At 40.5% G+C, this 121896-nt stretch overlaps 5 protein-coding genes and 1 pseudogene across 15 annotated transcripts; 3 read left to right on the top strand and 3 right to left on the bottom strand.

The window, feature by feature from the left end:
- The first annotated feature begins 1396 nt into the window (after positions 1 to 1396).
- CDC23 (cell division cycle 23) lies at positions 1397 to 19436 on the top strand. 2 transcript variants are annotated; one of them, XM_007077855.3, is made up of 16 exons: positions 1397 to 1561; positions 1646 to 1718; positions 3868 to 4005; positions 6140 to 6182; positions 6710 to 6815; positions 6914 to 7046; positions 8599 to 8776; positions 8865 to 8962; positions 9094 to 9175; positions 15909 to 16062; positions 16178 to 16297; positions 16639 to 16714; positions 17021 to 17082; positions 17781 to 17859; positions 17937 to 18056; positions 18473 to 19436. In XM_007077855.3, the coding sequence occupies exons 1-16, from the start codon at positions 1407 to 1409 to the stop codon at positions 18641 to 18643; spliced, it is 1788 nt and encodes a 595-aa protein (XP_007077917.1). In that variant the 5' UTR covers positions 1397 to 1406; the 3' UTR covers positions 18644 to 19436. The 2 variants fall into 2 exon arrangements, with proteins under 2 accessions (XP_007077917.1, XP_042840679.1); XM_042984745.1 differs by lacking the exons at positions 16639 to 16714; positions 17021 to 17082.
- A 536-nt stretch (positions 19437 to 19972) lies between these two features.
- KIF20A (kinesin family member 20A) lies at positions 19973 to 30339 on the bottom strand. The gene is made up of 19 exons (XM_007077853.3): positions 30091 to 30339; positions 29459 to 29644; positions 28233 to 28322; positions 28010 to 28129; positions 27300 to 27438; positions 26997 to 27184; positions 26781 to 26910; positions 26404 to 26598; positions 26185 to 26296; positions 26009 to 26077; positions 25206 to 25349; positions 24899 to 25064; positions 24624 to 24788; positions 24393 to 24532; positions 22596 to 22698; positions 22099 to 22297; positions 21769 to 21860; positions 21406 to 21543; positions 19973 to 20518 (listed from the first exon to the last, which is right to left on the bottom strand). The coding sequence occupies exons 2-19, from the start codon at positions 29621 to 29623 to the stop codon at positions 20201 to 20203; spliced, it is 2673 nt and encodes an 890-aa protein (XP_007077915.2). The 5' UTR covers positions 29624 to 29644; positions 30091 to 30339; the 3' UTR covers positions 19973 to 20200.
- A 197-nt stretch (positions 30340 to 30536) lies between these two features.
- On the top strand, positions 30537 to 61636 carry BRD8 (bromodomain containing 8). Of its 10 annotated transcripts, none has more exons than XM_042984685.1 (28): positions 30537 to 30686; positions 31629 to 31725; positions 36525 to 36594; positions 37645 to 37694; positions 38024 to 38146; positions 38270 to 38350; positions 38771 to 38835; positions 39616 to 39752; positions 40275 to 40493; positions 40881 to 41025; positions 41929 to 42138; positions 42548 to 42828; positions 43167 to 43619; positions 44884 to 44977; positions 45180 to 45226; positions 45997 to 46211; positions 46388 to 46480; positions 46674 to 46742; positions 47100 to 47277; positions 48225 to 48329; positions 48814 to 48858; positions 53194 to 53472; positions 54741 to 55004; positions 55646 to 55803; positions 56728 to 56817; positions 56916 to 56984; positions 60449 to 60626; positions 61196 to 61636. In XM_042984685.1, the coding sequence occupies exons 1-28, from the start codon at positions 30668 to 30670 to the stop codon at positions 61244 to 61246; spliced, it is 3885 nt and encodes a 1294-aa protein (XP_042840619.1). In that variant the 5' UTR covers positions 30537 to 30667; the 3' UTR covers positions 61247 to 61636. The 10 variants fall into 10 exon arrangements, with proteins under 10 accessions (XP_042840619.1, XP_042840638.1, XP_042840641.1 ...); XM_042984704.1 differs by having other exon boundaries at positions 30537 to 30690; XM_042984707.1 differs by lacking the exon at positions 36525 to 36594.
- Positions 61637 to 63038: 1402 nt separating this feature from the next.
- On the top strand, positions 63039 to 82095 carry NME5 (NME/NM23 family member 5). Its single transcript, XM_007077851.3, has 6 exons — positions 63039 to 63110; positions 63674 to 63847; positions 71042 to 71247; positions 71911 to 72011; positions 78155 to 78273; positions 81889 to 82095. Exons 2-6 carry the CDS (start codon positions 63719 to 63721, stop codon positions 81967 to 81969), a joined length of 636 nt encoding a protein of 211 aa, XP_007077913.1. The 5' UTR covers positions 63039 to 63110; positions 63674 to 63718; the 3' UTR covers positions 81970 to 82095.
- Positions 82096 to 83207: 1112 nt separating this feature from the next.
- On the bottom strand, positions 83208 to 83854 carry LOC102972820 (annotated as a pseudogene).
- A 20920-nt stretch (positions 83855 to 104774) lies between these two features.
- WNT8A (Wnt family member 8A) lies at positions 104775 to 110946 on the bottom strand. Its single transcript, XM_007077850.2, has 6 exons — positions 110879 to 110946; positions 110749 to 110782; positions 110397 to 110535; positions 108389 to 108514; positions 107545 to 107687; positions 104775 to 106156 (listed from the first exon to the last, which is right to left on the bottom strand). Exons 1-6 carry the CDS (start codon positions 110944 to 110946, stop codon positions 105635 to 105637), a joined length of 1032 nt encoding a protein of 343 aa, XP_007077912.1. The 3' UTR covers positions 104775 to 105634.
- Positions 110947 to 121896: the final 10950 nt, after the last annotated feature.

The raw sequence follows: 121896 nt of genomic DNA, 5'->3' as shown, positions 1-121896 counted from the left end.
AGAATTCTGCCAATATATTGTATATCATGGTGCAATAAAGTTGACTTTATAATACAATTAAAATTTTTTTTTAATGTTTTTATTTTTGAGAGAGAGAGAAAGAGATAGAAAACATGAGCAGGGGAAGGGCAGAAGGAGAGGAACAGAGGATCCCAAGCAGGCTCCGCACTAACAGCAGAGAGCCAAACATGGGGCTCTAACCCAGGAGCAGGGAGATCACCACCCCAAGCCCAAGTCTGGCGCTTAACCAACTGAGCCATCGAGGCGCCTCTATAATACGATTTTTTTTTTAATTTTTTTTTCAACGTTTTTTATTTATTTTTGGGACAGAGAGAGACAGAGCATGAACGGGGGAGGGGCAGAGAGAGAGGGAGACACAGAATCGGAAACAGGCTCCAGGCTCCGAGCCATCAGCCCAGAGCCTGACGCGGGGCTCGAACTCACGGACCGCGAGATCGTGACCTGGCTGAAGTCGGACGCTTAACCGACTGCGCCACCCAGGCGCCCCTATAATACAATTTTAAAAATATGTATTAATCTAAAACTACATGCTTTACCTAAAAGTAGTTCTATATAACAGCCAAGGAATGACAAACGATTCGAAAAATTCTCAAGCTGGTAAAAGTATTTATTAATATGAAAGGGTTAAAAAACGTTGAAAATGTTCATGTAATGTTTAAGAACGTTAGGGTTAGATCTGGCTCATAATCTAGACTCCTTCCTTGGAAGAGTGATAGAAACTCCCTGAGGTTTCATTTTACCTGTAAAATTGGGATGATACGAATATCACAGAGCTGTTTTAAAGGTCAAACCAGATTATATCTGTAAAAGTACATAACCTGTTACAGGATAAATCCCCAATAAATGTTAACTATTCTCCCCCCGCCCCCCGCCATGGGGTGGAAAATGAGGAAGGAAGGAATCTCCACCTGTGGCCATACATCTTCCTAAATAAGAAAAAATCCAGAGGATAGCCGGCATCCTTGCTAGACACATACACCATTTCGTTGTCCAGCGGCACAGATCTGCTGACAAACTACACTCTCCCTTCCAACCACATTATCCCTAAGATTCAGGGCACTTTCCCTTCTGCGCCCTTTCTTGCTCGTACTCCGAGCCCCAGCTTCCCAATCCACCTATTCCATTCACTACCTCTTTGCCCCGCTTCTTTTTTTTTTTCCCCTCCCTCTATCCCTTCTAGTTCTAAATTTCCCGCCCTAGTAGCTCTTGACCAATCGGGGATGGGATTGTGTCTTCTTTCCCGGCCTTTTGGTGACGTTGAGAGAAGTAACATTTCTGATTGGATTTTCTGGAGCAGAAGGCCACCAATAACTGGCAGACTTTTTTGGTGCAGACGGACCGCTAGTATTATCGTTGGTGATTGGTTGGAGTGGCGAGTCAGGAAAATGGCTGCGAGTCCCTCTGTCGTCCCTATGGCTGCTCCGGTGATGCCGGTCCTGTCATCGAGCAGCGATTTCTCAAATTTACGAGAAATAAAGAAGCAGCTACTACTCATCGCGGGCCTTACCCGGGAGCGGGGTCTACTGCACAGTAGTAAATGGTGAGACGTCAGGGTCGGAAGAGACTGGGTTTGGATCCTTGGCCTTTGGGGCTTGTTGGAATTAATTCAGTTTGGGTGTTCCAGGTCCGCGGAGTTGGCCTTCTCGCTCCCTGCCTTGCCTCTGGCCGAGCTGCAGCCGCCGCCGCCTATTACAGAGGTAAGCACTTCCATCACTGTGAGCGCTCCCCACCAACCCGAAGGGTTATGGTGTATCCCGTCCTGCTTAGCAGGAATGTTTGTAGAGAGAATTAAAGCTTTTAAAGAGCTGGATGTTTTCAGCGATTTTTATCTGTGTGGTTTTGTTGATCTTTGTAAAGATTTGGTGGTGCTTTACTTAAGCTGGAGAGAATTAGTAAACAATCCTTGCTTAAGATTTCAGCCTTTTAAGTTTGATAGCCTAGCCTAGACAATGTTCTTAACGATGAGAAGAATCAAAGGTTTTAACAACAATGTAAAACTGGTTTTGGATTCAGATAGCTCTGGGTTCAAATCTCAGCTACACTAGGGACTTTTGGCAACTTTCATTTGTGAAATGCGGATAATAGTATCTCCTTTAAGTGGATCTTGCTAGAATTATATAAGATGGGAATATATTTTATGTTTGATCTACAGAAAGTATTTTTACCTAGTCTGTGTGGTTTGAATAATTGTCACAATCCATTTTGTTTCTCCTGAAGATGCCATTTCTTGATTCCCCTCCCCTCCACACACTTTTTTTTTAATTTAATTTTTTATTTTTTAAAATTTACATCCAAATTAGTTAGCATATAGTGCAACAATGATTTCAAGAGTAGATTCCTTAGTGCCCTTTACCCATTTAGCCCATCCCCCCTCCCACAACCCCTCCAGTAACCCACAGTTTGTTCTCCATATTTATGAGTCTCTTCTGTTTTGTCCCCCTCCCTGTTTTTATATTATTTTTGTTTCCCTTCCCTTGTGTTCATCTGTTTTGTCTCTTAAAGTCCTCATATGAGTGAAGTCATATGATTTTGTCTTTCTCTAATTTCACTTAGCATAATGCCCTCCAATTCCATCCACCTAGTGGCAAATGGCAAGATTTCATTCTTTTTGATTGCCGAGTAATACTCCACTGTATATATATACCACATCTTCTTTATCCATTCATCCATCGATAGACATTTGGGCTCTTTCCATACTTTGGCTATTGTTGATAGTGCTGCTATAAACACAGGGGGTGCACGTGTCCCTTTGAAACAGCACACCTGTATCCCGTGGATAAATGCCTAGTAGTGCAATTTCTGAGTCGTAGGGTAGTTCTATTTTAGTTTTTTGAGGAACCTCCATATTGTTTTCCAGAGTGGCTGCACCAGCTTGCATTCCCACACACACACTCTTAAAAATAGTGAAGGTTTCTGACTTCAGAAGGTATAATGCATGTAAGAGGAGGTGGGTGAAGAAATAAGGAATTGATGAAGACATGAAAAAGGCCACTAGACTCCTAAGTTGAATGGATACATTTAGGATTTATTAATTCAATGAAGAAAACACTGAACATGTTTTGGTTCCAGTTTTGTTCAAGTAATATTTGGGGCAAGAAGGATGAGGAAAATGTAACAAATGAAGATTTAATCGACTTACCCCTAGAATTTGGGAGATTGTATACTTTATTAACTTAAATGTGCATCATTTCATTTATATACAGAATTATGACTGTGTTCTATGCTTTTGGCAATACTAACATGTCAAAACTTTTTTGAAGTATAAAAAATAAAAGTAATTGCACAGTATGTTGCATTTCTGTACATTTTTGAAAGCCTGGAAAAGGAAGCAAATGTCAGATATTAATGCTAGACATTTTCCATGACTTTTCCACTTTTTCCTCATCAAATTGTGTATTATTTGCTCCATTTTACCCATGAAAAAATGAGTTCTCAGAGAAACTAAGTAACTTCCCTACTAATGTCATGAAACCAGGAAATCAAGGAATCAGAATTTGAATCCAGTTCCCTAGCACTAAAGCCTGTGCAACTTCGCACCTCATTTAAAGAACTAGTACAACTTTCTGAGTGTCTTGGTTCAGTTTTTAAAATTTTTAGTTTTTCCCAACTTTTTATTTTGAAAAAAAGTTCAATGACCTTAGTGTGTAATAAGACAAATATACAAAAGTAATTTACATTTCTATGTATATGTAAATATGTATACATATCTACACACACGTATATGCTAGGTTTTGGGGAGGAAGAAAATACTTTTTCTTACATCTTGAAATTAATGAATATGCTTCTTGAATTTGAATTTTTGTTGTCTTGTTCCCAACCACTTATAAAAACTTGTCTCTCTTCTAGGAGGATGCCCAGGATATGGACGCTTATACCCTGGCCAAAGCCTACTTTGATGTTAAAGAGTATGATCGGGCAGCACATTTCCTGCATGGCTGCAATAGCAAAAAAGCCTATTTTCTATACATGTATTCTAGATATCTGGTGAGGGCCATTTTAAGATGTCATCTGCCTTCCATGAGGCATCCATATGTAGAACGAAGGGGGAAAAGTTTAATCTTTTAAATAGTTGAGCAGTAGCCTACTTGCTAAATATACTTTATAAATACTTAACAGTAATAAAGAGGATGTCATAAATAAAGTTAAAAAGTGGCAATATAGAAGAAAATATTAAAAATATTTTTTATTACATTTTATTTATTTTTGATAGAGAGACAGCACAAGTGGGGGGGAGGGGCAGAGAGAGACGGAGACACAGAATCTGAAGCAGGTTCTAGGCTCGAAGCTGTCAGCATAGAGCCCGATGTGGGGCTCAAACTCACAAACCGTGAGATCATGACCTGAGCCGAAGTCGGACGTTCAACCGACTGAGCCACCCAGGCACCCGGAAAATATTAAAAATATTGATAGGAGTCCATGGCTGGCTTAGTTGGTGGAGCATGTGACTCTTGATCTCAGGGTTGTGAGTTCGAGCCCCACCCACATTGGGTGTAGAGATTACTTAAAAAAAATAAAATCCTTAAAAAAATTGATAGTATTCATTACTGATAAAATAGGCATTAGGCTCCCTATTTTTATTTATTTATTTATTTATTTTTTAATTTTTAAAAAAACTTTGGGGCACCTGGGTGGCTCAGTTGGTTAAGCTGCCAACTTCAGCTCAGGTCATGATCTTGAGGCCTGTTGGGTTTGAGCCCCATGTCAGGCTCTCTGCTGACAGCTCGGAGCCTGGAGCCTGCTTCAAATTCTGTGTCTCCCTCTCTCTCTGCTCCTCCCCTGCTTGCATTCTGTCTCTGTCTTTCAAAAATAATAAACATTAAAAAAAATTAAAAAAAATTTTTTAAATCTTATTTATTTTTGAGAGAAAGAGGAACAGAGAAAGAGAGAAGCACTGAATCGGAAGCAGACTCCAGGCTTTGAGCTGTCAGCCCAGAGCCCGACGCAGGGCTCGAACCCACACACTGCCAGTTCATGACCGAGCCGAAGCTGGATGCTCAACCGACTGTGCCATCCAGGCACCCCTTAAATTTTTTAATTTTTAAAAATTTATTTTGAGAGAGAGCATAAGCAGGAGAGGAGCAGAGAGAGGAGAGAGAGAATCCCAATGCAAGCCCAACATGGGGCTCAATATGTGCTCAATGATGTATGAACAGGGCTATTTATTAAAGTATTTTTTGCAATAGCCATAAAATGTCAATAACCTAAATATTCATTAGTCAAGCGGCACCTGGGTGGCTCAGTCAATTGGGTATCAGACTTCGGCTCAGGTCACGATCTCACCATTCATGATTCGAGCCCCATGTCTTTCTCTGTGCTGATAGCACAGAGCCTGGAGCCTGCTTCAGGCTCTATGTCTGTGTCTTTCTCTGCCCCTCTCCCGCTTGCACTCTGTCTCTCTCTCAAAAATAAATAAACATTAATATATATTAATTAGTCAAGAAATCCATTGTTAATTCTTGCCTGAAGTATTCTTTACTATGATATTGCAAAATAATGATTTTCCACTCCAGTATTCTCTCCACATTTGCTACTAGCTACTTGGCATTCTACTCTATGCAAGAGTTTTCCCTCACCATCCCCATTTATTTACCATCAGTATGAATTCAAGGATTCTTATATTTGTAATTGTAATTTATTACTGTACTTATAAATTATGTCAGTGCTCAAATTATTCCAGATTTGGACAGTGGGAGCCCCTGAATTATTGTTTAAAAGTAGTGACCAGTAGTAGTTGACATTTTGGTTGGACTTGAACCCTTTAGCTAGAATCAGACTCCTAGTTTTATTTTTATTTTATTTTGTTTTGTTTTATTTTAATTTATTTTATTTTAATTTTTTTTAATGTTTTTATTTATTTTTGAGAGACAGAGAGAGACAGAGAATGAGCAGGGGAAGAACAGAGAGAGAGGGAGACACAGAATCTGAAGCAGGCTCCAGGCTCTGAGCTGTCAGCACAGAGCCCAACGCGGGGCCCGAACCCACAAACGGCGAGATCGTGACCTGAGCCGAAGTCAGTTGCTTAACTGACTGAGCCACCCAGTCGCCACCAGACTGCTAGTTTTAGAATGAGTTTCAAAATAAACTGAGAAAAGACCAATTTGTTGATTTTCTCTTACAGTCTGGAGAAAAGAAGAAGGATGATGAAACAGTTGATAGTCTAGGTATGGATCTCTTTATCTTACCTTTTGGATGAAAGCAGGGGTTGCATAATCAAATGCCTATATGAGCCAGGCAGGTAATATAAAGGTGTGAAGTAGACTTAGGAGGACTGTTGCAAATTGGGGAGCACAACTTGGTAACTTGTAACCTGCTTGTTACCCAGCCCTGCTGACAGCTCCCTTGAGGAAATGTGGGCCTAGTGTAGTCAAGGCTTTCTTCCCTTGGCCCTACCTCATTCTTTGGGAACTGAAACTGGAAATTCAGCTTTTTAGTTGAGACTTCTACTTTTTAAACACTGATTATTTTAAAGTTTTAAAAACCTTTGTGGGCCTAGCAAAATATGACTGTAGACCAGTTATCAGTGGTAATTTCTGGAATAAAGTGGATTGTGTAAGGTATTGTTGGCCACTTCTGAGTATTTGCTGGAAGTTCCAGGTGTAACTTTGGTTGATGTCAAGGGGAATGTCTAGGTCTGTGAAATGAAGATTGGCAGTCTTTCCTTAGATCTGAGATTTGGTTCCTTTCCTAGGTCCCCTGGAGAAAGGACAAGTTAAAAATGAGGCACTTAGAGAATTGAGAGTGGAACTTAGCAAAAAACACCAGGCTCGGGAACTTGATGGATTTGGCCTTTATCTGTAAGTGGTAGAGTAATTTCGATCCTTCTATAACATTTTCTCCAGAGTGGAAGGGATGTGTTATGAAACATTAACTTCTGTGATTGTCTCTTTCCTAGATATGGTGTGGTGCTTCGAAAACTGGACCTGGTGAAAGAGGCTATTGATGTGTTTGTGGAGGCTACTCATGTTTTGCCTTTGCACTGGGGAGCCTGGCTAGAACTCTGTAATTTAATTACGGACAAAGAGATGGTAAATTGAGAGGAGCTATGTGAAAGACCCTCTGCTCCAAGTCTTAATGTAATTCTGTAATGGGCTGGGAAGAGAGGTTTGCTAAACCTTTGTAGTTACATCTTTGCTTCTTCTCTAGTCTCTTTCATTGCTGGAATTTCGGTCTTTGTTTGAAAGACTCATGTCTGGCTCTTGTTTGGTGGTTGCTGTTGGATATGTGTCTAGTTATGTTAGAATATCTTTTCATTATTTCATGATTCACATTCACATTTTACTGTGACTTGCTTTATAGACTAAATGCTATTATACTTTTTTTTCCTCATTCCAAAGATGCCATAGGAAAGGTTTCTCTGATATCAAGGATCGTATTAAAAACATTTTTAAGGTCTCCGCTGAGCTGTCCTAGGACTTTGTAGAGATTTAGAAATTTGTTATTTAATGAATTAAAGTATATGAAATTGCTTTATAAACTGCAGTCATTTTATTAATTGTTATTATAGGACATTGTCTATAGAGTTTATTTTGCCATTCTGCAGTAGTTAACGGAATTGATAATACACTTGCTTTTGTTGGCTCTAAAGAACTGAAGGCTGGTCGATTTCCCCCAATAATGATACGTGCTACTAAATCTGGGTCTGAAGTCTTATCTTGACTTACTCCTATTTATTATCTCTAACTGCCTAATAGACTTTCATTAAAAGTTTGTTTTTTCTCTGAACTCAAAATATGCAAAACCAAGTTTCTGATCTTGCCTACCAAATTCTTTCTTCCTCCCAGCTTGATAGACTCCCTTGATACCATCACTATTTCTCAAGATACCCAGTCTTGATGCCTCATCAGTAGATTTGTTCTTCTCTTTCTCGTATCTCCTTTTATCTAGTCAGTCACCAGACATTGCCATGGTCTCCTTCTTGCATGCATCTCTTTTGGTTTTCTTTGCCATCTTAGTTTTCATCTCAGATTTGGATTACTTATAAGTAATAGTTACTTTTCTACCTAGTTTTTCCATTTGTACACTCCCATTCCTATGCTATCGTGCATACTGTTTTCACACTTACTCTTAAAACACCCATGTCATCATGTCGTTCTCTTGCCAAAAATTTCAGTGGTTTCCTATTGGATCCCACTTCCTGTTTCGCCATAGGACCTGCCCTACCCATTCAGTCTTATTTTTTTCACTATTTTTGAACACATAGCCTCCTCTCAAACTAAGCTAGTTTCCTCATCCTATTCACTCACACTCAGGATTGTTTTGCCTCTATTGATGTTGTTGCCCTGCCTGGAGTGTTATCTTTTTTTCTTCTTCCTCTCTCTTTTTTTCTTTTCAAGTTCTACCTATCCTATAAGACTCACCTGAAATACTAGGCTTTTCTTTGAAGTCTTCCTTAATTTGGTCATTCCTCCCTATTGTGCTTGTAAGTCCTGTTCACTTAATTGAACTGCCCTCTGTTTGTTATGTGCTCTCCTAAAGTTTTGGTGATAAATTTCTTTAGACAAAAAGATAGTTCCTTGATGTTCATTTGAGAGAGAGGTCAAAGTATATTAAGTGTGTCCCTCTCTCTCCTGCTGGCAGCTGAAGTTCCTGTCTTTGCCAGACACCTGGATGAAAGAGTTTTTTCTGGCTCATATATACACAGAGTTGCAGTTGATAGAGGAGGCCCTGCAAAAGTATCAGAATCTCATTGATGTGGGCTTCTCTAAGAGCTCATATATTGTTTCCCAAATTGCAGTTGCCTATCACAATATCAGAGGTGAGTGAATAAGGACAATGAAATACCATCAAATCCTGAATGTAGCACTATGTTGTTTTCTAAACTTTCTTACCTTTTTATCCTGCAGATATTGACAAAGCCCTCTCTATTTTTAATGAACTAAGGAAACAAGACCCATACAGGATTGAAAATATGGACACGTTCTCCAACCTTCTTTATGTCAGGGTGAGCTGCTTCCTTTGCTTAGAATTGATCAAGCTCTTTTTGCTTTAATCTCTTGGGTTGGATTGTCACAAGTTGCATTAGCTAAGGGGTTCCTTAACTCATGCTTAGATTGTCTTTCCGTTTTCTTCTAGAGCATGAAATCAGAGTTGAGTTACCTGGCTCACAACCTCTGTGAGATTGATAAATATCGTGTGGAAACATGCTGTGTAATTGGTAAGAGTCACTACTTTTTTTCTTTTAAGATTTATTTTTACTGTAAGTAATACAGATGTAAAAAATAACAATTAAAAGTGTCAAAGAGGGGTGTCTGGTAGCTCAGTTGGTCAAGCGTCCGACTATGGCTCAGGTCATGAGCTTCCAGTTTGTGGGTTTGAGCCCCAAATCGGGCACTCTGCTGTCAGCACAGAGCCCACTTCGGATCCTCTATCTCCCTCTCTCTCTGCCCCTCCTCTGCTTGCACTCTCTCTCTCTGAAAAATAAATAAACATTTAAAAGTGTCAAAGATAACAAAATATATACTATAGAATGTAAAAGCACAGTGTAATCCCACCCCCTAGATTATTTGGTGAGCATGACTCCAGAATGTTTTTCTATGTGAATACATGTGAATGCTAAAAATGTGTGTGTGGGTGCATGCGTATGTATAACTTGCTTGCAAAAACTATATCATTATACACACTGCTCTGTAACTTTTCCTTTTTAAAAATATTAACAGTAAGCTTTCTCATTTTTGTATTTAGTATATGAAGATTTGTATTATTTTTGATGGCTATTCAGTATTTTATTTCATAGATGTACCATTTTTATTTTTATTTAACCATTTTCTATTGTATAAGTTGTGGCCAGTATTTATTAATATAAAAATAGTTTCAGGAAACATCTTTGTATGTGTACATTTATTTTTTCATGTTTATTCAACTATCATCCATGTGATCCATTCCTAGCAGTGAAGGTTGGATCAAAAGTGTGTATATTTTAACCTTAATATTACTAAAAAGCTTATAAGAATTTCCAATCCTAGGGGCATCTATGTGGCTTAGTCGGTTAAGCATCTGACTCTTGATTTTGGCTCGGGTCATGATCTCACAGTTGTAAGACTGAGCCCTGCGTTGGGCTCTCACTGAGTGTGGAGCCTGCTTAAAGTTCTCTCTCTCCTCTGACCATCTTACCTGCTCATGCTGTCTCTCTATCTAAAGTAAAACTGAAAAAAAAAAAAAAATTTCCAATCCTATGAAAACAAATGAGAAAACCTCTTACTTCGTATAGGGGTATTTCAATCTTTGTACTTTTGACATTTTGGGCTGATAATTTTTTTGTGTGTGTTGGGGGCCGTCCTGTACATTGAGGGTGTTAGCAGTATCCCTAGCCTCTACCCACTAGATGGCAATAACCCTCTTCCCCCAATAGTGACAACCAAAAATGTTTGCAGATATTGCCAACTCTTGGGGTCATAATCATCTGTGGTTGAGAATCATCCGTGGTTGAGAACCATGCCGTATGTACTCCACCACACTTATTGTGACCTTATCATCAATTGACATAAACATATCAGTGGCCACATTTGGATAAAAGTAAGCTTGGTTGTTTGTGACAGAAAGCCCAGGTTCCCTGGAAATGAAAGGGAAATCCCCCTTCCTGGGTGTTTGGTGACCTGGCGTTGAGATCGTACATTCATATCTTTCTAGGTCAGGAAGTTGTTAGTAAACTGATAGAATTTCTATCCGTTAATTTAATATTATTAGCCCTTGAGTAAGTTGTAGTTCAGTGTGGGAAATAAGCATTAAAAAATATAATAGGTCCTAGGGTGCTTGGGTGGCTCGGTTGGTTGAGCATCCAACTTCAGGTCAGGTCATGATTTCATGGTTTATGAGTTCGAGCTCCACATCTGGCTCACTGCTGTCAGTGCAGAGCCCCCTTTGGATACCCTGTCTCCCTCTCTTTCTGCCCCTCCCCTGCTTGTGCTCTTTCTCGCTCAAAAATAAATAAAACATTAAAAAAAAATGTAATAGGTCCTGGGGTGCCTGGGGGGCTCAGTCATTTGAGCTTCTGACTCTGGATTTTAGCTCAGGTCATGATCTCACAGTTTGTGAGATTGAGCCCCATGTGAGGCTCTGTGCTGACAGTACAGAACCCGCTTGGGATCTTCTCTCTCCCTCCCTCTCTCGAATGCCCCTCCTCCGCTCATGCATGTGCTGGCTCTCTCTCCCCCTACCCAAACAAATAAACATTTAAAAAAATATAATAGGTTCTTTTTTAAAAAATTTTTTTTTAATGTTTATTTTTGAGACAGAGGGAAACAGAGTGCAAGTGGGGGAAGGGCAGAGAGAGAGGGAGACACAGAATCTGAAACAGGCTCCACGACTCTGAGCTGTCAGCGCAGAGCCCGATGTGGGGCTCGAACCCACGAACCGTGAGATCATGACCTGAGCCGAAGTCAGACGCTTAACCGACTGAGCCACCCAGGCGCGCCAAAATGTAATAGGTTCTATAGGAACATAGGTGAGAATAAGAATAAATGATCTTTTCAATATCAGAACATTATAAAGAAAATATAAAGTGCATTAGGGTGAGGGCATAATCCCATTTTATTCAGAAAACATCTTTTGAACATCTTTTTTTTTTTTTTTAAGTTTATGTATTTATTTTGAGGGAGAGAGAGAGCAAAAGCTGGGGAGGGGCAAAGAGAAGGCGAGGCAGAATCCCAAGCAGGCTCCATACCATCAGCACAGAGCCAGTGCAGGAGTCAAACTCAAAAACACTGAGATCATGACCTGAACCAAGATCAAGAGTTGGATGCTTAACCAACTGTGCCAACCAGGTGCCTCATCTTTTGAGCATCTTCTGAGTACCAGACCCTGTGCTTTCTTTTGCAGTACCTACCCTTATTGCCCATCGAGTAAGACTAGTAAAAAAAAATAACTATAATGCAGTGGGTTGAGTGTTATGATTGAGGTAAACCTAAGATGCTAAGAGAGTACATAAGTATCTAATCTAGCCTGTGATTATTAGGGAAGTCTTCCTGAGATGGTGGTGCTTGAAGGCTGGGCAGAAGTAAAACAGTTCAGTAAGAGAGTAAAAGGATTGACTTCGGAAGGGCATTCCCTGTATAGCACCAAAGTATGAAACAGGCATTCTGCCTGAAGTAGCTCAGCATCTGGAAGCATGGTGTGGGAATGTTCAAAAAGGGGCCCTATCTTGAAGAGGCTTTTATGCCTTGCTGAACATTAGGATTTTATTATGAAGGCAGTAGGAGTCTTCTGAAGGAATGTAAACCAGAGTGATGAATGTTCTCAGATTTTCAGATTTTTGGAATAATCCAGTCTAGGGATGATGAGAGCCTACACTGAAGTATTGGCAGCAGGGATGGAGAGAGGCTGTTGGACTTAAAAGGTATTTAAGAAGTAGAACAAATAGGGGGCACCTGGGTGGCTCAGTTGGTTAAGTGTCTGACTTTGGCTCAGGTAATAATCTCATGGTTTGTGAGTTCAAGCCCTACATCAGGCTCTGTGTTCACAGCTCAGATTCTGTGTCTCCTTCTCTCTCTGCCCCTCCCCCACTCACGCTCTGTCTCTGTCTCTCAAAATTAAATAAACGTTGAAAAAAAAAAAAGTAGAACAAATAGGAATTGGTGACTGGGCAACCAGTTGGATAACAGTGCTCTATACATGAAGAAAGGAAATAGAGGTGGGGAAGAGAAGGAATGAATAATCCTTTTTTAAACCTCCACACTTAATGCCAGTTAAAATCAAAAGAGACTTACATATGAAGAGCAATGATTTAGGAGTTTCTTGTTTGTTTTGATTTTATAGTTGCTTTTATTATTTTTTACTTAATTTTTTTTAAATTTTTTTATTTTTAAGTTTACATCTAAGTTAGTTAACATATAGTGCTATAATGATTTCAGGAGTAGATTCCAGTGATTCATCCTCTATGTGTAACATCCAGTGCTCTTCCCAACAAGTGTCTTCCTTAATGCCCCTTACCCATTTAGCTTACCCCCTGCCCCCCACAACCCCTCCGGCAACCCTCAGTTTGTTCTCTATACTTAAGAGTCTCTTATGCTTTGTCCCCTCCCTGTTTTCATATTCTTTTTGCTTCCTTTCTCTTGTGATCCTCTGTTTTGTAACTTAAATTCCACATGAGTGAAGTCTTATATTTATCTTTCTCTGACTAATTTCGCTTAGCATAATACCCTCTAGTTCCATCCACCTTGTTGCAAATGCCAAGATTTCATTCTTTTTGACTGCCGAGTAATACTCCATTGTATTTATATACCACATCTTCTTTATCCATTCATTCGTCAATGGATATTTGGACTCTTTCCATACTTTGGCTATTGTTGATAGTGCTGCTATTAACTTTGGGGCACATGTGCCCCTTCGAAATAGCACACTGTGTCCCTTGGATAAATACCTAGTAGTGCAATTGCTGGGTTGTAGGGTAATTCTATTTTTAACTTTTTGAGGAAACTCCATACTGTTTTCCAGAGTGCCTGCACCAGTTTGCATTTACAAGAGTTACTTGTTTTTTTAATAATCATGTGAGGTGAACTCCTTAATGAACTGTTTTTTTTTTTTTTTTCCCCTCAGTATATGTGTTAAATGCCCAGCACAGTGCCTGACATATGGTCAATAAATGTTTGTTGAATTCAGCCCACCTACTTTAAGAATGAAAAATAAGGAATATTAGTTTATGATAAAAAAATATCCTTCAGCTTTCATATTATAGCCAATTCAGAGGAAGTAAAAGTAGAAAAAAGGGTAGAGAGAAGAAAAAAAACCTGAGGACCTGAGAGAAAATGAACGCTCTTATGAATAGAGTGGTCGCAAGGATATCCTGTTGGTTTAGTCCTTGTATCTGCTTTGATGTTTCGATGTGAATTCTTTCCTTCTTTGTCTTTTCTGGAGTCCCAATGTCTGACAGGCAGCATTTTATGCACTATGTAAAACAGCTTATACTACAATATAGCATAGTTAAGTTTGAACTCTGGAACCAGACTACCCAAGTTTAAATCTCGGTTCTACTACTAACTAGTTGTGTGACTTTGGGCCTAACCTGTCTCTGCTATAGTTTTCTCATTCACAAAGCAATAATAATGGATCCTTCTCTCATGTAATTGTCATGAAGATTAGATAAATTAATGCCTACAAAGCACTTACAGCAATGTAGTTGCCCAGCACACTTGTAATCATTAGTATATTTTAGCTGCTCCAAATGAGATTTAAAAAATCTCATGTACTTGATCTTTGCTCAAAACTTGGCCAATTCTGACTTCCTTAATATCTCTATCATTCTCACTCCTTTAGAAGCTAGGGCATATATAGGGCTATACCCTTCTTCCTGGGTGAGGATCAGTATTTTGGCCTAGAAATGTACTATGCTGATGTATATAGCTCTAATCTTCCCTTTCCCTACTCTCTCACTTATGACTTTATTTTTTTTACTATTATAAACATTCTTCTTCATAGCTACATTACAAACAGGATTTGTGGGGATTTAAAATTATTATTGAAGTATAATGTTATATTAGTTCCAGGTGTATAACATAGAGATTCTACAATTCTGTGTATCATTGAATGCTCACCATGATAAGTTAGTCATGATACAAAGTTATTACAGATTTATTGACTGTATTCCGTATGCTGTACTTTGCATTCTGTGACTTACTTATTTTATAACTGGAAATGTGTACCTCTTAATCCCCTCTATCTATTCATTCATCTTTTTAAAAAAATAATTTATTCCTGAGGTTCCTAGGTGGCTCAGTCGGTTAAGCATCTGATTCTTGATCTCAGCTCAAGGTCATTATCTTATGATTCTTGAGATCAAGCCCCATTTGGGGCTTTGTGCTAACAGCGTGGAGCCTGCTTGGGTTTCTCTCTCCTTGCTCTCTGCCCCTCCCTTGCTCTCTCAAAAATAAATAAATAAACTTTAAAAATAGCTTTATTGAAAAAAAAACCAGGTTTATTAAGGTGTAATTTACATAAGTTTATACTTCAAGGAGTTTTTGTAAATTTATACAGTTGTGTAACCATAACCATAAATCCAGTTTAGAACATTCTGGCACCCCTGGAAGTTCCCTTGAGTCCGTTTGCAGTCAGTCCCTCTTGCATCCCCCAGCAGACACAGATTTGCCTTCTATCTCTATATTTTGCCTTTTCTAGAAATTTTCATGTGAATGGTATCTTGCAGTTTTTAGTCTTGTTTGGCTTCTTTCACTTAGCTGTTTCTGAGATTCACCAGTGTTGTAGCATGTTTCAGTAGTTTTTTTTTTTTTTTAAGTTTATTTATTTATTTTGAGAGAGAGCTCAGCATGTGCACAAATTGGGAGGGACAGAGAGAGAGGAAGAGAGAAACCACCCAGACACCCCTCAGTAGTTCTTTTGAATGTTGAGTAGTACTCCATTGTTTGGATATGTATATTTTGTTTATCCATTTACCAGTTGACTTAAGATAAATGGGTTTTATACCCTTTCTGCAAATAAAATCTTCCACAGATTCCTAAAAGCTCTCACTTGCTCTTTTCAAGACCAACAATGATAGATCTGATTTGATTCTTATGGGAGAGAGGAGCTCAGAGCTCTACCTTTTTATCCCTTGAAGTACCTCTTCAGAAACCTGGGAATGTAGTTGGAAAACTACCAAACTGTAGAAATTTCCCATCCTTTGTTAAGAAAATATGTATAAGTGCTATATCCAGATGAAATAAACTGAAGAAAAACTTGAAGTGTTAGGGAACATTTTTTTTTTTTTTAAACCAATGTGTGTGATAGATGAGTATATTTCCCAAGGGAATAATGATGTTCCCTTCATGTACATTTTGGCTTTTCTGCAAATACTTTGGGGGAATGAGTTATAGTTTCATGCCTGCTCTGTGGAATGCTATTTTAGGGAACTTTTATTTTTATCTCTCTAGTTACTTACATGTCTTTTGTTTTTCAATCAGGCAATTACTATAGTTTGCGTTCTCAGCATGAGAAGGCAGCCTTATATTTCCAGAGAGCACTGAAATTGAATCCTCGGTATCTTGGGGCATGGACACTGATGGGACATGAGTACATGGAAATGAAGAACACATCTGCTGCTATTCAGGCATACAGGTGAGTTTCTAGTTGAGTGCTGAGGTGGAGGAGATTGATGTTAGGAGCCTCTCTTGAGCCTACAAGTCTCTAACCTTGATTCTCCCCTCTTACCAATCTCTCTTTTGTTTCGTAGACATGCCATTGAGGTCAATAAACGGGACTACAGAGCCTGGTATGGGCTTGGACAGACCTATGAAATCCTCAAGATGCCATTTTACTGCCTTTATTATTACAGACGGGCCCATCAGCTTCGGTAAATCTGACCAGTTGATGATGTGTTTGTTATGAGAAGGGCTGGTACTTTATCTTTTGATTAGCTACTGAAGAATCACAGTGAATGAATGGTTTTGACTCTTAGAGACCTGGGTGTAAACTTGCCCTATGCTCCTTGGTCATTTTTATGCAGTATATTCTGATGGGTTAGTTGGTAGTATAATTGTGAACACAAAATACTGTAATTATATGAAGTATTGGATTAAAGGCTAATCCCTGCATGGATTTGAATTAGTGGTTGTTGGTGGTGTGTCCTCAAGGTTGGACTTTAGTAACTTTTTAAAGTCTTTGCTCAGACTGCCTATTCCTCCTCTTTCTTAGGCCCAATGATTCTCGTATGCTGGTTGCTTTAGGAGAATGTTATGAGAAACTCAATCAACTAGTAGAAGCCAAAAAGGTATCTGAATTTGGGTCCTGGAGAATTTGAATGGAGATGTGCTGTTTGGATGAAGGGTTGGTCTCTCTGTGTTCTAATTTTCCTTCATGTTGATCTATCTACCTAGGAAAGTTTTAAGTATTTATAGGTGCATAGGCTAAAAAGCAAAGCACGGCTGACATTGTCAGTGGGATTATCAGTCTAGTACAAATGCTTTGTATTCTGCAAATCTGAACTTCTGGGAGGCTTGTAGGACTTGAGCCTTTATGTGGTAGGTCATAGCACACGGGACAATGGTCAAAAGTGATCAGTTTATTGTTTTGACAGTGTTATTGGAGAGCTTACGCCGTGGGAGATGTGGAGAAAATGGCTCTGGTGAAACTGGCCAAGTGAGTGAAAGGAATGAAATGTTGTTGTTATTTCTGCTGGCTTCTCTGGTACTGCTCATCCTGCACTCTCTAGAGCCCCCATCGTCCTCCTACATGAGTGTGCAGATGCATCAGGGTGTGTGAATACTGGTCTGGAAGTTAAGCCATCTTGACTCAGGAGACTCCTCTCTAAAGGGGGAGCTGCTTTCCTGTTAGGCAAGGGATCAAGAATGAATTGAAAGGAATGAAATTTTCATGTCAAAGAAGTCTAGGAAAACTACTTTAAGTACTGATCCTCCTCCAGATAAAGCCCAAGGAAATAAGGAATGACTCAGAAATAGCAGGCAAAGAAGTCTTAAATGCAATCTTATTCCTGCCAGTTCTTTTCTGAATTCTTAGAAAAAAGTCTGAATTGCTTGGTGTCTTTTTTAAATTTTGCTCAGAGTATTACCAGAGAATTTTGCAAAGGTGTGTTGTCCACTATAAGTATTTACCTACTCTCCCTCCATCACCAGTAGGAGAGGAACGAGGCTGAGTTTTGATGAGGTATCCATCACATTGGGACAGTAATATTATTCTGGGTCCCAGTGTGCCATTTATGTCAAAACTTGTAGTTTTCTCTGTATTGCCATTTTTTGGGTCTTAATCATGTGCTTTGCGTTTTACCATTAGCTTGCTCTGAGATCTGATTTGTACTTACAGACCTATTTATTTTGTAGGCTTCATGAACAGTTGACTGAGTCAGAACAAGCTGCCCAGTGTTACATCAAATATATCCAAGACATCTACTCCTGTGGGGTATGTTTCACGACCATGCGAATTGGGTTGCTGATTGTATTCTCATCGCCTTAGTCACTCTTGCTTTCCTTATCCAGGAAATAGTGGAGCACTTGGAGGAGAGCACTGCTTTCCGTTATTTGGCACAGTACTATTTTAAGTGCAAGCTGTGGGATGAAGCTTCAACTTGTGCCCAAAAGTGTTGTGCATTCAATGATGTGAGTAGCAGTTCTTTGCTCAAGGGTTTGGATTTTAGGTTCAAACATATGATGTTTAAGAGGCACGTGGGTGGCTCAGTCGGTTGAGCATTCGACTCTTGGTTTTGGCTCAGGTCATGATCTCACGGTTCGTGAGTTTGAGCCCCACGTTGGGCTCTGCGTTGGCAGTGTGGATCCTGCTTGGGGTTCTCTCTTCCTGTCTCTCTGCCCCTCCCCTGCTTTTGCTCTTTCTCTTAAAATAAATTTAAAAACAAACAAAACATATGATGGTTATGATCATCTGAGAGTGGAAGATGGGTAAGAAGGTAAGTGGAAAGGCTTCCTTGGTCTGTGAAACTTTTACATCAGTATTTGAGAACTGGTTTTTGAGAATAGCCTTGGATAGACTTTGAAACACTTTCCTGATTTTGTTTCAGACCCGGGAAGAAGGCAAGGCCTTGCTCCGGCAAATCCTACAGCTTCGGAACCAAGGGGAGACTCCCTCCACTGAGATGCCTGCTCCCTTTTTCCTCCCTGCTTCGCTGTCTGCTAACAACACTCCCACACGCAGAGTTTCTCCACTCAACCTGTCTTCAGTCACACCGTAGTTGGCTGTTTTCAAGCCAGCACACTACTAGACCCATGTTAAGCCTTACTTCTGTGTAAGGAATGGCCACAGCTGTTCTTCCAAGGACCTTAGTTGTCTGTTTGTACAGATGGAAACAGCTCCTTGGGGATGGTTTACAGAATCTGACAGAATAATCCTGGCAGGAACGGACATGGTCTTTTGCCAGTTAGAAGCACTTCTGTTTCCCTTCTGTTCAGAGAGTGGCTACGAATCTGGGCCTTCTTCCCAGACCTTTTCTCCCCATCTAAAAAACATCCCTTTAACAGCACTTTAGTACAGGCAAGGCTTACAGAAACCAAGTTTTAATGCTGCTGGGAGTGAGAGATTTCTTTAGGGAGGGATGGAAGGGAGAACATTGTGCCACTCTACCCTCTGCAGGCAGTAGGGGCACTGGATACCCTAGGAAGGTGAGGGCACCAGATAGACATGACCTCATCATTCTGGATTTACTGAGCATGACTATGCTGTCAGAGGTAAGATTTAAACGGAAGCTACACTTTTGTTCTTGCTCTGGGGGGACATTTTTCAGAAACATCATTTTAAGAACTCTTCATAGAAATTTTCATATTGGAGTTAACTTACTAGAGTTGAATGAAAGAGGGGGCAAAAAGAATCTTACTTTGCATGGAACTGTTGATGGCAAAAGAGCCTATGGAGTTACTTATACTCTTACTAAAGCGAAGCAAGAGGCAGGATTACAGATAATTTCATGGATGTTCAAGGAGTGTTAGGTTTTGTGACCGTATAGACAAGAATAAACCCATTTCAACCTGGTCTGTTGTAATAAATATTTTCGATGTAGTTATGTTCCCTACCTGCCCCCCATCCCCACCCCCATGCCTATTTTCTCCCAACAGAATGGTTCCTTTCAGCCTTCACCTGTTTAGACAAGGCAAAGGGAGTCATTCTTGCTGTGCTCTTGGAGGGTTTCAGGCCTGTGCATGTGTATTCAGTAGGAGGTAATATATGCTATGCTTGTAATGTCTGCTGTAATGAATTTGAACTGTAGATACCATGGATTATTCTGAGCTCAGGGCCCAGCCTTCCTTTATTGTTTCCAGAACAAGTTTGTTACCCATTCACCAACTAAAGTCTGACACTTCATTTTATATTAAGGAAGGTTTAGAATATCTAATGTCCCTTGAATTCATTTTTTACCAAGCTTTCTTAGCTGTACACTAGTTACATGTCTCTACTGCCATTCCTGTGCAAGGTTCCAAAGGGCCTGAATTTTTAATTTTCAAATTTTTTTCCCATTTTACAAGTTCTATTTTAATGAATTTGTTAAATTTGGAATTCAAACAAAAAATGTGAATATGTTTATTTAATATAACTTTGTGTGTGCATAGAAACCATATAAGTAAAAAAGCAATGAGATTACATAGGTGATTATATTACAAAAGTGAAGAAAATAACTAGTACCTGTATATTGCATTCTGGATACAGTTCCAGGTATGTGGTAAAGCTTAAAAGAGACCTATTTCTCCAGCAGCTGACCCGCCTCAGAGCAACGACTGCCCTCTCCTTCCCCACAGCCTTAGTATTTTTTGCCAAAGGGCCCGGATTTGAGTAAAGGGGAGCGCCGTGAGCGCAGGATCCGCGCATAAGGGCTACAGTCTGTTGAGCTTTGGCAGGTGGGTGTTCTGGGAAGTAAGTTTCGAAGAAATGGTTTCTTCCCTGGGGGCTGTTGGTTTGGTTGCTGGTTTTCCTGGTTGGCACCAAGGCGTTTTTTGGTAGAAGCCTGGCCTTGGAGTTTTAGTACAGTATGATACTGCTCTGCGATGCATGCTGCCTTCTTCCGAAGGTCCAGTTTCACTAGCATCATGTTATTCTGCAGCTCAGCCAGGGTCTGATCCTAGAAAGATGAATAAAGTTACAGAAAACTTTTCTGTCTGGTGTATTATAGAAACAAAAGGGCAAGGTACTCACCATCTGTTATTAACAACTGTTTTTAAAAAGATTAATTCTTTAAGTTAGTGCTTTTAATGGAATAGAGGGTATTTTCCTTAAGACCCCAACAAATAGCACTGAAGAGGAAGACATTTTTTACCATGAGGTGGCATGAACTCGAATAAGTTTACTTAACCTCTAAGAGCGTTAGTGCCTAGGTATCAAATCAAGATACACAGCTCCTTTTTATTTATTTATTTTTTAGTTTATTTACTTATTTTTGCTAATCTCTACACCCACTTGGGGTGCCTGGGCGGCTCAGTCCGTTAAGGGTTCAACTTCGTGTCAGGTCATGATCTCACAGTTTGTGGGTTTGAGGCCTACATTGGGCTCTGTGCTGCCGGCTCAGAGCCTGGAGCCTGCTTCAGATTCTGTGTCTCCCTCTCTTTTGCCCCTCCCCTGCTTGCATTCTGTCTCTCAGAAAAATAAACATTAAAAACATTTTTTTTTTAATTAAAAGAATAAACTAAACTGATGACCTCGAGATCAAGAGTCTCATGCTCTACTGCCTGAGCCAGCTAGGCACCCCTTAAAGTCTACACATTTTGGATGAAATACAATACTATTTATTTTCATCAGGTTGTTACAACAGAGAAAACACCTATAAATTACACAGCATAGTGCCTTGTACTTAGTGAATGGTTATTTTTATTTTGCAAAGAAAACAAACTCTCCTCACTCTAAAACCAGCCCCCAAATGTCTGCCTTTCTCATCTGCTTCTCATTCTTTTTTCTCACATATACTCTGGGGTGGGCTGATGTGAGAGAAGGAAATATATAGGGTGCCCTTACCTGTTTGATTAAGATGTCATCACAAGTGGTCAAGGCTTGGCGAAGTTTTCCTGCCCCAGTGCTGTGGCAACAGGCTCTTTCTGCCGACTGGAGAGACTCACCAAGTTTCTGAAGCTCTGTCCGCAGCAGTCTTATATTCTGAAAAAAAACGAGTAGGAACCACACTGGCCAAGACCAACCAGGATAATGATCTGGAGGCACTCAACAGCCATTTGAGAGATGTAAAATTAGAAAGGCTAGTCAGTTAAATGAAGTAGCCACTCTCCAGGACACCACAAAAACCCCCTGGTCCTCATGTAAATCAGACTGGGAAGGAAATTGCTTTATGTAAGAGCCTTGGTAACAGAGAAAGGTATCAGTTACCTTCTGTCCCTCCTCTAATTTCTTGTCCACATCAATGGTGAAGGGCTTGGCTGATGGTGGCGGTTCTAACATTTTCTGATACTTCTGTAGTTCTGAGAGAAGGAAAAAAGAAACTTCAAAATGTAGACTTTCTAGCCTTCGACTTCCCTCTTAACTGAGTTAACAGTAGCTTGCAACAACTATAGAAAGTGAGGCCATGTGCAATCTAGAGTGAGAAGTTAGGGAGATACAGGTGCAAGTGGATGAAAGTATTTTGGAGTTGGAGTCAGAAGGCCCAAGTTTGAAAACCAGTTCTTCTCTGAACCACTCTCATGCTTTGTGACCTCTCACCTTCAGTGGTGGAACGTAGCTCTGCTCTGCACTGTTCCAGTTTAGCTTTAACCTCCTGGAGCTGCTGGCTGGAGGCAGAAGCCGCCAACCTTTGTGACCGCCGAAGGGACAATTCAGACCCTGGTTGTTGATGGGCTATTGGCTGCTGTCTGGCTTCCTGCAAAAGAGTTTCTAGCTCTTCTATTTTCTCATCCCGCTCCTAAGAGGGAAGCAGAGAACACAATTCCATCCACAGTCAGACAAATCCTACAGGAACAGATGGCCAAATGGTGAATAAAACCTTCCCTGACACTTAATGCCTGTTAGCACTTATACCATTTTCTAGGCCAAACAAATCCTTAATCAATTCATAGACTGACACATATATAGTACTAAAGACACTAGAAAAAACTTGAGTTACATATTCCTGCTGTACCAGCATTTATAAAATCTATTTATCTCAGGCAACCCAGTGATGGGAATCAGTAGCTGGCTGGGGCTGGTTCAGGACAACTCACCTGAAGCTCTTCTTGGTAAAAACTTGTCAGTGACTCCTTGAGGATCTTTAGTTTCTCTTCATACATTTCCTCTAACAGTTCCTTTTGGGTGTCCAAATGTTCACTTTCAGAGGAGAAAAATGGATAAAGAAGATGTGATATCCATACACACACATGCATGCACACACTCACACACACAGTATTCCTCAGCTATACAGAATGAAATCTTGCCGTTTACAGTGATATGGATGGACAGAGAAAAGTCTTCGGTTAAGCAAAATCAGATGGGTGCCTGAGTGGCTCAGTTGGTTGAGCATCCGACTGTGGCTCAGGTTGTGATCTCACTTTGTGCATTTGAGCCCTGCAATGGGCTCTGCACTGTTGGTGTGGAGCCTGCTTGGGATTTATGCTCTCTCCTCTCTCTGACCCTCCCCACTCATGTTTTCTCTCTCAAAATAAATAGAAAGACAAAATACCATATGATTTCACTTATATGTTAAATCTAAAAACAAATGAACTTAAAAATACTATTAAACTTAAAATTATTTACTTATTTTTAAACTTAAGACTTTATTCCAGTCTTGTCATTTAAAAAAGTTTTTTTTAACATTTATTTATTATTGAGAGACAGAGAGTGAACAGGGGAGGGGCAGAGAGAGAGGGAGACACACTATCAGAAGCAGGCTCCAAGCTCTGAGCTGTCAGCACAGAGCCCGATGTGGGGCTCGAACCCACAAACTGCAAGATCATGACCTGAGCAGAAGTTGGACGCTTAACTGACTGAGCCACCCAGGTGCCCCCAGTCTTGTCATTTTTTTTTGTTGTTGTTTTGTTTTCTTGGAGAGCACAAACCAGTGAGGGGAGCAGAGGAAAGCAAGTGGGCTCTGTGCTGACAGCCTGATGGCAGCAAGCTGATGTGGGGCTCAAACTCATGAACCGTGAGATCGTGACCTGAGCTAAAGTCAGACGCTCAACCGAGCCATTCAGGTGCCCCTTTTTTAAATTTATTTTTGAGAGAGAGAGATGGTGCAGGTGACTGAGGGGCAGAGAGAGAATCCTACACAGGCTCCATACTGTCAGCATGAGGCCTAAAGCAAGGCTCGAGCTCACCCCATGCAGGTCTCAACTTTAAAACAAAAAACAGACTCTTAAATACAGGGAACAAACTGGAGGGCAGGGGGGTAGGGGAAATGGGTAAAATAGGTAAAAGCAATTTAAAGGTACAAACTTCCAGTTATAAAATAAGTAAGTCACAGAGATGAAAAGTAAAACATAGGGAATACGCTCAATAATATTATAATAATGTATGGTTGACCAATGGGGACTACACTTTCTTTTTTTTAATTTGAGACAGAGAGAGAGAAAGCATGGATGTATGAGTGGGGGACAGAGAGAGAGAGGGAGAGAGAGGGGGAGAGGGGGAGAGAGAGAGAGAGAGAGAGAGAGAGAGAGAGAGAATCTCAACCAAGCTCTGCGCTGGAACTCACAAACTGTCAGATCATAACCTGAGCCAAAATCAAAAGTCATATGCTTACCTAACTGAGCCACCCAGGTGCCCTAGATGGTGACTACTATTGTGGTGAGCACTGAATAATGTACAGAAGTGTCAAATCCCTAGGCTGTACATGTGAAACTAATATAACATTGTGTGTCATTTATATTTCAATAATACATTTTTTTAAAAAAGAGAAGATAAGTGAGTGAAGATTCTGAGAAGCAAGCTTGGGAGACAGATCTTGAGGCACAAGATCTATGATAGTTTCTATTTCCCACCCTCTGGTCCTATTGACAGACCAAGAAGAGTCGCTCAGCTGGTACCTGCACCACTGTTCCCGCTGCTGCATCTGCTCCACCATCTCATTGCAAATTTCATCACGAAGCTGAATCTCCAGCTGCAACTTTTCTTGCCGTTCTTTACAGAGCAGTGCTTTCATGGCTTCTACCACTTGTAGGAGCTCCTAGGAGAAACGCAGAGGCGATCAGATGGAAGGCAGCATGGAAAATACATGGCCATAAAGCTGCTACACCAAAGCTTTTTTGCATTCTTACCTCCTTGCCATACATGGAAATGTCAGCTTCATTTTCAGTGTCCTCATCAAGGCCTGGATCTGTCTTAACTCCTGTCTCTAAGCTGGGAGATGCCCGTAGACTGTGTTCCTTGATGAATGAATGTAGCAATGGGAATCCCAGTTGCACAGGTGGAGCATGCACAAGCTAGGGGTGGGGTGGGAAATCAACTGAATTCATAACTAGTCCCTAGTAGATTCCTTAAATAAAGGTACCAGCCCAAAGTGAGCACAACCATCACACCTACAACTTCTTACCTGGCTGGCAATGGCTGAGAACTTGGCCACATGGAGGGTCTCATCATAGGTAGATGCACAGGGATTCACATTGACAATCATGCAGGAACGGCCTCGGCCTGTGAAGAAGCCTTGGAACACTCGAGTCAACTTGCTGTCACGAAAGGGAACCAGGTTCTGCTTTGACCTAGCAGGGAGAACAGAGCTTTGAGCAGAATTTCAGCCTTTGGTGTAACCCAGCACCATCCCCAGTGGTGACCAGGAAGTCTCTCAGCAAACCGCAGTACTCCAGATCATCCTAGCGCATAGCTTGTAATCAGAAGCTCACCGATTCTGCTGGTTTTGGCGCAGGGCAGCAATACAGCGGCCCAGGGTGTGCAAAGAAGTATTAATGTTTCCTGCTTCCTTCAGCCGCTCACCACTCTTCTGATCTTTGCAGCGTTCTGAGCCAGCCAGATCACAGAGTGACAACCTTGAAGAATGGACAGGATCTGACATAAGGACCCCACATGTTATGAGCTTTCCAGCCCTTCATATTGTTCTAGGGAGGGGAGGACCCACCAAGAATCTCTGTACTCAAGGAAGCAGAGCAAGACTCTAACAGAAGTAATTCCTCTGAGGCCCTCCCTTATCCCCTATTTCTATTACCACTTATGACCAAGAAGTCCAAATTTCTTTCTTAATTTTTTTTAATGTTTATTTATTTTTGAAAGACCGAGAGAGACAGAGCACAAGTGGGGGTTGGGGCAGAGAGAGGGAGACACAGAATCTGAAGCAGGCTCCAGTCTCTGAGCTGTCAGCACAGAGCCCGACGTGGGGCTCGAACTCACTAGCAGTGAGATCATGACCTGAGCCGAAGTCGGTCCCCCAACCGACTGAGCCACCCAGGTGCCCCTCTTTTTTTTTTTTTTTTTTTTTTTTTTAAGATTTATTTATTTTTGAGACAGAGATCACAAGAGGGGGAAGAGCAGAGAGAGAGGGAGACATAGGATCCAAAGGGGGCTCTGAGCTGACAGCAAGCCCAATATGGGGCTCAAACTCACAAACTGTGAGATAATGACCTGAGCCGAAGTCAGATGCTCAACGAACTGAGCCACCCAAGCGCTCCAAAGCCCAAATTTCTAAACTTACTCGCTGATCTTGGGGATGATATCTCCTTCCCCTTGAAGGTGCAGGATCCGGATTGAGAAGATGCTGTGACTGGAAATCAAGAAAAAAAGAGAAGTTACTGTATATCTTCCATGACTATGTAGAGGACCAATGTTTCCTAGAACACAGTGAAAAGCTGACTCTCACAACCCATTCACCTGCGGCTAGAGTTCTGGTTCAGATGGGTACTGGCAAAGCTCTGGTTTTTACGACCCACTTTGAGCAGCTTCCAGGCCTCCTCAGCATCCTGAACATGAACCCAATTGAGATCTAAAGCAAAGAAGAGAGAGGAATACATAAGATGGGAGCACCTAACTTTTCCTGGTTTCTCCCAAGTCCCCTTTCAGGGTTGTCCCCTGCCTCCCACTTTCCCATACCTTTCACATAGGGATTGCCATTCTGATCCTCACACAGCCGCAGAGTCTGCCTCTTGCGCTGCTGGCTAGGTGGTTCTAACAGGTCATAAAGCAGTTCGTTGTAGATCTCAAAGAAGGAGATCCAGATGGAGAAGCGGATGTCTGCAGGGACACTCACAGGGGCAGTGTCTGGCTGTGCCCATCGGTGACTCATTTCTGGGGAAGAAGCCAATGTACAGGATATCAGCCCTAGAGGAGTCCATCTCCCCTATGGTCTGCAGTGGCCTTAGAAGGAGCAACTTGGGTTGCAACCTCTGGTCTTTACCCCTGACAGCTGTTGGGAGCAAGGGAGTGGGTTTCTACTGTTACTTGGCACAGAGCTCAATCATGGTACATACCATCCAGTTGGCTACTGCTTGTCATTTGACTGATGGAGGAGAGCCCAGCAATGCCACTGTCAAAGCTGCTACTGGTACCCATCCGTCCTTCAATGTAGACACTCCTCTTCAAGGAGGTGGACAGCTCCTCCTGGAGGGGCGCAGGAAAAAGATAAGCACAAAACTTTCCAGAGATTTATCCTCTTATCCCCACCTCTGTGAACATCAACACTTCACCTCTTGGAGGCCTCCATTTAGCAGGGCCAGTTTCTTTATCTCCTCCTGTCGAATCTGCTTACTGTCTAGCCAGATGACCTCATTGGAGAATATGGGCTTCAGATCAGGTGTTGCATGAAGTTGGCCTTGGAGGCTATTGAAGATCAGAGCCAGGGACCGGGGTAGGATTCCCCCATCCTTGATGGTACCTGGAAGCATGCGAAAAATGGACAGCTAAGTGCTATTCCCCAATTCAAAGCATCAAAAGGCAAAGAAAACACCATTACAGGCCAATCAGCAATTCTGTGAGGCCTACTAACTCACCTTGAATTGTGTGGGTTTTCCCTGAGTTGGTGACTCCATATGTATAGATGAGCCAGTTCTGCCCTTTGAGTACATCCTTTACCATCTCTTTGACAGTCAGGTTGAAGAAAGATGCCTGTCCCACTTCTGGCCCGAAGATCTAGAGATAGACCCAATTTCTCAGACGCCCATCCCTCATCTGTGTAGAGGCAGAAGCATCCCTTCCTGGGTGACTGCTTCTGGACACTACTTAAGCAACTTCTTCCTACAGTGCTGCCAGCTACTCTACAAGATTAAAAATTAAAACCACTCTCTTCCAGTGCATCTTTCATCCAAATCAACAAATACGTAAGGAATACTAGCCACTAAGTCTGATGCTGCAAACACAATGGGGTAACACAATGATCACAAGTGTGGGCTTTGGGGATGGGTAGCTCTAGGTGCAAGTCCCAACTCTACCACTGACTGGCTACATGGCTTCCACAACATAACCTTCACTGAGTTATAATATCCTTGTTAGGAAAATAGGGACAATAATAATAATAATAGAAATGTTGGGAATTAATGCACATAAAGTACTTGATGCACCGGTTAGCACATAACAAGAGTCCCCAGAATTGTAGACATGCATATATAAGGAACTCAGAGTCAAGTAAAAAGCTTCCCTTTAAAGAGAGAATAAAGCTGCCTCTACATGTTGGTCCCTTGCTCATAAACCAGTACCTCCATACCTGGGAAAAGGTGAATCTATGTGTGGCTTGTCCAATTCCCCGCTCACTGCTCTTTTGGGCAAAGGAGTCCTTAGGTGCCTGTAGAACAAGGGTCTCCACATTCTCAATACGGACACAATCCTGAGAAGGGGGAAGAAAACAGTTGTCACAGAAGGAAATAATCCTGGGAACCCCTTCTGTTCTGCATCATTCCATCTTGAATCCTCCCTCCTCAGAAACTCACCTGATCTTCCTGTCGTTCCAACTCTGAAGGTAACAAGGGCCTGACCCTCAGGTATACTTTCACCTTCTCTGTACTATCCTCAGATGGAACCTGTGGTAGAATTCCAGGCTGGAATCAGCAGTTACTTCCAAACAGATAGGCAAACATAGCATAGTTCCAGAGAATCATGCTAACACTACCTCCATTTCACCTCAAATGTCTCTGTACAGCTACTCTATAGTTCTATAATCATTTCAATCCACATGTGTTTTTTCACTACTTCATCACCCTTCACTATCTTTAGTATCTTCAAAACCTGGCTTGCCACAATGACATTCTGAATCAGAACTGGTTAACTGGTGTGAAAATCAGCATGTGGTATTTTGGCAAAACACAACAGGTAAGCACCCTGGAAGCAGACACACCTAAATTTGAGTCCCAATTCCATCACTTAGAACAATGACACCTTGAACAAGTTCTTTAGACTCTCTCCCTCTTTTTCCTGATCTGTAGAATGGGGTTAATAGAACCCACCTCATTCATTCAACAAATATTTAGAGATCTGCCTACTATGGCCCCCAAACTTTAATAGGCACTGGTAGTCTGGAGTCAGGGACTTTCTTAAGGCTCCTACTTTCATGAAACTTACTCTATAAAAGAGGAGACTTATCAGTAGAAGTGATCTCAACCAGAGCCACTTTCCTGCCAAGGGACATTGAGGTATGTCAGGGTAAGTTCCTTGGTTGTCACAAGTGGGAAGGAGCTAGTGACATCTAGTGGGTAGAGGCCAGGTACGATGCTAAACATCTTCCAAGGTACAAGACAGCCCCCTGTAACAAATTATCTGGCCACAAATGTCACTAATGCTGCAGCTGAGAAACCCCAGTTTAGCAGAAAGCCTCCATAAATGGAAGCTACAGTTGATATTAAAACCTTACTTAGTGGGCAGTATGCTCTTGTGTAAATTAACACATCTAGGCATCACAGTGAAGAAGAGAGAACTATTAGCCTTCTCTCACTGGATTAACTGAGTATGCACTTGAGAATGCTTGATTTGTGCAATGTAAATAATGTTTCTTCCTATGGACACAAAAATTTACATTTTTTACTTGTCATGATCTTAATTTGGAATTCATCTCCCAGACCCTTAGGATTGTTGGTCTTTGCCCTGAAACTAATTCTGTATGGACAACTAGCAGGCTGAGGATATCACTTTCTGCTGCCAAGCCACTGTCCAAATCCTTTACCTGCTGCTTATCCTCCAGGGAGGTGGAGATGACAGAACAGTCTGTTATCAGGTCCTTGCGTACCACAGACCCTAAATCTGCAGCTGTGGACTCAAACATGGGGGAGACTACAACTTCCTCATCTGACAGCAAGCCGGCTGGCGGAGAAAGGATCCCTTGCGACATGACAGCAGGGGCAGCTTAGGTCTACAAAGAGACAAGAGTGGGTAGGGAGGAGAACCTTAAAGGACACAAGGGGCTGCAAATTCTAGCTAAGAAACAGTTTTCTTGCCCCAGGACACCTTCCTCTTGCTGCTTGAATTGCTACTCCCTTTTCCCTTCAAATGCCAGGAGAGAAGAAGGGGATGAGACGGGTTAATTATGTAATCCAGTCTTAGGCATTTCCGACCGCCAACAGGAATGAACAGATACCTCACTCCAAAAGCAAAATACCCACTCTAATTAGGGTGCCTCACCCACCGGTGTAGAGAAGGTGGTATAATTAGCTTTAGGCTTCTTCTAGAAGCCCACCCCCAGGCCCAAAGGCAGGACAAAAAAAGGGATGGCGGCAGCTTTGCTTTCTGAAAACCTATCCCGGGAGAGCAAGAACTCGTACAGCCAGCCGCTGGACTCCAGGAGACCCGCAAACTCACCAAAGACGGACACTCGCTCCTCCTCCGGTACCGGCTCACTCACACCCTGTAGCCGAACCTGGACTTTCGCAGTCAGAGAGCACAACTCCACCCACGAGGTGCACCTTTGTTACTGATACAATGTTTTAAACTACGCGCTGCGTTCGTTCGGCCAATCAGATAGCGAAGCCTGCAGCTGCCAATCAGCGCAAGGAAAGGGGGCGGTGGAGCCTTTTAGACCGTTTGCTCCGGTCTGACCTCTACCCTGCTCATGCGGGTCCGGGTTACCAACTGTCGGAGTTTGGATTTGGGAAAGCCTGGAATTTTTCGCGCTTAACACTTTTCCTTGGATACACGCGTTTCTTTTCTAAGAAACTTAAAGGAAATTCTGAGGCTTCAGAGCCATCCATTTTAGCACATTGCTTCCTAAGATCGCTCAAAAAACCTGGTTTAGGGAGCTTGCTCGTCCTGAAGGTTGGGACTACGCTTCCCAGGAGGCATCGCGTACAAGCGTCGGGACTCTATTTCCCAGAGTTCCCGGGCTTAAGCCCCACCAGGTAGTCCTCCCTGGGAGGGGATTGGAGTCTTCGGGGCCAAGATGGCGACAGGAACGGGTAGTAAGTATGTCCGATGTTTTTGTGTGGAAGGCCTCTTAGACCCGAGAGTAGGCACCACATTTCTGTCACGCGCTTAGGGAACAGGTGCAATGATTTGCTTAAGAACCCAGGGTCTTCAAAGACCTGCGCTCGATCGTACTGTGAAGACCAACGACTAGACGCCCAGAAGCGAAGGGTTTTGTGTTTCAGGGAGGCTGCGGAGATTTGAGAGGAGCAGCTCGGCAAATCTTTGTGTGTTTGGGAGCTCTGCGGGGTGAGAGATAAAGGGGTTCTGGAGTTTTGGGTGTGCAGACGAAGAAATGCCGGTAGCCGTACGGAGTAGCCTGATCTCCAAAAGCCATTCGTTTTCTGACCAACGTTTTTGAGGCCCGTACTCTATCTCCCACAGAAACAGGGTACTTGAACTGTTAGTTTTTTCGGCCACTAGGGAAACTGCGTTTTCTGCGCCTCAGCCATTTTCCTCTGTTGGATACACTGAAAAGGTCTTTTAGGCCCGACAGCTACTTGGGGGAGGAGGTACTGAGAGAAGTAAACAAGTTTATGCTAAGGAGGAGGCAGGGCACTAGGCTCGGGGTGGAGGAGCGGGTGGCCGCTCGGAATCCTGGGAAGAAGCCTTTGCGTTCAAATTTGAATAAAATAATGTTAAAACTGGGCCTCTCCGGGAAGTGCCTTATCTTACTCTGACCTTCCCCCTTACATTTTTAGAATAAAACGGTAGCCATGTCATTTGAAGAAGTAAAAGTTTTGCCAGGTATTCAGTGCAATTCGCATGGAATTGCCAGTCGTTCAGTGGTATTTTCTTAGGTGAAAATCAATATTCGGTGATAGTAACACATTTTGTTCTTAGAATCCGGGATGTTTTGCATTAGGCTTTTAGTCCTTACTTTGGGCCTTAGAACTAGTGTCTGGGTGGCTTGTTCTCTAAGACTTTTCTCCTTTTAGAACACAAGCTGCTGAGTACTGGCCCTACAGAGCCATGGTCCATCCGAGAGAAGCTCTGTTTAGCCTCTTCGGTTATGAGGAGTGGAGATCAAAATTGGTAAGGCATCTAAGATGGCTGCTTTCTTGGGTCTTAGAAACTGTTGGGTATTTTTTTATTACACTGGTGCAGTCTTACAGTTAATCATACTAACCTTTAAGCAGTATTTGTTTTTTAACAGCTTTATTGAGATTTAATTCAAATACCATAAAAGTAACCTAGTATATTCACAGAGTTGTGTAATCATCTCCACAGACTAATTTTAGAACGTTTTCATTACTCTTAAAAGCAGTCTCTTATCCCTTCCTTAAGCTGCCACTTGACAGTCTCCTCTCCACCTCCCACACACACCCTCAGGCAAATACCCCGTCTGCTTCCTGTCTCTCTAGATGGCCTATTCTGGAGATTTCAATGAAATTTGAGGAATAGCAGAACTATGTTTTAAAAGGGCCCCATTTTAGGGCGCCTGAGTGGCTCAGTCGGTGAAGCCTCCTACTTTGGCTCAGGTTATGATCTCAGGGTTCGTGAGTTAGAGCCCCAGGTGGGGTTCTGGGCTGAGAGCTCAGAGCTTGGAGCCCGCTTCAGATTTTTTGTCTCCCTCTGTTTGCCCCTCTGCTGCTTGCACGCTGTCTCTCGCATTGTCTCACAAGTAAGTAAACATTTAAAAAAATTTTAAAAATAAAAGGGCCCCATCATCTTTATATTCCCACAGGCAATGAATTTTCTTTGTATACTTGACAACACTTACTGTGTGTCATGCTAGTGGGTATGAAATGGTATCTCATTGTGGTTTTGATTTGTATATCCCTGATAATTAATGTTGTTGAGCATCTTTTCAGGTGCTTATTGGTCATTTGTCTGTCTTTGGGAAAATGTCTGCTCAGATCCTTTGGATTATCTATATTTTTATTATTGAGCTTTAAGAATTCTGTAAATATTCTGGACACAAATTGCTTGTCAGATAATTTGCAAATTTTTCTTTTGTGTGTTGTCTTTTCATTTTTTTTTTGATTGGTTTAATTTATGGCACAAAAGTTTTTAATTTTGATGTGTCCAATTTATTTTTTCTTGTGTTGCTTATGCTTTTGGTATCATAGCTAAGAGACCATTTACTTCTATGTTTTCAAAGCTAGGTTTATTTTGTTTATGTTTTTATTTAATCTCTCCCCCCATTGTGGGAGGCTCGAGCTCACAACCCTGAGATCAAGAATCGCATGCTCTTCTGACTGAGCCAGCCAGGCATCCCCAAAGCTTTATAGTTTTAGCTCTCTATATATGGGTCTGTGATCCATTTTGAGTAATCTTTCTGTAGGTTGTAAGACGGGGATCTCTTTTACATGTAGATTTGCAGTTGTCTCAGTCTCCAGTCTTTGTTAAAAAGACTGTTCTTTCCCTATTGAAATTGTCTTGGCACTCAGTATTTCTTTTTAGAGACCAGAAACTAAGGACTCTGGTTTCCAATCTTTTTTTTTTTTTTTTACTTCTAGGACGTACCCGTTTTTATTTTTAACATTTGCTTGTTTTTCCTCAGAATCAAAAGACACCTTTTACTTGTCTTAAGCCTGTTAATTATTTAATAAACAAATTTGTGTTTTGTGGCACATCTCTACTATTTTAATTGTTCAAATGAGTCTATAGAGGCACCATTACTGGTTACACTTAACATTTCTGCAGCTTTATATATTTTCCAAATGACTTAAAAATTTTTTTTAATGTTTATTTATATTTAAGAGAGAGCATGAGCAGGGGAGGGGCAGAGAGAGAGGAAGGAAGACACAGAATCCAAAGCAGGCTCCGAGCTGTCAGCACAGAACCTGATGTGGGGCTCGAACCCATGAACTGTGAGATCATGACCTGAGCCAAAGTTGGACACTTAACCGACTGAGCCACCCAGGTGCCCCTTCAAATAACTTTTTAAAGGTGAAATCTGGATATCCTAGGTAATAGCTGTTTTTAAACCAAATTAAATGGTAAACCCCAAGACAAAATGCATCACACTAATTTGATAAATCACAAATTAAAAATAGTATAAGAACACTTAAGTAAAACTTTGAAATTTTAAGTTGCATTTCTTTTTTTGGAGGTACTAAATCATAAGTTTCCAAGTTCAGAATGGCACACGGTGTCTTCCATTGCTATACCTCATCTACCAGTGTTAGCATTTTCTTAGAGTTTCATTACTTGTGTTTCTCTGGCATTGATTTTATATACATTAGCAAATACATGTTTTTTTCTCCTTTTTTTTTTTTAATGTTTAATTTTGAAAGGGAGAGTGACAGAGCATGAGTGAGGGATGGGCAGATAGAGAGGGAGACACAGAATCTGAAGTAAGTTCCAGGCTCTGAGCTGTCAGCACAGAGCCCGACATGGGGCTGGAACCCAGGGACAGAGAGATCATGACCTGAGCCGAAGTCAGACACTTAAACGGACTGAGCCATCCAAGCACCCCTCTCCTCCTACTTTGTAAACACAAATGGTTTTATGCTATATATACTGTTCTTTACCTTGCTGTTGCTTGTCTTTTTTTCTGTAACTTAGTGTATGTGAAGCTCTGTCTCGTTGTGTTTTTTCTTAAGTGTCTGTGTAGTATGGTGGTAAAGGTAACTGTAATTTATTTACCTGGTATTCTATTGATGGACATTTCATAATACAAATATGACTTTGCATATTTGTATGTAAAATAAAAATAGGATTATTGGGTCAAAGAATATATGATACAGAATTTGATAAATATTTCAAATTGATCTACTCCAATTGTTTCGATTTATATTCCCGTTGGTAATATATCACAATGCTTGTTTTTTGGTTTGATCTTTCACAATATTATAAAAGGTGAGAAATGGTTCTCATATTTTTATATTTTTCATTTACTTTTATCTTATGTTGAGTGTGGTTGAATATCTTTGTGTGTTAAAGAGCTGTTTATAGTGCTTTTTTTGTAAGATGCCTTCTTCCATTTTTCTTCTTGATTATTTGTCTTTTCTCATTACTTGGGAGAGGGCTCCTTACATATTAGGGAGATTAGCCATTTGTTTGAGCTATGAGATGCATTTTTTTAAAAACCAGTGTGCCATTGTCTTTTCTTGTGGTAATATTTTTACATTAAGACTTTTAAAATACACTTAGTTTATTAATAATTTTTTTTTTGACAGGTCCTGGATTTTGTGACCTATTTAGAAAGTTCTTCTCTAGTCTGAGATTATAAAATAATTCTATGATTTTTTCGAGTACTTCCATGGTTAAATTTCTTTTAATGTTAGTTTATTTATTTTGAGAGAGCACAAGAGCACACATGAACAGGTGAGCAAGAGGAGCAAAGAGAGGGAGAGAGACACTCCCAAGCAGGGATTAACTTAGTCCTTAACTGATGCTTAATTGACAGCCACCCAGGTGCCCCTAGTTAAAATTTTTTTTAACATTTAAATCTTTGGTTCATTTGGGGCTTTTCTTGGTACAAGGTATAAATTATGTATCGAACTTCATTTTTTGTTGATAGCTATCCATATAACAATATCATAATAGCAATATTATAAAGGAAAAGAGCTGTGTGATACCATTATCTCAACACAAATTGAAAAAAAACTTTTCTTTTTAAAGTTATGTAGTTTTTTAACCATATAGTGTGGAGAATAAGATAGGATATCCATGTATCCAGTACCTGGATTTAATAAATCTTAATAGTTTGTCATATATTCTTCACATCCTTTTAAAGAAATAAACATAGACACAATTAAAGCCCCTTTACATACCACTGTGATCCCATTCTAGTCTTGTTTTTATTTCTGTCTGTCTTTTTATCTACAACTTTTTAAAAGATTGCTTGATTACATGATAGCTGAAATTTGTCTCATTTTTCACTTAATATTATGTAGTACATATGTTTCTTTTTGCTACATACATTTTATAATTATTTTTATGGTCTATTTTAATGTTTTGTTGAGGTGAAATGCCATAAGTTAAATCCCTTGCAGGCATTTAGGAAAAACTTAACTGTTGTTCTGATCAAGTCCACATCATGCTTTCTTCTTGGTAGTTGCTTTTTTGTTGGATTATTACTATTTTTTTAAAGTTTATTTTGAGAGAGACAGAGTGCGAGTGGGGGAGGGGCAGAGAGGGGGGCCTCTACTGCACTCTACTAGTACAGAGCCTGACATGGGGCTCCAACTCATGGTACTCTGAGAACATGACCTAAGCTGAAACTAAGAGTCAGAACCACCCAGGCACCCCTGTTAGGTTATTTTTTTATATTACATTCCTATGAGTTGTATTAATGGATCTAAAGATAACTTTTTTATAAAAAAAATTTTTTTTTAAGTTTATTCATTTTGACAGAGTGGAAGTGGGGAAGGGCCAAAGAGAAATCCCAAGCAGGCTCCTTACTGTCAGAGCCTGATGCGGGGCTCAAACTCACAAACTGTGGGATCATGACCTGAGCTGAAGTTGTATGTATGTTAACCAATTGAGCCACCCATGCACCCTATAAGATAACTTTTTAGTCTGAAATATATTACAAACTGATTTACAAAAGACAGATCTCTTTAAAAGAGCCAAAATCAACATGAAAATACTTTCTCAAATGAACAGAAATGATGATGTACTAGACTAATACCTTCACTTCAGCCAGGAAATATATCACCTGGGAGAACAGTTTCACAATGATTCTTTACCTCTAAATGATTTTAAAGTAGTTGTGTCATTTTCCATAGTCACATATTCTAGAATACTTTCTGGTGGCAATTTATTTATTCTAAATTTTGTACTCCAAACCTTGAACTATTAGCGTAGCTTCCCCTCAACCCCCACCCCCGCCCTTTTTTTTTTCTATTTAGTGTGTAATAGGCTTTTCTCATTTTGTGTAGGGTATCAGTTAGCAGAGCAATCAAGCCCTTTGCAGAACCTGGCCGCCCTCCAGACTGGTTCTCTCAAAAAGTAAGTTCCCAAGCAAGTGCTCTTTTATTTTTTATTTATTTATTTTTTCCTGTGAGTTTTTTTGTTTTTGTTTTTGTTTTTTTTACTTTATGTTTTTTGATTTACATTCAAGTTAGCATATAGTGCAAAAATGATTTCAGGAGTAGATTCCTTAATGCCCCTTACCCATTTAGCCCATCTCCCCCTCACAACCCCTCCAGTAACCCCCTGTTTGTTCTCCATATTTAAGAATCTCTTGTGTTTTGTTCCCCTCCCTGTTTTTATATTATTTTTGTTTCCCTTCTCTTATGGATGGTCATCTGTTTTGTCCATTAAAGTTCTCATATGAGTGAAGTCCTATGATATTTGTCTTTCTCTGACTAATTTCACTTAGCATAATACCCTCTAGTTCCATCCATGTAGGTGCAAATGGCAAGTGCTCTTTTAGAGCAGTCTTAGAGACGTGAAATGCATTCCCTTCCAGGCCTTGCTCTTTAATCACAAGTCTTTTATACCACAAAGAGAGAAGAGTTGAGAATACTGTTTCCTTTTTTCCCCACTGTTAGCCAGTCTACCCATGTATGTTCATATTATAAACTTTTCCTGTTGTGTAACTAACAGGTAAGGAGGGTCCAAGCTTGAGAGTTAGAAAGATCTGAGTTTACTATGACGTCACTTAGACTCTTTAGACCATGATTCTCAGTTGTCTCATTTGTAAAATAGAGGTAAAAGGTACTTCAGGATTCTTGTAAAGATTTAGTTGAGGCAATACCAGTAAAGCGTATAGCGCAATACCTTGCATGTGGTAACTACTCAGTAGATATTAACTATACATATTGGCTATTGGGTTGCTTTTCCTTGCATATGTAAATTCTAGGTTAGAAGACTCCCTGTTCTATGTCCTGGTACTAAGTATTTTGAACTGATTTGACTGCAAAGTATTTGCCCTTCTAGAGACCACTCATATCTTACATATAGCTCTTCTTTGCAAGCCTTAGTTTGAGATGTTGAAACTTTGAAAGATCATTCCTTTCCAGGCTTGTTCATCATATTTTTACTTTTTTTTCATAGCATTGTGCTTCCCAGTACTCAGAGCTTCTAGAGACCACTGAGACCCCAAAGTGAGTACAAAACCAGGTGTTCAAGCCACATCTCTTTAGTGGAGAATGTTTACTGAGGAATCCTGTCAGTTTTATATTATTTATAATATATAAATATGTATATAATATATTTATATATTATAAATAAATATACTTAAATATATATAAATTTATAATATATGATTATAATATATAAATAATATTTTTATATTATTAATATTACTGGGTGATAAAAATAGAGCAGAAGTTATCTATGGTTAGATGGTGGAGAGGCTCAAAGAAAGCAAGTGTGAGTGGGAACAAATGTTCTTTTATGCAAATGTGCATTTTTGTTTTGAAATTTTCTACAGACGGAAAAGGGGTGAAAAGGGCGAAGTGGTAGAAACTGTTGAAGATGTCATTGTTCGGAAATTGACTGCTGAACGAGTTGAGGAACTAAAGAAAGTGATAAAGGAAACCCAAGAAAAATATAGGTACTTAGCAGAGGGAATGCCAAATGGTTGGGAGAGACCAAAGGGGCTGACTTGTGATACCGGTCAGAATTTTTTAAATAGTAGATTAAAAGACCCAGTTAACTCATTTCTCTTTATTTCTAGACGGCTGAAAAGAGATGCAGAACTAATTCAAGCTGGGCACATGGACAGCAGACTGGATGAGCTTTGCAATGACATTGTGATGTGGGTTATATTATATTGTTCTTCCTTCTGTATACCTTCCTCTGTTTTTACCCCTTTTCTCCTCAAGTATTCTGGCTTATCTCCTCCATCTGCCATCCCTTTAGTCTTGAGTGATTCTGGAAGGGAAAAGCTGCCCCATGGCCTGGTAGCTGGGAGGGGAGAATGAGTTGTAGACAATAATGTGGAATATTTCAGTGTGAAGATACAACTTAATTTTAACTTAAAAGTGGCTTTAGTTTGCCTGAATGAAGAGCTGGTAGTTTGGCAGTACACTAAAAATTTCCTGTTTTGCTGAGAAGTATTCCTTTTTAGGCCTTTCCTCCATAGAGTGCTAGCCTGGCAGAAATTTCTTTGTGAGGGTGTTATGACCTGTGGAGGAGTTAGAGCTGGCTAGGATCTTACCCTTACTTCCCGCTTTAGGAAAAAGAAATTGGAGGAAGAGGAGGCTGAAGTAAAGAGGAAGGCTACAGATGCTGCATATCAAGGTAAATGGAACCTCCTGACTCCCTTTAGCAGTTAACTATATGTACAGTACTGCATGTTAATAACAGTTGAAGACTATATTGTAACATAGAATCCACTAATTCCATTTTATTTGTGCACTTATCTATGTCCTCTTCTTTTTTACCGCAATAAAAACATCCCTTTATATCCAGGAAGAAACTCTTGGAAAATGAGCTCTGCTCTGTTCTCACTAGACTTAGGGTCCTTTTAGGATGCGAAGGCTTGATAATATAGATGTTGAATATAATTAAGTTTTTAGGAAGCAAAGCTCTATAAGAAGATTAAGAATAGCCCAGTCATTGGATAAGAACATAAGCATTTGTAGCTCTAGCTCTGATCCAGTGAGGTCTTTTCTCTTATTAAAAACAAAATCGTAATAATAAGTTGTTGAAGAGGATATTGAAGGATGTTTAAGCCACTTTCCTATTCCAAGAACCTATGAGATAGTTCAGTGGGTTTGCTTAGGGTGAGAATTATGCTTAGGAAAAATGAGTCTTAAAAAGTTGCTTGTCTCATGGTGACTGGCTGGCTCAGTTGGGAGAGCATTTGACATTTGATCTCAGGGCTGTGAGTTTGAGCCCCATGTTGGGTGTAGAGATTACTTAAATAAACTTTTAAAAAAGAGGTATCTGTCTCCCACAAATAGAATACCGCTTTAATTAGGCAACGTCCCTATTTGTCTTTTATGTAATAGCAGAGTAGTGACCAGTTTCGTTTATTTAATCTTGAAAACTTAAAAATTGTTGCTTTTTATGTTTTAGCTCGTCAAGCAGTAAAGACACCCCCTCGGAGATTACCCACTGTGATGGTCCGCTCTCCTATAGATTCTGCCTCCCCAGGAGGTGATTATCCACTTGGAGACTTGACCACAACCACTATGGAAGAGGCCACCTCTGGAGTGAGTATATTTTCATCTGCAGGAATTGATCAGCAAAGGGGCAATAAGCCAGCAGAGAGCTGAGTGATGAGGAAACCACTTTTGACCTAGAGGCAATTTCCTCTCTTGGTGTGAAGGCCAAAGACTTAATTTACCATGTTCTGTGCTCTTAAGATAAGGATGGACCTAAAAATGTTGAGCCTTTTGACCTTTTGAGAGATAGGTAAAATAAGTTGTTTGTAAGTAAACTAGTTTTTTAAAATTTCTGCTGAAATGAGGGATAGTGTTCTTATAAATACAATATTGGTAGTGGTTAAGGAGTTTGTAAAAGGCAGGTTGGGTGGAATGTTTGGGTCACTGTGAGTTTGGGTGGAACAGAGAAACCTGGAAGAAACATACGGCTGAGATCAGGAGGGGTAGAGGGTTCTGGGCAGTTACACTCAGGACTAATAAAGTAATAGTTAGACACACTAACCCATCCAGATTAGTAGGGAACCTTCCAGAGTATGAGAAGTCAGATAAAGGTTCTCTGTTGTCTCTTAGGTAACCCCTGGGACTTTGCCGAGTACCCCAGTCACCTCGTTTCCTGGGATTCCTGACACCCTTCCTCCAGGCTCTGCACCCTTAGAAGCCCCCATGACCCCAGTAACAGATGATTCACCCCAGAAAAAGATGCTTGGACAGAAAGCAACTCCACCCCCCTCCCCTCTGCTGTCAGAGCTCTTGAAGAAGGGCAGCCTCCTGCCTACTAGCCCCAGACTGGTATGGAGACTTCTGTGGGTGTTTGAGAGCTGTGGTGATTTAGTACTTTGGAAGGGAGTGCCTGGGACCTAAAATATGACATGGAAAAAAAAAGTTCAAAAGAGAAAGAGATCTCCTAATTAAATGTTAACTTAAAAACAGAAACAAAAAACCAATAAGTTGATAGTATCCTCGGGTCCTGAGTTATCTGAAACCACATCTGTTTTGGTTCTCTTCTACAGAGAACTCTTGTCAAATAAGTTTTAAAAAGTAGAGCTTCCCTTGTGTTTGAAATTATTCTCTATGGATATTAACTTCATGAAGTTTGGTCAACTGCTGAAGCTTTTTTAGGAAGTGGTAGTAAAGGAAAGCTTGAGTGTATCCTTCACCTCTGTTCTTCCCTAATAGGTCAATGAGAGTGAAATGGCTGTGGCTTCTGGCCACTTGAACAGTACAGGTGTCCTCCTGGAGGTAGGCGGGGTTCTTCCCATGATACATGGTGGGGAGATGCAGCAAACACCCAACACTGTTGCAGCCTCCCCTGCTGCCTCAGGTAAGTCAATACTTTTCCATTATCTACTTTACTTCAAAGATGTTAATCTTAGTATTGACTATCTTTGGTTTCTAGCCTCTGATAATAAGCAACTGGCAATCCTAGATGTAAAGCCCAAATTTTTTTGGAGCTACCTTACCTATTAAACCACATAGTGCCCCAGATTGTAAATCCATTCTGTCTTCAAAATAGTAATATCTCTGGATGACCACAGCATAGATAATGATGAGAATAGTGAAGTTAGTAGTGAAGCTGCTTCTCTGGGGCTTGCAAAATTATGGAAAGGCGCTAGAGATATCTGAGGCTGTAGTATAGGGGATCAAGATTTGGAGCCAGAGAACTGGACTTGAGTCTCAGGCTTCCTACATTACTGATTTTGTGACCTTGGTGAGATGACTTAACTCTTGAGCTCCAGTTTGCTTTTTTATTAATTGCAACATAATGTACTTTACAAGGATGTTGAGAGAATTGAGTGAGATAGAAAAAGTAAAGCAAAGAGAAAAGCTTTACAAAATATCAAACCTCAGTTATTGATATTTGAATGGTGTTGAACTTGGGTGGTTTACAGCATGCTTAACTGCAGCAGAAGTGACAGATTTATTCATACCAGTTTTTCGTGGTTTTGTTGTTATTGTTTGATTTTCTTCCAGTGAAAAATTTCTACCCGTTTTTCATACACACTGTGTGTTCTAGTATTTTGGTTTATTCCTAACTTGGAAGAAGATCTTTATTAGAAAGGTTGGAAAAAGTAAGGAAATAGATAATGAGCTTACTTAAAAAAAAAGAAGAGTTCCTTTCATCCTTTGAGACTAAAACTTTTCTTGGTTGAGTCTTAAAGTGGCTCTTGCTTCGTATTCATGTGCTTTCCTCTTACCTCATTTTGTGTACCTCTTTGTCTGTTAGGTGCTCCTACTCTTTCCCGGCTTTTAGAAGCTGGTCCTACACAGTTCACCACTCCTCTTGCTTCCTTCACTACTGTTGCCAGTGAACCTCCAGTTAAACTTGTGCCACCCCCTGTAGAGTCTGTGTCCCAGGCTACCATTGTCATGATGCCTGCGCTGCCAGCACCATCCTCTGCTCCGGCTGTCTCCACTCCTGAGAGTGTAGCTCCAGGTGCGTCCCTGACCCACGCCCTGAGCAGCCACTAGGTCCAAAATTTCATCTCGAGCTTCAGTTAGAGAAAGCTGACCAAGAGCATCATCTCCAATTCAGATGCTTCTGTCCTGTTCTCCATGGACATTTCTATCCTTAGAAAAACAAGAATGAAAAGATGTGGGCGGGCGTTTATGTGTTGGGGGAAAGGGGCTAAGTGTACACATATGAGTAGGCTTGAGAATGTGTGTTCACCCTACTTTCTAGATAAAAGTGGGAACCAAAAAACATAGGCAGATGCAGATCTAAGGTAACTTTTTGAGCTTAAGTGTGTGGGTACTTGACATCTGTCTATAGCCTTGGTTGATCTCCAGGTGGTCACTTGGTACTAGATAAGCTTCTGAAATTCTTTTCTCTTCCTGTTATTCAGTGAGTCAGCCTGACACCTGTGTCCCCATGGAGGCTGTGGGGGATCCACATACTGTGACTGTTTCCATGGATAGCAGTGAAATCTCCATGATCATCAATTCTATCAAAGAAGAGTGTTTCCGATCAGGGGTAGCCGAGGCTCCTGGAGGATCAAAGCCTCCCAGCATAGATGGGAAGGAAGATTTAGATTTGGCTGAGAAGATGGATATTGCTGTGTCCTACACAGGTGAAGAGCTGGACTTTGAGACAGTTGGAGACATCATTGCCATCATTGAGGACAAGGTAACTATTCACAGAGCCCAAAAGAATCTCTCATGAGTCCTACATAGGCTTCTCTCCTCAGCCTCTCCTTGCTTCTTGTAGGTACATAAACATTTTTCCTGCTTCTGCCCATCTCCATCTCCATAGTCCCAAGCCCTTTGGTGCTCACATTAGTCCTCTCGCAGCCATCCCTGTGTTACTGGTTTGCATAGGACAGGTGCCTGCCCATTGGTTGCATCTGCTACATGGAGAAGATGGAGAGACAAGCTATAGATTGAGGTCATTTCATTTGGTGCTAACAGAATTGAGGGACTTGGGCTTCTTTCTTTGACTTCAACAGTGTATGTATTATGGGACAGGTAGATGATCATCCTGAAGTGCTGGATGTGGCAGCAGTAGAAGCAGCACTGTCATTCTGTGAAGAGAATGATGATCCCCAGTCCCTGCCTGGCCCCTGGGAGCACCCTATCCAGCAGGAGCGGGACAAGCCAGTATCTCTCCCTGCACCGGAGATGACAGTCAAGCAAGAAAGGCTGGACTTTGAGGAAACCGAAAACAAAGGAATCCATGAACTGGTGGACATCAGGGAGCCCAGTGTTGAGATTAAAATGGAACCTGCAGAACCAGAGCAAGGCATCTCAGGTCCTGAAATAGTAGCTGGAGTTGTTCCAGCCACAAGTATGGAGCCACCAGAACTCAGAAGTCAGGACTTAGATGAGGAACCAAGAAACATTGCCCCAGGAGAGATTGCTGAAGCAGATGTTTCCGGTGGGAAAGGCGATGAGACTCCACTTACAACTGTGAAGACAGAGGTATTTAAAATTGGCCTGGGAGGGGCACCTGGATGGTTCAGTCGGTTAAGCAGGCAACTCTTGATTCTGGCTCAGGTCATGATTTCACTGTTCCTGGGACTGAGCCCCAGCTGTGGCTCTGGCTCTGTGCTGTCAGCAGAGCCTGCTTGGGAATCTCTGTCTCTCTCTCTCTCTCTCTCTCTCTCTCCCTCTCCCCCTCCCTCCCCCTCTCTCCCCCTCTCTCCCCCTCTCTCCCCCTCTCTCCCCTCCTTCTGCACCTCCACTTGCATGTGTGTGAGCTCTCTTTCTCTCTCAAAAATAAATAAATATTAGGGGCGCCTGGGTGTCTCAGTTGGTTAAGTGTCTAACTCTTGGTTTCAACTCAGGTCATGATCTTACAGTTCGTGATTAGAGCCCCACATCGGGCTCTGCGCTGACAGTGCAGAGCCTGCTTGGGATCCTCTCTCTCTCTCCCTCTCTGCCCCTCCCCTGCTCATGGCCACTCTCTCTCTTACTCACACTTTTTTTTTTAAAGAAAAGCTTTAAAAATTTTTTTAAAAAATAAGTAAATAAAATCGACCTGGGAGAATGGAGGGTTATACTTTAGGTAAGAAGTGACTGCTTAAGGGGCGCCTGGGTGGCTCAGTTGGTTGGGCGTCTGACTTTGGCTCAGGTCATGATCTCGCAGTTCATGAGTTTGAGCCCCACGTTAGGCTCTGTGCTGACAGCTCGGAGCCTGGAGCCTGCTTTAGATTCTGTGTCTCCCTCTCTCTCTGCCCCTCTCCCTCTCTGCCCCTCTCCCTCTCTCTCTGCCCCTCTCCCTCTCACGCTCTCTTTCTCTCAGAAATAAACGTTTAAAAAAAAGTGATGCTTAGGCCTTTGGTTTTCCTGTTGCATTCCTGAATTGTCACATGGTTGATGTGGCCATAGTCTATAGGTGTGATCATTGCTATATATGCTTATCCTGTTCCTTGTAAGGTGACCATTAGATTCCTTTTACGTGGGTAGGACTAAGAGTTTCTTCTGTAGTCTCATCATTAAAAAATAAACTTCTGGGGGTGCCTGGGTGGCTCAGTCGGTTAAGCATGTGACTTTGGTTCAGGTCATGATCTTGCAGTTCATGTGTTTGGGCCCTGTGTCTGCTTCAGATTCTATATCTCCCTCACTCTCTTCCCCTCCCTGCTCACTCTCTCTCTCTTGAAAAGAAATAAACATTGAAAAAATAAACTTCTGTAGCTGAAGTGATGTATCAGTATTTAGGGTATGTATTCTTTTTGGTCTTCAGGCATCCCCTGAAAGCATCTTGTCTCCATCACATGGCTCAAATCCCATTGAAGATCCTTTAGAGGCAGAGACTCAGCACAAGTTTGAAATGTCAGGTAAATAATAAGCCCAGGAAATCTGAACTCTGTAACTAACTTGAAATCCTTTGCTTAGGCTTCTTGAGGGATTGTGGGTTGTGGGCAAGTAGAGGAGCTAGAATAGGTCAGCATGGAAAGGAGAGCTGCAGGGGATTATTGTCCATAGGAAGGGGAAGGCTAAGGTGGAAAAATCTTCAGGTAGTCTTTCTCTCCTCTGCAGACTCATTGAAAGAAGAATCAGGGGCTATTTTTGGAAGCCAGATAAAGGTATTTCAGACTTTTCTTTATTCCTCTTGCTGTGTGACTAGATTTCCCAATAGCACTACCTTTGTAATAAATTTCAGTGAACGTGCATCTTTTTTTCTGAGATGAGACTGGTTAAAGGAGTTGCGTGGGGAAAAGTTGCAGTGGACAGTCAGGCATACTGGCAGTACTGTGGCCACATGTGCTTCCCATCTGAAAGAATATGTGAATTTCACACAGAGCTTTCTTTTGCATATAATGCACAAAGAAACTTTGATACCTCAGAGTGATTTGAAGTAAATAGGGATGCCAGAGTCAGGGAGAACATACAAGATATCAGATTATTACTCTATCCAAAGAAAGTTATCCAGAGTTTTCTTTTTAGAATTACTAAAGTAGTTATGAACAGTAATAAACATTTAAAGTGATGCGATGTGAGCTTGCTCCATCAGATGAGACACAAAATAAAAACTATTTTTGATAACTTTGTACCCAGGGTCAGAGTTCCTCTCAAGAGCAAGGGGAAAGAAGGAACGCCTCTTAGCTTAGTCTTAAGTAAGTAGCTTTTTTTTTTCTTCCTTTTAAAAAGATCCTGGGTCTTCTTCTTTGTCCAGGTTCTAAATTAAACTTGATCAGTTAGTGTAAGTAGATGGTAGTATAAGTGATAGAGAGCTCAGTCAGGAAACAGTGTGAGGCCATTTTCTAGAACTGATCTAACCCAAAAGATCATGTTTAATGACACTTTGCTGGATAGCTTTGCTTGCATTTGTTGACCGGAGCACACTGTGTCTAAGGATGCCCCAGGTGAGGATGAGGAAGAAGATGGAGTCAGTGAAGCGGCCAGCCTCGAGGAGGCTAAGGAAGAAGATCAAGGAGAAGGCTATTTGTCAGAAATGGATAATGAACCCCCTGTGAGCGAGAGTGATGATGGCTTTAGCATACACAATGCTACGCTGCAGTCCCATACACTGGCAGACTCCATCCCCAGCAGCCCTGCTTCTTCACAGTTGTGAGTATCTGAGATTCTTCTTTGAGGTCAAGATAGTGGAGGTGAGAAGTGGGAGAGTTTTACTTTTTCATCTTCTCTTTCTTGGTCTGGAACTAATAGTTGACAAGAAATCATGAGGATTTTTTTTTTTTTTTTTTTTTACTTATGCTTAATGGGACTCTCTTCTTTTATTTCAGCTCTGTCTGTAGTGAGGATCAAGAAGCTATTCAGGCACAGAAAATCTGGAAGAAAGCTATCATGCTTGTATGGAGAGCTGCAGCTAATCATAGGTGAGTGAGCTTTACCAGTCAGTAGGAACATTTTCTCCTATTCCTCCTGCATGTTTGTGACTAGAGAAGAGTCTGAGTAGGTTTATATGGGATTGGTGGCATTGGCTCTTACAACCTTTAGCTACTTAAATCATGTCCCCTCACCTGCTTCTGAAGGATAAGTAAGTAATTGCACCTTACTCTTTTTGGACAGATATGCCAATGTCTTCCTGCAGCCTGTTACAGATGATATAGCACCTGGCTACCATAGCATTGTACAGAGGTAAGCCATGATCCATTCAGCATACTGACTTGCCTGAATTGTAAATTGTTTAGTCTCAGTGGATTTTTGCTTTAGACAGTAAGTTTAAAGCAAATGTTTTTGATGTAAGTAAAGGTAACCAGGTGGTAAGCTAATCATTTCAGTGGCTGGATCACCAAAGATAGTCTAAAAGAACCCCCTTTATTACCTTTCCCAGCCAATACTTACTGTATAGATTAACTTTGGTTTTTGGATTAAGTGCATATTTTGGGGTGAGGGGGTTAGTATTTGAGTCCTGGCAGCTAAGACTAAGGGTATATTTGAGCCATTTGGGTCCTCTTCTCCATTTACATGTTTTTTGTTTTTTTTTTTTTTTAGGCCTATGGATTTGTCAACTATTAAGAAAAACATTGAAAATGGACTGATTCGCAGCACAGCTGAATTTCAGCGTGACATTATGCTGATGTTCCAGAATGCTGTAATGTATAATAGCTCGGACCATGATGTCTATCATATGGCAGTAGAAATGCAGCGAGATGTCTTAGAGCAGATCCAGGTACTTTGAGGATCTTTAGTATTTTAGCAAGGGTGAAATGAAAATATTCAGGTGAAGGGTTGATACTGATGTCAAGAAAGGGTGCTGTGGCTTTTACATAGAATATTCATCAGGGACACAATTAGGAACATAAAATTTTATTCTTGCTGGATTCATGTTGGTTTTCTCATGTTGGCTTGGTAAAAGAGTTATGAGAATATTCTCCCTTGGGCAAATAATTTCAGTTTCCTGAAGTTTTTAAATAATTCATTTATAAAATGGTAAACACCCTTTTAAAAATTATATCAAGTGTGTACATAGTAAACAGGATATAGTTTATTCTTTCCATCATAGATAATCGACTTCTATAGTAGTATTACCAGACACCCTTTGGGATATTGGGCTTCCAAGGGATGTTATCTGTCTATTGTCTGGTAAAGTAAATTGCCTAATGACTTTTGGTTCAACTTTTTTTCTCTTTCTCATTCTTAAGAGATATTTATTTTGTATGATGGCCAAAAAAAAGTTATGTGTATTTAGGGGCGCCTGGGTGGCTCAGTAGGTTAAGCATCTGACTTTGGTGCAGGTCATGATCTCACAGCTTGGGAGTTCAAGCCCCGTGTCAGGCCCTGTGCTGACACCTTGGACAGAGCTTGGAGCCTGCTTCAGATTCTGTGTCTCCCTCTGTCTCTGCCCCTCCCCTACTTGTTCTCGTTCTCTCTCTCTCTCTCTCTCTCTCTCAAATATTAATATTTTAAAAAAGGTTATAGATATTTAGCATTTTTAGTTCCTTTAGCATATGTAACTAGAATTAAAACCTGAAATGCAAAACTTGTAATCAGTTGAGAAGTGTTTGAATGCTATTTGCAAAAGGGTACTACATGAAATCCTGTTTACCAGCCAGAAGTGTCTGAATTCTTCCATACTGGCTCAGATCTTGGGGCCAACCCTGTTTCTTTTCCCTGTAGCAATTCCTCGCCACACAGTTGATTATGCAGACATCTGAGTCTGGGATCAGTGCTAAAAGTCTTCGAGGGAGAGATTCTACCCGCAAACAGGATTCTTCAGAGAAGGTGAGGAGACCAAGAAGGAGCCTTGTATGCCAGTGTTCCAGTGCTAGAAGTCTGAAGCATCTAAGGAGCCTTATGTTACTACTTGCTACTTGGTAACTGCTGGGCTGCTACATTCCAGTGGTGTATAGACATGTGTACATCTTAAGATGGTGGTGGTTTGCACTTATCCAAACATTGAAGAAACCTGCTGTGACTGAAGGGCCCAGTCATACAAGAAATTGTGAGCTGAATGAGTGAATTATTAGTTTCTCTGCGTGAGTGCTTGCATGGTGGGGGAAATGACTTGCAGCAATCCGGGACCATCAGTTCCTGTTCCAGACGCATAATGGCCAGACTGCTTTTGGTTCTCTTTCCTCTTGTTCTTGAGTTTTTTTTTAATTTTGTCTTTGTGTATGTGGTGCTTGTGTCTCTGTCCTGAGGTTTGGGGTGCTTGTGGCTGAGAGTTTCTGTGGAACCTGATCAGTGTTTGTTTGTCCTCTAACAGGACAGTGTCCCCATGGGCTCTCCTGCCTTCCTTCTCTCTCTCTTTGTAAGTATTGAATGGCTGCAAGGGGTGGTGTTGCCACAAAAATTCTCAGCTCCTGCTGGGGGTGGGTGGCAGAGGGAAATCCAACATGCAGACCGTGGCACTGTCTTGAACTTCTCTTTATTCAGGTCATTAAGAAACTGTCTCTTCTGCATTTCTGTCTTTCTGCATGTGTGTGTGTGTGGGCTGGGTAAGGACTATTTATGAGTTCACTGGGCTGAAATGAGGTACTCTTTGTAAGGATCTAGGATGCATCTGCTCCTCATTTCTTGACTCCACCTTTTGCCAATTCTTTTCTTTTTTTTTTTTTTTTTTTTAACGTTTATTTATTTTTGGGACAGAGAGAGACAGAGCATGAACGGGGGAGGGGCAGAGAGAGAGGGAGACACAGAATCAGAAGCATTGCCAATTCTTTTCTTACAAATAAATGATTGCTCAGAGCAGCCGCTACTAGCTGGCTTCTAAAAAGTGTTCCTCATACCAGCGGATGCCCAGCACATAATTATTTTTTTTTCCCCTAATATTAAGTTGCATGACTGATGCCTGATACACAAACACTCAATTTAAGATAAGGCTCTTAGGAACGGTGACCACTACATATAGTAGTGGCTGGTAGAATTAGAGATAAACTTAGTAAAGCTAGCCCTAAATAATTATCGTTTTCCTCTGTAAATTGAACAATCCTCTGGCTCTGTGTTCATATGGGGCATTGAGGCATGATGTAATGGAAGAACATCAGGCTAGAAAACCACATGTTCTGAAACTCACTGGATTATCCGTTGGAGCCTTGTTTTCCTCATCTGTGTGATGGAGCTCATATAACGAGGTACCTGTCCAGCCTACCTCACAGGGATGTTGTGAGGATAAAATGAGATAATAAGTATGGAACTGGCTTGAAAAAAAATTAAAGTGTTATACAAATGCAAGGTGGTATTTTTATTCTTCATGTCGCCTCAAAGGCAACTTGTGTTCATGAGCTTTTAAAATTTTAGAGTCCTTGCATGTTAAGAATGTAAAAATGGCCTAGCCCAGCAAAAGTGTTCACTGATTCATCTTGCCTACAGGCTTCATTCAGCCTGTACCACAGACGGAACACTGTAATCTCCCTTCTTTCCTATTGGCCTGCAACAATGACTGTGGATCCCCAAGCAGTTGGCTGGCTGTTGCAAAGCTGGTTAATAGGATCTTTTATCTATTGAAGACAGCAAAGTATTGCACGAGAGGAAGGAGCTGGGCTGCAGGGAGAGAGCAGCAAATGGAAAGAAGCCTTCTGATTGTCCTGATCTCATGGAAAACAACTGTCAGGAGGTGCTAGGGAACTAGTGCCAGGGTCAGTCTGCAGGAAAGGCCTTTCTTATAGGGACCAACAGCTGGACAGGTATGTTAGCCAAGAATCTCACTATCCACTGCCCTTTCTGACCCTCCCACCTTTCTTTTACTCTTCCTCTTCCTTTGAACATGGTTTGGGGCCTGGGTGGGATGACTAATAGTCATTCTTTGGGACCCCAGGTGAACCCCAGTGACCTCTGTAGTGGGCAGGAGCAAGATACTCTGTCCTGCATTACCTCTCACAAACTATTGCCAGGAAGTTTTAGCCCAGTCTGTGGGAAGACAGATCTATGCCCTTCATATCCTGGATTTTTCTGCTGATTCTCTTCCTCTTTCCCCATGAAACCAAATCCCCAATATTGTTGCAACTTCTCTCTCACCTCCTCAGCAACTTGTACTCATGCTCCCTTTCTTTGTCTGCCTGTCATCTAGGATGGGGGAACCAGGGGGCGCCGCTGTGCCATTGAAGCAGATATGAAGATGAAAAAGTGAAGCTTCAGAGTACCCTCACTGAGCTGAACCTGAAGTAGAAGTAAACAAGATAGAGCTTGGGCTTGTGGGCCCAGTTCCAGAAGTGGAAGTTACAGAAGAGGAGGCATCTGGGCCATGTGACATGAGCTGGGAAAATCTCTGTCAGAGAGTTGGAGTAGCACAGTTGCCTGTTTTAGGGCAAAAATCATGGGCTGTGTTAATGTCCTAATGTGTAGCTAGCAGATTGTAGCTAGTTTGTACTGTCTTGTGAAGTGTACAGACTTTTTAAAAAAACAAAAACAGAAAAACACCTGTGAAATGTGTGTGTACACAATACACAATAAACTCTGAAAGAAAAGTCTAGTCTTTGGTGTGTTCTCTCTGTGTATGCGAATGAGAAACTTGTGGGTTTTTTTCTGCATGATAATTGTTTTATCATCTCTGGAAACGAGATTATTGCGGGGGGAGTGGTATTATAAATATGAGCTGTTCAACTGCTTGGAGAAGGTAAGTAACCAAGACTGAATTTAGAAATAATGTTTTAAAGTGTTGCATCATGCAATGAGGATAATCTTATTAAGCTTTTCTTGAATGTTTGGGAAAACAAAGTTTTCAGTGTTCTGTTCATGGCATTGCTTTTGAAGAAGATTAGAGCATGGACATAGGTCGTACTGACCTTTTTCTCAGACATCGGTTCTACCTAGTGTACTGTCTTTGCAGATGATATTTTTAGGACATTATACTATTTCCTTCCTATTTCTATATGTAGGGTTTATGTGTAGTTTAAAATTCATTGTTGGGGCGTTTGGGTGGCTCAGTCAGGTAAGCGTCTGACTGGCTCGGCTCATGATCTCGCGGTTCTTGAGTTTGAGCTCCACATCGGGCTCTGTGCTGACAGCTCAGAGCCTGGAGCCTACTTCAGGTTCCGTGTCTCCCTCTCTCTGCACCTCCCCCACTCATGCTCTGTCTCTCAAAAACTAAACTTTAAAAAATAAAAATAATAAATTCATTGTTATCTGAAGGCTAAAATCCATGTAAGAATTAACAAATTTATCATCTAAGTTTATTCTAAATTTTGTTACTTAATAACTGTGAAACAAAATAGTTATGAGCCTTATTATAAAGAAATAGGTCAATAAAAAAGAAATAGACATAGGGTATTGTCTAGAATGTAGAACCTCCTTAAGAAAGATGTGTTTAAGAAAGTTATTGGAAGTTGCAGATCTTTATGGCTTGAACTATATAGCTTGTTATGATGCTCAAGAAGTAGAAGATATGTTCCTGTGAAGTGGTAGAAAAGAGTTCAGTCAATCCAGGAGTTAGAAGATTAAGTAACTGTAGTATATTCTCAAAGCAGTCTACAAACTTGCATGTGATACAAGCAGTGAGGCCCTAAAAATTGGAGAGGACTGTGGAGGAGATCCGTTAAAGGACATAGACTTTGGCTTGGCAGAGAAGGTGATGGGTGAGCTTGGCAGAGCAGATTAGATTAAAGATCAAGACACCACGAGGCTATGACATTTATTCCGGAACAGAGGATGAGCTTTGAGAAAAATAGTGGATGAAAATGGGGAAGTGGGCTTGCTTACTGAATACCAGAGAAGGAAAGAGGATTAAGTAAATAGTGTTGATGATGGGCATAAGGGAATTGGGGAGAGCAAATTATTTTGGAGATATTCAGGAAGTGATAATGAGTTTTAGAAATGTTGAGTTGAAGCAGGTGGTAGAGCACCTGGAGGGAATTGACTTTTGGATGCATGGAAAAATGAGACCAGAACACACATAAGTAAAGGTAGAGGTTTAGGAGCCATTTGAATAGGAGTCATCTGATCAAAGTTGAAACCTCAAAATACAGACATTATTTTAAGGAAGTATTCATGAGGAAGCAGAGGCCAAGCAATATAGAAGACAAGGATTTCTTGAAACTTGTAAAAGGGAGGATAAAGGGGTAAGAAAACCAGGATCGTGTAAATGAGAAGGAGGGTATTTTTAAAACTTGATATCGCAGTTCTCATTCTGAGAAGTGAGTGGTAAATATGATCTGGAGGGTGCCTCAGGTAATTTTAAAGGATGTTTTGAGGATTTAATGGTTGATAAATTTAAAATGCCTGTACACTGAGCAAAATATCCCTTGTCTTTCAAATGGATTGCCTTCCAATTGAGTTTAAGGGTGATTTGGGAAAGAAGAATTCTGTTCAACTAGCTAGCTATGCTCTTGTCCGTCCTTCCTTCCTTCCTTCCTTCCTTCCTTCCTTCCTTCCTTCCTTCCTTCCTGAGTATAAGGAAACCCAAGAAAGAATTACTGGGTAATACCTTTGTTAAACTATTTTAACTGTTTGACATGGGGCTTTTTCATTTTATTCCCAATGACAAAGATTTCCTCTCCTGTCTCCCTTCAGCTAGTTTTTATTCTTTCTAATGGTGAGTAGAAAGAAATTTCTGAACCTTTTATCTTTCTACTGAACTTTGGAGATGGAAACGTCTTAAAAACAGTGATGTGAGTGAATTTAATGCATTTTTTTTTCTGTGTATTTACAGATGGGGCATGAGTGGGTTTGGTTGGATTCAGAGCAAGACTATCCCAATGACTCTGAGCTGAGCAACGACTGCAGGTCCCTCTTCAGCTCATGGGATTCCAGTCTGGATCTTGATGTGGGAAGCTGGAGAGAAACAGAGGAGCCAGGGGCTGAGGAACTAGAGGAAAGCAGCCCAGGAAGAGAACCTAGTGAGCTGCTTGTGGGGGACGGAAGCAGTGAGGAATCTCAGGAAGAGGCAGAGCAAGTCAGCTGCCAGAATCTGCTCCACTTTCTTTCTGAGGTAATGGGGAGCCATTGTTTCCAAAGTTTGGAAGTCCCAAGTTTCTAAGAGAATGCTTATCCATACACATTTCTACCACTTTTGATATTGTTGACTAAAACAAAAGCTCCATAGTGGCAAGAACTAAGTTAATGGCTATGTCTCTAGCACTTGGTGCTAATACAAAACGTGTGCCAAATACGTACTTTTTGACTGAACGTTCTAAGATTCCAGGTATTAGAAGCCCAAGGTCATAGGAAGTGGGATTTCTCTGTGTAAGACTACCTTATGAATAGCATTGCAGTTTGTTTTTCTGAGTTATGGGAGGCAATGCCCAGACTCTTTTTGAAGCTTATAACGTGACTTGAAGGCAGTATTTTGCAGTGTCCTTATTACCTTGGTTAAGGTTTACCACCAGCAATAAACTAAATTGGACAGAGTCTGTGTGGCAACTTCACACATTCAGGAGAACCTAGGTAAAGATCAGCAAGAATCCAACTCCTGTGTTGTGTTCCTTCTATCTGGATTGTCCATGGCAGATAAAAATTTTCAGCATTTTTCTAGACTGCCACTCCCAGTTGATCACGGTTGACACAACGTGAACAATGAGAACGCAAGCTTCTTGAAGAGGCAAGAATGATATCTATCTTGTTTACTATTAGGTGCCTAGCAACTAGTCCAGTGTCTGTATATATGAGATATTTTATACATTTTATTTAAAAATTTTTTTAAAATGTTTATTTTTGAGAAAGACACACAGTATGAGTGGAGGAGAGACAGAGAGAAAGACACAGAATCCAAAGCAGGCTTCAGGCTCTGAGCTGTCAGCACAGAGCCTGGCATGGGGCTCAAACCCACAAACTATGAGATCATGACCTGAGCTGAAGTCGGATGCTCAACCGACTGAGCCACCAGGCGCCCCCATTTTATTATTTTTTTAATGTTTATTTATTTATTTTGAGAGACAGCACAAGCAGAGGAGGGACAGTGAGAGATAGAGAGACAGTAACCGAGGCAGGCTCCAGGCTGTGAGCTGTCAGCACAGCCTGATGCAGGGCTTAAACCAACAAACTGTGAAATCATGACCTGAGCTGAAGTTGGACACTCAGCCAACTGAGCCACCCAGGTGCCCCGATATTTTATACATTTTAAATGATGGAATGAATGAATTAATCCATTTCCATCTCAAACTTAGTCACATTCACAGTATAATCATGTAACATTATTAATATGTAGATGATCATTTCTATTGGTGTTCCTATGCATCTAATAATAAACTATGATTGCAGGTAGCTTATTTAATGGAGCCACTGTGCATTAGCAGCAAAGAATCAAGTGAAGGTTGCTGCCTTTCGTCTGGTGCCAAACAACAGGAGGGAAGGGAAATTGAAGCTACTGAAGGAGAAGAACCATGTAGAGAGCCCGGACAGCTTTCAGCCTGGGTAGACACCCTAGTAGCTAAGAAGTCACTGGGAGAAAATGGAAGGCCAGAGGTGGCTCCAGCTCCCTCAGATATTTGTGCAATTCAGCAACTACACAGAGAGAGTGAAGAAGTAAGTGGATAACTTAAACCATCTGACTGATTGGTCCTCTGTCCATGGAGGCAGAACAGAGTGGTTACTGCATATAGGTTATCTCCAGTGAGTTAGCTACCTGGGCTCAAATCCTGGTTTTAGCACCAGTTAGCTGTGTGACCTTGGGTGTGTCAGTGAACATCTTAGAACCTCAGCTTTTTCTGCTGTAAATGGAATAATGGTGCTTTCTCTACCTTAGGTTTGCTATGAAATCTAAATGAGACATTTCGTGTATTAGCTTAGTACTTGGCTCATAGTAAGCAATGAATAAAATTTAGAATGCCAGTGTTGTTAATATTGTCTGATCCACTAGACTAGTTAACTTAAGGTCCACACGTCATGCTGACAGTTTTAAAAGAATACAGCATCCATCTAGCAATTAGTATATTGCTTTTTCATTTTTTTTCTTGGGGTATGGAATCACAGTTCTCCAGACATATTGTTAGCAAGAAATCATTGATGTAGGTCTAGTTAAGTCACCTTTCTCTGATTTCTTTTATAGCTTTATATAATTGACCCTTCTCATCTTAAGGTCAGATTTCATTTACCCGTGCAGGTAGAATTACCTTGCAGATAGTAAATCTCTTTGTAAAGTTTCCTTTGTTGCCCGGCATTCTCAGGGGAAGGTTCAGCAAGAATCCAAAGAGGAGGACAAGGGTGAAGGGTATGTGTCAGAGTTGGAAGACCAGCCCTGTTCAGGTGAGTGTGATGATGACTTCAGTATTCAGGAGACTCCTTTGGTGGATATCCTTTTCAGCCGTGCTACCTCCTCAAAGTCGTAAGTATGGATTTTTATCCAAGGTTGTTAAGATTCAGACTTTTATTTATGCCTGGTTTGTTTTTTTTGTTTTTTTTTTTTTTAGTGTTTATTTATTTTTGAGACAGAGAGACACAGCATGAGCAGGGAAGGGGCAGAGAGAGAGAGGGAGACATAGAATGTGAAGCAGGCTCCAGGCTCTGAGTGTCAGCACAGAGCCCGACGCGGGGCTCGAACTCACGAACTGTGAGATCATGACCTGAGCCGAAGTCAGACGCTTAACCGACTGAGTCACCCAGGCGCCCCTATTTATGCCTATTTGAATTTGTTACCATGAACATGGATTACTTTTATAAATTAAAGGAAATTAGAATTGCAAAACACTAGAAGTAGATTTAAATATAATTTTATTGTACAAATAGAAGTCTGTATGTTTTCCTCTTATAAAACAAATCTGTTCCAGGTGCCTGGCTGGCTCAGTCAGTAGAGTATGCAACTCTTGATCTTGGGGTTGTGAGTTTGAGCCCCACATTGGGTGTAGAGCCTACTTAAAAAAAAAACTGTTTCATCAACATTGAGAATCTCTTTCATAAATAACTTTTCTCTCTAATTACTATCTTTATTTATTCAGGAAACCTGGCTCAGTCAAGTTGCCCCTCAAGTCTAATACTCAAACTCTTCTTTCAAAAATACTAAAGCAGCTTCTCTTAACTTGAAATATAAAACTTGATATTACTTTTGGTTAATAGTAATTATTAAGAGAATATTTATAGAGTTTGGGGTCTCTTATGGAAGCATTAAATATGTTTTTACTCCTATGGTGTTACTCCCTTCAGATATTAACTAGAAGTGCTATGTATTAAGAAAATCTCATTACCCACCTGGGAGAGACAGAATACCATTTGTGAAGTTACTGTTTCCTTTCTGTCCTGTTTTATCCCATAGGTCTGATCTAGGTCAGAGTGACCCTGTTCAGGATCACTTGCTATTTAAGAAGACTCTCTTGCCAGTCTGGAAGATGATTGCCAGTCACAGGTAGGTCTCCACACCACTCTTGGCATTCACAGCCACTCTTCTCATTTAGAGTGACTTTCCAGGGTTTCTTCATCCTGTCAGAGTTTGTCCCTTAACAGGTTCAGCAGTCCTTTTCTGAAGCCTGTATCAGAAAGGCAGGCCCCGGGATACAAGGATGTGGTGAAAAGGTCAGTGAAAAAGGGGTCAAAAAAGGTTGGTTGCTTTTATATCTGTCTTTTCATACTTTTATTTCCCATTTATTAGTTCCTTCCTTCCTTCCTCTCTCTTTCTCTCTCTCTCTTTCTTTTTTTAAAGATTTTACTTTTTAAATATATTTTTTAATGGTTTATTTTTTTGAGAGAGAGAGAGAGAGAGAGAGAGAGAGAGAGAGAGAGAGAGAGAGAGAGAATATGAGTGGGGGAGGGGCAGGGAGAGCAGGAGACACAGAATCTGAAGCAGGCTCCAGGCTCTGAGCTGTCAGCACACAACCCAACACTGGGCTCAAACCCATGAACTGCCAGATCATGACCTGAGCTGAAGTCAGACACTTAACCAACTGAGCCACCCAGGCAGCCCATAAAGATTTTATTTTTAAGTAATCTCTACACCCACCATTGGGCTTGAACTTACAGCCCCGAGATCAAGAGATGTATGTTCTGCCAACTGAGTCAGCCAGGCACTCTGATTACTTCTTTATTTCATTTACATTACTTATAAACTCAAGATGTATTTTACAGCTGAACAAGTTTTTAAAGTTACGGTAAGTTTGGTCTTCATTTGGGAAGGAATGCAGGGAACAAAGGGTAAATAATAGGCTGTTTTCTTTTTCAGCATTGATTTTTAAGTAATATCCATTCATCTTATATTAGTCTTTGATACTGTTTGATACTGCTCTTTTGGAACAAAACTTTAAATTTTTTTTTTTAACTTTATTTATTTATTTTGAGTTGGGGGGCAGAGAGAGAGAGAATCTCAAACAGGATCTGTACTGTCAGCACAAAGCCCAACGTGGGGCTTGATCTCATGTATTGTGGGATCCTGACCTGAGCCGAAATCAAGATTTGGATGCTTAACTGATTGAGCTACCCAGACGCCCCTGGAATGAAACTTTGAAAAGAATGCTATATTCATTCAAGCAGTTGTAGGTATGCTAAGGCAAAGATGCTACTCCAAATGTTTATTTACACACATTGGTTGATAGCACTATTTTGGATTTTTATAGCATAGTTCACCTAAAATGCTGTCATAAACTAGTGTATAAATAGTGTAAAAGATCAGGAAAGGATGTTTGGAGACAGACTACTTCATTCTCTAGATAAGGAAAGTAAGGCTCAGAGGTGCTCATGACTTGGGAGTGATCAACAGTGAATAGCAGAACTAGATCTAAGCCAGGTTCTTTTTTTTTTTTTTTTTTTTTTTTTTAACACCCAAGTTAGTTAGCATATAGTGCAACAATGATTTCAGGAGTACATTTCTTAATGCCCCTTACCCATTTAGCCCTTCCCCCCTCCCACAACTCCTCCGGCAACCCTCTGTTTGTTCTCTATGTTTAAGAGTCTCTTATGTTTTGTCCCTCCCCTGTTTTTATATTCTTTTTGCTTCCCTTCCCTTATGTTCCATCTGTTTTGTATCTTAAATTCCTCATATGAGTGAAGTCGTATATTCTTTCTGTGACTAATTTCACTTAGCATAATACCCTCTATTCCATCTACATAGTTGCAAATGGCAAGATTTCATTCTTTTTGATTGCCGAGTAATACTCCATTGTATATATATACCACATCTTCCTTATCCATTCATCCATTGGTGAACATTTGGATTATTTCCACACTTCGGCTATTGCTGATAGCGTTGCTATAAACATTGGGGTGCATGTGGCCCTTTGAAACAGCATACCTGTATCCCTTGAGTAATACCTAGTAGTACAGCTGCTGGGGCTGTAGGGTAGTTTTGTTTTTAATTTTTTGAGGAAGCTTCATACTGTTTTCCAGAGTGGCTGCACCAGTTTGCATTCCCACCAGCAGTGCAAAAGAGATCCTCTTTCTCCTCATCCTTGCCAACATCTGTTGTTGCCTGAGTTGTTAATGTTAGTCAGTTTGACAGGTGTAAGGTGGTATCTCACTGTGGTTTTGATTTATATTTCCCTGATGATGAGTGATGTTGAATATTTTTTTATGTGTCAGCCATCTGGATGTCTTCATTGGAGAAGTATCTATTCATGTCTTTTGCCCATTCACTGGATTATTTGTTTTTTTGGGTGTTGCATTTAGTAAGTTGTTTATAGATTTTGGATACTAACTTTTTATCTGATAATGTCATTTGCAAATATCTTCTCCCATTCTGTCTGTTGTCTTTTAGTTTTGCTGATTGTTTCCTTCACTGTGCAGAAGCTTTATTTTGATGAGGTCCCAGTCGTTCATTCTTGCTTTTGTTTCCCTTGCCTCCAGAGATGGGTTGAGTAAGAAGTTGCTGCAGCCGAGGTCAAAGAGGTTTTTGCCTGCTTTCTCCTCCAGGGTTTTGATGGCTTCCTGTCTTATGTTTATGTCTTTCATCCATTTTGAGTTTATTTTCGTGTATGGTGTAAGAAAGTGGTCCAGGTTCATTTTTCTGCTTGTTGCTATCCACTTTTCCCAGCACCATTTGCTGAAGAAACTGTCTCTATTCCATCGGATATTCTTTCCTGCTTTGTCAAAGGTTAGTTGGCCATATGTTTGTGGGTCCATTTCTCGGTTCTCCATTCTGTTCCATTGATCTGCGTGTCTGTTTTTGTGCCAGTATCATACTGTCTTGATGATTACAGCTTTGTAATAAGAACTTGAAGACCAGGATTGTGATGCCTCCAGCTTTGGTTTTCTTTTTCAAGATTGCTTTGGCTGTTCGGGGTCTTTTCTGGTTCCATACAAATTTTAGGATTGTTTGTTCTAGCTCTGTGAAGAATGCTAGTCTTATTTTGATAGGGATTGCTAAACCCGATTCTTAACTTCTAGTTCAGTCCTCTTTGTACATTGCTGTGTCTTCTCTTATATACCCACTTTTTGTGTCTCATTAAATAATTATTTAGGTAAACATTGACTTGATTCACACTCTTTATCTCCACACAAGGAGAAGGACATTTTTAACTTTTGATTATGTAGTAAGAGAAGTAGATTAAACAAGTATATGACTACACATTGTAAACAGTCAGTCAGTACGATGGGAGTGACTCATCATTGGAGCTCTTTACAACTTTGGTACCTGGGGCTAGCATTCCTCCTACAGTAGTAAGAGTATAGTAGCTGGGCTTGTGGGCTCTGGAGTCAGGCTGCCTCTGAATTGGAATCCAAGCTATGTGACTTTGAGCAAGTATTTAGCCTCTCTAGATGTGTTTCCTCTTTGCCAGTTGGTGATAATAAGGCGCCAGCTTATAGGTTTATTGAGAGGATAAGTGAGTTAATGTAGAAAGTACCTAGCACACCTCTTGGCCTATTGTAAGAAGTCAAATGTTAGCTGCTGTTGGCATTTTATTATCTGATGGGTATTGTTATCTTTGCTACTGTTTTATTTGCTATTTTCATTTACTACTTGGAGAGCTGGTTTTCCATGAGAGCATGTTAGGTCCCACATATTCACCATGAAAATTTGATTTTCTCTCGTTTTTCTTGGCCACCTGTAGACCCATGGACTTAACTAGCCTGAAAAGGAATCTGTCTAAGGGACGGATTCGTACCATGGCTCAGTTCCAGAGAGACCTGATGCTGATGTTCCAAAATGCTGTGATGTACAATGACTCTGATCATCATGTGTACCATATGGCTGTGGAGATGCAACGAGAAGTCTTGGAGCAGATTCAGGTAGTGTATGTAAGAGAGCTATAAGAAGAAGGAGTACAGGCTCTGGAATCTGATTTTAGTAAGTCTGAGAATAAGAGTGATGTTAAAATGACCTGTGTTCTCAGAGTTTATGTTTAAGGGTGACTAAAATCCCTGAGGTACTAACGTCGTACCTACTGCTTTGGAAAACCCTAAACCTCTGTAGGACCAGCTTTAATAGAATAATGAAGTAAAGTAGTATAGGAATACAGGCAGCAGTGAAGAAGTCTCAAGAGAGTTGGGAATACAGAAGTAACAGGAGCTCCTACTTCCAGAACCTCAAATCAGAGGGCTAACCATGCAAACCAAAGACTGGAGTCACTCCATTTTTTGGTTGCTCTACCTATTGATATTAATGTATGTTCACACTGTCTCATCTATAGGGGTAAGACATGGTAGCCAAAAGAGGACAGAGAGTTTCTTTTCTGGGCAAGACCATACTTTAAAGAAAAAAAGCATAGTCAGATCTTACTGCAGAAAAAGAAATAAAATTACAGTCAAATCTCTGTAATTTTTAAGATTCATAACTTGCTATTACCTTGTCTTTGTAGGTGCTGAGTGTTTGGTTAGACAAAAGAAGAGACTTAAATAGTATGGAATGAGAACCAGCCAAGCCTGTGGATGTTGGAAAACCTCTTTTGTTAACCAGGAACTGCTATCCTGACCTTTTCTGGATTTGGGACCTCTTATTGATAGTTACAGAAGATCCCAGTACTTGTTTACCAGTTCTCTGTTGTCTTTTCTAATAAGAAAAATGCCTTAATTCACAACCAAGGAGTCAAAGGTGCCTGTGGACATAACATAAAACAGGGAAAGCTGAGATTTGGGGCTAAGCCATAAATGTTGCCCACAGCTTTGTTCCATAGGCTTGATTTAGATGTAACTAAATTAAACGTCTTATAACTGCTCTGTAAATAAATGTTATTTCACAAGTTATAGATTGCTTTTTAATGATTACAGAATCTGGTATTAAAGGACAGTATCTGGTGGAATGAGTAAGGTACTTGATTTGGGTTTCTTACATATACTGTCTACAGTGGGATGGTGTAGGATGAAGCGAGAGTGTCTGTGATTTGTCTCCGTATTTATAAAGTTGAGATAATTGAAGCGTCCTTCAAATGGCTAGAAGGGTGAAATAAGATGAAAATGTTAGAAAACATCTAGTGCTCTTAAGATTCCCAAGGGGGAATAAAGATGCCTGTAGGTTGGCATCCTCTGTTGGATAAAAGAAACCAGCCACAGCAAGTTCTTACTTGACACATCCCCAAAGGCAAGGGAATTAAAAGCAAAAATGAACTATTGGGACCTCATGAAGATAAAAAGCTTCTGCACTGCCAAGGAAACAATCAAGAAAACTAAAAGGCAACCAATGGAATGGGAAAAGATATTTGCAAATGACATATCAGACAATGGGCTAGTATCCAAAATCTATAAAGAGCTCACCAAACTCTACACCCGAAAAACAAATAATCCAGTGAAGAAATGGGCAGAAAACATGAATAGACACTTCTCTAAAGAGGACATCCAGATGGCCCACAGGCACATGAAAAGATGCTCAACATCACTCCTCATCAGGGAAATACAAATCAAAACTAAGATACCACCTCACGCCAGTCAGAGTGGCTAAAAAGAACAAATCAGGAGACTATAGATGCTGGCAAGGATGTGGAGAAACGGGAACCCTCTTGCACTGTTGGTGGGAATGCAAACTGGTGCAGCCACTCTGGAAAGTGTGGAGGTTCCTCAAAAAATTAAAAATAGATCTACCCTATGACCCAGCAATAGCACTGCTAGGAATTTACCCAAGGGATACAGGAGTGCTGATACATAGGGGCACTTGTACCCCAATGTTTATAGCAGCACTTTCAACAATAGCCAAATTATGGGAAGAGTAAATGTCCATCAACTGATAAATGGATAAAGAAACTGTGGTTTACATACACAATGGAATACTACGTGGCAATGAGAAAGAATGAAATAGGGCCTTTTGTAGCAACGTGGATGGAACTGGAGAATGTTATGCTAAGTGAAATAAGTCCTACAGAGAAAGACAGATACCATATGTTTTCACTCTTCTGTGGTTCCTGAGAAACTTTTAACCGAAGACCATGGGGAAGGAAAAAAAAAAAAAGAGAGGGAGGGAGCCAAAACATAAGAGACTCTTAAAAACTGAGAACAAACTTAGGGTTGATGGGGGGTTGGAGGGAGGGGAAGATGGGTGATGGGTATTGAGGGCACCTGTTGGAATGAGCACTGGGTGTTGTATGGAAACCAATTTGACAATAAATTTCGTATTTAAAAAATACTAAAATTAAAAAAAAGAAAGAAAGAAACCAGCCAGAGCCTGTGATGCACTCTGCTGGATTGGCCCTCTGCTGGATTGGCCCTGTGCAGCCACCATCCCTGAACTGTGCTTCAGGTCTCCTAGCAACAAGCTACGGTGGCACTAGAGGAGCAGGCACTAGGGTGAGTGCATAGATGAGGTCCTTGCTCAGAATCTGCAGTACACTTTGGAAATGCACTGCAATTTGGCGATCCTCGTTTCTACCCAGGCCAGACCTTACGTGTGGTCTTCCAGGAGGGGTGGGAACGAAGCGGCTTACCTGTCCTTAGAGTAGAGAGTTGCTGCAGAGTGGCCAACAGAGTTTTCACCTGCAAGCCTGAGAGTCTGAGCCAGGCCCAGGCCTTCAGACTGCCCCTTGCCTCTCCCCCTCAAGGAAAGCGCTTAGGAAAACCAAGGGCATGAATTAGGCATAGAGGAGAAATGGTGTTTGTTTGTTTTAGTTTAGTTTAATCTCTATACCCTACCTGAGGCTCAAACCCACCACCCAGAAATCAAGAGTCTCATGCTCCTGAAACTGAACCAGCCAGGCTCCCTGCCACCGCATATCATATTATCAAGACACTGCTAATAGAAAAAGACTCCGCAGTTTCTAATTTTATAAGTTAATAAAATCAAGCGCCTAATAACTCTGTTCTTAGTCACAATTACATTAAATTTGGGGTGGGGTTGATGCCTGTCATTGCAGTTGATTCCTGTGGAGAGTCTCCTAAATTTACATCGAAAAGGCAGAATGCAGATATCAATGCCCCCACCTCAGATATATGTAGAAAAAACTCTGGCTATTATCAAACCGGATATTGTTGACAAAGAGGAGGAGATACAAGATATTATTCTCAGATCTGGATTCACCATTGTTCAGGTAACTTCTGGGCATAATGATCTTGTTTTTTTCTTCTCTTTCCTTTTTTCTTTTTTAAATGTTTATGTAAACATGTTAACCTGTTTAGTTGCTAGTATTTAGCTTTAAATTTAACATTTATTTTAAGTATAAAAGTTATATGTGTTTTAAAAAGCTTTTCACACCTCAAAAGGATCTAAAATGAGAATTAAAATTCCTTTTTCCTCCACCTTCCTCTCCCACCCAAGTTTCAGTTTCCAGGGAAAGGCAACTACTTAAAGCTTTCTGTCCTTTCAGAATTTTTCAATGCATTTACAAACATTTCCCTCCATAAGATAGTACAATTCTCTTCCCTTGACAAAGTTGCTTAGGTAGCATTCCATGTTATTACATCTGAATCTCTCATTCTTCCTAACTTCTGTGTAATACTCCCCTGTGTGAGTGAACCACACTTTATTTACTTGTTCCTCAATTGATGGACTGTTGGTATTTTCTTTTTCAATTATTACAGACATTTAAAGTGTTAAGCCTTACACTTATTCTGCAGTTGTTAGAGGTTTGAGAATGTATGTAAAAGGAGTGTTGTTAAAGATTATCATTAAGGGTGCCTGGGTGGCTCAGTCGATTAATGTCCAGCTCTTGATTTCGGCTCAGGTCATGATTTCACAGTTTGTGGGCTCAAGCCCTCCATTGGTCTCCATGCTGACAGTGTGGATCCCAAGATCCTCCCTCTCTCTGCACCTCCCCCACTCATGCTCTCTCTTCCTCTCTCTCTAAAAATAAATAAATAAACTTAAAAAAAAAAAGATTATCATCAAATATAATGGGATTTTTAAAAATATTTGTTTTTGAGAGAGGGAGACAGAGAATCACAAGCAGGCTCTGTACACAGCCTGGTGCAAGACTCCATCTCACCAGTGGTGAGATCATAACCTGAGCCAAAATCAAGAGCCAGACACTCAATCAATTGAGTTACCCAGGTGCCCCAGGATATTTTAAGTAATCCTTTCTGTACCATCCCTACTTAAAATTCCAGGATTTTTTAATTTTCTTTTATTTCTACAGTGTCATATTGTCTGTTTTGTCAGTGTTTTATGAAAGAAAAAAGAAAATTTCAGTCCTCAGGAAAGATGAGGAATTTCAGATAAGCTTAGGAGGATACGTAGAGGTTCAGGGTAGGAATGGTACAAGAAAGTATAAGGAAAAAGTGCAGGAATGTATAATAAAATATTTAATATATTTAAAAGACTCAAGTTAAGAACTTTTTAATAAATGTTAGGAAAATTCGGTAACCGTTAAAAAAAAGTTGGATTCAAATATTATACTGTGTATACCAGGGTAAACTCCAAATGGATTTAAGATTTAAATATTTAAAAATTAAGCATAGGGTTGCCTGGGTGACTCAGTTAAGCATCTGACTTCAGCTCACATCATGATCTCTTGCCTCGTGAGCTCTAGCCCTGAGTCAGGCTCTGTGCTGACAGCTAAGAGCCTGGAGCCTGCTTCAGATTCTATGTCTCCCTCTCTCTTTCTCTGCCCCTCCCCTACTCATGCTTTCTCTCTCTCAAAAATAAATAAAAACATTAAAAAAATAAAAATTAATATTAAACATATAAACTGTAGAAAAAAAGATGCTTAAGTTTCTTTTTGTTCTTGGAGTAGGACAGCCTTATTTTATTTATTTATTTATTTTTTTTACTGTGGTATCTTGTCTAGGAGCCATAAAAGAAAAGATTGATACAACTATAAACATAAGAAACTTCTACATAGCTAAGTAAACATTATAAACAAAGTGAAAAGCAAATAACAAACTTGGAAAAAAGATTTGCAATTCATGATAGGCAAAGGGCTAATCTCCTTAATACATAAAGAGTTCCTAGGAAAAGATAAAAATTCAGTTGGAAATGGGCAGAAATGTTGGGGTGCCTGGGTGGCTCAGTCAGTTGAGTGTCTGACTTTGGCTCAAGTCATGATCGCAGAGTTTGTGAGTTCAAGCCCTGCTTTAGGTGAGCTCAGGCTCCTCATCGGGCACTGTCAGTGTGCAGCCTGCATAGGATTCTCTCTCACTCTCTCTCTGCCCCTCACTAACTGGTGCTCTCTCTCTCTCAAAAATAAACTTTAAAAGAAAAAAGGATAGATCATGTGGATGATCACAGAAAAAGAAAAACAAATGCATCTTAAACATATGAAAAAATGACCAATCTCTAACAAGGAAAAAGCAAATGAAAACAGCCCTGAAATACCATCTGGCAAAAATATAAAAGTAAATGGCACAACCGCTATAGAAGGGAACCTTGCAGTTATCTATCAATATTACAGATGCATGTACCCTTTGACTCAGCACTTCTAATGCTGGGGATCCCTCCTGTGACCCATGTATTAATATGACATTATATGTATACAAGTTATTTTTTGTGGTATTGTTTATTTTCCAGCAAAAGATTAAAAATAACCTAGCATTAGAAAATTGGTTAAATAGGGGCATCTGGCTGGCTCAGTCTGTAGAGCATGCTACTCTTGATCTCAGGGTTGTGAGTTCGAATCCCAGTTGGATATACAGATTACTTAAAGTATTTAGAGGGGCATCTGGGTGGCTTAGTTGGTTACGTGTCTGACTTCCACTCATGTCATGATCTCACGGTTCATGGGTTCAAGCCCTGCATCAGGCTCTGTGCTGACAACTTGGAGCCTGGAGCCTGCTTCAGATTCTGTGTCTCCCCTGCTCTCTGCCCCTCCCCCACTCATGCTCTCATTCTCTCTCTCTCTCTCTCTCAAAAAATAAATAAACATTAAAAATTTTTTTCAAAAATGGGAATGCAAGCTGGTGCGACCACTCTGGAAAACAGTATGGAGTTTCCTCAAAAAACTAACAATAGAACTACCCTACGACCCAGCAATTGCACCACTAGGCATTTATCCACAGGATACAGGTGTGCTGTTTCAAAGGGACACATGCTCCCCCTTGTTTATAGCAGCACTATCAACAATAGTCAAAGTATGGAAAGAGCCCAAATGTCCATCGATAGATGAATGGATAAAGAAGATGCGGTATATCTATACACTGGAATATTACTCGGCAATCAAAAAGAGTGAAATCTTGCCATTTACACCTACGTGGATGGAACTGGAGGGTATAATGCTAAGTGAAATTAGAGAAAGACAAAAATCATATGACTTCACTCATATGAGGACTTTAAGAGATAAAACAAATGAACATAAGGGAAGGGAAACAAAAATAATATAAAAACAGGGAGGGGGACAAAACAGAAGAGACTCATAAATATGGAGAACAAACTGAGGGTTATGGGAGGAGTTGTGGGAGGGGGGATGGGCTAAATGGGTAAGGGGCACTAAGGAATCTACTCTTGAAATTGTTGTACTATATGCTAACTAATTTGGATGTAAATTTTAAAAAATGAAAAAAAAAAGTCTTTAGAAAAAGAATTGGTTAAGTAAACTCTGGTGAAACCACCAAATTGAATACAATGCAGCTAATTGTAAAATGAAAAAAGAGGAACCTGTTTGTGTCCTGCTATGGAAAAAATAAGATGCAGAGCAGTGTATAAAAATCTTGTGTGGTAGAAAGAGAAAAAGTAATATGTATTCATGTTTGCCAATATTTGCAAATGAAACACTAGGAGATTAAAAACGGTTACCCAGGGCAGTGCCTGGGTGATTCAGTCAGTTAAGCATCAGCTCAGAGCCTAGAACCTACTTCAGATTCTTTGTCACCCTCTATCTCTGTGCCTCCCCCACTCATACTCTGTCTCTGTTTCTCTCAAAAGTAAACAAAAAAAATTTTAGTAAAAATAATTAGTGAAAATTTAAGTATGAATTAAATTATGAATGAAAAATTAGTGTGAATGGTAATATTTAACACTTTCCCTAATCAGCAGTAAATTTCATAGCAAAGAAGGCCTTGGTATACTGTATGCTTTGTTTTGTTTGTTTTAATTGTGATAAGATATACACAACATAAAATTTACTATTTTCACCATTTTTAGGTGTACAGTTCAGTACCATTAAGTACATTCCCTTTGTTGTGCAGCCATCACCACTATCCATCTCCAGAATTTTTGTCAACTGAAACTGAGACTGCTTATTAATCACTCATTCTGTTTACCCCTCTTTTCAGCCTCTGGTAACCACTATTCTGTGTTTTTCTGTCCTCCGACTTTGACTTTTCTAGATGTGTCATGTAAGTAGAGTTGTATAGTATTTATTCTTTGTATTGTATGCTTTTAAAGCAGGCTTTATTGTAGTTGGGAGTCCATTGAACTTGAGGCTTTCTTGTCCCATCTAGGGAAAACCTTCTGAAAAATGATGTATCCTTTCAGTAGGTGGCAGTCTTTCTTCTTTTAGAAACTAATGGTTCCTTTTTTGATATCATTTAATACTACTTCTCTTTGTGAAAATATTTACCCTCACAACCCCAAGACCAAGAGTTGCATGTTTCACCAACCAAGCCAACCAGGTGCCCCGATGTAATTTTAAATCAACCAATATAATTACTGATTCAGTATTAATTTCACTTTATTTTTTGAGAAAGAGGGCGCACAAGTTGGGGATGGACATAGGATCCGGAGTAGGCTCCATGCTGACAGCAGCAAGCTTAATGTGAGGCTTGAACTCACAAACCGTGAGATCATGACCTGAGCCAAAGTCGGACGTTTAACCGACTGAACCACCCAGGTGCCCCCCCCAATTTTAGTTTAAAAAAAGCTTTTGGAGTGCCTGGGTGGTTAAGTCGGTTAAGCTTCTGACTCTTGATTTTGGCTTAGGTTATGATCTCTCAGTTCCTGCGTTTGATCCCCACATGGAGCTCTGCCCTGAGTATGCAAAGCCTGGTTGGATTTCTCTCCTCTCTCCCTCTCTCTCTGCCCCTCCCCCACCTCTCTCACAAAATAAATAAACTTAAAAAAATAAAAGGAGCTCTTAATTTTTGTAAGTATGCTGCATTAGGTGGCACACCTGCAGAAGGTGGGTTCCCTTGGTTGTTAAGGGGTGTGTGACAAGGGCTTACATTTTAACAGATCAAATTTTTATTTTTAACTCAACAACAAACCCCCCATACCAATATGCATAAGAATCACAAATACTGACACATCTTTATTTTAAATAAAGAATCAAGGATTATATTAAATCAGGCGGTTTTATAATTTCTCGAGTTTCTTTTTCTTGACTATATGAATTTCAGTATGAGAACAGATCCAAGCACCTGATCCTTGGCTGGTGAGAATGTTAAGTTTGTCAGTAGAGCCTGTTTACAGCAATGCTGACCCACCTAGGTAAGCATCTTCCCATTTCTTGCTTTAGGCAGTTTGGCCAAGTTTCTGAAACCTGAGGATACATGATAGTATTAGAAGTTTTAAGAGATCACTTGGTAAATTTCACACTATACTCTTAGGAACATCTAACCAACTTTAGAAAGATAGCTCTCTGCCTTAAATATGGAGATTTGTAGCTTTGACCCAGTGATTTATTCACATTCTGATCATCTTTATTCTAGCCAGAAGTTTTCCTTAATGAGGGCTTTGAATCCCTCTTTTATATTTTGAGTCTTTTCCTTCATGATCCACCTTTAGTGGAACTGAAAAACAGTAGTATTGGATGATTTTTTTAAAGTTTATTTATTTATTTTTGAGAGAGAGAGAGAGAGAGAGAGAGAGAGAGCATGAGCAGGGGAGAGGCAGGGAGAAAGAGAGCATTCCAAGCAGGCTCCGTGCTGATGCAAGGCTTGAACTCCCAAACCATGAGATCATGACCTGAGCTGAAACTAAGAGTCGGATGCCCAACCCACTGAGCCACCCGTGTGCCCTGTTAGTGGATGATTTTTAAAAAGCATTCAAATAGCTGCTTTTAGAGAAGGATGATCTCCAGTCAGAAGAATGGCTGACTTCTATGATATTTTTACTGATTCATTCATATAGTCTCATTTGTGAAGAAAATAATGTTTATTTGCCCTCAACAATTTATATTCTTTCAAATTGAGACACTTAATACCAACTATTTTTTCTTAACATCACAGTCAATCTACATATTTATGGCAGAACCAGAATAAATACACAATTTTCACATTCAAGAGAAAAACTTGTTTATAGCGTCATTATACTGGGTGTTATTTCTAAGTTCCATAATGAGACCAGCTCCCTAAAATAATGTAGGAAAGTTTCACAATAAATAAGAAAATATCACACAAATAGGTAAAAGATGAATTTGGAATGTACTAAAATCTAATTTTGTTACTTCAATGTATACAAAGTATATATTAACAAAATATTGGTGATAGTAGTCTTTTTACTTTAAGGAGATAAGCTGAATTCATCATTAACAAACCATATATTGAAGGAGACTGCCAAATAGGAATAGTTTTTCTTAGGTTAAATAGCTCTTTTTTATTTAAGTATAATTAATATACAATGTTATATTAGTTTCAGGTGTACAACATACTGATTTGACAATTCTGTACATCCCTCAGAGCTTACCACAGTAAATGTGGTCACCATCTGTCACCATACCAGGTTATTACAATTTTACTGACTCTCTTCCCTATGCTGTACTTTTCATCTCTGTGATTTATTTTGTAACTAGAAGTTCCTACCTCTTAATTCCCTTCATCTGTTTTGCTCATCCCTCCCAACCCCCTGGCAACTACCAGTTTATTCTCTGTATTTAAGAGTCTGTTATTGTTTGTTTATTCATTTGTTTTATTGGATTCCACATGTAAGTGAAATCATGGTATCTGTCTTTCTCAAACTTGTTTCACTTAGCATAACACCCTTTAGGTCCATCCACGTCATGAATGGCAAGATCTCATTCCTTTCAAGGCTGATTAATATTCCATTATATATATATATATATTTTTTAAGTGTATATACAATATATATGCAAACATACATACACATCCTTGATCCATATGACATCTTGATCTGGGTCATATGGTAGTTTTATTTTTAATATTTTGATGGACCTCCATACTGTTTTCCAAGTGGTTTTGCCAGTTTACATTCATATCAACAGTGAGCAAGCGTTGGTTAAATAACTTATAGAATTTTATTTATAGCCTACATTTAACTTTCTTCCATCTCCCTTTCTTCATAATACAAAAATCTCAAATTTGTAATGAGATTAGTATTAATTTCAAGTTACTAATGACAATGAGTTATTATTGAATTGTCATTTTAAATACTTTTGTTGACTTTGTTTTTCTTATAGAGAAGAAAACTACATCTCAGCCCTGAGCACTGTAGTAACTTTTATGTGGAACAGTATGGGAAAATGTTTTTCCCCAATTTGACAGCTTATATGAGTTCTGGACCACTTGTTGCCATGATATTAGCTAGACATAAAGCCATCTCTTACTGGAAAGAACTTTTGGGACCAAGTAATACCTTAGTAGCTAAGGAGACACACCCAGACAGGTAACTTTCCTAGGGGGAAAAAAGGAATCCAACAAAAACAAAAACAACAACAACAAAAAACTGATTTCATTATAATAGAAGTGTCTTTGCATTTGAAAGTTTTCCTAAATCAATTTTTTGGTATTTTGGTTGGGGTAGGGGGGTCAGTTTTACACTGTAGCTATTTAAATGTCTGTGTTAACACTAAATGCCACAAAAGGCCTCAGGGAATGTTTGATTTATGGTTGATTAGCCTCATTCTTCTCTCATCCTTGAATCAAACCGCCACTGAAGTGGGATTTTTCATAGGAAAATTGGCATGGCTTTTTAAAATAATATTGGTAATAAAGGGCCATAAAACCAGATTTTCAGCATTATCATTAAAGTTTGGGAACTTGAGGACATTGAATTCTTGCACTTTTGAATATGCATTGCCTTTTCACTTCTCACAAAACACCACCTCTTAACCCAGAGAACTCCTATTTTCCCAGTGTATCTCTCCTGCAGATTTAAACATATTTGACCCTCATCTAGATAGATTTAGGCTTAAAATCAAAATAGATTAAAACTTACATATATGTGAGAAGTGGCAATGCTTCTGTAAATTTCCTGGGCAGAATACATATGTAAAGAGTAAGGAAAGGATATCACATTGGATGGTTATCATCTCTAACTTGCTTTTAGTCTAAGGGCAATTTATGGCACAGATGACCTAAGGAATGCACTTCATGGGAGTAATGACTTTGCTGCAGCAGAAAGAGAAATTCGATTCATGTTTCCTGAAGGTGAGTTATCGATGAGTATTGCATGTTCCTATTGTTTGCTTTTTCTTTTATTTGGGTGATATAGCTGGAAAGAAAAATAGCAGGGGTTTTCTCCAATATATTTTGTCATATTTTCAAGTTATAGTTACTTAAAAATCTGAAGCCAAAAATGGAAAAGTCACTATTTCCCTCATAACTAAATTGTGCCCTCTAGGGAATCTTTTGAGAAGGGTTTGCTTTTTTTATCTTTTCTCTTAGACTAGCCCTATTTAGGGTTTTTCTTCTCCTTTGTTGCAATTCCGTAAGTTATCCCTAATGAGTCAGTAAAGTTTGTTACACATGAAAAAAAGAATCTCCCTTGGAAATTAGGATAGATGTAACATTTTCTCTACTGGTTGCCTAATGAATACTCGTGCAGTTGTGAAATTAATAGTTCTCAGGCTCATTTTTTTTTTTTCCATCCTGTTATGGACGTTGTAAACCTTTTAGAAATGGGCATAATAAAGAACAGCATTGAGGTTTTTAGTTTATTTCAGTAATATTTTTAGATCAGGAAGAAAATTTGCGTGCCCTCTCTCTCTCTCTCTCTCTCAAAATAAATAAACATCTTTTTTTTAATGTAAAGCATTTGAGTGCCTGAGTAGCTCAGTCAATTGAGCATCCCACTTCAGGTCAGGTCATGATCTCACGGTTGGTGTCTTCGAGCCCCTGGCCCCTGCATTGGGCTCTCTGCTGTCAGTGAAGAGCCCACTTCAGATCCTCTGTTTCCCATTCTCTCTGACCCTCCCCTGCTTGTGTGAGCTCTCTCTTTCTCAAAAATAAATAAACATTTAAAAAACTTACAGCATTGAGAAGCATAGAATATTTTTTGGCCTATTTTTTTTTTTAAGTCATTTAGACTTATTCCTCAGTATTTTCTATGGAGGATTTATTCAAAGAAAACTGAAAACTCTCTTGGAACTTTAAAAGTCTTGATTCTTAAACAAAACCTGGTGTGTTTTTTTGTTTGTTTTGTTTTGTTTTGTTTTACTTTTTTATTTTTAAGCAATCTCTACGCCCAATATGGGGCCCAACTGAGCCAGCCAGACACCCCACAACACCTGTTTATAGATATTTGTACCCAAAAGGATTTGTATGTATTTTACTCTTACTAATTTCTGTCACATAACCTTTCCATTAGGGTATCTTTTTGAAATTGTTTATTGTAGAAAACTCCAAACATAACCAACAGTAGACAGAATAGTATAATAAACCCTTAATGAAACTATCACCCAATTTAAATAATTTTGGTTAGTCTTATTTCATCTATAACCTCTGCTTCTACTTCTCAATCTTCTATATTGTTTTGAATTATATCTCAAACATGAAATGTCTTTTTTTCAAATTTTTAAAAATGTTTATTTATTTTTGAGGAGAGAGACAGAGACACAGAGTAAGAGCAATCAGGGGAGAGGCAGAGAGAAAGGGAGACACAGAATCTGAAACAGGCTCCAGGTTCTGAGCTGTCAGCACAGACCCCAATATGGGTCTCGATTTCAAGAACCGTGAGATCATGACCTGAGCTGAAGTCAGACACTGAACTGACTGAGCCACCCACACCCCGCCCCCCTTTATTTTTTTAAGTAGGTTTCATGTCCAATGTGGGGCTTAAACTCACGACCCTGAGATCAAGAGTCACATGTTCTGATGATTGAGCCAACTGGTGCCCCCATGAAATGTCTTTTTAATGTGATAGTACTTAGATTTAGTCTAGGTACTAACGAATTAGAATTTTCTTCTGGCTCCAGACATCTAACCTCTCTGTGAGTCTTTCTTTTCTCATCAGTCAAATGCAAATAGATTAGTACCTTCCTACCTAATAGGGATATTGTTAGGGTTAAATGTATACATATATATAAAATTCTTATAATGTCTTGTGCTTCTGTGCTCAAATATTAACTCCTATTATTGTTTTGTTTTTTCTAGTCCTTTTTTTGAAAGCTCTTCTTACTCATAGGATTATATTCCTCAATTGTTATTTTAGATTGCTTTTGATTTTACCATTAATTAGGCCTCTAGACATGAGTTTACGAGATAAAGTCAGACATTTGACAAGCAGCTGTTGCAGGATAAATATAAAGATTAATTACCTACCATGTTGCAGATCTTTTGCTGTGAGAATGTGAAGCTCTCTGGAGTAAATTCTCAATTAGGGATATGAGCTCCCTCTTGCTTACCAGTCACTCAAGAACTATGTGCAGGGGGATGCCTAGGTGACTCAGTCAGTTAAGCATCTGGCTCTTGGTTTGGGCTCAGGTCGTGATATTGTGGTTTGTGGGTTTGGGTCTCACATTGGGCTCTGCACCACAGTGTGGAGCCTGCTTGGGGTTCTCTCTCTCTCCCTCTCTTTCTGCTCCTCCCCTGCTTACATGCTCTCTCAAGATAAATAAAATAAACATTAAAAAAAATGAAAAGAACTATGTGCAAAACTCAGTATGATGAGTCACTCAAGCAAGTTATAAAGATATTCAAAGACATGTTCCTAACCTTTGAAAAATATAGTTTGCTTCCCTTTGATTTGAGACGGCTAACTCAAAGTTTTGTTACATTCCATTGCTTCAACAAATTTATTGTATTACCTACTATGTGCCAGAAATACAAAGATGAATATGTCCCTGCTCTCAAAATGATCACATATTAAAAATCTATAAAAATAAATATGCAATGCAGTGTATAAACTATACATATTATTAGAAAGCTTCAAAAAGTTCAATGAAGGTTCATCTCTGTAAGAAACATGAAAAGATTCTTTATTTTCACATTAATCCATCCGGCCCTAGTTGCTAGAGAGAAATAATAAATGGTCAGCAAAAATAGATGAGGTAGGAACAATCCAAAACTAAAGTTAAGGAAATAATTTCATTCACAATAGCATCAAAAATAATAAAATACTATTTCACTCATAGGTGGGATTTACAAAACAAAATGAACAAAGAAAAAAAGAGACCAAAAAAATTAGACTCTTAAAAATAGAGAACAACACCAAAAAAAAAAAGAAGAAACTGATGGTTACCAGAGGGTAGCTGGGTGGGGTGTTGGGTGAAATAGGTGGTAGGGATTAAGAGTACACTTCTTTTGATGAACACTGAGTAGTATATAGAATTGTTGAATCACTGTATTGTACACCTGAAACTAATATAATACACTGTATATTAATTATACTGGAATTAAATAAATAATAAAATACTTAGGAATAAGCTTAACAAAAGAAGTACAATTCTTGTACAATGAAAAGCACAAAACATTACTGAAAGAAATCAAAGACTATCTAAGATGAATAGACCTCACACGTTGATGTATCAGAAGAGTCAATGTTGTCAAAATGGCATTTCTCTCCAAATTGATCAATTAATGCAATCCCTGTCAAAATCCATGCATTCTTTTATGTAGAAGTTGATAAGCTGACTTTAAAATGTATATGTAATTGTGGGCACCTGGGTGGCTCAGTTGGTTGAGTGTCTGACTTTGGCTCAGGTCATGATCTCACAATCTTTGAGTTTGAGTCCCGCATCGGGCTCTGTGCTGACAGCTCAGAGCCTGGAGCCTGCTTTGGATTCTGTGTCCCACTCTCTCTCTGCCCCTCCCCCACTCATGCTCTCTCTCTGTCTCAGAAATAAATAAACATTAAAAAATGTATATGTAATTGCAAAAGATCTAGACAAGCTAAAACAATTTTCAAAAAGAACAAAGTTTGATAACTTCCACTAACCTGATTTCAAAACTTACTATGAGGGTGGCTCAGTCAAATTAGGCGTTGGACTCTTGATTTTGGCTCAGGTCTTGATCTCACAGTTCAGGGGTTCCAACTCCACATTGGGCTCTGCGTTGTCAGTGCAGAAATTTTTGGGATTCACACTCCCTCTCTCTCTGCCTGTCCCCTGTTCTCTCTCTCTCTCTTTCAAAATAAATAAATAAACTTAAAAAAAAAACAAAACTTACTATGAGACCACAGTAACTAAGGCAGTATTGTATGAGTCATATTAATCAATGAAACAGAATTAAGAATCTAGGAATAAATACTTACATAAATACGTTTATGGTCGACTGACTTTCAACAAAAGTGCCTAGACAATTTGACGGGGAAAAGATAGTCTTTTTCAACAAATGATGATAAGATAACTGAATATCCTCATGCCAAAAAAGAGAAAGAACTCAGATCCTCTTTTCTTACCAATTAGAAAACTTAACAACAATGGATCATAGACCTAAGCATAAGGGCTAAAAATATCTAGAAGAAAACATGGAAAATCTTCATGACCTTGAGTTGGACAAAGGATTTTTGCGTATGACCTCAAAACATGATCCATAAAAGACAATACTGATAAATTAGACTACATCAAAATTAAAAGCTTTTATGTTTCAAAAGCCATCATTAAAAGTATTGGAAAGATTAGCCACAGAGTGTGATAAGAAATATTTGCAAATCTTATGAAATAAAAGACTTGTATCTAGAATTTATGAAGAACTCTTACAATTCAGTAAAAAGAAGGCAGGCAATTAAAAATCAGGCAGAGGCACCTGACTGGCTTAGTCAGTAGAGCATGTGACTCTTGACCTCAGCATTGTGAGTTCAAGCCCCACATTGGGTGTGGAGAGTACTTAAAAATAAAACCTTTCAGGGGCACCTGGGTGGCTCAGGCAGTTGAGCATCCAACTATTGATTTCAGCTCAGGGTCATGAGGTCCAGCCCCACATCAGGCTCTGTGCTGAACCTGGAGACTGCTTGAGGTTCTCTCTTTCCCACTGCTCCACTCCCCTAAATGTGCATGCTCTTGCTCTCTCTAAAATAAACAAATAAATAATAAAACCTTAAAAATTAAAAAAAAACACGTAAAAGATTTGAATAAACATTTCACAAAAGATATATGAGTGGCTGATAAGCACACGAAAAAGTGTTAAAACATCATTAATCACTGGGGAGGGGGACCTGGGTGGCTCATTCACTCCAGCTCTTGATTTTGGCTCTGGTCATAATCTCATAATCTCACGGTGTGTGAGTTCAAGCCCCATGTCAGGCTCTACACTGACAGTGAGGAGTCTGCTTGGGATTCTCTGTCTCCCTCTCTCTCTGCCTCTCCCCTATGCACACACATATGCTCTTGTAACCTCCCACCCCACTTCAAAAATAAACTTAAATATTTATGTAACTAAAAATTATTACAACAATCAGTACAAAAAAGAGTGCTATAATGAGACTAATAGGAAAGGAACTTTTTATTCCAATCCTTTGTGATGTTTTCTAGCTTTACCTGCCATCCTGGCAAAGGACTCTCCTGTTGTTAGTTGTATCTCTCATTGAGATTGAGCCCATATACTAGTCACACAGAAATCTGTCTTCCCACCCTCTTTTTCCTTGGGCCAGTAACGATTTAGATCTGAACATGTGAGACCAGTAGCTTTGCATCCCCATCTTTATTGAAAGTTGCACATTAATGGAGGTCATCCTCAAAAGACTTAAGACTGTAAACTACATTCTTCCTTGTATAAATATATTCTTTGGTACTACGAGTCTGATTGACCTACATAGTGTTCAAACAAAGCTAAAAAGACGAAAACTTTCCTATATGTTATATAATTTATTTAAAAACTTGAAAAATAAGCAGGAATGTTAATATATATTACATAGACACAAATAGATTTTATGTGTATATTCAGTAGTCTATAAAAGCACAAGAAATACATGTACAACGTTATATCTATACCACTTTGTAAAGTGCCTGCCATTTTCTTGGCAGCAATTAATTGTTGGAATTAATTAATCTCCTAGATTTTACATGATATTCATATTTTTCTTTTTCATGACATTGTCCATTGTGATATTTACTATAAAAAATATGGAAATGGAAATGCAGGCAAGGATATAGTAGAAAACATAATCAGAACTTTATACATGATCACTGCTAGCATTTTGATATGTTTCTTGCCTGTCTTATATAGTCTTATTATTTCTCTGTGTGTGCTTGTGTGTTTTTGAACAAACTATGTATGCTATATTCTAGTTTTGTTTCCTTTTTTAAAAAAAAAACTTTGTAAGTATCATGCCACTAAAATTTCTTCTTTTGTAATGATTATATAATATTTCATCATTTGTATTAATTTTAATGGGAATACATTTGTGTTTACAGTGATTATTGAGCCTATTCCAGTTGGACAAGCTGCTAAGGACTATTTAAATTTATATGTAACACCAACTCTGCTTAAAGGACTCACAGCCCTTTGTAAGGAGAAACCAGCAGATCCTTTTGTAAGAAATGTTTTTATTCACTCTAAAGAAAGTGTCTATAGTTTTCATATTTTAAACATTAAATTTTTTGAAACAGTGAATGAGCATTTTAAGAACTATCTCTTATACATTTTAGATACTCCCTTATGTATAACTTTGGATTACTTATTCTCTTACTGTGTTTTACTTCTTAAAAAATATTGTTTTTAGGGGCGCCTAGGTGGCTCAGTCGGTTATGCATCCGACTTCTGCTCAGGTCATGATCTCTCAGTTCATGGGTTCAAGCCCTGCATCAGGCTCTCTGCTGACAGCTGGGAACCTGTAGCCTGCTTTGGATCCTGTGTCTCCCTCTTTCTCTGCTCCTCCCCCACTCTTGCTTGCACTCTCTCTCTCTCTCAAAAAATAAATAAACATTAAAAAATTTAAAGAATAAATAAACATTAAAAAATTTAAAAAATGGGGCACCTGGGTGGCTCAGTCGGTTGAGCAACTGACTTCAGCTCAGGTCATGATCTCACGGTTTGTGAGTTCGAGCCCCGCATTGGGCTCTGTGCTGACAGCTCAGAGCCTGGAGCCTGCTTCTGATTCTGTGTCTCCCTGTCTCTCTGCTGCTCCCCCACTCATGCTCTGCCTCTCTGTATCTCAGAAATAAATAAACATTAAAAAAAATAATACAAAAATTTTTTAAAAATTGTTCCAACAAAACAAAGAAAAAACATTGTTTCTAAATACATTTTCTTTTTTTTCCTTCCCCTCCCCCATGGGTTTCTGTTATGTTTCTCAGGATCCACATAAGAGTGAAACCATATGGTATCTGTCTTTCTCTGTCTAAATACATTTTCAATACTGCATCCTTTAATTGCAGAGCATTGTTTTTGTGTATGATTTATATAATCAAATGATAAAATTAGATATATATTTAAATACATTCAAAATTATTTTTTAAATTATTTTTTTAAAAGTAGGCTTCATGCCCAGCAGGGAGCCCAACGCGGGACTTGAACTCATGACCCTGAGATTGATACCTGAGCTGAGATCAAGAGTCCCATGCTTAACCAACTGAGCCACCCAAATGTCTCTCAACATTTTTATTTTTAATGATATCTAACTTTTTTTCATAGAAAACTTGTTTTTAATGTTTATTTATTTATTTTGAAAGAGAGACAGAGCTAGTGGGGGGAAGTAGAGAGGGAGAGAGAATCCCAAGCAGGCTCTGTGCTGTCAGCATGGAGCCTGACCCAGGGCTTGATCAAACCCATAAATTTTAAGATCATAACCTGAGCTGAAACTAAGAGTCGCACCAACTGAGCCACCCAGGCACCCTTAGAAAATTTATATTTGTTCACATCCCTAGATACTTCATTACTGCTCAGTCAGGTGAAAGAACGATTGGATAGGAGGAACTAGGGTGCTTGTCAAGGGCCAAATGTCTTCCTGGTTCCTTCTTTACAGGTACTCTCACTCATATGAAGACTCAGAGATAATGAGGAAAGATTATTTTATTGTGTTTATTTATTTTTTTTAATTTTTTTTTTTTAATGTTTATTTTATTTTTGAGACAGAGACAGAGCATGAGCAGGGAAGGGGCAGAGAGAAAGGAAGACACAGGATGTGAAGCAGGCTCCAGGCTCTGAGCTGTCAGCACAGAGCCCGACGCGGGGCTTGAACTCACAGACTATAAGATCATGACCTGAGCCGAAGTTGGACGCTTAACCGACTGAGCCACCCAGGCACCCCTGTGTTTATTTTTTTAAAGTAAGCTCTGTGTCCAACGTGGGGCTTGAACTCACAACCCCAAGATCAAGAGTGGCATGATCTTACCACTGAGCCCTCCAGGCAACTCAGGAAAAGTTATTTAAAAAATATTTTGGGGAGCACCTGGGTGCCTCAGTCCATTGGGAGTCTGACTTCAGCTTAGGTCATGATCTCACAGCTTGTGAGTTCGAGTCCTGCGTCGGGCTCTGTGCTGACAACTCAGAGCCTGGAGCCTGCTTCAGATTCTGTGTCTCCCTCTCTCTCTGCCCCTCCCCTGCTCATGCTCTGTCTCTCTGTGTCTCAAAAATAAATAAAAACATTTTTAAAAATTAAAAAAAAATTTTTAATGTATATTTTATTTTTGAGAGTGAGAGACAGAGTATGAGTGGGGGAGGGGCAGAGGGAGACAGAGACAGAATCCAAAGCAGGCTCCTGGTTCTGTGTTGACACGGGGCTCAAACTCATGGAGTGCAAGATCATGACCTGAGCCAAAGTCAGACACTTAACTGACTGAGCCACCCAGGTGCCCCTGGGAAGGTTATTTCAATACCAGCCCTGATAAAATAGTTATCTCTAGCCTCTGTTACCATTCTCAAAGGGAATCCCCTTTGGAAGACAAAGATTTAATTTCTCCTACTAATTTTGCCACTTTTACCAAAAACAAACGATATTTCTTTTTTTTATTATATTTTATTTACTTATTTTAAGTAATCTCTACATCCAACGTAGGGCTTGAACTTACGACCCTTGAGATCAAGAGTCACACACTCTATCGCCAGCCAGATGCCCCTAGGCAGGACTTTTTACTTTTTTTAAATGTTTACTTATTTTAAGAGAGAGAGTGTATGCACATGTGCACAGAAGAGGGGCAGAGAAAGAAGGACAGAGAGAATCCCAAGCAGGATTCGTGCTGGCAGCGCAGAGCCTGATGGGGGTCTATCCCATGAACTGTGAGATCATGACCTGAGCCAAAATTAAGAGTCCAACACTCAAACCACCTGAGCCACCTAGGCACCCCTAGGTTATTTCTTTAATAATTCCTTTTCATTGTGACAATAACATCTGTTTATTTAGTAAGAAACCTGAAACTACTGAACAATGTAAAGAAAAGAAAAAGATACCTCTGGTTCCATTTACTAAACATGGTCTTTGAAGTCATCTTGTCTGGATTCAATAATGACCAAATTCATTTATTAGTTGTAGTAACTTTCTTGTGGATTCTTTGGGATTTTCTATATATAGGATTATGTCATCTGTAAAAGGAAATAGTTTTACTTCTTTGCCAGTTTGGATCTCTACTTGATAATCTTGCATAATATAAAACTTAGTGTTTTAATTTTTTAATAGTCATTTTCTCATTCTTAGAGTGATTTTGAAAACTAGGTTTTAAATTGATATAGTACTAGGTTTTAAATTGATAGAGGCACCTGGGTGCCTCATTGGCTTAAGCATCTGGCTCTTGGTTTCAGCTCAGGTCATGATCTCACGGTTCATGAGTTTCAGCCCTATGTAGGGCTCTGTGCTGACAGTGCAGAGCCTGCTTGGGACTCTCTCCCTCTCTCTCTGCCCCTTTCCCCATTCACATGTGCACATGGTTATTCTCTCTCTCTCTCAAAATAAATAAAATAAACTTAGCAAAAGAGCATCTGACTCTTGATCTCTGCTCAGGTCTTGATCTCATGGTTGTGAGTTGGAACCCCATGTTGGACTCTGCGCTGGGCGTGAAGCCTACTTAACAACAAATAAATTGCTATAGTACATATTTATACTATTTGTAGTGTATGTTTATATAGTATATTTATACTATTCGTAGTATTTGTTATTTATAGTATTTATAATTAAATGTTTATTAACTTAAGAGTTTTTTTCTTTTTTCCATAGATTTGGCTAGCTGATTGGCTGCTGAAAAATAATCCCAACAAACCAAAGCTTTGTCACAATCCAACTGCAGAAGAACTTTAGTAAAATAAAGTTGCTCAAAGGACAAATCACTATCTTAATGTAAAAGACATGCTTCTGCTATAAAAGAAACAAACCTTCCTAAGGGTTTAAGTAACTGCATGTGAAATAAATTGTCTTTATAAGTTTTAAAAGAATGTGTTTTGTGCGTAAGATAACATTATCTAAGGTAAAATACAGGTTTAGGGTATGGTTTTTGTTTTCTAATAGGAAAATTGATTTTATCTAGAAGTATTTGGAATGTTAATGAAACAATTCTAAGTGTTTTGCAATTGCAGACTGGTACTCTGTTAAGAGAACAATTAATTCATCTAAGATGCATTAGAGGGGCACTGGGGTGGCTCATTCAGTAAGCAACCAGCTCTTGATTTCCGCTCAGTTTGGTCTCGCAGTCTGTGAGTTCAAGCCCCAAGCTAGACTCTGCACTGGCTGCATGGAGATTCTCTCTCTTTCTGTGTACCTCCCTCAAAAATAAATAAATAAATACACATTAAAAAAAAAATAAGATGGATTAGAAACAACTGAAGATGAAAAGACTCTCATCCCCATGTATAACTACTTCATGTTGTGTGCCAAAAAGAACCTCTCTTAAATTTCCATGCTACTTTACATTCCCACACTGTACTCAGCAAAGGTAGTGGCTGCTGAAAATGCCACTAGGACAAGACTAGGTAAAGATACTTTTGATAGTGTTTTAACTATACAAAAGAAGATACTGTACAGTTTATTTATTTTTAGAGATAGCATGCAAGCCATGGAGAGGGGCAGAGGAAGAGAGAGAGAGAGAGGGAGGGAGAGAGAGAACGTTAAACAAACTCCACACTCAGCACAGAGGGCTGGATCCCATCACCCTGGGATCATGACCTAAGCCAAAATCAAGAGTTGGATACTTAACCAGCTGAGCCACCCAGGCACCCTGAAACTGTACATTTTAATTTTTTTTAATGTTTATTTTTGAGAAAAAGAGAGAGAGAGCATGAGCAGGGGAGGGCAGAGAGAGAAGGAGACACACAGAGAGAGAGACAGAGCATGAGCATAAGCATGAGCAGGGGAGGGGCAGGGAGACACGATCTAATCAGGCTTCAGTCTCTGAGCTGTCAGCACAGAGCCTGATGTGGGGCTGGAACCCACTGACCACGAGATCATGACCTGAGCTTAACTGACTGAGCCACTCTGGCACCCTGAAACTGTACAGTTTAAAAACAAGTTTCATGCAGCCTTAGATTTCACCCCTTTTTCTTTCAAAGGGGTGAATTGTGTACAGGGAGTTTAAATACTTTACAGACAAGAACAAAAGTAGTACCAACATATTCATTATCATCCTCTTCGTCCTTTCCATCTTTCTTCTCTTCCTTCTTTTTCTTGTTTTCAGCCTTGATGACTTTTTTGTTTTGCCACATAGGCTTGTTTTCATATTTTGGTATTGCAGCAATCTGATTTATGTAATTTTCCTCAGCTTAGCAGCCTTCTTTTCCTAAGACTGCTTATGCTCTGCAGCCGTGTTACTCTACATCTCTCCCTGTTTCTTTGCAGCATCACTAATGCATAGGCCAGGGTGTTCTCCTTGGATTTGGGCCAGTACTCAAAAACAAAAAGACTGAAGGTAATTTCTTCAGTACATTGGGATCCTTGACCTTCATTTTGTTTCCCCTTTTAGAGGAATGTAGGTTTTCATTTCTTTTATAACTGCCTTGTCTGTATTTGCCATATCTTCAAAGTTACCTTTCTCTTTATCACACATGGTCTTCCACATCTCTGAGTGCTTTTGTAAAACTGAGAAGGTGACTGAAGCATCTGGTTGCTTCATGTGTTCCTCCTGGCAAGTTTGCACAAAGAGTACATATAATGACATTTTGCTTCTCAGCCTCTTAGGATCTTCTTTGCCCATGTTTAGTTTAGTTGTTTTTTTTTTTTTTTCCCAGTGTGACACAGAGTCACACATTGCCCATCTGGTTCTTACTTGCCCTAGTCCTGTCTCTATAGAGCTCAGAGTACTGCAATGGCTGTCAGTTTATGGTATGATTTTGACAATGATGTAACATTAAGTAATAGGAGACTGATAAAAGATGTTGCTGTATTATTATTATTTTTTAAGTTGGAGAAGTAAGACGTGGAATTTATTTTTAAATTAAGCTTTGTATGGGGCTTGAACTCATGACCCTGAGATCAAGAGTCATATGCCTGGGATGCCCGGATGGCTCAGACTGTGAAGTGTTTGACTTCGGCTCAGGTCATAATCTCATGGTTCCTGAGTTAGTTCCCCACCTGAGGCTCTCTGCTGTCAGCACAGAGCCCACTTTGGATCCACTGTCCCCTTCTCTCTCTGCCCCTCTCCTCCTCATGCATGCACATTCTCTCTCTCCCTCAAAAATTATAAAATGAATGTTTTGGTTTTTTTTTAAAAAGGTCACATGCTCTACCAAATGACCAGCCAGACGCCTCAAGACAGAATTGTAGTTATGATATTTTCCTAAGCATATATCCTATATGTAGATGCATAATTAATACACATTTCAGACAGTTTAGTTCAAAAAGTTTAAATAAATAATCATTTTGTATAATTAAAATAGAACCAGATTATGATTTTAACCAATCACTTATATATAACTATTTCCTCAACAAGTGCCTTCCAAGGATTACCAGAGAGTAGGGTAACAATTCATCTTTGTTTGCCTAGGATTTTGCTGGTTGTATAACTGAAAGTTGTGCATCCTGGAGCTTTCTTAGTCCTGAGCAAAATGGAATGCTTGGTCACTCTACCAAATAGTCCTTAGGTTAGTATTTCCCAGTTATGTTTTTGTGATAAGGTACTAGTTTCAAAAGAAAATGTAAAATTCTCACTTCTTAAATTTTTAAAAATTTGTTTATTTTAGTAATCTCTACATCCAACATGGGGCTCAAATTCATGACCCTGAGATCAAGAACTGCATGTTCTACTGGCTGAGCCAGCCAGGCACTTCTCAATTCTTTAATTTTAATTTACTCAAAAACAAACGAACAAATAGGTTGTAAAGCACTTTATTAACAGATTTTTAACCTGGCCTAATCTCTTCAAAAAGTCAATGTCATTATTAAACAAAAAGTGGAAATGTGGAAGAACTTCTACATTAAGAGACTAAAGAGACCTCTAAAATTAAAGCATCTAACTAAAAGCAACCAAAAGCATCCTAACCAAATCTCACGAGATCGTGACTTGATCCTGGTTTTAAAAAGGGGAGTGCCTGGGTGCCTCAGTTGGTTATACATCCGACTTTGGCTCAGGTCATGATCTCATGGTTCATGAGTTTGAGCCCTGCATTGCTGTTGTCAGCTCAGAACCCGCTTCAGATTGTCTGTCCCCATCTCTCTCTGCCCCTCCCTTGCTTGTGTTCTTTCTTTCTGTCTTGAAAATACACACACACACACACACACACACACGGCACCTGGGTAGTTCAGTTGGTTAAGTGTCCAACTTTTCATTTCAGCTCAGATCATGATCGCATGGTTCATGGGTTAGAGCTCCACACCAGGCTCTGCACTGGCAAGTGTGAAGCCTGCTTGGGATTCTCTTTCTCTCTCTCTCTCTGCCCAACTCCCCCCTCCCCCCCACCCAGTTTGTGCTCTCTCTCTTTCAAAATAAATAATAAATAAACTTTAGAATATATATATAAGATCCTTGGGGGCACCTAGGTGACTTAGTTGACTAAGTGTCTGGCTCTTGGTTTTGGCCTAGGTCATGATCTCATGGTTCATGTCTTTGAGCCCCACGTTGGGCTCAGTGCTGATGGTGCAGAGCCTGCTTAGGATACTCTCTCCTTCTCTTTTTGCCCCTCCCCTGCTCATGCTCTCTCTCTCTCAAAATAAATAAACTTAAAAAAAATCTTGGGGCTTCTGGGTGGTTCAGTCATTAAACTTCCAACTTCAGCTCAGGTTGTGATCTCATGGTTTTTGAGTTCAAGCCCTGCATTGGGCTCTGGGCTTCCAGCTCAGAGCCTGGAGCCTGCTTTGGATTCTTTATCTCCCTTTCTCTCTGCCCCTCCCCCAATTGCACTCAGTCTCAAAAATAAATCAACATTAAAAAAAAAACTTTAAAAAATCTTTAGAGGACAATTAAGGACATTTAGCTATGGATTAAATATTAGGTGGTAATAAGGAATAATTGCTAAATTTCATAGGGTCAAAATGGTATGATCATAAAAGGAGAATGTAATTATTTTTAGATCATGCATTCTGAAATATTTAGGATAAAGTTTTTGATGTTTGCAATTTATTTTCAAATGGTTTGTCAAGAAAATATTTTTATACATTTTTGATAAAGTTAGCAAAATAATTTAACAATTATTCAGTCTAGGTGGTAGGCACCCTAGTGTTCATTGTACTGTTCTTTCAACTTTTCTGTGCTTTAAAACTATTCATAAATAAAGTTGGGGAAAAAAAGAGAAAAGATCTGTCATCACCATAATCTAGTAAGTTTTTCACATCATTGATAGGGAGACATTCAGATGTTACATGCCTCTTTTTTTTTTATTTAGTTTTTATTTTTTTTAATGTTTTTTTATTTTTGAGAGAGAGAGAGACAGAGTACAGGTGGGGCAGAGAGAGAAAGGGAGACACAGAATCCACAAAGCAGTCTGCAGTCTCTGAGCTGTCAGCACAGAGGCTGACTGAAGGCTCAAACTCCTGAACCACAAGAATGACCTGAGCCCAAGTCGGACGCTTAACCATCTGAGCCACATAGGCGCCCTAAGATGTTGTATACCTCTTGATACAAAATGAAAGATACTAGTCATCTATGATGTGTTCTAGCCAAATGTAAGTACCTTAAGATTATTTTAAAGATTTTATTTTTTAACTAATCTCTACATACAACATGGGGCTTGAACTTACAGCCCTGAGATCAAGAGCTGCATGCTTGGGGTGCCTTGGGTGGCTCAGTTGGTTAAGTATCCAACTTAGACTCAGGTCATGGTCTCATGGTTCATGAATTCAAACCCCACATTGGGCTCTGTGCCTACAGCTTAGAGCCTTGGGGCCTGCCTCAGATTCTGTGTCTGCCTCTCTTTCTGACCCTCCCTAGCTTGCACTCTGCCTCTCTCTCTCTCTCTCTCTCAAAAATAAACTTAAAAAAAAAAAAAAAAAAGCAACTAGAGAGGTACCTGGCTGGCTTATTCGGTGGAGCATGCAAGTCTTAATCTTGGAGTTGTGAGCTCAAGCCCGACATTAGGTATAGAAATTGTTTAAAAATAAAATCTTTTAAAAAAAAATTTAAGAAGCACCTAGAAAAATTTGGAAGATGGGATGTTTGGCAGGACAGCTGCCCCCATCTTCTTAACACATTGGTGTCATGAGAAAAGGGATTACTTTAGATTAAAAGAGACTTAAGATACATAATCAGAATCAATTCTTGTTTCTAGATTGGACCCTGGTTTAGACAGACAAGGGGCAAAGGATCTTTTTGAAGAGACAACTGGGAAGATTTGAATTCAGACTGAGTATTAGATGAGATGAAAATGTATTATCTTGCAAGGTAAAGATTGTTAACCCAAAAGAACACATTACAAAGCAGTATGCACAATGTGATCCTACTTTGATGAAAAAAATACATATAAGCATATACATGTAGAATATGATGTGGAAGGATACCCACTTATTATATATCTTATTATTATAAAATGTCTGGAAGGTGGGAAGAAGCTGTTTTATTTTTTTTTTAGTTTTTGCTTAGTTGTATTTTCAGTACAATTCCAGTTGCATTTCTCCAGTGTTCATGTTACTGCTTTTGTAATTTTTTCTAAGGTTGAGAAAGATAAACATCTTAATAGATGTCAACATTAAAATTGTTGGCAACATTTCTTTATTAATAGACTTTCTATGGGCAAGATGTTTTACAAGTTCTTAGTGCTGGCGTATATCTGAATTTTTGGATGTATTCCTCCTGAGACTAATATGCCTGCTGTATTCAAAACACCTTTAGCATCAGTGTTGGGAAGACCAACCAAAATCTTAATAACAAAGGTAAGTAATAGATTGTTGTATTTTGAGCAATGGACAAGAGCACATAGGAGAAAGCAAATTTTACATCAGAGTCCAGTGTGACAGCTTCAGGAGGTCATTTCCACCACAAGAGATTCCTTTTGTGGAAAAGAGAGGCAGCATTGTATATGGCAGAAAAATTGCATTGTAGAAGTCAGCTCCAGTCTTCTGTTTTTTAAAAATGGGGCATTGGGGTGAGAGAAAACAGACTAATCTGAGATGTATTTGGGAGATCGGATAGACAAAAATACATGCACATGGAAACATTTATAGTTAGCCACAGGATTCCTTAATTTTAGGTTATTATTTCATGGGCCATATTGCAAAGGATAGCGTAAGGTGAATAGGAAAACAAGAAGACCGCCTGCTTGTTTACTTCCTGGATCATTGGAGAAGGGAGTAGACCACTTTCTGACCAACCTTTTATGTAGTACCAGAGTACTGTGCCCACACAGGTCATCGTTAAGTGCTTTAATGCATCTCTCTCACACTGAATGATAGTGTCGTATCCTTATTAATCAAGATAGATCACTTCAATTCAGTTCCTTTCTCCAGGACTCCGAGACCAAAGCAAGCAAGCAAGCATGTAATTCTGTTATGATTTGGAACTAAATGGTTCAGATGTTTCTTTACTTCTGTAGAAGTTTAGATACAGGATAACATCTAGAATCTTCCCGTGCCTGTTACCAGTCTTCTTATACTTAGCCAGGAAACATGGCATAACATGTCTAACCTGGGCATATCTTCGCAGCATATGTTTGGGGGGTTTTGAAGGGTAGAATATTGCTTGAAGAAGAGAGCTCCCGGCAGTAGTGCATATGCCCTGGCAGAAGAGTGCTACAGATTACCTTGATTTGAAAGTGTCACAAATACTTTTGAGAAGTGCTTGCCTAGCTCGGAAATACTACTACTGCTTTTATGGAGCTCTTTATAAGAACTATTTAAATTAAGCTTTGATTTAATTCAGAGATGGCCCAATTCTTTGTTTGCTATTTCTCTCACTTCAGATGCTTTGCCTGGAAAGGCAAAATGCTTTTCCTTAGTCCCCTCACTAACAGCAGTCCCTGTCCTAACTTTATTCCTTTCATTTTAGATCCATAATTGCTTTCCAAAAGCCCTGTCAGACTTAGGAGAAACTTTAACAGAATTTACTTCTAAAGGTAGAATCCGGTGATTTCTGGCAATTTGAGATAGTGTGAGTTTGTTTTCTCCTACCTCACCAAAGGACATGACTAAAGGAGGAGCTTTGTGGAGCAGTCGTGCATGGCTTTCCTATTAAATTAGACCCTTGAGTCCACTAGACTAGGATAACTAAATAAAATGATATTGTCTGTTCCTTTCCTGCTTCCAAGGTGACCCAAAAAGTTCTCTCCCATCCAAATCAAGGGTTGATGACATTGCTTTGATTGATACCTTTTGTCCCCAAACCAAATTGTTTTTTATAGCTCACCCCCTGCTAGCACTTTCCAAAGTGCCACTGCCATCAGCTCCAGAGGGAGCCCCTTCCTCAGGCTTCCTGGCCAGCAGCTGCACTGTGATGGCCAGTAACACCGAATGGGAGGAGAAAGCAGCTTGCAGACAAATGGGCAGCTAATCTGACCGACAGCCCCATCACTAGAACCATAAAAAACTTCTTTTTCCCCTGCCCCTCCCCCACTTGCCTCATCTGCATTTCTTAGCTGAAGTGGGTGGAATGCCTCTTGGAAGAATTATAGCTTCAATATTGTTTATCAAATCAACCTCAATTTTTTTTTTCCTTTTTTCTTTCTTAAACCAATTCTCTTTATTGGGCCCAATATTGTCAAATCACTACAGACCTTATAGATATTAAAAGGACAATAAGGGAATATTATGAATAACTTTATGCCAATAAGTTTGACAAATTAGATGAAATAGACAAAGCCCCTAAAAGACACGGATTATCAACAATGTGTCTGTCACCTGAACTATAGTTTCTAGATCCTTCTTTAAACTTTCTGTTACTACTCTCTGTGTTCAGCTTTTTATTTTGAAGCAGCCATTCAGAGCTTACTTAATTAGCATTCTCAATTCTTCTGGGATCTGGTTACTTTTCAGCACAAGTTTTGTAATTGTGTGATAGAGGGGTTAAACTATTGTATGAGAATAAGCATCTCAGGGGTTAATAAGTCTTATCTTAAGATTCTAAAACCCTGATCCTTCTGGGTGGCCTTTATGTTGAGGCCAGAATGACAGCCTCTCTGGACTTTATCTAGTGTCTCTGGTCCTTGCAATGTGAGAACATTTCAAGGAGTCGTTAACATATATATGTGGTTAGAGCCTCTTGCACCATAAAATGGTTAGACAAGGACCAATATAAAACAGTCAGTCTACAATGAAGCTGAGGCCTTGAAAACAAGCACATCCTTTTCAGTGGTACTTGCTTTTTTATAATGTGTCATTTAGCAAATGGACTGTGAAGAATTAGTCATGCCAGACTTCTAGCCATCTGATGACTGGCTATAGACTAAATATCCCAGTTGAAAATCTTTAGGCTTTAAAGCTTCAGTCTTTCCTTTCAAAGTTCAATTGAAATAAAATACTACATCTGATAGGACTCCCAAGTTCTAGTCTAGTTTAACTTGTTTGCACCTTTCAGAGATGCAAGTTCAGCACACAAATGGCAAACTTTTATGAGTTCCTTCATGCCTCTCAGGAGTGTAAGAAAATGAAATTTTGAAACCATTGTTACCTTTGTGCTGAGAAATACAATACTAGAGTTAGGTAAAAATGTAATATTATTAAGGTATTATCTCATCGGCCAAATCACCATGTTACATCCCCCTTTCTATTGTGAATATGATAGGTCCAAGCCTGAATTCACTATTGTGTATGGAAAGCCAGACCTTTTCTTGAGATTCCCAGAGGTCTGGATACCCCTACCTGCCTTCTTCTCTCAGCTCTTTCAATAGTTACCTGACTCTCAGGGCCTGACTGTAGGCTCTCCTAAGCCACCTGGCTGGCCTTTTCCCTGGACTCCACACCCTTGCATCTTCTTTTACTTTTCTTACTGTCACAGCTCCATTCTTAAAGTCTCTTCATTTTTTTCTTGATCATCATTTCCTTTTATCTTTACCAGTGAGTTTGGTATTCCTGACCTCAACATAAGCTGCTATAAAAGTTTGGGTTTGTTGGTTAAATCTCAATAAAACTGAAAAAGATAAAGATTTTTTGAAGCTATGAAGCACATCACAGACTAAAGTACTTAAAAACATTATGCTATCATACTTTGTTACTGTTCTAGTTGGCCTGGGGACTCAAGTTGAATAGACACTGCCCATGATGAAAATAGGTTTCCTTCTTCCATTGAGTAGCTAGGTTTGACATTCATTCTATTTTGTGACAACAAGTATTTGTTGAGTATCTCATGTATGCCTAATGCGTTAAAAATAGTATCATATTTGTTGGTCTGGTATTCAGAGCTCTCACAGACTGGCCAGTGCTTGTCTTTCCAACTTTATCACACCAGAACTTGCCCTTATGAACACTGCTCTAGCTAGAGTGGTCTAGTGGCTCATTCCTAATTGTGTTCATTTGCTGAAGCCAGTCTCTTCCTTTACTCCTGCATCCCCACATCACAAATACTGGATGACTCTCCTACTCTTTTATGGTTATGCAATTCCTAGTTTAGAAGGCAATTTCCTAGAATTTTGCTCTAAAATATGCTTGCTTCTTGTGCCTGTGAAATACTCATGCTTAATTTCTGACTTCTCTGGCACTTAATAATATACTCCGTAGACATAATATAGTGGGTAATATGGTCAAATGGTTTAGCATTTGGCTTTTGGAAATAGTAAAGCAGTTTTGTATCATAACTCCATGACTTCCTAGTTCTGTGACCATGGGAGGAGTTGCTTAGTCTCTAAGACTGTTGCCTCATCTGTAAATTGAAGATAATGATAGTATTGACCTGACAGGTTGTTGTAAGAATTAAATGTGATATGTAAAAGCACCCAACAGTACCTTGGAGGCACAGAGTAAGCACTTAGTCAATGTTAGCTATCATTATTTGCCTCATGTATTTTATTATTGTTTTTAATTATGAATTTTTTTCTTAAGTAAACTCTAGCCCCAATGTTGGGCTTGAACTCATGATCCCAAGATCAAGAGTCACATGCTCCACTAGAATGAGCCAGCCAGATGCCCCTACCTCCTATATTTTTAACTCATTTATATACGGATTATGTTCCCACCATTAATGGAAGAACTTTCTCCTATTACCTATTACATGCCAAACGCTATACTAAGCACTTTTATTATTTAACGCTCACAACAATCTTGAGTTTAAAATGATGGATCTCAGGGTGCTTGGATGGCTCAGTAGGTTAAGTGTCCAACTCTTGGTTTCAATTCAGGTTTGTGGGTTCGAGCCCCACATCAGGCTCCATGTTGACAATGTGGGGCCTGCTTGGGATTCACTCTTTCTCTACTTCCCTCTCCCCCACCCCCACTCTCTCTCCCTCTCTCAAAATAAATTTCTTAAGAAATTCTTAAGAAATTTCTTTAAAAAATTTCTTTTAGGGGCGCCTGGGTGGCTCAGTCAGTTAAGCATCCGACTTCAGCTCAGGTCACGATCTCACTGTCCGTGAGTTCAAGCCCCGCGTCGGGTTCTGGGCTGATGGCTCACAGCCAGGAGCATGCTTCCGATTCTGTGTCTCCCTCTCTCTCTGCCCCTCCCCCGTTCATGCTCTGTCTCTCTCTGTCTCAAAAATAAATAAACGTTAAAAAAATAAATAAATAAAAATAAAAAAAAATTTCTTTTAAATGATTGGGTCTAGAGGCCATATCTAGGAATTATTAGAGCTACAGTTTTTAACTTAGTTACATTTGGCTCAAAAGCCGTTCCATGACTTCATGGTGTTTTTTTCACAGACCTAGAAAACCTTGTTTTTTTCATAGGTCCTGCTAAGTGTTGTGTACAGACCAAGTTCATTCATTTAATGGACTTATTTTGTATAAATCAGTGGAGTGGAACTTGGAGCTTTCCTACATTTATGCTATTGCTTTTGGGGGCCGATAATCACAGTTTTGTTTCCTTTATCACAAATGAAATGCCTCCAAATCCCTTTTCATTTTCCATATTACTAAAGACATTCATGCCTTTATTTACATTTAACCACCACTTGTCCTTGCTTAGCTTTACCAGTGAATATTAAACTACATAATACAACCCCTTCATTTATAGTTGAAGCAGGGTAGCTGACAGACATGCCCAAGGTCACACATCAAGCTAATGGCTGATGAGCCAGGTTCCTGGATCACATCCAGAGTGCTACTTACTATGCAAGGAGCCCCTTGAGAAGAAGCACTTTTGAAAAGACTGTTATCATAAGCTGTTAACAGCCTCCACCTGCAGTCTTTTTTGTGGCATTAATTTAACAGTAAACCTTTTAAAAAATATAATATACAAATAAGCTGCCTTCAGCACAAAATTCAAATTATTGAAATCTAATCATAAGACCATATGTACTTGAAGAACATCTTACTATTGCTGTTTTACAGGCTATAAGCTTCTAGAAACCAAAGGGAGTTCTAATTTATTCTGTATGGCAATTGGCATCAGACATCATATGAAGGCCAGACTGTCAGGATAGAGAAACTTAGGGGCTCAGAATAGAATTTTAGAATTCCAAAAAAGTTTTGTGCATATCTAATGCATTTGAATCCAGTCCCATTCTTTTTATAGTAATGATTTTGAAGCTCAGGAAGTGATTTGCATGGCATTATAGTAAAATCTGTGGCAAAATCAGCAACACTTTTCCAATAATGCCCAATTGCATTCCTTGATTACTTGAAAATTAAAATTAAATTGTGTTGATATCACAAAAATAGCAGGAATAAATACTTTCGGAGAAATATAACCTTTAGGGAACTAAAATCAAACATTACCTTAATCTCCCTTGAAATGTGAACCGCCATATTATGTAGGCAACTTCACTGCATATACAGATTTTCCTGGCTTTTCAACAGTCCTTATGTGTTACTGGCAGAATTATTTTTTTCACCAGAAACATCAGAATTCAGAAAGAGAGAAAAAGGGAATTATCTCAGCTAAATGGGAACTTTGAACATCTCCAAATTGTGAGCTATTCTAAAGTGGCCTCAGTTTTTAACAACTTCTGATCACGGAGAGGAATCGGGATGGGTTTGGGTCATCCTCTAGGAAAATCAACAATTCTTTTCTAGTATTTTAGCCATAGAGGCAACAAAAATATGTGGCTGTTCAATATAGCTTTAACAGTATTTTTATCTTCAGTGTTTTCTTTAGGTTGTGGGTTATGTGTGTACACCTATTAGAGACCAGGATTCAAGAGAAATTTTGTATTGTCAAATTTTTGAGACAATTTCATTCTTCCCAGTTTGTGCTCATATAGATTCAGGTCACACTTTTTTCTTTGGTACAGTACTACCCAACCTGGGTCTAAAATCAGACTGAGAAGGAGAATTATATGACAGTGGGGAACCACATCCATACCTTAAGCCCAGCCCTGTCCTTCAAACTCTGGAGATTATTCAGAGTCAACCCCAGGACACTAGTGAGTGTGGGAAGCTCTTGGAGAGGTGAGGAGTGGGAGGATACCAGGGACCTGAAAGATCTTATGAAGTTTCCTGCCAAGCTGGCCTAGGATTAACCCATCATTTCCCAGCCAGAGTTATCCCAGCTGTCTTGCTTTCCTGGGGCCTCTCATGTTAATCTATGGAATTGACCAACTGAGTTTGACCGTGACTGGCTTTGTTTTGCAAAACAAAATTGGTAAGGCAGGCCTCATGCTGACTGACTGAATGGTGTCATCAACTCAATTCAAGGGGTGCCACAAAAGCAAGGAAATGAAACTTCAATTTCCTCCTCATGTTAAATGATAGCTTATCATACTGATTATGACCCTTATGCAGCTCAGGGCAAAGTATTTTATTGCTTTTGTTGTGAACAGCAATAAACCACTCTCATCTTCCACATTTTCCTCCAACTCCTACCCCCACCCCACACCTGATTAAGGCTCATCCAAAAGGACTGTTCTTTTTTGTCAATGGTCTGAAAACCAAAGCCTTCTTATTTTTACACCCCCCCCCCCCCCCCCCCCCCCGCAACCTGTCAGGATTTTACCTTTATTCTAGGAGGCCCAAGATTTGCTTTAAAACAGAAACAAACAACCAAAGAGAGGTGGGGAAAAAACCCTTCTGGCTTCAGAGCACCCTTGTAATATCCAGCTCCTCTCACTTGAATGAGCTTTGCTTAGGTTCTGGATCAAGCAGACATTTGTTGTCTTCTCTGTGTTCACACTGCCCCTGTATATATACTTCCACTGGAATACTTCTATATAACACATTTTTATGGGCACAATTGTGCTTTCCTTCTGGATTGGAAAGGGCTATGTCTCTTCATCTTTGTGCCCCTGACCCATAGAAGGCATTCACTGAATGAACAGATTGATAGATGCCAACCCACAAAGTTCAGCTCATCTATTTCCCTACCTGCCAACAAGTCTGTACCTGTCTGTTCCCAGATTGCAAAAGAGGTCCAGTTGCTTAGCTTCCTCATTAGGCACTTGTGGACATCAGTGGGAGAAGTGTGGTGTTTCTTTGGACTTGAACCTGTACTCTCTTCCCTTCACCTCCTCCTTTTTGTAGAAGTCTCATTTATTCCCATGGCTTCAAAACTGTATGTGTATGACTCCTAAATTTACATCTCCATCTCAAATATCTTCTCTAATTTAGTCAGCTTTCCCAGATTTAATAACCAATTGCCTGCCTGATATCTCCACTTGAATGTCTCAGAATATTTTCAAAGTTTGCATGCTTAAAATGGAGCTCTTTGCAATTCATTTTTATTTTTTTATGTATGCCCTATGTCCAACGTGGGGCTTGAACTAATGACTCTAGGATCAAGAGTCCTGTGCTGTACTGACTGAGTTTAAAAGGAACTCTTTGGGTTCTTAGCTGGCTCAGTCAGTACAGCATGTGACTCTTGATCTCAGGGCTATGAGTTCAAGCCTCACGTTGGGCATGGAGCCTACATAAAATAAAATAAGGTAAAATAAAACTCTTGATTCCCGTCTTCCCATTAGCCCTAATGTCTTCCTCTCTCATTTTGCTGATGTCCATAAGTGGCATCATCTGCCACTCACTAAAGCTAGAAAACCAGAAGTTTTCCTAGATCCCTCCTCTTTTCTCACCCACCACATCCAGTGCTTCAGCAAATTTTATTGGTTCTACTTCATTTGTACATACTTCTCATTTTTCCTGTTCTCTCTAGTCGCACTGGCCCTACCTTATTCCAAGCTACCATCAGCTCTTGCCTGGCCTAATATATAATTGCCCTTTTGTCTTCAGGATTCCATGCTTGTCTCTCTCCAGTCCATTTTCCATATGAGCCAGTATGAGTTTTCTTACAAAGTAAATAGGATCCAATCGGTACCCCACTTAATATATTTTAGTGGCTTCCCATTTCTCTGAAGTAAAATTCAGACTTTTTTACTGTGACCCACTGGATCTTGGATGATCTGACCTCTGCCTGCTTCTCTAAGTTCACCTCATGCCACCACATACAAACCATGCTCTAGTCACATCAAGCTTTTATCAACTCCTAGAATTTTTCAAGCTCTTTTCTGCTTTGGGCTTTATTGCTTTCTTTAATTTTTTTTTAAGTTTATTTATTTATTATTTTGAGAGAGCAAGAGAGAGCGGGTGGGGGAAGGGCAGAGAGAGACGGAAAGAAAGAGAATCCCAAGCAGTCTACAAACTGTCAGCCTGGAGCCTGACGCAGAGCTCAATCCCACAAACTGTGAGATCATGACCTGAGCCGAAGTCAGACGCTTAACCAACTGAGCCACGCAGGCACCCTCCCCCTTTATTATTTTAAATTTCAGAGAGAGAGAGAGAATGAGAGAGAACATTAAACAGGCTCCACACCCAGTGTGAAGCTTGATGCAGGGCTTGACTGCATGACCCTGGATTATGACCTGAGCCGAAATCAAGAGTCAGAATCCCAACCAACTGAGCCACCTAGAAGCCCCAGGACTTTATTGTTTATAACACTTCTTTCTAGAATATGCTTTCCTGAAGCTTTTATAATTGGATCCTGTTCATCTGAGTATCAGCCTAAATGTCAACTCACAGAAAGCCTTCTCTGACCACTTTATCTAAAGATGTTGCTGCCTTATAACAATCATAATTATTTCTATCCCAGTGTGTGATAATTTAATTTTTTATTTGCTCATTGTATATGTTCTCATTAGAATGCCAGTTCCATGAGGGCAGAGAGAGACCTGTCAGTGTCATGAACTTCTGTATCACCTGCATTTGTTCTATGCCTATAAAAGAGTAGGTGCTCAGTAAATATTTATTAAATGAATGAATGAATGAAATAGGTTATAAATAGGATCAGTGTATAACCATCATCAAGACAGGAAACTTTTCAGTGTGAAAGGAAACACAATTACATTTATACTTGGGACAATAGGCATAAATCATAAAGCAATAAAAAGAGCACTAGAGTTTCCAGAAATAAGTCCAAAGTACTCTGAAGTACCCTACAACAATTTTTTTCAAGTTTATTTATTTATTTTTTTTTAGTAATCTGTACACCGAATGTGTGGCTCAAAATCATGACCCCAAGATCAGGAGTTGCGTGCTCTTACAACTGAGCCAACAAGGCATCCCTGTGCCTTAACAATATTTTTATATGGGAAAAGCCAAGTTAAAATGAGTACTATAGAAAGGGACATGCAGTGAAGAGTAGGGAATGGACTGACCTTTTCCTTCTTCTTGGGCTTAAGTGGTAAGGGTGTGTTTGGGAACCTCATATGTTCTTCTCTTTTCTTCTTCTTTTTTTCTTTAGTGTTTATTTTTTTATTTTGAGAGAGAGAGAGAGAGAAAGAGAGAGAGTGTGAGCAGGGGAGAGACAGAGAGGAGAGAGGGAATCCTAAGCAGGCTTTGCACTGTCAGTGCCAAGCCCAATGCGGGCTTGATCCCATGAACCACAAGATCATGACCTAACCCCAAATCAAGAGTCAGAAGCCTAACTGACTGTGCCACCCAGGCACCCCTCTTTTCTTCTTGTTATTAAAAAAAATTTTTAATTTCACATAGCACACCCAAGCCCTCGCCCATCAGTTACCTATCTGAGTTATTGCCCCACTAGTTAGTTTTGAGAATAGTATGGATCCACCCCAGAGCAAAAGACCTAGGGTTTGCTTGAACTTGGAATTAGGAGACATGAGATCTATCTTCATCTTGACTTTTACCTATAGGCAAATAACCGTGAACAAATTACTTTCCTCTTTTGCAAGGTGAGAGGGTTCTAGGAGATGACTTAGGTCTCCTTTCTCTGAGATTCCATGAACTATTTAATGTCAGGAGAACAGTAATCACCCACCACATGCAGAGTGTTGTGAGAGTCTTACAGAGGCACTGAGAGGTGGTAACATGGTTCTACCTCCAAGGAGGAGATTTGTCAGCCCTCTTGTTGAGACATAGAAAAAGACATAATGCCTAGATATCATAGGTAGCGATATTTAGATTCTATCAAATAATTGGCAGGCAATTTCAAAGAGCCGCTAATAAACCTTAAGGACAGAGTATTTGGAGAGGGTGAGTCAATAGTTAGGGCAAAAGTATTTCAGGGAGAAGGAAGATGGTCTCCAGTGGGACACAGAAGTTGCATGGGAATGCTATATGTGAGGAACTGTCATGACTTGGTCTGGCTGGAGCTGAGGAAGCAAAGGATAAAATTGGAAAAGCAAGTTAGGAGCAGTTGACCTGTAGGAAGGGCAGTGGCTTGGAAAAAGAAGGGAGTAAAGCTGCTTATTCACTTTCTGATCTATTTACTTCTAAATTGTTTGAATTTTTGAATTTTTTCATCAAAAACATATTTTTTATGAGAATGTATGTATAGAAAAAATTTTTTAATGTTTACTGTGGGATATTGTCTAGTTTAGGACACTTCAAACGTAGGCCAAAGAACTGGGATTTTATTCTCTAGGACATTGCATGTTTCTTTTTTTAAAAAAGGTTTAAAAATTTTATTTCAAGTACAATCTATGTTCCAACGTGGGACTTGAACTCCCAACCCCAAGATCAAGAGTTGCATGCTCTACCAACTGAGCCAGCCAGGTGTCCTTGTTTGTTTTGTTTTTTGATCAAATGATGATGAACTGAATGTAGTATATTAGTAAGATAAATGTGGTAACAATGAGTTAAATAGAGAGTTGAGAAGCAAGATACAAATTATTGAGTGCAAAATTCATCTACACAGTACAAGTGTTAGTCCACTGGAGGCAAAGGCAATGAAGAGAAGGGAATAGATTTGGAAGGCAAACCAAAGGAAGATGATTAAGTATGAAAAGTTGAGTCTGGGAAGATTCAGGAATAATCCTCAGTCCCTCAAAGTTTCCTTATACCACTTGACAGAAACAGAAGTCATAAGAGAAAGTCACCACTGTCCCTCTGGTAGAAATGGTAAGAAACAATAGAGCTGTGGTGCCTAGAATTTACACAGAGGTGGTGATTTAGGAATCATCAGCAGAGAAACAAAACTGGAATTTTAGAGTAGGTAAGTTCTCCAAGGGTGAGAGCAGAGAAAAAAGTGTGTCCTGATTGTTAGTTTATGTTCTTGCCCCTGCGCCACTGCAAGCCCCTTGCTATGGAGGACTTTGCTGCTTGAGGTCCCAGCTGATGGAGATGAGAACCAAGGCTACTTAGTTGAAATGAAGGGGGTTAGAAATGAATTTAGGTTATGGAGAAATGCAAATAGGGCCTGAAGGGGCAAAGTGCTATGTTGGCAGAGAATAGGTAGATTCTTCAGATACTTGAGGGCAAAGAGGATATGGCAGTGAGACTTGAGAAGAATATGTGGTTTGTATCCCGCTTAACTATTCATAGAAGTCTAAATTTGGTGCATTTGAAGATAGTCTGGGAAAAAGAGTGTGAGAGAGAACTAGTGAGAAACTGGAGTTATTAGGTTTATTTAGCTTGGAGAAAAGGAGAGTTTGAAGGCCTGGTTCATAATAAGAGATCCTAGAAGATTTGGTGGGCTTAAAATAAAGCAGTGCTGATTCAGGTTAGACCTGCAGCAACTGATAAGCAGTTTATCACAGGAAAGGAAGGACTGGCTTCCTTCCCCCTTGATGGTCTTTCAAGAGTGTACAGTATGCTCCTCCTTAGGTGTTTGATTAGGAACTCTTCTGTTAAGAAGCACATGGCTGAATCAAGTGATCTCGTATAGACTGCAAGAAGCTCCTGGTGAAGAAATGATAAGGGACCTCAATACCTCTGAGTCCCAACATAGGTTTGCACAGTTAACTGTGAATCAGAGAGGAATGTGGGAATGAATTTGGGTTCCTGGTACACCACCAGGCCTTTTCCCTTACCTAAGTCCTCTATTCCCCTATCTGGTCTCCCTACTCCTTTACTGGCCTAATGTGGTCTGAGGCTTCCTGGAGCCTTGGCCTAATTTCCCCATTGCTTCCACTGGTCACCAAACATCCCTTTTCTGATGAAAAGGGCATTCTGTCAGGGTAGGCAGAGCACCAACTGTGGAGAATGTTCAGGGCCTTGGAGTCTCGTGTTACCTCTTTACTTATCTCATTTGGTGACCCAGGGCAGGTTACTTTCTTCCTCTGAACCCAACATTCCCCTGTTTGTTAGGGAATGCAGCAGGATTAGCTAGTTTAGAGCTATAGTCCTACTCAAAGGTCTTTAACTTCTCCTGAAGCCTTTGCTCTGGTCTGTGCTTTCATTTCATTTCCCCTCAATCCAAACATCTGTATCTGGGCCCAGTCTCTCTCTGTCTTTTGTGATTAATTATTGTAAGTAGTTTGTGATCTGGGGCTAGAAATTTGTCTTTCTCTGGATCCTGTTTTTCCTTCCTCGACCCTCTAAAATAAACACTCCTCCTTTGACATTCCTTTGAAACTTTGACCTCTAATATAGACCATAACTGTTAGCATTTTTCTTTGAGTACCCCCTAGCAAACCAGGATTCTGCCCTCCCAAGTCAGCAGGAGTCAGGCTATCTTGCTTTATCATTCTAAGGAAGGCCTTTGCAAGTCAAAAGTTAGGTTTCTACATTCTGGAGAAGGGCTGAGAAATTTAATTCTCCTACTTGCAGAAGAGGGAAGAAGAGGACACCTTTCACTGCATATGAATGGTAGTCATTCTACAAAGCTGTCAAAACAGTTAAGAATGTCACCAGAGATCCCTGGGCTTCCAGAGCCTAAGTGGTGTAAAGAAAGTGTATGGGTTTGGTTTGTGTGATAGTGGCGTGAATTCAAATTCACCCCCCTGTGTTTAATTTTAGGTTAGGTGCTTAACCTCTCTGAACCAGTTTCCTCAGTAATAAGAAGGGAATAATTGTAACTCTCTAATTGGATTGTTCCCAGGATTGAAGGATATAATAGATACTAAGTACTTGACACTTAGTGGGTCAAGTACTTTCTTTTTACCATACTGTTACAAGGAAGCCCTAGCAAGCCCTGAGGAGATTGGCAGGGGACCCTAGGAGACTCTAGGAACAAGCCTCATGGTTTTCTTAGAAGCCCCTGATTCTACCCATGGCAAAGGTCAGATAGGAAGGAGAACTAGGACAAGGATGAGGACCAGGAGGAGGAGAGGAGAAAGGAGGTGAGAGGGAGAGGAGCAGAGATGAGGTGAGAGGGGCTTGGCAAACATAAGCATATTTTCCTTTAATCCAGACTGAGAAAATACAGGCTTCTATTCTCCAGGCCATGTGAAGCAGTGCCTGGATCTGAAATATGCAAATAGGCTCATGGACAGGATTCCCTTATTGAGTTGATTCCTTTTTCAATAGGTTTTCAAGACCTACCATAGACTGTGGCCAATCTCCCTGTCTTGAGCCCTGAACCTATTGAACATAGGAGTTTTACTGTTTTGTCACCTTAATGATAGCCAGTTTGTTAAGGACAAGCCAAAAGGGAAGGAGTGTAGGGTTGTAACTAGTGAATCTGAATAACACTGTAATGCCTTGGAATGAATCCCTGACAGGAAGGTGATGGATGTAGAGAATCTAAATTCCTTTAGTTCCTGGCTCAGGGTCTATGTGGGAAGATTGGTTGATGTGATTGATTGCCATGAAAGTAAGATGAATGAGGATGGAAGAGACTTGGAAGGAGCGAGACTATGAGCTTTTTGGGGAAGTAGGAATTCTCAGATGTTCTGTGAAAACCTCAGATATAAAGCCACAGAAAACACAAGGCATGCTCCTCTTGAATGATCATGTTTGTACAGGGCAGCGGGAATTGTTTTGTTTTTGAATCCCCCCCCCCCCCACTTCAGGATTATTTGGGAACCTTGGGGAGGTCCTGGGGGGAAAATGTCAAAGCATCAGGTAGGTACCTGGGTCCTTTGGATGGAGATTCAGTTAGGAATGAAGGGAGAATATCTAGTTTGTTCATTTCCCTAGCACAGTGTCACAACTCAGGTTTCATAATGGACACTTTGGCATCTATGTGTATTAAAGGATTGACATCAAGGCCAGATCGTTTTATAATTTTTTTTTCCCCTGAGCCCCAGGGTAATATTGTTTTGGTTACCTATTTCTTCACCATAATTTTTGTGCTTAGTGTCTTGCTCCCCTTTCCACTACCAACACACACACATTTCCTGTGTCACTCACTGTAGTGTCTTTCTGTAAACTTCCTTAGGACAGAGGTAAAGGAAATCTTCCCTTTCCTTGACATAGGCTGCACTTTATGGATTTCTCCTTGTCTCTGGCATCTATGGTAGTTGTAAACGCACCAAAAGGAATATTTCACCTTCCTTTTTTACTGAAAGAAAGAAAGAAAGAAAGAAACAAAGAAAGAAACAAAGAAAGAAAGAAAAAGAAAGAAAAGGTGGGTTATTTCTTGTTGGCATTTTAAAAAATTAGTAATTTAAAATTTTTTTCTAATGTTTATTTTTGAGAGAGAGAGAGAGAGACAGAGTGTGAGCAGGTGGGGATGGGGGGCAGAAAGAGAAGGAGACACCATATCTGAAGCAGGCTTCAGCCTCCTAGCTGTCAGCGCGGAGCCCAATGTGGGGCTCGAACTCACAAACTGTGAGATCATGACCAGAACCAAAGTCAGACGCTTAACCAACTAAGCCATCCAGACAACTCTCATTCTTTTTTGTTTTGTTTTTAAAGTTTATTTATTTTTGAGACAGAGAGAGACAGAGCATGAACGTGGGAGGGGCAGAGAGAGAGGGAGACACAGAATCGGAAGCAGGCTCCAGGCTCTGAGCCATCAGCCCAGAGCCTGATGCGGGGCTCGAACTCATGGACCGCGAGATCGTGACCTGAGCTGAGGTCGGACGCTTAACCGACTGAGCCACCCAGGCGCCCCTCATTCTTTTTTTAAAAAAGTATTTTATGGCAAGTATTTTTTAAGTACTTATTTTTTTAAGGGAGCACTAACTCATAATCCTGACATCAAGAGTCGCATGTTCTACCAACTGAGCCAGCCAGGTGCCCCAATAACTCATTATTTTTTGATAAGAAAAATATTTGGTTTTTTGTAGACAAGTGTAAAAATACAGAAAAACCCAAAAAGGAAAACAAATCTCTCTATGTTGGTATTATATGATAGCAAATATTTTCACATTTTTAAACATAAGTTCTATGCCCAGTGTGGGGCTTGAACTCCCAACCCCAAGATCAGGAGTCATGTGCTCTGTCACCTGAGCCAGCCAGGTGCCCGAGTATTTTCATATTTTTAAAAACAAAATTGGGTTATCCTCAACATGCTGTTTTATGATTAATTTTATTCATTTAATATATCATGTGTGTTTCTCATGTTACTAAGTATTTCTCGAGAATATTATTTTAATGGTTGATAATTTCATTGTGGGGCCATGATTTAACTAGTTTGCCCTACTGTTGAACATTTAAATTGTTTTCTAATTTATTTTTTTGATGTTTATTTATTTTTGAGAGAGAAAGAACAGAGGAGGGGCAGAGAGAGGGGAGGAGACAGGATCTGAAGCAGGCTCTGTGCTGATAGCAGAGAGCCTGACGCAGGACTTGAACTCAGGATCCTAGCCATGAGATCATGACCTGACTTTGGTGAAGCTTAACTGATTGAGCCACCCAGGCACCCCAATTGTTTTCTGATTTAAAACATTAAGCTGAGAATGTTTTTCCATTCTTGGTGATCGTTCATTTTACTTGTTTATTCAACATATCTGAAATACCTCCTCCCTGCAGGGTGGTTGGCCTTTGCACAGAGGGGAGACTCCTAAAGCTGAGATGCTCAGGTTTAGGAGATCAGTTGTTGAGCCCTCAGGAGCTCCTTCTCCAAAGTTTGCCACTGGAAGATGTAGAAGTGCAAATGAAGAAGATAGAATCCATAACTTTCCTAGTCTCTTGCCCACGTTCTCCCTGAGGCATACAGATACCCCAGGAAGCCCAAGTTTAAAAGCACAAACACACTTTGAGTATGGTTCAAGTTGAAAGGGCTTCCTTGTTCCTCAAGTTTCTTAGATTGTATTAAGGGTAATACCTTCTAAATCTAGGAGTCTGGATTATTTTCTTATTGGCCAGTTTCTGGTCCTCAATTTTATTCTCTCTCAAACACTTATATCAAGGGGGTTGGATATTTCCATTTTCCCCTTAGCCTTGTGTATAATTGGAATATAGAAGCAGGGTTTCCCATTCCCTTTCTTATCCTAAGGTTTCCAAAGAGAGAAATAAAAGGTCTCAGATTGATATATATTTTAGCATTTATTGCAAAATGAAGTTGAATTCCCAATCTGGGAAAATAACAAAACAGTCATTTTACAGCTCTTTGGGGGGAAAAAATCCCTCTTTGGGTGCATGATTGGGGCAGGAGGAGACTTGTCTAGGTAACTTTGGAGTCACCTGTCCACTTACTGTGACCATTCTTTTTCTATGGCTAGAGAGATGGTTTCTGAGCTGGAAAAGTCCTCAGCTTATGTTGGGGTCCTGGTTTCCCCAGGGTTTTATGAGAAGAATTTTTTTTTTTTTTAAGTAAGCTCTACATGCAATGTGGGGCTTGAACTCAAAACTCCAAGATCAACAGTCACATGCTCTATTGACTGAGCCAGTCAAGCCCCCTGAGAACTTTATAAAAGTGCATACTCAGATGAAAAACTCAACACCCTAAAAACCTCCCGCTGGGCAGATATAAGGTCTCTGCCCCACTTATCTGTCTTCATGAACATATAGTTGGTCTTCCTGGAGCCAGAAAGCACAGGGGAAGGTTGCTCCTTCAGGAGTCTTGTCAGAACTCTTTGATTCCCTCTGATTCTCAGCAGCACAGCTGGGTTGGATGTGATTTGAAACTTACAGCAACAAGTACTTTGAGGGTCCTTCTGGATATGACCCCCAAACCAAACTCCCCTTTAACAAGCTGCAAAAGTACAGGCACAAAGACCAGGAAATAACTTACAAGAAAGATGAAATGGGGTCTGCCCAAGTTAGAATCCCCAGGTTCCAATTTCAACTCTGTGGAGAATATGCTGTATAACCTTGGGCCTCCATTCCCCCCATGAATAGTAGATATGAAGACGACTACAGGCCAACCCTGTGATGTTCCAGTTGTTTTCGAATTCACTCTCTCTGTGAAAGAAGCTGTGTCCGCTTCCATTGTCATGCAACTGAGCAAGTGAATTTGAGTGGGGTGCTATCAAGCACTGCCTGGGGAGCTTGTGCAGTAGTACTTGTTTACCACATGCCTACACTGGTCACACCTGACTGTGCAACACCACTGGAATTTGCAGTTACAGCTGCTGATAGCCTCAGTTCTTCTCTCCTCCACCTGCAGGCCACACTCGGTGCACAAGCGCCCACAGCTGCGTTGCTCCCACCTGGATGTGTTGTGGCTATTCTGCAGACACTCCCGACCTTCTGTGCCATAGATGCCCAGGCTGGAATTGCGGGTACAGTAATCTGGTGATTCCTCCAAAAAGATCAGCTCAGCCTCTGCACTAGGAAGGAATCCCTCAGTGGGTGCCCAGTGGCCCTCAGCACTGTTCCCAGCCCTTAACTGCCTCTTATCCATCTCGATTTTCAGGGCCCGTTCGTACTTGGCCTTCAGGTAGTCTCCCATCTCCCGGAAGTCAGCCAGCTGCAGCCAGCATGTCTGGATACTGCAGCTTCCAGAGATGCCATGACATTTGCAGGTCCTTTTCATAATGGCTCTCACTGCCTTCAGAGAGAGAAAGAGAACGAAAAAGAATGACTCTGGGTAGGGAAGACCAAAGGCTAGTAATTAAATGGAATATTTTAGAGTTGAGCTTCTTAACTTTGGAGGGCATCAGAATTACTGGAGAGGCCTGTGAAAAACACTTATTCTTGGGCCCCACCTCAGATCTTCTCAATTGGAATGTTCAGGGGTATAAAGGCCTCAGTGTGGGTAATTTTATTTTATTTATTTATTTTTTTTAAAGTAGTTGATTTTAAATTTTTTTTTTAAATGTTTTATTTATTTTTGAGACAGGGAGAGATAGAGCATGAACAGGGGAGGGTCAGAGAGAGGGAGACACAGGATCTGAAACAGGCTCCAGGCTCTGAGCTGTCAGCACAGAGCCCGAACCGGGGCTTGAACTCACGGACCGTGAGATCATGACCTGACCCGAAGTCGGCCGCTTAACCGACTGAGCCACCCAGGTGCCCCCAGTGTGGGTAATTTTAAAGCTCCCTTGGGTATTCTTCGGGAAAGTCAGGCAAGTGTTGAGGTTACTGGAATCAGAAACCTTGGGCTCTAGGCCCAACTCCATCACTTGTTGAGCCTGTTTCTCTCTCTCATTGGAATAAGAATGATCAAGAAAGTACTGTGTAAAGGGGAAAATATGATCATTGGCACTGTTATTGTCTTGAAAGTGGGACCTGGAGTATTTGTAAGGGTTTTGATTTGTCCTCTCCCAGAGGGAGGGAAGCTCCTGCAGTCTGAACGCTTACCCTTGAGGCAATTACCCATGAGTGTAATTAATTGCCTTGAAAACCTCTTACCCTTGCCCTGGGCAACTAGGTCATCCAGATGTAGGTTCAAAGGGAAATTTTTCTGCTCTTAGCACTAAATCCAACTTGTTTCCAGATTTGAGTTCAGAATAATCGAAGTTTTGGGGTAGAATAGACCCTCCACAGAAGCCCAGATCAGTCCCAATCCCTCAAAGCCCAGACATATTTTAGGACACAGGTTGGATGAAAACCCCCATCAATTTCCTAGAACATGCAGTTGAAATGGGTAAAATTTTAAGTCATAGAAGCAAGGCTTTGGTACTATATTGTTCTGTGTTCTCAGAAACCTGCCTGTGGAAGGGGCTAGACCATAATGTTTAGGGATAAGACTAAAGTAGAAGATCTGAGTTTATTGCCTGGTTCTGACGCTTATTAGTTAGTTGTATTGCCTTGGCCAAGCCACTTGGCTCAGCCTGAACTGGTGTTGTCATTCAGAGACTGGGGGTAGCCCTCCCTGTCCTGATAACTGCTGTATGGATGACATATGGGTATGAGACAGCTCTTGGTAAGCTGTACAGATGTGAGGCTATTGCCAGTACTGAAACTGAGAGTTCACTGGTGGACTCCTATACCTACCAGCCTGCCTGCCCTATTGTTGTGAAGATTCATCAGGGCTCTGGCATCCTTTCCCTTTTCCAGGCTGTCCACAAAGAGTTTGGAGATCCTTTCCCCAAATTCCACATTGTCGCTGCAGCCTCCCCAGATCCAGCCATGACCTCCTATACATAAGGAAAGAGTAAGTTCTGCACACATATTCCTGGTCAATTTCAGAAGAGTCAAGGTCACTTTGGCTAACCATCCCCCAAGAGCCCTAGAAGAGTGTAAAGCTATAGCTGCAGGTGAAACAGGGATGTGGAGGTGCTCAGGGTGGGTGGGTGAGGTCCTCTTCCCAAAGCCAAGTGCTCACCCTCAGGTACTTTCTATCTCTAGGCAGTTAGTTTCTATACCCACAGTAAAGGAGGCATACTGAGCCTGACCTAGATGATCTCAGAGGTTCATTGCAGCTCAAACATTCTGGAATTCTGTACCATTATCTTACAGTAGTCTTGTTAGAGCCATCTCCTCCCTCATTAATGACAAATCTGATTCTCTTAGATGGTGTACAAGTAACTGAGTAGCTCTGGATTATGGCCAAACTGTTCTCAGACTGAAATATGAGGGTTGGCTTTAAACTCTCTTTGGCCTTCTAATTCCTAAATGCCTTGTTAGTTCTAGAGTTCAATGCTACTTGGTGATCCTGTAATCAGGGACCCAGGCTCAACTCTTGGGAGACTATAGGTTCAGCACCTCCCACCAAGAAGTTGCTGCTAGTATCTAGGGATTTGAGGGAAATGTGTCCACCTTTTCCTGGAAGACCTTAGTCTGAATGTAGCTCTGCATCCCTCACTTCTACCCACCCACATCAGAGAGCACAACTTACCTGTTTTTCCGTTTTTTGACTCATCACAGCCACAGTTTTCAAAGTCACCCATGCTACAGTTCTTGGTAATGGTGTACATGACTCCAGCAGAGCTGATTGCATGAATGAAGGAAGTCTCCCTGGTGGCTTTGGAGAGAGAGAGGGGACTGGAAACTTGGGCTCTGATGACCCAAAAAAGCAGAGGCTTTGGAAAAGCAATGCTCTTTCTCTCCCCTGTCCCCTGCCCCCTTTGGGTTGAAGAGGATACTCTTTCTTCTACTTGAGAGAACAGTGCGTGTCTTTCCAGCGTCCTTACTGTCATTCACACAGACATGAGCATCCCCATGTACAGATGGGGAAAGTAAAGCCCAGAGAGACAGTGATGAGATCAAAGCCACTCTCCTTACCCCTTGTACTGGGACCAAGACCCTGCTCTCTTGAAAACCAGCCTGGGCTTCTGTTCATTAGCCACTGCTTCTAGTCCTCAGGCAGTGAGGATTCAGTGAGGTGAATACAAAAATATCTCTTTTTGTTTTGTTGTTAAGTTTGTTTGTTTGTTTATTTATGTATTTTGAGAGAGAGGGAGAGAGAGAGAGAGAGAGAGAGAGAGAGAGAGAGAGAGGCAATGGGCAGAGAGAAGGAGAGACAGAATCCCACGCAGGATCTGCATCATTAGCACCGAGCCCGATAAAGGGCTTGAACTCACAAACCATGAGATCATGACCTGAGCCGAGATCAAGAGTCAGATGCTTGGGGTGCCTGAGTGACTCAGCTGGTGTCTGACTCTTGGTTTCGTCTCAGGTCATGATCTCATGGTTCTTGGGTTTGAGGCCCATATCAGGCTCCATGCTAGCAGTGTGAAGCCTGCCTGGGATTCTCTATCACTCCTTCTCTCTCTGCCCCTCCCTGGCTCACTCGCTCTCTCAAAATGAATAAACTTAAAAAAAATTATAGGGGTGCCTGGGTGGCTCAGTCAGGTAAGCGTCTGACTTTGGCTTAGGTCATGATCTGGTGGTTCATGGGTTTTCATGGGTTTGAGCCCTGTGTTAGGCTCTGTGCTGACAGCTCAGAGCCTGGAGCCTGCTTCAGATTCTGTGTCTCCCTCTCTCCTGCCCCACCCCCATTAGTGCTCTGTCTCTCTCTCAAAAATAAACAGTGAAAAAGAATTTTTTTAATTTTAAAATTACCCTTAAAAAAAATAAGTCGGATGTTTAACTGACTGAGCCACCCAGGTGCCCCCAAAAGTATTTCTATAAAATGTAATAATCTCTATTTTTAAAATGCATGCCCATATTTGTGTGTTTGTATACACTTACCTTGCACTGAGTTACATGAATTAAAAATAGGGAAAGGACTCTGTGTTTGCAGCCTTGGAGGAGTTTCCCATCTGCCCAGCTGTCATAAAATCCCAACAACAGAGATGCTGAAAGATCACACTGAGCTGTGTCTCATGTGGAGGTGTGCGTGTGTGTATGCACCAGTGCAGCTGTTTTTAACTGTGTGTAGTAGTTTGCATAAAAGTTGTTTATATAGAAACAATAAAGAGGTGCCTGAGAAGAGGTGGGGAGTAGTAAAGAAGATGATAGTGGCAAAGAGAAATATCTTCCCATGGAGTAGACACTCAGAATGGGGAGTGTGTGGAAATGAAATGGGACAATGATTTTTTAAAGAGTTTAGTAAGATACCAGCTCAATAAATGGTAGCCACGATCATTATGATTATTACATGGTTCCCGCTTCATGTCAGAAGGAAGTAAAAGTCCTTTTCTCTTTCCTAAGCCAGCTTTGTTAGCCCTCATTACTCCTGGTGACCTAAATAGAGCTGGCCTTATTGACCAAATGACAAAACTGGGGTAAGAGAGGGGAAGTAACTCATTTCAAGGTTTCACCGCAAGGAAATGGCAGATCAGCCTTTCACTGATAAGTTTTTCATTTCACTGTGCATATATATGTTATACATACAACGTATACACATACTGCAAACCCACCTCCATGCATATATACCCCCTTGTGCAGGTGCACAAACTTACCACTTCTCAACCTGTTGTGAGTGGACAGCTGGAGAGCATTTTCCGGGCAGTTCCAGCGTTCCCAAGCAAATTGGAACTTACACTCCTCAATGCCACTCTGGGCACCCAGAGCCACACTAGTAGTGTAGGTCAGATAGGCCTGGCAAAGGGAAAAGGGCTATGAAGCTCAGCTCTGGCTCAGGTCAGGTTGTCTGGGGGGAGCAGGGGAGCAGGCAGGACTCAAATGGGTTAGCTCTTCATTAAGGAAAACTTATGGGTTCCCCCATCTGTCTCCCCTCCCCTCTTTTCTTTCCCCAAAAGAGTTCCCTTAGGAACCCAGATGGGTAAAAACAGAAGCCAGAGACCATCCTACCTTAGGGCCTGTTATCAGGAAATTATTCACTGACCTATCAAAAAGAGAAAAAGTGAGGCAAATGGTGAATGGGGATGATATAATGGGGGTTTCCTTGGTGGGGAGTGGTGGTGGGGGGGCAAGGACTTACCAGGCAGAGGCACTGAAGGTGGCATAACATATGCCAACAGCCACCCTGAGCATAAACAGGTCTCCCATGGCCCTGCTCACCCCCAGGGGACCAGGTCCAGCCCAGGGCCAACTCCAGAGAAGTGAGGAGAGGGCAGGGTCTTTCTCAGTATTTACGTGGGGAAATTCTGAATGGCCAAGGGGGAAAAATCAACAGCTCTTCTCATTTGTCCCTCACTGGCAGGACTGCAGGAGCCACTGACCCAATGGGGGACCAGGAAGGAAGGACTCAGCCCAAAACCTCCAAGGAAAGCCCCGCCCCACCCCGCCCTGCCAGCCCTTCTTCCCTCTCAGGCTGACAGAAGGGCTGAAGCCTTTCCTTACCCTTGAGGTTTCTTTCCTCTATAAATCAGATTTGTCTCTTCCTACTGGATGGCTCGTTTCTCAGAGTCTTGTAGGCTGGAGCAGATGAGGTTCCTAACCCTCAAGGTAGGTCACCAATTCCTCAGAGCTACAGTGTCCTCATCTGTCAGTGAGACCTCATTCTTTGTCCTGCCTTCTTCCCCAGTATTAATAATTATAGAGGAACCCTACTGGGGACCCTCTACTACTCATTTTCCCAAAGTAAGTGAATGCACCTTTCCTACCTCCTTCCTTGGTGACTGTAAAGTCATGGAATCATGGGACCATGAAACAGATCACTTCAGAGGGTATCTCTGTAATAGGCCCTTCTATTACATTCCACCAAAGTAAGTTCTGGTAAATTTCCTTCATTCCTAGAAGGTCTTTCATTTTATATGTGAGAATCAATCTTCGGGCCACCCAGGGCTGTATTTGAAAAGATTGATGACTTTCTTTCTTTGTTTTTGAGATAGAGAGCGAGAGAGACAGAAAGAGACCATGAGTTGGCAGGGGACAGAGAGAGAGAGGGAGAGACAGAATCTGAAGCAGACTCGGAGCTGTCAGCACAGAGCCTGACGCAGGGCTTGAACTCACAAACCACAAGATCATAACCTGAGCCAAAGTCAGACGCTTAACTGACTGGGCCATCCAGGCACCCCAGCACTGATGCCCTTCTGACACCAGTCTGTTGCTAGGACATCAGCTCCTTAGGCAAGAATATTTTATTTTATTTTTTAATTTAATTTAATTTAATTTTGTTTTATTTTATTTTTTGTTATTTTGTTTTTTAAGTAATCTCTATGTCCAACATGGGGCTTGAACCCATGACCCTGAGATCAAGAGTTACATGTTCTACTGACTGAGCCAGCCAGGCACCCCAGGAATCTCTCTTCTAGATTGACTTTAGTGCTTGAGATGATGCCTGGATGAGTGAACAGATGAATGAATGAACAAATGAATGAAAGAAATTGTGGCCCCTAGTAGGGACCTGAGGCACCATTTAGGTAGGTTTGGGCACATAGTGAAGGGGTGGAGCTCCTACTTGGTTGGTGAAACTCTTTTCTAGGGCTGAGGAGGCACCATCCTGACTCAGCAGCCTGTGACCCTGAATATCTAGATCACATCCCAGCCCTCTGGTGCCTGATTTGGGTGAGAAAGGGAGCTCAAGCACTCCCCCCCACCAAAGGAGCTCCAGGGGCCAAGAAGTGATCAGGCTTTTTTGTTAGGGCAGTGCACTCAAAGTATGGGCTAGGATTGGTGTTAGTGTGTGAACTGTTACCTGTTACCTAAGTACAGAAATGAAAGTGTTTAGAAATTTTTACAGCATTTTGATGTAATAATTCTAGATATGCTGAATCTAATGATAAGAAATTTGGGCTCCTAATTTGTATATATATTTTTTTCTGTTTCATTTTTCTAAGAGGATAGGTGCGAATGTCACAAATGCAAAGTGTCCTTAATGAACTAAAGCTCTGCCTCTTGGCCCAGCAACTAACTGTCTTCCTCTGCTTGCTTGTGGGCTTCTCTCCTTGGGGAAAAGAGGTATCTGAGACTTGAGTCACTTGGAAAAAGCCCACTGAGTTTGCCTCCTACTTTCCCCCGTCAAGAATCTAATGCCTGGGGTGTCTGGGTGGCTTAGTCGGTTAAGCGTCCAGCTTCAGCTCAGGTCATGATCTCATGGTTCGTGAGTTCAAGCCCCACATTGGCTCTGTGCCAACAGCTCAGAGCCTGGAACCTGCTTCGGGTTCTGTGTCTTCCTCTCTCTCTGCCACTGTCCTGCTTGCTCTCTGTCTCTCTCCCTCTCAAAAATAAATAAGCATTTTAAAAAATTAAAAAAAAAAGAATCTAATGTTTAACTTTACCTTCTTAAGACAGCAGCGTTGATTTCCGTGCCACTCACTGTTGGGTCAGAGCACCGTTAGCCCTGAGGTAGTCCCCGCCATGCTCCTTGAAAGAGTTTTAGGAACGACTCCACATTCACTTCCTGTGTGTGAGCACCTGGGTCTTATTTTTCTGTATCCCCTATAGGAAACAGGAGAAGGTAGTGAGCTTTTTGTGTGCAAACATTGTGTATATTTCCGCTCAGATTCTCCAAAGCTCACATAATTTCTCCAATGGGAATTTAGAATGTTAAGAAAGGACTTTACTCCCAGGTCTTAGGAGCCTTCTGCTTTGGCCACTAATTTGTGGTATAACCTTGGGTAAACTATTTATTACCACGTGGACTCAGTTTTTTCATCGTAAAATGAGGGAATGCAGAAAATGTTGAACAATGAATGACTTCTATAGACTTCCCCAGCTTTCTACATGTTGTAATCCTACTTTTAAGGTTTACAAAATTTATTAGTCCCCAAGGTAATTATAGGCCAGAAATGGGGAAGTCTTGTCTTCCCTAGCTCTTCATATGGATTCATCTTATTTATCTTTGAATCCTTTAGTTGGCCATCAGGACAGATCTGTAAGACAGATACCTAGAGAACAACCAATGCTTTCTTCAGAGTGCTTTGGGTCTATGTCTACATAAGATCCCTGTGCTGGACTGATGGAAGTCCTTCATGTGGACACAGAGATGAACCAGAGATAGACACTCCACACTGGAGTCTACCAATCATTTACAGTCATTGTGCATCCATTTCCTTAACCCCAACTCTATTGTCTCATTAATTGTTTGCTTGACTGTTTAAGTAGGCTCCCATCAAAAGTTGAGAGTCCCATGCTCTACCAACTAAGCCAGCCATCCTATCTCATTAGTTGTTTTGTTTGTTTGTTTAAAGTTTATTTTGAGAGAGAGAGACTGTGAGAGAGCTGGGGAGGAACAGAGAGAGAGGGAGAGAGAGAATCCCAAGCAGGCTCTGCCACTGTCAGCACAGAGCCTGATGTGGGGCTCAGACTCACGAACCCTGAGATCGTGATCTGAGCTGAAACCAAGAGCTGGCTGTTTAACCGACTGAGCTGCCCAGGTGCCCCTTTATCTCATTAGTTTTCTTTCTTTTTTTCTTTTTTAATGTTTATTTATTTTTGAGAGAGAGAGAGAACAGGGGAGGGACAGATAGAGAGGGAGACACAGAATCTGAAGCAGGCTCCAGGCTCTGAGCTGTCAGCACAGAGACCAACACAGGGCTTGAACTCACGGACTACAAGATCATGACCTGAGTCCAAGTTGGATACTTAACTGACTAAGCCACTCAGGTGTCCCTCTCTCATTAGTTTTTAAGTGATGATCCAACTCTTGGTTTTTCTTTTCCAGGAAGGGAAATCTGGATCTGAAGACCACAGGAGATGATGACAGGGAGGTAGAGTGGGCCTGTCACAAGACAAGAGTGTCTCTGAACCAATGGCATGCTGGTAAGTAGTGCTTAACAACCAGCTGTGGTGTGACAGGAGCCATGATTGGTAGTGTTTGTGGATTTCCATGGTGTAAATACTCCCACCATGGCCTATTTCAAACTACCATCATGGACTTAGGAAGAAATGAACAGTGTCACATCATTATATAGTATTCTATCATATAGGTGTAATAGACATATAAATAACCTTAAGAGTATAGATAATAGTAAAATGTCAAAAATAATTCAGAAAAGATTAATTTTGAGTACTTGTCATCTTTGTTTTCAATATAATTTGTTCATGTAATTTAATTTTTTAAAGATTTTATTTTATTAAAAAAATTTATTTTAATGTTTATTTATTGAGAGAGAGAGAGAGAGAGAGAGAGAGACAGAGGGTGAGTAGGGAAGGGACAGAGAGAGAGAGAGGAAGACACAGAATCTGGAGCAGGTTCCAGGCTCTGAGCTGTCAGCACAGAGCCCGACGTGGGGCTCGAACTCATAAACTGCAAGATCTTGACCTGAGCCAAAGTTGGATACTTAACCAAATGAGCCACTCAGTCACCCTTTAAGATTTTATTTTGAAGTAATCTCTACACCCATCCTGGGACTTGAACTCACAACCCCTAGATCAAGAGTTGCATGCTCTACTCTCGATAAAATCTACTCAATTTTTAATAATCACTGTGTTTAGCAACCAGTTTGCAAAATTTCTGAGGATTTACCAGTCAGCTTTCTGAGCTGGGACAAACTGTGCTCCCAGCACACTAATGGAGACTGTGTTCTCCCTCTACATTATTTGGAGATACATTGCAAAATATTTTTTTTATGTTTTATTTATTTTTGAGATAGAGAGAGAGCAAGAGAGCAGGGAAGAGGCAGAGAGAAGGGAGGACAGAAGATTTGAAGTGAGCAGTGAGTCCAATGTGGGGCTTGAACTCACAAACCATTGAGATCATGACCTGAGCTGAAGTTGAACACTCAGCTGATTGATCCACCAGGTGTCCCAGTGCAAAAGATTTCTATGTGGAATTTAACACCAAATATTCGTCTATTCCATTTATGCACAAGGTTTTAACTCTTGCTGAGCTATAAGTCTTGCTACCTGCCCTCAAAGAGCTTAGTGTCTTGTAAACAGAGGCTAAAGTGAATAACTATAATGTAGGGCAGAAAGTAGAATCCAATGAATAAATGCATGCACCTCTGGAAATATGTTCATAGAACTAGAAAGGAGGCCAGATCAGATAATTCTGAAGGCCTCTTCTGCCTCTAATTTTATAGGATGTTGAGGTTCCAAGAATCCTATGGGAGGTGCTGAAGGCTATAATAAATGAGGAATAGGCCAGAGTCACCCTTGTTGTACCCAGCTTCAAAAAATCTAGAGGACTCGGGGTACCTGGGTGGCTCAGTCGGTTAAGCTAAGTGTCTGACTCTTGATCTCAGTTCAGGTCTTGATCTCAGGGTTGTGAATTCAAGCCCCTCACTGGGCTATAGACTGGGCATGGAGCCTACTTAAAAAAAAAAAATTCTAGAGACAATTCATAGAACAGTGTCTGATATAGAGGGTCCCATTTTATGAGGTAACTGAGGCCCAGAGAGAGGGGAATTACTCAGGGTCACACAGTGAGTTGAGGCCAAGAAAACCTGGATCCTATCCAGGTTTGCCCAGGATTGAGGGATTTCCCATGGAGTGGGACTTCCAGTGCTTAAACCTGGACAGTGTTGGGCACACCAGGTGGTTGGTTACCCTACCATGATGATGGTGTGAATTCTAGTCCTTCTTTCCATTGTGTACTCCCACTAAACTCCCAAATCCCTGTTCCCCCACATTTCTTTTCCAGGCTCCCTCCAGGGCTCTGACCTATAAGCACTGCTTAGATTGTGGAGCAAATTGGGTTGGGGGCAGTGGAGTGAGAGGGTGGAGAGAGGGTGGAGGTGGCTGAAGAATGCCAGAGTAGAGAAAGAGGTAGGATTTCTGACTTTTTACACTCTTCTGCTAATTAGATAAGCAGGGGGAGAAGGGCGAAGCAGGGGGGAGAATGAGCCTCTATGCATATTCTTCTAAACTGTGACACTGAGCAGAGCTCAAGGATTTTCAGTCTCTGGTCTCCACCCCTTCTCCTTGGAAACTTGTCTCTTCCCACCCCCTGGGGATCCTTGACTTCCAGTCCAAATGCCACAGCTGCTTGAGCTCCTGACCCTCCCTTTGCCCCCCAAATTTACCCTCAGTGACTAGCTTCAGTGAATAAGTTCCTCAACAGTATGTCCAAGGAAGGAAGAGGAGAATGCTTGAAGTTCTCTATCCCTTTCAGATCCAGAGTTCCTGGTGTAGAGAGGAAAATAAGAGGACCTCCTGTGTGGAAAGTGGGAGCAGTTGCTGGTCTGTTGAATACATGGGCCTGTGAGGGCTGAGGTACATTAGAAGGAATGAATCTGCAAGCCATGACTAGATCTATTTCAAGTTTGAAGATGTTGCTCTCTTCATTCTGGAAGCTCCTTAGGGCTAGGCCTTGTCAATCCCAACCACAGGGGGATCTTTTCTAGGATAGCAGCATATTTCTCCCACTGGATTGAGGTGCCCAGATGACAGAAGCTTCATCTTCACTATTAGCCACAGGAGGTTTGCAGTTGGACGGGTTCCTGTAAGGAGAGATTCAGGTGGCTAACCCCCTTTATTCTGTTTTTTACTCTCTCACCATTCTGAACTCCCATCTTTGGGCACTGGATAGGACACAGAAATCCCTAATTAATGTTTCTTGATTGATTTTTGAGGAAGAAAGTATGGAGATGATTGTGGGATTCTATTAGTTTTCAGAGAAATATCTGTCCATCTATCCATCCATTTATTCATTCTGAAAAATATTTATCTACTGAGTTCAGACCAGTACTCAACACCTATGGGTCTAATTTGAATTATTATCCTTAGTCGATGTTTTTATCCTGGGAAAGCTTTCAGTCTGCTCTGAAAAAGAAGTTTAAACAATTTATAATAATACAGTGAGGTAAATAAAGTACTCTGTTGGAGCCAGGAATGAATAAAGAGGAAATTCCAGACAATGGGACTTCTGATAGAGACCTGCCACCTGGTGGCAATGAGTGGTACAACAGGTTCCTTGTTGCTCAGTTGGAAGCTTCTCTACTGCAGTCTTAGCCTTTATAAGCACCTGCCTAATGGGTAGCCAGGCCAGTGTGTGACACTGGTGAGTATACAGTAAAGCTGCTAAAATGATCTCTCTTTGTGAAAAACTTGCAATGTGCATGTGACTATAAGGCATAATTAAAGAAGTTATAATCCAAACAAATATTTGATGTGTGTGTATGAATAAATGAGCTTTAAAAAAGTATATGTGATTCATGCTCGTTACAAAAAATAAAAATAAAATGGAAATACATAATGTAAAATTTGATTCTCTCCCATCTACTCCTTGTAGGCAACCCTTATGAACAGTTTAGTGTGGATTCTTTTTTCTGCATATACAAATGTTCATATATACATAATGTAATTTTATTTATTTTTATTTTTTTATTTTTTAAATATTTATTTTTGAGAGAGAGAGAGAGAGAGAGAGACAGAGTGAAAGCTGGGGAGAAGCAGAGAGAGAGGGAGACACAGAATCCAAAGCAGTCTCCAGGCTCTGAGCTGTCAGCACAGAGCCTGACGTGAGGCTTGAATCCACAAACCGTGAGATCATGACCTGAGCCAAAATTGGATGCTTATCCGACTGAGCCACCCAGGTGCCCCAATATATACGTAATATGACTTTAAAAACAGAACTGTGTTATTATTCCTTAACGTAGTTTTTAAATTTTTATCTCAGGGACCTCTTCCTATAACACTACATAGCAATCTACCTTGTTTTTTCTTAATTTTTATATTCAATCAAAAACATTCTCCTAAAAGTTAATAGTTCTACAGGATCTGTTAAGAAAAGCCACAGCCTTCTTCAACTATACCCCCTTTTTCCTCTCAAGAAACAACAACTTTCACTTTTTTTATTTGATGCTGTTAGTATTACTTCCATATTTCTTATTTATTTTATTTTATTTTATTTTACTTTATTTTATTTTATTTTATTTTGATTTAGTTATTTTATTTTAGAGAGAGAGCACAAGCAGGGGAGAGGGGCAAAGGAAGAGGAGGGGAGAGAATCTTAAGCAGGCTCCATGCTCAGCTCAAAGCCCAACTTGGGGCTCAGTACCATAATCCTGGTATCATGGCCTGAGCCAAAATCAAGAGTCAGACACTCAACAGACTGAGCCACCCAGGTGCCCCCAAAATTTATTTGTAAGTAATCTCTACTTCCATTGTGGGGCTTGAACTCACAACTCTGAGATCACGAATCACATGCTCTGCCAACTGAGCCAGCCAGGCACCTCCTACTTCCATATTTGTAAAAAGACCTATTTGAATCCTATTTATTGACTTTTCAATTTTAGATATTATCTGTTGACTTCTGACCATGGAGGACGAGGATTTGCCTTTTTTCTCTCCCTACCTGCCAAATACAAATCCATCTTTCTCATCTTCCCACCTCCTATTTAGAGGAGTCTAAACTAGGCTTACTTTTATTTCCAAACAAGTCTTTTTGTTTTCCCTAGAATGAATAATTTTTTATTCTTTTATTGTTTGCTTGTTTTCTGCATAGCTATCATCATTCCAAGCCCAGACTAGGCCACTTATCTAAAACACCTCTCAAGACATTTAGCTCTCAGACCTGCTCTAGTCATTTTAGTATCTTCTTTCACTCTCAGGATAGGGGTTCACTTTGCTTCTGCACTTTGTTGTACATCTGTTTCTTTCTTTTTTTTTTTTTTAATTTTTTTTAACGTTTATTTATTTTTGAGACAGAGAGAGACAGAGCATGAACGGGGGAGGGTCAGAGAGAGAGGGAGACACAGAATCTGAAACAGGCTCCAGGCTCTGAGCAGTCAACACAGAGCCCGACGCGGGGCTCGAACTCACGGACCGCGAGATCGTGACCTGAGCTGAAGTCGGACGCTTAACCGACTGAGCCACCCAGTTGCCCCTCTGTTTCTTCAGTATTGTGGTTTCTTTTTTTTAAATCTCTGTTTACTTCCTTATTTTGGTGGGTAACATATTTTAGTAGTGTCCTGAGAATGTCCTGACAGAGGTCAAGAGGATAGCCATGTTTTCCAAATGAGACTGCTCCTGTGCCTGCCTCAAAGCTTCCTCCTGCTGAGGTCAGCAGAGAGCCCCTGTGCTTGGGAAATGACTATTCCTCCACACGACTGTCTGCCTCCATCAGTAGGAGTCAAGTGATAGCCCTAGAACTTCTAGCAGGACCTCACATCCCTCTCTTCCACTGATAACCTCATTGCAAAGACTTGCCTTGGTACTACCAAGAATAATTTCATTTTGCTCTTTATCCTTGCCTTGTCAATTGCTACAGGAAGAAAAAGAAGGCCCTTATCCTCAGACTGTGCTCCCCCCTCTGCTCTGTATATCTTCCCTTCTGGCTCCAACTCCTTCCCCTTCTTATCTCCTAAAACCACTTCACTGAATCCTCTAGATTTTGCAGTCAGTCACCAGCATCTTTCCCCTTATCCTCAGCTTCTTCTAATGTTCCCTTCTCTTTCTTGCTTTAACTGAATCCTTGCTCGACGAAGGACATTGTTCTTTCCAGCCCTCCCAAGGAATGACTCTTTTTCTCGTACACTTGTGCCACTCAAGTCTTCCTCACTACTCATTGACACTCCTGGACTATTCTTCCTCTCTTCTCCATAAAGACACCCAGCTTGGTATCACGTGTTGCTCATCCTTCCTACTCATTTCTCTTCTTTGTCGTGGCTAATACTTTGTGCTCTTCCATCTCTAGTCTCTTCAAGATTTTAGGTCCTGGATCACTGTCAGTCTGTATTAGTTATCTGTTTTGGTGTCACAAATTACCCTCAAAACTACTGGCTTAAAACAACAAATACTTATCATCTTATAGTATATGTGGGTCAAGATTCTGGTTGCTGCTTAGCTGGGTGCTTCCTGTGTAAGCCCTCTTAGGACTGCTTGATAATGTGGCAGCTGGCTTCCCCCTGGGTGAAGGACCAAATGAAGGTGAGAGCAAGAGCAATTGTGACAAAGACCACAGTCTTATTGTAACTAATCCCTGAAGTAACATCCCATCATTTTTCCTGTGTTTTATATGTTGGAAGTGAGCCCACAAGTCCAGCTCACATTCAGTGAAAGGGATTATACAAGAGTGTGAATACCAGGAGGCAGGGATCATTGGGGACCATTTGCGGGCCTGCCTACTTACTATATTTGACTTTCTGGCTCGCTGATGATTCACATCCCTGCAACATGCAAAATACACTTTCCTCCCAACAGATCTGTGAGGCACACCCTTAATCTGATTAAAGAGCCTATGGATGATTTAGTAGTTAGTATTCTGAGGCCTCTCCCTTAACCTTTCTGAGGTTTTGACAAAAGGGTTTTCAGTCCTCAGCTTCATCTTTAAACCATATTTTTCTCAGTGTCCTGGATTTAATCTCTGCTCAAAAGCCAATTTTTAATTTTTTTCCATTTAAAATAAATTTTAAGTAAGCTCTAGTCCCAAAATAGGGCTTGAACTCACAACCCCAGATCAAGAGTCGCATGCTTGGGGTGCCTGGGTAGCTCATTCAGTTGAGCATCCGACTTGGGCTCAGGTCATGATCTCATGGTTCATGGGTTTGGGCCCTGTGTTGGGCTCTGTGCTGACAGCTCAGAGCCTGGAGCCTGCTTCAGATTCTGTGCCTCCCTCTCTCTTCCCCTCCCCTGCTTGCACTCTATCTCTGTCTCTCAAAAGTGAACATTAAAAAAAAAGAAAAAAGTTGCATGCCCCACCAACTGAGGCAGCCAGGGCCCCCACCAGTTCTTTGTTTTAGCATCATTGGTGTCTAGAGAAGGTAGAGATCTTAGACACTATCAAGCCCTTGCTCCTTTTTGTTTAACAATCCTTTCTTCAATTTATCTATCTGCTCTCACATTTACTCTGATCAGTAACAATAAACCAGCTGGCATCTTCAACAATTTGCTTTGGTAATCTCCTTAGCTAAATCACTCTGTTCATTAGGCCATATTTTCTATCTACCTCATAAATGAAAATGAAAGTGTTACTAAAATTTCTGTCTTTACATAACAATTACTCCTTTTCCTCCACTTTCCAAAATGATTTTTCTTACTTTCCTGTAAGCCCTCACCAGTGGCCTCCTCTGAGTTCAAAATTCCACAAAAAGTGCCTTCAAGTCTCTTTAAACTTTCACCAAAACTCTCCTCAAAGCCACTGACCTCTTCTAAAGCCCAACATTTTTAGTG

The sequence above is a fragment of the Panthera tigris genome, chromosome A1 (assembly GCF_018350195.1).
Source record: "Panthera tigris isolate Pti1 chromosome A1, P.tigris_Pti1_mat1.1, whole genome shotgun sequence".
Lineage (NCBI taxonomy): Eukaryota > Metazoa > Chordata > Mammalia > Carnivora > Felidae > Panthera > Panthera tigris.
This window is presented reverse-complemented; position numbering and strand designations above follow the sequence as displayed.

What these genes read in the sequence shown, in the direction of transcription:
- WNT8A (XM_007077850.2), bottom strand. Translation starts at nt 110,946, where the DNA reads ATGGGAGACCTGTTTATGCTCAGGGTGGCTGTTGGCATATGTTATGCC. An exon ending in TCACAACAGGTTGAGAAGTG is followed by an intron (nt 108,515 to 110,396) that starts GTAAGTTTGTGC and finishes CTCTCTCCAAAG; the next exon opens with CCACCAGGGAGACTTCCTTC. An exon ending in GTCAAAAAACGGAAAAACAG is followed by an intron (nt 107,688 to 108,388) that starts GTAAGTTGTGCT and finishes CCTTATGTATAG; the next exon opens with GAGGTCATGGCTGGATCTGG.
- BRD8 (XM_042984685.1), top strand. An exon ending in GAAACCCAAGAAAAATATAG is followed by an intron (nt 38,147 to 38,269) that starts GTACTTAGCAGA and finishes CTTTATTTCTAG; the next exon opens with ACGGCTGAAAAGAGATGCAG. An exon ending in TTGCCATCATTGAGGACAAG is followed by an intron (nt 42,829 to 43,166) that starts GTAACTATTCAC and finishes ATTATGGGACAG; the next exon opens with GTAGATGATCATCCTGAAGT.
- NME5 (XM_007077851.3), top strand. Translation starts at nt 63,719, where the DNA reads ATGCAGATATCAATGCCCCCACCTCAGATATATGTAGAAAAAACTCTG. An exon ending in AAGGAGACACACCCAGACAG is followed by an intron (nt 71,248 to 71,910) that starts GTAACTTTCCTA and finishes ACTTGCTTTTAG; the next exon opens with TCTAAGGGCAATTTATGGCA. An exon ending in TCGATTCATGTTTCCTGAAG is followed by an intron (nt 72,012 to 78,154) that starts GTGAGTTATCGA and finishes TTGTGTTTACAG; the next exon opens with TGATTATTGAGCCTATTCCA.
- KIF20A (XM_007077853.3), bottom strand. Translation starts at nt 29,623, where the DNA reads ATGTCGCAAGGGATCCTTTCTCCGCCAGCCGGCTTGCTGTCAGATGAG. An exon ending in TGGCAATCCCTATGTGAAAG is followed by an intron (nt 26,297 to 26,403) that starts GTATGGGAAAGT and finishes TCTTTGCTTTAG; the next exon opens with ATCTCAATTGGGTTCATGTT. An exon ending in TTTCCATGTATGGCAAGGAG is followed by an intron (nt 24,533 to 24,623) that starts GTAAGAATGCAA and finishes CGTTTCTCCTAG; the next exon opens with GAGCTCCTACAAGTGGTAGA.
- CDC23 (XM_007077855.3), top strand. Translation starts at nt 1,407, where the DNA reads ATGGCTGCGAGTCCCTCTGTCGTCCCTATGGCTGCTCCGGTGATGCCG. An exon ending in ACATGTATTCTAGATATCTG is followed by an intron (nt 4,006 to 6,139) that starts GTGAGGGCCATT and finishes TTTCTCTTACAG; the next exon opens with TCTGGAGAAAAGAAGAAGGA. An exon ending in AAGACATCTACTCCTGTGGG is followed by an intron (nt 17,860 to 17,936) that starts GTATGTTTCACG and finishes TTCCTTATCCAG; the next exon opens with GAAATAGTGGAGCACTTGGA.